The sequence below is a fragment of the Acomys russatus genome, chromosome 27 (assembly GCF_903995435.1).
Source record: "Acomys russatus chromosome 27, mAcoRus1.1, whole genome shotgun sequence".
NCBI classification, from domain to species: Eukaryota; Metazoa; Chordata; class Mammalia; order Rodentia; family Muridae; genus Acomys; species Acomys russatus.
The window spans coordinates 16,012,804-16,156,381 of record NC_067163.1 but is presented as its reverse complement, the minus strand read 5'-3'; the positions used below and the strand labels follow the sequence as shown (position 1 = coordinate 16,156,381).

General features: G+C 46.3%; 1 protein-coding gene, 1 non-coding gene and 1 pseudogene across 2 annotated transcripts; 2 read left to right on the top strand and 1 right to left on the bottom strand.

The window, feature by feature from the left end:
• Window positions 1–45,317: 45,317 nt before the first annotated feature.
• On the bottom strand, window positions 45,318–45,695 carry LOC127210314 (histone H3.3C-like; annotated as a pseudogene).
• A 22,756-nt stretch (window positions 45,696–68,451) lies between these two features.
• Trnae-cuc (transfer RNA glutamic acid (anticodon CUC)) lies at window positions 68,452–68,523 on the top strand. Its single transcript has one exon. It is a non-coding gene; the product is annotated as a tRNA-Glu (tRNA).
• Window positions 68,524–83,505: 14,982 nt separating this feature from the next.
• Tacc1 (transforming acidic coiled-coil containing protein 1) lies at window positions 83,506–140,105 on the top strand. The gene is given in 15 exon segments (XM_051170019.1): window positions 83,506–83,840; window positions 84,742–84,857; window positions 112,249–113,359; window positions 116,601–116,636; window positions 117,918–117,978; window positions 121,100–121,220; window positions 125,261–125,313; window positions 126,944–127,069; window positions 128,419–128,495; window positions 130,919–130,962; window positions 133,097–133,257; window positions 134,206–134,253; window positions 134,255–134,313; window positions 138,245–138,365; window positions 139,878–140,105. Coding segments are annotated over 15 exon segments (2,367 nt in total). The 5' UTR covers window positions 83,506–83,676; the 3' UTR covers window positions 139,947–140,105.
• The last annotated feature ends 3,473 nt before the right edge of the window (window positions 140,106–143,578 follow it).

Genomic DNA, 143,578 nt, shown 5'->3' with positions numbered 1-143,578 from the left:
CTAGTTCAGAGAAGTAGATGTCTGTCTACACCATAGCACCCTGAGTGTATGGAAAGCTAAGCAGGGTCGGGCCTAGTTAGTACTTATGTATAGACCCCTGCAGGAGGGTTTATATAGACAACCCTCCAGCAGCACCAGCTCAGGAGCCAGGAGAAGGCGCCTCCTTCTCCCAGGGGGCAGCTGCCTGAGGGGTATCATTCTACCTGCCGTACCTTGAATGACTGCAGCCCAAGCGTAATACTGGCTTTCACTCATTGGTGTTGATCCTTGTGTATCTGTCTGGAGCCCCCGGGGCTGCTTCTTCCCTTCCTAGCCTCTAGGCACCAGGCACCGAACCAGAAGGAACCAGCTTAGCTGCTTAGCCTGAGAGTTTAGCCTGGCGGGCAGGTCCGAGGATCCCAGTCTGGTGGTGAGTACCGGGACGGAGAAGAGCACGTCCCGGAACTGACATGTCCCGGAACTGACTGTCACCTGAGAGTTGTGCCCAGTGCAGAATTCCAGATTATAAATTCTTGAGATTTATTTATTTTTATTGTATGTGTGGGGGTGTTTTGCCTTCATATATGTCTATGTACCACATGCATACCTGGTGCCCGTGGAGGCCAGATGAGGGTATCCGATCCCCTGGGACTGGAGTTACAGATGGTTGCTAGCCTTCTCCGTGTGGGTGCCAGTAATCACACTTGGGTCCTCTGAAGGAACAGCCAGTGCTTTTGACCACTGAGCCATCTCTCCAGCCCCTTCTCATGATTTATTTACTATTTATTTATTTTTAGGTTTTTGAGACAGAGTCTCATTATGTAGCCCTGGCTGTACTGGAACTTACTCTGTAGACCAGGCTGGCCTCAGACTCACAGAGATTATCCTGTCTCTGCCTCCCAAGTGCTGGCATTAAAGGCATGCGCCGCTGTGGACCAGGCTAGTTCTAAACTCCTAGAACTTGGTGGTTCAGACTGCTACTCCTTCCAGAAATGACTGTACCTTGGATGCCCTTTTTAATTATGATTTTATTTATTTATTTATTTATTTATTTATTTTGGTTTTTGAGACAGGGTTTGCCTGTCCTGGATGTCCTGGACTAGCTTTGTAGACCAGGCTAGCCTGGAACTCACAGAGATCTGCGGGCCTCTGCCTCCCAAGTGCTAAGATTAAAGGCATTTGCCACCACACCTGGCTGAATGCTCGGGTTTTTTTTGTTTTGTTTTTCCTTTTTTAACTAGACAGCATCTGTCTACTTCTAATAACCAGTCTACAGGTGACCAGTATTTGTATCACCAATGTTTCTAAGAAACTTGCGTCAGGATAGTCAAGGCTCTCCTGTGAGATCAAGGTAACCCCAGGGCCCAAACTTGAACACAAGGGACTCATTTCATACCCGTGCTATGTGCCCATTGTAAGTCAAGGGTGACCCTGCATGTCTGGGGACTTCTCCATCCATCACGCAGGATCTAGGTTGATGGATCTGCGAGTGGACCTGTGGTGTCTAGAACACGTGGATCCTCGCATCCTCTGCAAAGAAGAGGCCAGACCCCTTATCTCTCAGTGGTTTAGGGCTTTGGCCTTAGAGTGAGAAATGACATCTGTGCTTATGTTCCATCGGCTCTGAGTCACAGGGTCCTACCTAACTGCAAGGGGACCAGGCAGGCTACAGCCTTAGTCCTATTTTCCTTGTGTTGCCGTGACTATTGGAAGCTGTATTGTAATATTAAACAACAACAAAATGTATTTAGTTCATGATTAATTGTTGTTTGTAAGTCCAACCAGCATGGATGTATTCCAACAGGAAAGAGAAGTAGAGGGGAAGAGACCGCTGTGTGAAGTGGCCTCACTTTCTAACAACTTGTCCTGGAGGTGGCTGATCCAGTTTTGTGAAACAATGTAGTTCCACAAGATCGGTTGGGTTGTGCTCCCTTCTGAGGACAGTGTCCCTGTTCCTTGTAACTTAACTATGTTCTCTGGGTCCCATCCCTTAAAAGTTCCAGGCCGTCAGCTCATGAACCCTTAGGGGACAAACCATAGAAGCAGTTCTTCTTTTTGCCTGAAAAGAGGAGAACCAGATTTTGATGAGCATTGGTAATACCAGTTGCAATCCCTGTCCTTGCATTTTAGCCATGACTTGTTAACAAGACTGCTTAAATACCAGGCCCCAGAAACCTCAAGAGCAACACAGAAGAAGCTCATGGCCTCTCCCAAGTTTGCCTCTGTGGTCCTCAGCAAGAGCACGCTCCGAGGCCTTTCTCTTTTCTTTCTTCCATTTGGAGATGTCAAAGATGAAAAATGTTTTAAAGGCGCTATTTTAGAGAACAGAGCTGCATGGCAGCAACAGGGAAATCTTGAATAGTGGGAGCAGGCTGGGCAGTTAACCCTGTGGTAGTTTGTGGCCCCATCTGCCCGCAGGCTTGCAGACTCAGCCTTCATCTGCACTTGGAATTCATCTTTAGCCTGGCGGGCTGGGCCTGTTCTGAGATGCCAGAGTTTAACTTACTGGAACAGAAAACCACATCAAAAACTCCATCACATGACTGTGTTAAGGAACCCAAACCCCACATCAGAACACTCTGGCTAGTGTGGAAGTCCTGAAATGTAATGTGTGTTCTTCACTGGGAATTAAGAACACATGAGCCCAGTTCTAATTATAGCCAACCCTTAAGACACGTTTTTAATTAGGAATTGAGAGACCTGGGCATCAGGGGCCACAACTGACCTGGCTGTGGCATTCATCATCCTGAGAACTTAAATGACCCACACACAGTAGGTATTCAAATATTCACCTTGCAGTGATGGTGCGTGGTATGGTTTGTGGTGCTGGAGATAAAACTCAGCTAAGTTTATCTATTGGTGCCTTGAAGGGTCCAGCCAGGAGTGGCTGGACTTCCTGGAAATGATTAGAAGAAGATGGTCTCTCACTTTAGTTATTGATAGTAACAATTACCTTTACTATTGATTTCATTCCTGCTCCATTTTGTTCCCCTCTAGCATGGGATGAAATGGAATCCAGGCCCTCACACATGCTAAACAAATGACCTTCCACTGAGCTATGCCTGTGTCAGTGCCTACTCAGTTTTGTTGTTGGGACAGGGTTCCTCTACGTAAGAGCCCTGGCTGTCCTAGACTCCCTTTGTAAACCAGGCTGGCCTTGAACTCACAGAGATCCACCTGCCTCTGCCTCCCAAGCACTTGGATTAAAGGTGTGCACCATCACACCCTGCTTATGTCTACTTAGGTTGTTTCATGTAATCTGTACAGACACCTATAAATTAATCTACTATTATCCATTTTATACACTCGCCAAAACTGAGAATTACCAAGGTGAAAAAACTTACATATGCAGGCATCAAAATGTTTTGTAGCATCCTAATTATCTTTATAATGTTTAGGTTTATGCTTTTATTTATAAGTTGAAAATAAAATTTTTGTTACTTGTTTATTTGTATTTTGGAAATAGTATCTCTCTATGTAGTTTTGGCTGTCTTAGAACTCACTATTTAGATCAGGCTAGCCTCAAACTCAGAGAGATCATTTTGCCATTGCCTCCCAAGTTCTGAGATTGAGGGTGTATGCCACCACAGCTGCTAGAAAAGTAAATTTTTATTTTTTTTTATTTTTTGTTTTTCGAGACAAGGTTTCTCTGTTTAGCCTTGGCTATCCTGGACTCGCTGTGTAGACCAGGCTGGCCTCGAACTCACAGTGATCCACCTGCCTCTGCCTCCTGAGTGCTGGGATTAAAAGTGTGTGCCACCACACCTGACTTGAAAAGTAAATTTTAAAAAAAAAGATTTTTATTTGCAGCTAGGCAGTGGTGGCACATACCTTTAATCTCAGCACTTGGGAGGCAAAGGCAGATGGATCTGAGTTTAAGTCCAGCCTGGTCTACATAGTGAGATCAGAGGCAGCCAGGGCTACACAGAGAAGCCTGTCTCAAAAACCAAGCAACCAACCAAGCAAACAAACAAAACACCCACACACAACAAAAGAAAAAATATATTTTACTTCTTGATCGGAGAGCTAGCTCACTGGTTATTATACTTAGTGTTCTTCCAGAGAACCAGGGTTTGGTTTCCAGAGCACCCACAGTGCCCACAACCATGTGTAACTTCATTTCCAGGGGATCTGACACCTCCTTCTGACCTTTGAAGGCACCAGACATGCATATGGTGTGTGTACATACATGCAGGTAAATCACTTATACACATAAAATAAGTAACTATAAAGAGAATTTTAATTAAAAGATTTTTATTTATTTTCACTTATGTGTGTATTTATTTGTCTGCATGTATGTATGTGTACTACATGCAAGAAAGAAATGCCCTGAGAGGCCAGAAGGGGACATCAGATTCTTAGGAACTGGAGTTACAGATGGTTGTGAGCTTCAATGTTGGTGCTGGGAACTGAACTCGAATCCTCTAGCAAGAGCAGCAAGTGATCTTAGCCGCCGACTCATCTTTTCAGCCCTGAAAAATAAGCATTAAAACATATTTCAGGAAACTTGTCCCAAGCTATACACACTTAAGTAGTAGAGAGAATTCTATCCCAGGCGTATCCCATCACAAAGATGATAATATGTTTCAAATCATTTCATTTCAACAACTCAACTAGAAGAAAACAAATTAAACACAAAACCGGCCAGGCACAGTAGTTCACACTTCTGTACTCCCAGCTTTCAGGAGTCTGAGGCAGGAGGATTACATGTTCCAGGTCAGCTTGAACTACATAGTGAAACCCTGTCTCAAAAAAATTAAAACAAGTAATTCGTCATGAACAAAACGGAAACGGTATAAAATAAGAGCCACTTATAGTCAACTCTCCTAGAGCTGTTCGCTGTCACAGCCTGGCCATTGTCTGTTCAGATGTCAGCCCCACATGACTGGACATGCTTCCCCGTAGCCTCTCGCCTACCTTCCGTACATATCAGCATCCCACACAGTCAATGCCAAGAGGGCACAGTCCAGCTGAAAAGAACAGCCAAATGATGTGGGCTGCTGACAGGTTTGTAGTTGGAGGGATTGCCTGTAGCCTCCCAGCAGCATTGCCCCTCTCCCATACCCCTTAAACCACAGGGCTTCTGTCCTTTGTCTCCTTCAGCCGTCTCCTGTTTACAACATCACACTGTCTCTAATTTGCCTCCTCCCCATCTCTCTGCACTGGAAAAGGACAGGTTTCCAACATAGTGTCTATTATGGCATCAGCCAGGATCATGAATAATAAATCCACCCGTTACTCTCCCGTACACATTTCCTTACCAAAAACAAAAAAACCAAAAAAACAAAAAAAAAAAAAACATATGCTCTTTGTGGTAGGCACCTGTATGTTCCTCAGGAATATATTTGCTGTGACAGCAGTGGCATCTTAAAGTTCTGTCTGTGGCTATTTTACTTTGCTGAGGAGAAGAAAAGAACAGGTGTCCCTCTGCAGGGGGAGTTGGATGGTAGACCACTGCTCCCATGTCATCGAAGTCACTGTGACTGCGTTTAGTTAAGTCAGTCTGCACTGTGTTTCCATTTACAGCACACTGCGTAACAGAGAAAACTTCCAGCAGGTCATCAACACCTGACTGGCTCAATATTTTTATTTCTGTTAGTCACGCTTGTTACTATGACATGAGATGAAGCCAACGCTAGGACAGCGACTTCCCACCTCGCATGGTCCTTCACGTGTTCTTCGGACAATGCTGTTAACAAAACCGCGAAGAGAAGACCCTGAGCCTGCCTTTGACCAGACACCTTTGGGAGCTGTAGCCCCCGTTAGCTAAAGCTTTGTCCCAAGAACCTGGAAAACTCCAGTGCCCTGATGGCCTCATTTGCTTTGTCTAAATTACTGGTCTTTTTTTTTTTTTTTTTACTTCTCTTGGTCATGTGTTGGTCACTACATTTAAAGATGGCCACAGAGTCTTTGACAAATGGCTCCAGCTCCAAGATCATGCCGCTGTTTCTACTTCCTGTCTCTTGGAACTTTCCCCCACCCCTTACAGCCAACCACTGTTCTGGAAGGAGGCCAAGGTGGCCCAAAGACAGACCCTAGAACAGTGGTTCTCAGCCTATGGGTTGCGACCCCTTAGGAGGGTGTCAAATAACCCTTTCACAGAGGGGGTCACCTTAAGACCACTAGAAAACACAGATATATATGTTACAATTCACAGCAGTAGCTAAATTGCAGTTACGAAGTAGCAACAAAAATAATGTTCTGGTTGGGGCTCACCACAACATGAGGGACTGTATTAAAGGGTCTTGGCATTAGGAAAGCTGAGGACCACTGCCGTGGAAGAGGTAGCACTCCCCTAGCTTGTATCCTTTACAAACGATCAGATCTACATGCCTGTGAACAAAATAAAATGGTATTTTAAGCCACTAAGTTTTCACCTTGTTTGGTGCATAGCTACAGAAAACCAGAATACACTTTTATTATGAGAAACATTTGGCTGGATATTGAGTTGGTACCTACTACCCTGTTGTGCACATTATAAAATACGCACATAAGTCAAACCGGGTTGCCTATAAACAGAAACTGTAAGATTGCTGTTTTAGTTAATTTTCTATTGCTGTGAAGAGACATCATGACCAACACAACTTATGAAAGAAAACATTCAGGGGCAGGAGAGATGACTCAACGATTAAGAGCACTGGTTGCTCTTCCAGAGGACCTGGGTTCAATTCCCAACACCCACACCGTTAGCTCACAACTATCTGTAACTCCAGTTTCAGGGAAAACAATAAAAACATGTGGCGTGCAGACATACATGCTGGCAAAACACTCATAAAGTAAAAATAAACACACATAAAATAAAAATAAGTTTAAAAGGAAAGCATTTAATTGGAGGCTTGCTTAGAATTCCAGAGGGTGAGTCTATGACCATCATGGCAGAAAGAAGGCAGGCGGGCAGGGTGGTGGGGCAAGAGCTGAGAGCTCAGGCCTGACTCACAAGCAGGAGGCAGGAATCTCAAAGCCCACCCGCAGTGACACACCTCTTTTGATAAGGCCACACCTCCTAATTCTTCCTAAACAGTTTACCAATTGAGAACCACTCAAATGGATGGGCCTATGCGGGCTGTTCTCATTCAAACCACCACTGTCCACTCTCTGGCCCCCATAGGCTTGCGGCCATATCATAATGCAAAATGCATCTAGCCCAACTTCAAAAGCCCCCATAGTCCTTTACAGTCTCGAAACTGTTTAAAAGTCCAAAGTCTCCTCTAAGACTCAAGGCACACTCTTAATTATAAACCCCTGTAAATCAAAAAGCAAATTACATACTCCAACAAACGCAATGGCACAGAATATGCATCACCATTCCAAAAAGGAGGAGATGGAGCATAGTGAGGAAATACTGGGCCAAGGCAGAACTAAAATCCAGCTGGGCAAACCCCAAACTCTGCGACTCCTGTCTGAAGTCAAAGGGCTCTTCAGATCTCCCACTACTTCCAGCTTTGTTGACAGCAACACCTCAATCTCTCTCTCTCTCTCTCTCTCTCTCTCTCTCTCTCTCTGTCTCTCTCTCTCTCTCTCTCTCTCTCTCTCTCTCTCTCTCTCTCCCTCTCTTTCATTCTGATCCCTATATGCATCTCTCTTCAGCAGACATCCCACAGCTCTGGCATCTCCAACATCTTTGGATCTCCAATGTAATCCAGGCTTCATTTTCACAGCTTCATGAAATGGCCTCTCCAGGCCTCCATACAGGGACGCCTCTGCCACTTGCCAGGCTTCATTGGCTTTCCTCAACCATCCCGAAGGATTCTACAACCCATGTATTCTTCCTGACTTTAAAGACAGAACCCCATGGTTGATGCAGCCAAGTTCTTCTGCTTGCTTTGGCTGAAACCTGGCCCCTTCCTTGAATTACATTTGCAAAAGCCTTATTGATGCTCTCTTTTACTGCATAAACTTGCCTTTTTACAAATTATAGGATTAGCTGGCGGGGGGGGGGGGGGGGGGGTGGTCTTACCCTGAGGTACCTCCCAGTTAATTCCATTAAGCATCAGGCCTTTCTTTAAATTTCTCATCTCCTGAAGCAGAGAACTTGGCTCCAACACTAAATTCCCTGGTGCTCTTTTTCTCCTCAAACTGTACATTGTGTATTTCTTTTTGTCCTGCTCACTCCCTTTCACTCTAATTCTGCATAAGGTGAGCACTAATAACCACGGGATGCAGTCAGGGCAAGATGGCCTTGAACTCTTCTCTGCCAGAAGACCCAAGTTGGATTGTTGTTGTAAAAAAAAAAAGAGAGACATCATCATCATCATCTTTTTTTTTTTTTTTTTTTTTTTTTTGCCACTTCTACACATTCTTTTTTGTAATTAGGACCAGCAAATTGTCCTTTTGGTTTAGTTTTGTTTTTTTTTTAAAGCATTTTTTTAAGTAATCTATTCATTTGACTATCACTGTAGAATAGAAAGGATTTAAACATTCTAGTCCTGGCCAACGCTACAGTCTATCTGTGATAGTTTGAATGTGAATGACTCCGTAGGCTCATATGTTTGAAACTTGGTCCCAGTTGGTGGAACTGTTTGGAAAATATTGGGAGGTGTGGCCTTTGGGGGAGAGGTGTGTCACTGGGGGTGGGGTGGGATTTGAGGTGTCTGCTTCCTGCAAGGGGTTTACGACGTGAGCTCTCCGTTGTTCTGCCACCATGCCTTTGTGCTGCCACCAGAGACTCTTACCCCATAGAATTGTGAACTCAATTAAATAATTTCTTTTATAAGTTGCTTTGGCCATGTTGTCTCTTCAGAGAAATAGAAAAGTAATGTTAATAAGTTGTTATCAGGAGCCTGCTATTGCTGTGATGGGCCTGAAAATGCTGCAGTGGTTTGGTTTTTTAGGAATGAGGGAGGACTTTGGGACTTTGGAGTAGAAAAGTGATTGAATGCTGTAAGCAGGGCTTCATTGTCCATCCTAGGAGAAGCCTGGAAGCCACTGTGGGCTGTCGGGGTGTCATCTCTGCAGGTTTCAGAGGAGAATAATGTCAGCAGTTGGGCTAGAGACGATTCTTGTGATATTTTGGGGAAGAATGTGGCTGTTTTCTGCCCTTATCCTAAGAATTTTCCTGAGACTAAATTTAAAGTAATAGACCTAAAGAACTGTTGGCATGGGGCTGAAGAGATGGCTCAGAGGTTAAGTGCACTGACTGCTCTTCCAAAGGTCCTGAGTTCAATTCCCAGCAACCACATAGTGGCTCACAACCATCTGTAATGATGCCCTCTTCTAGCCTGCAGATGTACATGCACACAGAGCACTGTATACATAATAAAACATAAATAAATATTTAAGAATTGTTGACACATAATAGTAACACACAAATGTGCAAGTCCATACATGTCTGTATTTTATTTAAGGGTGAGGAGAGTAAGACTGGAGATGTAGCTTTGGTGTTTAGCCCTTGCCTGGTGCATACAAAGCCCTGGCTTGATCCTCAGCACTAGAAAAGAAAACTGAGGGAAGTGTTCTATCTGCTTTATAGTGGCTGTACCACTCTTTCTAATATACCAGGGGACTTGAGTTCTAATGATTCTCAATTCTAATGACCTCTCAATAAGTACTGAAAACATGAATGTTCTGGGTTACACCAAGAGCCAAGAGTTGCTACATGTATCACAAGTTTAGGGGCAGAGATGCGGAACATTCTACCATATGAAATGGATAAAAGGCAGTTCCCAAGGCTCTAGGAGTGTATAAATGTCAAATGTTTTTCAGTTCAGACAGATTTTCACAGAGAAAACACAGGGAATGATTTGGGTCTACTACTTAAGATCCTATGGGTAAAGATGATGAAAAATGATTCAAGAAAAAGTGAGCATTAGTTAAATCTTGCAGACATTTTAAAATAATTTTGTTTTGTTTTATGTTTTTCGAGACAGGGTTTCTCTGTTTAGCCTTGACTGTCCTGGACTCATTTTGTAGACCAGGCTGGCCTCGAACTCATAGAGATCCGCCTGTCTCTGCCTCCCGAGTGCTGGGATTAAAGGTGTGTGCCACCACCACCCAGCTTAAAAGAATTTTTAAAGAATAATTTAAGTTCCACTTGTGTAATGAGTGGCCCATACAAAACTCAGAATTCAGTAGAGGAAAGTTCATCTAATAAACTATGAGGACACTTACAAGCTCAAGGTGTTGTTGCTCTGCTGCTCACAGAGGATGCTAACACAGTCCTTTTGCTCTTTGGGAGTGTGCCCTTTATCATAGAGTTGTGTCAGTCCAATTGTGACAGAAGACAGAACAAGGAACATTCCCAGAAATTCCCCAAAATCTTGTAACATCTGTCCCATTGAAATCTGTGGACATATCACATGGGAGTATATTAAAACTTTTGGAAAAACTATGTATTAAATATGAAGTTACCAAGTAAAAAAAGGAACACACACACACACACAAATTTAAAGTAATGAGCTAGTTTTTTTTGCAGAGATTTCAGGACAGCCTACTATTGACCCAGCTGTGTGGCTATAAGCAATTGCTTGTATGTGGGTCTACAATGAAAAAGAGCAAACGGGGCAAAAGTAATATAAAATGTACAGTTTATAGGAGAAAGACACTAGCAAGGCTAAATTTTTGTTTGTTTAGCTTTGTTTTGAGAGAGGGTTTCTCTCTGTGTAGCCCTGGCCATCCTGGAATTTTCTCTGTAGACCAGGATGGTCTCGAGCTCACAGCAATCCACCTGCCTCTCCCTCCATAGTGCTGAGATTAAAGGCATGTGCCACCACTGCCTGGCTAGGCTACTAAGGTTAATTTTATAGCCAAAGCTTCCAAGGACAGTGATAGAAAAAGGTTGCAACCAGGTAAGCAAAACAATGCCTTTAAGGAGGAGCCAAACCTACACTGGAATAAAAAGAAGGGTACCCTCAGAGCAAGATCCCACCAGCATAAGGGAGGAAAGGAAAGAGAGAAGTGTAATTAAGTTATAACTGATGGGCAGTGTGACTTTCATGTAGGTCCCTTACTAAGTTGAGTGGGTGCAGTCTATGACATGGACTCTGTTGCCTGCTTTCAGTCACTTCACCCTAAAGGCCTTGCCTGGCCTCAGTGGATAAGGATCTCAGTTCTGAAGCAACTTGTTGTGCTTGGGTGGGCTGGGGGGATCCCTTTTTCTGAGGAAAGGGGAGGGGTGGGGGAAGAGGGTAGGAGGGAGGGACCAGGAGGAGAGGAGAGAGGGGTCTACCACAGGATGTAAAGTGAATATAAAAATTAAAATTAAAATTTAAGAAAGTTATAATCTCAAAAAATAAACAAAACAATGAAAGAAAGCTGTTGTAAATGTGATTCAAGGTGCATTCCTCGGGGCGCCGCAGAAGTTGGCAATGTCATCTACGTGGTTCTAGTGTCTTAGTCACTGTTCTATGCCTGTGAAGAGACACCATGATCAAGGCGACTCTCACAAAAGAAGGCATTTAATCGGCCCTGGCTTACAGGCCCAGAGGGTCAGCCCATTGTCATCACGGCAGCAGGCATGGCAGGCATGGTGCTGGAGAAGTAACTGAGAGCTGCATTCTGATCCACAGGCAGAAAGGGAGACACTGGGTTTGTCATGGGCTTTTGATACCCCAAAGCCCACCCTCAGTGACGCACCACCTCCAACAAGGCCACACCTTGCTAACTAAGCATTCAAATATATGAGGCTATAGGGACCTCTCTCTCTCTCTCTCTCTCTCTCTCTCTCTCTCTCTCTCTCTCTCTCTCTCTCTCTCTCTCTCTCTCTTTGGTTTTTCAAGACAGGGTTTCTCTGTGTAGCCTTGGCTGTCCTGGACTCACTCTGTAGACCAGGCTGGCCTTGAACTCACAGAAATCCACCTGCCTCTGCCTCCCCAACTGCTAAGATTAAATGTGCGTGCCACAGCACCCAGCATCTTTTTCAAACCACCACATGAAAGATATTTGAGTAAAGGGCTTGTACAATCCTCCTCTGCAATTAAGATGAGCTGCTGAAGGCAGGGCAGTGTCTGCATGAAGGTCCCAAAGAGGGCAAGAGGCCCTGAGAAGCCATTGTGTGAAGCCATGAAAGTGAAGCCTGAATTACGTTGGAGACCCGAAGATGACGGGCATGCTAGAGCCATGGGGTGCCTGCCAAGAAGAGCAGCAAACAAGAAGTGGAACCAGCCCAAGAGAGCTCAAAAAGATGCTGCAGGCAGTAAATCTGGGAGGGATAGAGATATCTCAAGCCCTTTGACATTGAACAAAGAGCTCCAGGATTTGGAGTGTGCCCTGCCGGGTTTCAGTCTTAGTTTGGCCCAGTATTTCCTCATTATGTCTGATTCTTCCCTTTTGGAATGGTAATATACAGTCTGTTCATTGTGTGTGGGAAGTATGTAATTTGCTTTTTGATTTTAAGGCAGGCTAGAGTTAAGAGGGTGCCTTGGGTCTCAGAAGAGACTTTGAACTTTGGTCTTTTCAACAACGTTGAGATGGAAAGACTGAGGAAACTTTTGAAGTTGGACTAGGTGCATTTTGCACGATGCTGCGGTCCCGTCTATGGGTGCCAGGAAGTGGAGTGTGGTGGCTTGGGTGAGGATGGCCCACACAAGTTGATATGTTTGAATGTTCCAGTCCCATTTGGCAGAACTGTTTGGGAAGGATTAGGAGGCATGGAGTGGCCCCATGATGGACTCTCACCTTCTGGAAGTATAAGCCCAAATTAAATGATTTCTTTTATAAGTTCCCTTGGTGATGGTTTTTTTTTAATTACAGCAATAGAAGAGTAACTAATGCAATATCCATATTTATTTCAGCCCAATAGCTGAAACCTCATATTATCATTTTAGCAAATTACATGTTTTTATAATAAGATGACATCATACTTTATTCCTATAGTTTATCGTTGACTATTCAGGCTGTATTCCAGCTTGGGTTTATAAGAATCACCCTTATTATATACATCTTTATATATGTGATTCTTTCCTTCAGATATATTCCTTAAAGAAGAATGGTTGGTTACGAACACAGAATATGAATCAGCATTGTCAAGCTGCTCCACAGAAGTTTGCACAATTTATAATTTCTCTAACTATCCATTTCCCAGCACCTTCAACAATATTACATTTCCCAGTTCTATAAAAAAAATCTGTGCTGCACAAACACATATGACATGCATTCTGTGTATTAAATGTGCCCTATGATTTTTGGCTTTTTGCCTCCTCTTGTTTATTTTTGTAAACTGCCTCTCTTATGTGGGAAGGAAAAAAAGCATTCTGTAAATACGCAATTTTAGAGAGGTATTTTCTAATTCTGGGAGAGACAAAAAAATGGCAGCTTTATTAGCCATTAACTTCTTTCATCTTCAAGTGCTAACACAACTGCAATTGTCTAGAGGAAGAAGAAGAAGAAGAAGAAGAAGAAGAAGAAGAAGAAGAAGAAGAAGAAGAAGAAGAAGGAGAAGAAGGAGAAGAAGGAGAAGAACAAGAACAAGAACTTATGCTGAGTCACTGAAGAGCTTCAAGCACAGCTAGACTCAGTGGATTAAATGTCTCACGGCTCTGATCTCCTCCATTTATCTTTGGTCTCAGGAAGACTCCTGAAGAATCGAGGGCAAGAGTTTGAGGCTGTCCCGGATCCAGAAGTGAAATCCTATTTCAAAATAAACCAGGTCCAGGGACATGGCTCAGGGGTTAAGAGCACTTTCCACTATTACAGAGGACCAGAGTTCAGTCCTCAGCACCCGTGTCAAATAGCTCACAACCATTTGTAACTCTAGTTCTAGAAGGTCACACACTCTTCTGGCTTCCACGGACACCTGCACACACATGGCACAGACACACGTGGGCATACACACATAAATACACATTTAGAATAAATCTTTAGACATAAAATTCTTTAAGCTGTGCTGGAGAGTTAGCCATTTTGCCCTTCTGACCAGTTCTTCCCAATCACTGCCCGAGGGAGTGGGATTCTCTAGGGAAAGAGCGTGCATCTTTACAACGGCTGTTATCAAAAAGCGCAGGAAAGGCATGTACTCATATGTGAACCAATCACTGTGGCCAGGGTAATGGAATGCTCTGATTGGCTGGACCTGGCTTCCTTGCCTTCAGTTAGGAACATGATGGGTTTTACCACTGCCAAACTGAAGGAGCACTGCATTACAGTATGGTGGAATTATAGGATCAGGACTGGATGGTCTCAAAGAAAGATTACGGGGTAGAATATACAGTCTAAGCGCGTTTGATGGCTTCTGATCAACCCTTTGGGTATTTTGGGATTTTGTTGTTGTTATTATTTTTTGTTTGTTTGTTTGTTTCAAGACAGGGTTTCTCTGTATAACCTTGACTGTCCCGGACTCACTTTGTAGACTCACAGTGATCCACCTGCCTCTGCCTCCCTGAGTGTTGGGATTAAAGAACATCGCCACGCCTGGCTTCCCTCTAGGTGTGTTTTTGTTTTTGTTTTTTTTTTAAGATTTATTTATTTATTATGTATACAGTCTTCTGCCTGCATGTATACCTGCACACCAGAAGAAGGCACCAGATCTCATTATAGATGGTTGTGAGCCACCATGTGGTTGCTGGGAATTGAACTCAGGACCCCTGGAAGAACAGTCAGTACTCCCAACCTCTGAGCCATCTCTCCAGCGCCCCCCTCTGGGTTTTTAACAAAAGATATTTGATGCACTAGAAAGAGGACTGGGTCCTCTGTCACCTTAGTGAATCTGTACACTTCATCTTTACTCTTTCATCTATTTCAGATGATTCTGGTAAGGCACCAACAAAATTTTTCAAAAGTGTTTGCTAAGCTAACCTATCACAAACATATGTACCCTGCATAAATATTAAAAACAAAACAAGAAACCTCCCTGCATTTTTTATTGTCAAACTGCATGAGATCCTCTTTCAGAAGGGAAATAAAAGAAAACAAATGAATGTGGTTCTAAGTCCTGACCGCCTCTGTTTTTGTGTTATTGAAATAGGTTGAATTTATTGTGCTCACACTGTACTGGGCCACTATCCTCAGGAAGCAGGCAAGAACGGGGCCTGAAATCCTACTACAAGTTGGAACAGTCACACATCATGCTAATTTTTTTCTAGGTTCTAGCCTCTCTGCCTTTGCTTTTTTGGATAACTAACAAGTTTATGATCTTCCTTAAGTAGAAAGTAGACGCCCACCCCTCCCATCCAATGTGGACCAGGGAATTGCAATCCTGCTGAACTCAGTTCAGGGATGGGCAAAGGAAAGAAGCCAGGTGGGGGGAGCCGCTGAGCTCTTCTGGTTGGGGAGTTTGGACACAGCCACATGTAGGCAGGGACCAAGCAGGGAGGATTACACGCGGAGTCCGCTTTTCACCCAGTTACCCAAGGAAACTCGAGTTAATCCGTTGTTAGGCAACAACACAGAACATATCCTCGTGTTCTATGCTGAACGAGAAAGCAAGGCTCCTGCCCAAGTGCCTGCTCACACCTACAGGGGTATGGAAGGAGATGAGAGGCCTGGAAGGCAAGTTCCAGCAGCGGAGCTCAAAGCAGGAGTTACTTAGATGGCTGAAGAATGGGCATTCACACCGCCTCCTCAGCCTGCCCGGAGTCTCTTCTGGGAGACAGTTGCTTTTGCAAACATTATTTTCAGAAAGCTCTGGTAGCCTGTGATGGTGGGGAAGGGGTGGGGAGGTTGTGGGAAAAGACTAGCCGAACCATTAAATTATCATCATCTCTTACTGACTGCTTTAACCAGCCCCGATTTGCTGAAGGTGATGGGAACATACATGTTGCCTGTTGGATCCCCAAAAATTGCCTTCCTGTGTGAAAGCTTCCTTAAAATGCGTCAGGCCAGCGGGGCCGCGCAGACTTCCAAGCATTCGGGTCGCATCTGACCTCAGCCTCTTGATTTAAATAAAGAAGAGACAACATGCTTCTCCTGTCATTTGGTGGCGGCAGCCTTTGCTGATTGCTGATATGCCAATGCCCTGTTGGAGACTCCTGACATTCAGGGCTGCCTGGCTGGAACTTGTTTTTGAGGACCAATTTGTTAGAAAACAAAATCTTGAGCTTTTTTGATGTCCCATATGCTTTCTGTTAATGGGAACAGTGCTGCTTCGGGACCACATGCAAACTTATTTTCTCTCGGAAACAAAAAGGTTCTGAGACGGAGGAGGGCAGCCTCCCTCTGGATCCTTAGCCGCCTGGCCTTTTGTTCTTTCTTGGCCCACCTTTTGCCTTGGAACTGGGGACTAGAATGCCCTTTGCTAAGGAGACACTGCCTGCATTGGCCATGGCACCTCCCCATACAGAGACAGTGTTCCCTCGTGACATATGGCATGCTTTTGAAAGCAAAGGGACTGGAAAGTTTCTTTTTTGGCCTGGTCCCTCTACCCCCCCCCCCCCCAACTCTGACAGTTTCCATATGCAACAGTTTCCATGCTGTTTGAGCTCAGTTTGGAGAGTTTGAAATATTAGCCTTTCAAATAGCCATCTCTACCCGATGCCAAAACAACCGGTCACTTCTAACAACCTTGGCTGGCACATTAGCATGCTGAGGAAGTTCTGAGCCTTGCTGTCATCTTTGTGGGCAGCCTCCATGCTAGATTTCTTTCTTGGAGCAATGGCTTTGCTCAGTTAGACGATTACTTGATAAGATGGCCAGCTTCATCAAGCCTGGGATTCTGCTGAGAGAAACCCAGCCAGTTCTGTGAGAGGACAAGGGTCATGCAGATGAAAAGCTAGTTGGGCTGTGGAGTGGTGTCTGCCCTGGGACCTCTCCTCAGACAGGCAGCCCTCTGAGAAGTGTTCAGTGATGGAGGAACCACTGGGATGCCAGGTCAGCTTATTTGGGAGTGTGTCGAGGTCTGGCCATGCCAAAGAGAGGTTGAGGGCACATGGGAAACAGCATCTACCTCAGCTGAGAATTCTATTAGCTAAGTGGTCACCAGAGGAACACAGGAAAATGCCTGAACCTTCCAGAATGTGCAACTGAGGCCCCCTCTGATGTGGGCCACACTCGCCCTTCTCCTTCTCCTCCTCCTCCTCCTCTTCCTCCAGCAGAGGTGAGATGCAGAATCTTAGGGTGAGAAGCAGGAAGGAGGAGGCTGGGAGGGGTAGAACTATGGAAGCTGCTGGATATGGCAGCCCAGGAGGCTCCCACCGATTATAATTCTGGTATTCAGGAAACAGTGAAGCGGGAGAGGTTCTTATTGAGTTTGAGGCAGTCCTGGCCATATAAGTGAAATCCTACTTCAAAATAAATAGGGGGCCAGAGAGCTCGGACTTAAGAGCACTTTCTACTCTTACAGAGGACCAGAGTTCAGTCCCCAGCACTCATGTCAAATAGCTCACAACCATTAGCAACTCTGGTTCTAGGGGGGCCACACCACCTCTTCTGACCTCCATTGGTACCTGCACACACATGGCACAGACACATGTGGTCATACACAAATAAAAATTCACAAAAACATTTTTCGTGAGAATCAGTTTCTCTGTGTAGCCTTCCTTGGCTGTCTTGGACTTGCTTTGTAGACCAGGCTGGACTCGAACTCAGAGAGATTCGCCTACCTCTACCTCCTTGAGTGCTGGGATTACAGGCATACACCACCGTGCCCGGCTTTAAAATAAATCTTTAGACATAAATTTATCTTAGCTGTATTTGACAGTTAGTCATTTTGCCCTTCTGACCAGTGACTAGATGAAGCAATGATATGCAGTCTAAGCAAATTTGCAGCCTCCACACCCTCACCAGGGGTGAGGGGCCTTTCTGTCTCCTGGCTACAGGTACCACAGATCCTAGCCCTGCTCCTGGGCCCACATCCTTCCCAGTTCTTGCCACATGAATGGAATTCTCTAGGGTTAGGCTTTGTTCTTGCCCAGATCCTAAGCCGGTGGACAGCTAGGGTTTCACTCACAGTCCACTCCTGCACCCCCCGGCTGCTGGCCTCCTCCACAGTGCTCGATGGCTTCTGCATTTAATATTTCCTTCTGTCCCTTTTGCTCCTCCCCAACCTTGGACCCCTGGGAATTTTCCTGTTGTGGTTTCTCCTGTGTTGGAGGATGGACTGAAAACCCAGACTGACAGGAAGCCTTGAGTGAGAACACACAAAGCTAGCGAGAGGACTCTCCCAGAGACAAGCAGATGAGACGTGCAACCTAGAGGTGACTTCTCCATCAAAAGCAGAAATCCCGGATCTGGAATTCAGTCCAAGAAAGATGAGGCGGCCCGTCGTACTTCTAGTCCCATACTGACCACAGCGCCCTCAAGTCCCTCCTCCTGCCTTCCCTGTATCCGCTCGTGCTTATGTGTTTCTTACGCATCCTTTTTGTTTGTGTATATTTGTTCCTAAGGGGCCACCAGTTCCTAAGAGCAGCAGCTAGCACCTACCGAGTGAGCACTTGCTATGTGCCAGGCTCCGTGTTTGGTTCACGGCCTGTGAAGCTACATAATGGCCTCTGAAGCTTTTCAAAGAATGGCTTGGGGTTAAAAAATAAGCTGAGGAGGGCTGGAGAGATGGCTCAGTGGTTAAGAGCACTGCCTCTTCTTCCAAAGGACCCGGGTTCAATTCCTGGTACCTACATGGCAGCTCACAACTGTCTGTAACTCCAAGATCTGACACTTTTACACCAATGCACATAGTTTAAAACTAAATAAAATATTAAAAAAAAAAATAAGCTGAGGAAATGTGGTCAGGGATGTGGAGAGCCAGGCGGGAGCTGCTGCCTTGGACCATGAATGGTGTCCTACTCGTCTGCTTTGTAGCGTTTCCAGATTCCTCCTTTTGCAGGCATGTTGTGGTGGACACTCCGTGCCCTCCCTCTCCTGACTCTTCACCCACCATGACTTTCTTCCAGCCCAAGACAATGATTTTTTTTCCCTTCCATTCTTATCTTTTCTGACCTCATGGCAGTATTGGACTTTGTTAATTGGCCAGTCTTCTGGACACACTTCCCCAGCCTTTTTTCTCTCCTGCTTGCTGTTTGCCAGTCTTCCATGAGCATTCTGAATGCAAGTGCTCTGCAGGGTGCAGGAGGCAGACACACACACACACACACACACACACACACACACACCCCACACACACACACACCACCCCCACACACACACACACCACCCACACACACACCCCACACACATACACACACCCCCCCACACACACACACACCCCACACACACACACACCCCACCTGGAACTGTCCTGTCTCTGGAGCCAATCACAAAGCTACCTGTACAACTCACCTCTTAATTCCTGCGCAGCTTTATCGATATCTCCCAAAATGAGGCCCAAAAAAAGGTGTCGTCTTCTTCTTCTTCTTCTTCTTCTTCCTCTAGTATATCTATTCTTCAAAGATGTGCTTCCCAGTGTCTCCAAAGGGAATGGAAGCCTGGGAGACAGCTCAGCTGGCTCTGTGCTTGCCTTGCCTTGCATGAGGATCAGTTTGAACCATAGCGTCGGTAACAAAAAAGCCAAAAAAAAAAAAAAAAAAAAAAAAGGCAAGTGTGGTCACATGCACTTGCAATTTTTTCTGAGACAGGGTTTCTCTGTGTAGCCTTGGCTGTCCTGGACTCACTTTGTAGACCAGGCTGGCCTCGAACTCACAGAGATCCACCTGCCTCTGCCTCCCGAGTGCTGGGATTAAAGGCGTGCGCCACCACGCCTGGCATATGTTCACTTCTTGATGAACCTCAAGAGTCCTGGTACTTTCAATTCTCCTCCGAGTCAGCCGTCACATTGTACTGTTTTCTCATAAATTGGGGCATTAAATAAAATCTCAGGCAGATGTTCCTTTTACATGTATCTGAGAATCATGAGTTACCTTTTTAAAAAATATCCTGAGGGCTGAGGGTGTGTCCCAGTGACACATGGTTAGCATGAGTGAGGAGCACTGGCATAGGCAGACAGACAGTTTTAAGATAGAGTCTTACTGTGTAGCCTACCATGGCTTCAAATTCACGTTAGTTCTACCTGTCTCACAAGCGTCAGTATTACAAGCCTCCACCACCGTATTCTGCTTACTTCATTTTATACATTTTCTATAGGAATATGTATGCTTTTATAATGTCTACAATGGTATCTTCAATCATCACTTTCAAAAGGAGTAGGGGAAAAAACTGCCGTATTCTCACTGTGAATTGCCTCTTGCATCTCCACAGAAGCCCTTCTCCTTCAAAACTCTAGCCCACCCAGGACTGCTCCCCACACAAACTCCTAGTGCAAATTGCAGTTATAGTCACTTCTACGTAATCATCCTTATGGCAGCATTCAGTAACAAGATAATGAGTGTGTATGTGTGTGTGTGTGTGTGTGTGTGTATGTGTGTGTGTGTTATTGTTCCTACTCGGAAAGAGTTTATGGTCTAGTGGGTGATAGAAGATGAAAAGGCATAAGCAGTGTGTGCAGCTCAGGGTCAGAACCTGTGCTTAGAATAAATAAGGCTGTAGGTTGAGTCTCCAGCACCAAACACACGCAGAAGTCACACAGTGATATGCGACACTATCAAACCAAGTGCCATAACTTTGTACAAATGCTTGGCCTTGAGCTCTCAGGGGCCAGGATGGTTTTGTACCCTCTGTTGTGATTTCACCTCTGCCTCACCTTGTGAGTTAGGCTACAGCAGCACAGCTACACAGAAGAGACAACCCCATGTGATATACAACTGTGTCAGTTGTAGTCTAGATAAATGGCCAGAGTTCCCAATGAGGGGCCACAACCATCCAGGTCAATGGGCTGGCTCCGCTGGGAAGACAAGGAGCTTGCCTGGGATGGTCTCCCACCACAGCACCATGTGTGCACCATACTGCCTAAAGCTTGTGTCTGTTTTCTGGATTCCTGGGGTGGCTTGTGGGAGATTAAGACACTACCCAGGGAGCCGGGCGTGGTGGCGCACGCCTTTAATCCCAGCACTCGGGAGGCAGAGGCAGGCGGATTGCTGTGAGTTCGAAGCCAGCCTGGTCTACAAAGTGAGTCCAGGACAGCCAAGGGTACACAGAGAAACCCTGTCTCGAAAAACCAAAAAAAAAAAAAAAAAAAAAAAAAAAAAAAAAAGACACTACCCAGGGACTGGGTTAAAGATGTCTGTGTCCGATCAGGAGCGCTTTTGCAACTGGAAAAGAGCAATGGTTCCTTCCTGCAAGTTGCGCTATTATGGAAACCCAAAGTACAGACAGCAAGAGTTCTTCTAGAAGGTGAGTCTTGGCTTAAATACAAGTCTTAGGCCAGTTGCCTCAACACCTCTCTGCGCTGGTCGCAGGAGCGCCACCTGGTGGAAACTGTTGCTTCTGCAGCATCTCCAGCTAAGGAGCTCGCAGGTCGTGTCAGAGCTGTGACATTCCACTGTTGCACCCTGAGGGAACACACCAGGGCCCTCTCCCACGCCTTCCTGAAAATGATGCCATTGTGCTCAGTTGAGAACTTTTGCTGGGCAAACATTACCCAGCTATTTCTGTGTATAGGTTTGCTTGACAGTCTAACCAGTGACAAAATCACACGGACCAGAGGAATCAGCCTTGGAGAGGGAGAGACTTGGAATCACAGAATGCGCTGCACCTCCAGGTAGCCTTACAAACGATCCTAAAAATGTCTTTCTGTCCTTCAGGGTTGATAACTATCTCACTATCTTCCTTTTTGTTTGTTGAAAATTCCTGCCCAGAATGGTGGCACATGCCTTTAGTTCCAGCACTGGGGAGGCAGAGGCAGGCAGATCCTGTGAGGTTGAGGGCAGCCTGGCCTACAAAGAAAGTTCTAGGATAGCCAAGGCTATTACACAGAGAAACCGTGTCTCAAAAAACCAAATAATTAAAAAATTAAAATTAAAAAAAAAAAAGAAAGAAAAGAAAACACCTACCCAAACTGAGTTTCTTTGTGAAATGAGACTCTACTTGACCCTTTCTTGGACACGTGCTTTTTCTCTATCCTCTCCCTAAGACACCAAAGAATCGCTGTACATTTCCTCACGGTTTTTATTTTCTCCCTCCCTCCCTCTTTACATCTTGTACTGGGGATGGAACCCAGGACCAGAGTCTCTCATTGAGCTGCACCCCCAAGACCCTGCCTGTCCCCTTAGTTTCCTCTGATGCTGGCTCCAGCAAAGGCTCCTGGGTAGGATGAAACAGGGTCTCAGCCCACACTGTTGAATTCCTTTTCCGGAGGAGCCACGCTGAGCCAGCGCCCTGGAGCTGGCTGGCTGCTAAGGATATAAAGTTTCTCAGACGCTGGTATGGAGGACCTAGTGGGAGTCTCGGTGCCACACTGTGACTCTCTCTGGATGTGGCAGCCTGAACACAAGAGGAGCAGCCAAGTGTAGGGCTGGACCGCCAGGCAACTGAGCCCTCTGCTCCCAGGGAGGCCTCTGAGCCCACTCTAGGACAATGTAAAAGGTTGTCATGTGCTCTTTTCAGCTCGGCTGTGATGGTTTTCACGCAGGCCTGTGGGTCACGTTGTTCTTCCTCTTCTGGCAGATCTTTGGCACCCACTCTCCTCTCTGGCTGCCCGCAGACCTCCCTGCAGCTCTGCCTTGCCCTGATTAATGGGCAGTCCAGCTTTCCCCCAAGGTGCCTGGGCAGTGGGGGTTAAGTCATGGTCACTTTTATTTATTTATATTTATTTATTTATTTGCCCTAGACTTCCTGTTTACTGTTCCTCCCTACACAAAGCCAAGCAGACACACAATGTTTTTTAAGATTTTCTTCATTCAAGGATAGCCAAGAAACAAAACTAAAGTCTGCTAAGAAAACAAAAGAAGCCGTGGCTCCCGACCTCTGGGAAAAGATGCCTAGGGGCGGGGAAGGGGGTGGGGTGAGGATGGGGTGGGGTGGCTGCCACTCTATGTTCTACGTGCCGACTGCCAGTTAGTAAGCCTGTCTGGCTAAGGGGGGGGGGGGGGCAGCCAAAGAAAAAAACAACAATAAAAGGGAGGCAAAAATCTCCTGCATTTGTTTAGAGTTCATAGCCAGGAGGATAAACACCAGTTAATTCACAAACGATTGCCATTTGGAGATGATTAAAAAAAAAAAAAAAAAAAACCAGCGAAGAAAAGTTTACAGGGACAGAAATCGGGAGGTCCTCTGCAGAACATGCACGAATTCTGTCTTGGGTCTGGGTTGTGCTCAGAAATGCCCTCCTGGCTTGGCTTCCGAAGTTGTGGAGGCTCCAGGGGTCTCTCTCCCTGAAAGCCATTTGGGGTGCTGGTCCCCCACCCACCCTATCGCTGGAGAGGGGGTGAGTCCTGGTACATCCTTGTCGGGGTGAAGGGCGAGGCAGCAGTGTGAGGGACAGCATCCTCTCCATATCCCTCTGTTCCCAAGCCGCCCACGGTGCGGAGGCCGGAAAGAGCATCTCCTCAGCTCTACACTCCAGCTTCCTGAAAGAAGCTAAGCAAAGGGTTCCTGACTTTCCAAAACCACGGAACTTCTAGGGTCCAAGGAAACGGTATCGCGATCCTGGTGTGATTGGAATGTCCCGGGTCGTGGGGGGGGGGGGGCGGGGTGGGGGCGGGTGGTGTCATTTGTGTCCTGGCAGATCCAATTACCCAGATGCAGGCAGCCGGCGCCCTCTAGAGGAAGAAATGCGCGCCTGCCCGGCAGGCCGGAGAACTAAATCGATCCCTAGGTCCTCTGGGCTTCTCCTGTACCCCAGTGCGGCTAAGGGGAAAAACCCAAGCTTTCCTTAAAGAGTCTGGTTTTCAGTTCCAGCTGGTCCACTGGCTCCCAGTGAGTAATGAGCCACCCTCCGCACCAGCGCTTCTCAGGAGCTCTGGGGGCGGGGGGGGGGGGGTGGAGTTGGCAGTGAGCAAGCACAAAGGCATGGGTCAGCTGCGGCCCTGAAATTTTACAGTCACAAGTGTCTGATCATTGCCAAGTGATCTGCCTATGAAGATGGCAGAACAGTGAGTAAACAAGGTGGGAGACAGCACATGGCTTTACAACGTCATGCACATTTGCTCCTGCCTGCGGTCCCAGAACTAGAGGGAGGAGTCAGGAGGAATCCCTAGTTTGAGACTCTGTTTCAAAACAAACCCCAAACGAGATATAATTTCAGGTAAGGTTAACGGCTTTGAGCAACATAGAAAGCGACAGGAGGTGCGGGAGGTGGGCACCCCCTTCAGGTGTTCAGGGTAGACAAGCAAGTTCTTGCCACAAAGTAGTCCTGAGTGAGAAGAAAAGTGTGACCCTGTTGAGCTGAGTTACTTTTGGCGGAGGCTATAGATAGAGGCCACACCCTGGGGCCCGGGGATTTGGAGGCTCGCAAGCATCCCTGTTTACTCCTCTTGCGCAGACCTCTGGCAGATGCTTCTCCAGCACCTCATCCACATGCGTCACTGTTGTGGGTTGTGGTCTGCCAAAGTGGAGGCAGAAAACAGGGTCACGTGGCTGAAGCGTTTAGGTAAGAGGATGAACAAATGAATGTGCTCGGGGCTCCTCAGATAACATCTGCGCAGTGGGCTGAACAGAGGACCGATCGTGCCCTGGAGTTCTGGACGTCCTCTTCTCTATGCCCGGTGCACGCGCTCAAGGACTAACGGAAGTGTGGGCAGCCTGAACACACAGAGTGAGGAGCGCTTTGTAATGTTGACATTAAACAGTTTGTTAACTGCAAGAAGCATGAGATGTGCCGCCAGTTCTTAACCCTAACAGCCAGATGGGGAAAGAACATTAAAACTGAGGCTATTTAAGGTACCGAGGTTATAGCTTAGTATAGAACGTGTTTAGCATGGCTGAGGCCCACGTTCAGTTCCTAGCACAAAAACAACAAACTTCCCCCCCCCCCAAAAAAAAATAAAATGACTATTCCATATCATTTAGTTGATTTTTAAAAGTTTTTGTTTGGTTTTTCGAGACAGGGTCTCTCTGTGTAGCCTTGGCTGTCCTAGACTTGCTTTGTAGACCAAGCTGGCCTCGAACTCCCAGAGATCTGCCTGCCTCTGCCTCCCTGGGATTAAAGGCATGCGCCACCACACCCGGCTAAAAGTTTTTAAAATAATTGCTTTAAATAAGTATTGAAAGTTTTTATGTCACTCATTTGAATGTGCGTTTATATAATTCTAATTTTGAACACATGAGTAAAGTAACGTTTCTGAAAGCATATATAAAAATCCTTTTTAACTTCTAATTTATGGTTGTTGTGTTTTGAGTGAGAAGATAGTTAAATTCTGTACATGTTGAGATAACATTAAAAAAAACAAAAAAACAAAAAACTTCTTGAGCCAGGAGTAGTGGCACATATGCCTTTTAATCCCAGCACTCAGGAGGCAGCCTGGTCTACAGAGTGAGTCCAGAACAGCCAAGGCTACACAGAGAACCCCTGTTTCAATAAATAAATAAATGAATAAGTAAATAAATAAATAATTTTTCAAAAGAAATTCTTTTTTAAAAACTTTATAACTCACCTTAGTAGAACATAAATTATTGGATAGTGACCATGTTAGTAATCTCCCTTAAATGAAAGTCACCTCCATACAATGAACTAATCTGCTCTGTTATAAATACTGCATGCTTCCATTTTATTACTCACTCAAGTTTCACCAACAAAAAACCCAGACCACTCAGACATGCACAATAATAATTGAATTCAGTTGTCCCATTTTGCTAACATACGTTCAGCACAGACTTTTCAGTTTTGTCATTAGGAAGGATTTGTCACGGTAGGAACAGAGGACATATTTTATGTAACGCTTTTTAGTGAGGGGGTTTTTTTGTTTGTTTGTTTGCCTGAGCTCATGGAGACATGGTATACATGACCAATTTGTACCACTGGCCAAGGTCCCCCGTGTGAGGTGAAGGTCCCAGAGGAGCAATGGTATGTTTGAAGACACAAGGTACTGGGTGCGTTTCATGGGAGAGGCTAGAGGAAACGGGCAAGGCATGCCACCATGGGATGCTTGAAGGATCGCACTCTAACACTGGGAAGTCATCGGGGCTTAAGCTACAGAAGGTGAGCTGTTGTGTCTGCTGTGTGGAGGAGGAGAGCACGGCAGAGATGGGGCCCGTTAGGAGCCTCTTCCTTTGCCACTGATAAAGTGCTGTGAGTTTCCTTTGAGTTTTGTCAGTAGATGAGCCGCGCACAGAGTGGGGGAGAGACCTGCGCGGATTGGCGATGAGACATGCGCAGACTGGGACTGCGTCTGGGGGAAGGGTTGACAGGGTTTACCTTAGGTGGATTGAGCATTCGTGACGGGGACAGGAGAGGCTGGTTTCTGTGTTGTTGCTTTGTGTGGTAGAGTTTGCAGCCATGCCCAGCATGGATGGCATTGTTTCCAGGACTCCGCCAGGGTGCCCAAACTGCAGCCGCTCACGCCAGGTTTGCATTTAGCCTCTCCTCCCATGCGCTTCAAATCATCTCCACTTAAGATCCCTAATACAGTGCAAATGCTCAGTCTAATTGTTCCCCTGCAGTGTTTAGGGAGTTACGGCCCACAGGCTGCTGCACGTGGTCGGTAAGAGATGGAAAATGGACTTTCCTATCAGTCTCTGTTTGGATCCGTGTATATATGGAACCCATAGATACGAGACGGATAGATCTGTGAACTTCTGCGTGGGACGTGTGTGAGTTGCTGATGATGGTCAGGGGAGAAATGAAGGGACAGGGGACATTTTCCTATAGTTCCTGCTCACGCATGGCCGTATCGAATGAGCAGGTCTCACTGGGGCTTGTAGCCCAAGTTCCATCAGTCAGTCAGTCAACTGTTGCTACCGGGTTCTCTGCCGAGCTCCTTTTTAGCCTTGAAATCCCAAGCCATCGGGTGACAAAGTACGGACTCTAAGAATCTGAACTTTCTTTTTTCTCCCCCCCCCCCCCATGGTTTTTTGAGACAGGGTTTCTCTGTGTAGCCTTCACTGTCCTGGACTCATTTGGTAGACCAGGCTGGCCTCAAACTCACAGAGATCCACCTGTCTCCGCCTCCCAAACTCTGGGATTAAAGGTGTGTGTCACCACGCCCAGCTAGGATCTGAACTTTCAAAATGAATCTTCACACACACACACACACCCTTCCCTTCTGAGCTGGAAGTACAGGCGCGCATCACCACACACTCAGTGCTAGGAACCAAACTCAGAGCTTCTTTCCCAGCTGAGCCTCAGACCCAGCTCTTCCACTCAGACTTCCCACAGACTGAAAAGGAATCAGTCAGTAGCCATGTTTTCTCTGACCAACTGCCAGCTGCCAAATCACACTGCTAGTCTCATTATGTCATTACTCACTCAGTCCGTGACTCCGTGCAGGCCTTGGGTCCGAATGAGCAAGTCTGTGTAAACTCATAGCCCTGTGTACTCAAAGGCACGTGATATCAGAACAAGTAGTCCCAGGGCTGCTGCTGCTGTAGCTCTGTGGTGGAGTGTATACTGAACACACTGGAGGCCCTAAATTGCATCCCCAGCACTGTTAAAAAAGAAGAAGGAGAAGAAGAAGAGAGAGAAAGAAAGAAAGAAAGAAAGAAAGAAAGAAAGAAAGAAAGAAAGAAAGAAAAAGGAACTTGATGGTTCAGCTGCTCCGCTTCTTTGTTGTCCTAACGAAGTGGGGGTTTAGAGTTCATTTGTGACATTGGATGGCCACACAGCTGGCTGGTGACACACATGAGCTGTCCCCTAGGCTGGGATTTCAAGTGTGCTTCCCAGAAGTACAGCCTTTGCCCCAGGGTAACATAACAGGTCAGATGGATGGGAACGTGGCAGTGAGTAGGTTTAACGTCCTCCCTCGAGCCGGGCGTGAGCGCACACGCCTTTAATCCCAGCCCTTGGGAGGCAGAGGCAGGCTGATCGATGTGAGTTCGAGGCCAGCCTGGTCTACAAAGTGAGTCCGGGATGGCCAAGGCTACACAGAGAAACCCTGTCTCGAAAAACAAAAAACAAACAAACAAACAAAAAACACTAAAGTCCTCCCATGGTACTTTGGAGACTTAGTCATTCCCTCACGGATAGAGTCTTACCGAGCCTCCTGGAGCTTGGAGTTCTTTCCTAAGTATAATAATATTGACCCACTCTCTACCTGTCCAACCCACCAACATCTACTGAGAACCTTGCTACGGCTTGTGTAGCTAAGGCTGTGAAGGGTGGCGTCTCAGAATGTGCCAGGGATCCCGAGGTGTGTAAGGGGGGGGGGGGGGGTAGAGAAACTGACGTGACAATTCTAAGCAAGCTCCTTGCTGTGAGCTCACAGGGCCATCTGACATGATTCAACACTGACAGAAAAGTCACGGGGAGAGAAGACATATCCAGCCCTGGGCTAGAGAGACGGACTCACAGGAAGTCAACTGGCCAGAAGGAAGCCAGGGGAACAGCGTGTGCACAGACAGAAGTGCCAAAAGGCAGAATCTGGAACATTTGAAGAGTCCCAAGACCATGGTTATGACTGTGGTGTGGGTGAGTAAGGAGCCAGGAGGCTGAGGTGGGCAGGGCCAAGGGCTGTCTCTGCCAGAATGAGACAATGGTCTTTTCTAGAACCTCAGGGACGGGTGGGAAGGAGCTCCGCAGGCTGCCTAAGAGCCAGACGTCCTACTTCCCTTCAGCAAGGCCTTTCACAGTTTCTCCCGGATCCTTACTTTGCCTCACCTGGTATGCACCCCCAATGTGTATGCACACACACACACACACACACACACCGTGTCTGCTCCTCAAATGACTATTCTACACACAGGTGTGGCATATCAGACATCCTGCATATCAAATATTTATATTACGATCGATAACAGTAGCAAAATTATAGTCATGAAGTAGCAACAAAAATAGTTTTATGGCTGGGGGTCACCACAACATGAGGAGTTGTATTAGAGGGCCACAGCCTTAGGGAGGTTGGAACCATTGTTATAGACGGGCACATGGGGGTTGCGATGCGAATGTGTCAATGGGGACTCCACTTTGTGTCCTTCCGGGCCTTTTCTTCAACTTTGGTTAGCGTGGATAGGAGACCACAGAGCCAAGGGCCCTGGAGGCCCTCGCGTTGTGCGTAGCCCTTCAGGTAGTGGCGCCATCTTCTGGATACATTGAGAATTGCATGTCTGCCAAGAACAAGACCACCCCCCCCCCCTCCCCAAAGCCCTGTCACATCGTGTCAAACAAGCATTCTTACCCAGAGGCTAAATGTGCTTCAGAGTTCTGAATCTTCAGAATTTGAGAAGATAAATAATATACAATAAATATGCTTTGTGTAATGCTGACCCACCTCTGGAGTAGGAGAGCAGCCTGTGGTCAAACAAACAGGGCCTTTTTGCCTTGCCAGGTAGGGCTATCGGCACTCAGGAGACGCTTGTGGAACTTGGATAGAGCAGGGCTGGTCCAACTGCCCTACTGAGTCAAGGAGTGCTTCCAATCCCACCAACCCCGGATCTGTGCACATGCGTGCAGGTGTGTGTGTGTGTGTGTTTTACAGATCTTGAGTAGCTCAAGGTGGTCTTAAACTGGTTATGTATACACAAGTCTGGCCTTCAATTCTGGATCCTCCTGTCTTTGCTTTCCAAATGCTGGGATTACAGATTTGCTCCACTAAACCTAGCAGAATCTGGACATCTGGACTTATGATGTCCTTGTTTTTGGACCCTGTAGATGAGGGGTCCAAAATGCACGGGTTAGCACATGGCTGTGTGCCCTTACAGCCCATGCCTCTAATTGTATAGTTATAGCCTACGTGCCTGGCACCTGACGTAAAAGACATGGTCTACTGAACAGGTCCTCAGCGGCAAACACAAAAACCAAAACAAAACAAAAAGGCAAAGCAAAACAACAAACAAAAAACAAACAAACAAACAAAATTAAAGTGTAAAGGATCTTCTGAAACAGCAATGCCGCCATCTTCTGGACACTTTGAGAATTACATCATCGGCCTACCAAGAACAAGCCTGCACTGACCTGGCAAAGTGTTCAGAAGGGTCGCTGAAATGTCTTCTTTTTCTGTCCAAACATTTCAGGGCTCAGAGTGCAGTCACTTAGTCCTATACAGTCTGTACTTCGAGATGTGAATATCAATCTCAGCAAGGAAATGTCAACAGTGAAACTTCTGACCGGAGATTACAAAGTGCCTGCCTGTTTCATCATTTCCTAGGGAGCCAAGCTGACCAAAGAGAGGGCCAGGGGAGAGGGATGGAGAAGACACAAATGACAAAATCAGAGATCAAAGGGCATCATTAGAGGGTACCATGAAAACCTATGCCCTGAAAAGCTGGATAAGTAGAATTTCTAAATATGTCTCATTCACTAAAATGAAACCCAGGCAACAGAAGTAACTTAAACAGATTAATTCCAAGCAACGAGTTAGGGTCTGCACTGAAAAGCCTCTCCTCAAAGAAAAGCCCAGACTCATTGGACTCTCGGCTTAGTCTTTTTATTTATTTTATTTTATTTTTTTGGTTTTGGTTTTTTGAGACAGGGTTTCTCTGTGTAGCCTTGGCTGTCTGGACTCACTCTGTAGACCAGGCTGGCCTTGAACTCACAGAAATCTGCCTGCCTCTGCCTCCTAAGTGCTGGGATTAAAGACATGTGCCACCACCTCCTGGCTTTCACGGCTTAATCTTATCATACCTGAGGCCAATTCCTCCCAGCCTCTTCCTCAAACTAGAAAGCGAAGGAACCCTACTGAATTCATTCTATGAAGCCTGCATTATCCTGATACACAAAGTAGGCAAAGACACAACAGACAAACAAACAAAAACTATAGGCCAATTTGTTTGATAAACATAGCAGCAAAATTCCTCAGCAAGATACTTGCAAACTGAATTCGGGAACACATTAGATTAGGCATCTTGACTAAGTAGGATTCATCCCAGAAAAGTAAGGTTGATCCAACCTATGTAAACCAGTAAATGTAATTCACCACGTGTAGAAACTTAAGGTCAGGCACCACATAGTCATTTCAGTCAGTGCTGGAAAAGCATTTGACAAAGCTCAACATGCCTTCAGGATAAAAGTTCTGAAGATGTTGGCAAGAGATGTTACACACCTCAAAATCATACAGGATTTATATAGATAGATATAGATACAGAGCCATAGCCGACATTGTGTTGAGTGGAGATAGCATCATTTTCTCTAAAAGTCAAGAATGAGACATTGGTGTCCGCTCCCACCTCTCATGTTTCATACAGTGCTTGGAGTCTTAGCAGTGCTGCCTGTGTGGAGGTCAGAGAACAGCGTCCCGCACCATGTGGGTCCTGAGCACTACATAGGCTCCTGGGATTGAACTCAGATTCGGCACCTAACATCTTTTTATCCTCTGAGCTCTCTCTCTCTCTCTCACTGGCCTCGTTATTTGATTTATTTCTTTTTTGTTGTTGTTGTTGCTGTTGTTGTTTGTTTTTCGAGACAGGGTTTCTCTGTATAGCTGTGGCTGTCCTAGACTCACCTGCCTCTGCCTCCCAGTGCTGGGGTTAAAGGTGTGTGCCATAGGCCCTGCCCATTATTTGATTTCTTAATGGAGAGATGACTCAGAGGTTAAGAACAGTTGACACTTCCTTCCAGAGGTCATGAGTTTGGTTTCCAACACCCACCTCCAGAGGATCTGATGCCCTCTTCTGCCCTCACCACAGGCATGCACACATAACACAGGCATGCACAAATATGGCACAAACACAAACACATTTGCACTAGTAAATAAATTTAAGTCTTCCAAGATGCATGCTTTTTTCTTGAAATGGTTTGCCACTTCCCCTGCCCACCACAGAGGCCCCAGTTCCCTGACTGGCCCAGAACACCATAGTCCACTCACCCTGCCTGCTCTATTTCACCTGCATATGCTGACATAAAGTCCTGACCTGCCTACTAAACTGAGCTGGCTCCTCTACCAGACTTAGCTCCCAAACCTTGCAAGGATCCTGGAATAAAGTAAGGGTTTGCTCGAGTCTAAACGGTGAGAAATTAGGGTGAATTTCAATGTACTTAAGTCAACAAAAATTTACCCCTTCCTTAAACACAAATACAACAGGGGGATTGTTGTCAGGGTTCTGAGTCTCTGTGAATTTACTTTCTTTTTTAAAAGATTTATTTATTTGTTAATATGTATACAGTTCTCTACCTGCAGGCCAGAAGAGGGCGTCAGATCACATTATAGATGGTTGTGAGCCACCATGTGGTTGCTGGGAATTGACCTCAGGACCTCTGGAAGAGTAGCCAGTGCTCTTAACCTCTAAGCCATCTCTTCAGTCCTGATGTTACTTTTAAAATTCCCTTGAAAATGTGATTTATTTACTTGTTTTGAGATGGGTTCTCAGGTTGCCTAGGCTGGTCTGGAACTTACTCAGTAGCCCAGGCTCGCCTTGAACTTTGATCCTGCTGCCTCAGCCTCCTGAGTGCTCTGGGTGTGTGCACCACCACACCTGGCTTGTGTGCATCTTTTAATAGTAGAAAGAAGTAGTGTAGGGATCTCATTCCGCCTGCGGTGAAGCTCCTCAGAGAATGTGAACACACTCCCACAGAAGAGTCATTCTGGGAGCTGCTCCCTTCCATGAGTCTCCTGTGACTCTTTTGTTTTCTCAGACAATGTCTTCAGTTTCTCAGAAGAAACTCCAAAATGAATCAGCTAAGAAAATAAGAAACTACACTTGAAAACTACACATTAGAAGTCAGGGTGAGTCATGGGATAAACAGACATGGTCCTTTTTTCAGGTATAAAGTGGTTTATGGTTGGTTTATTTGTTCCTTCAAGACAGGATCTTTCCATAGAGCCCAGGCTAGCCTCAAACTCTCCATCTTCCTACTTCAGCCTCCTGAGTCCTTGGAGACATTTTCAAACAGACCTGGCACAAGAAATGATGTCATTTCATTCTTTTTCTTTTATCATTGAATAAAGTTCTATTGTACATATGTACATATAAATATACACATACGGTCCTTTGCCTCCCGAGTGCTGAGAGACCCTGACACATCAACAATTGGGACTTCTGTTGTGTCAGTAATAAATTTTACCTACACCTCTCAAAAAAACATATACACATACATACATACATACATATCACATTTTTTTATCTATTCATCTGCTTTTAGTCACTTAAGCTGTTCCGTATCTTGCCTATTGTGAATAACGCAGCAATAAACAATGTTGAAGTATCTCTGGGTGTACAGACTCAAATTCCTTTGAGTATATACCCAGAAACGACCAGGTTGAATCATGCACCAGTTTACAGTCCTGTGAGCATCATACAAGAATTTCTTCGGGTACCCTCCGTCCTCCTCAGGATGAACTGTTTTCTTTCCTCAAACTTTAGTTTTTCTTAAGTGTGTGGTGTGTGTGTGTGTGTGTGTGTGTGTGTGTATAACTTGCTTGCACACTTGCATGTAGTTGCCTGTCTGTAATCCCAGCACTGGGGAGGTAGAGACAGGAGGATGCCCAGGAGTTGCTGGCCAGCCAGTTTAGCAGAATCAGTAATATTCACTGAGAGGCCCCGTCCCCAAAGTAAGATGGAGAGAATTTGAGGACACCTGGTCAACCAACTTCTGATCCACAGAGTCACATGCAGGGTTATACACACACACACACACACACACACACACACACACACACACACACCTAGTTTAACAAACAGAAGTGGCCAGTCTAGTAATTCTTGCTGTTAGGGTGGGAACAGGAAATGCCACTGCACTAATCTGGCCTGCCATAGCCCCGAGCCCTAACCCTAAATTCTCTGCCCAGTGAGCTGCATTATTTTTTTATTCAATTAAAAAAATATTGCCAGCCTAGTTTACAAAGTGAGTTCAGAAGAGCCACAGCTACACAGAGAATCTTTGTCCCAAAAAAACCAAACCAAACCAAACAAACCAACAAAAAAGGAAGGAAGGAAGAAAGAAAGAAAAAATTTTAAATGCTTTGGTTTTTTGCCTTCATGTATGTCTGTGTGAGGGTGTCGGATGTCAGGTCCCTGGAACTAGTATTACAGACAGCTGTGAGCTGCCATTTGGATGCTGGGAATTGAACCTGGGTCCTCTGAAACAGCAGCCAGTGCTCTTAACTTCTGGTCCATTCCCCGAGTCCCAAGAGCTGCATATTTTTAAGTCAACAGAATTAGAACTTTGTCCTTAAATTGGGGCAGAAGCCATCTTTTAAGGTATGTATTGTGTGTGTCCTGGGATTGGACTCGGGGTTGTGGTCGTGCCAATTTCCTGCCCTACAGAGCTACACCCAGAAGCCATCTTCTAAAACTTGGCCTGTCTTGTATTTAGATATCTGATAGTCTCTGTCTATTGCTTTTCAGAGTGTGGTTTTTGAGATTATTTGAGGAAAAAAATAAAAATGAGTGTGCTTTATGTTTATTTCCATGCTATGGTTAATATATTAGAATATAGAATAGGTACCTAGTTACTTAATTTCTCTTTCTTCTTCTTTTTTCTTTTTTTTTTTCTTTTGTTGTTGTTGTTGTTTTTTTGAGACAGGGTTTCTCTGTGTAGCCTTGACTATCCTGGACTCTCTTCGTAGACCAGGCTGGCCTCAAACTCACAGAGACCCGCCTGCCTCTGCCTCCCAAGTGCTGGGATTAAAGGTGTTCGCCACCACTGCCTGGCCTTTTTTGTTTGTTTGTTTGTTTTTTGTTTTTGTTTTTCTTTTCTTTTTTTTTTTTTTTTTTTTTTTTTTTTGTTTTCGAGACAGGGTTTCTATGTGTAGCCCTGGCTGTCCTGGAACTCTCTTTGTAGACCAGGCTGGCCTCGAACTCGCAGAGATCCGCCTTCTGGGTCACACCTTTAATCCTGGGGTTAAAGATGTGCACCACCATGCCCAGCCTCCTAATTGCGTAATTTTTCAAAGACTTATTTATTGTTATTTATTTTTCTATGGATGTTTTTGTCTGCGTGTATGTCTGTGCACCATGTGTATGCAGTGCCCCCAGAGGCCAGAAGAGGGCATCATATCCTCTAGAACTTGAGTTTCAGGCAGTTGTAAGCGACCATGTGGGTGCTGGGAGCCAAACCAGAGTCCTCCCTCTGTAGAAGCAGCCAGTGCTCTTCACTACCGAGCCATCTCTCCAGCTCCTAGTTAAATACTTTCAGTAATGGGGGCTGAATTTCATTGCCACATATTACAATTCTTATGGCCTTATGTATCAGTTAAAATACATGTAAATAAAACTTTCTCCTAAAGAAAATCTCTAGGGTTGGAGAGATGGCTCTGTGGTTAAGAGCACAGGCTGCTCTTCCAGAGACTCTGGGTTCCCAGCACCAACATGGCAGCTCACAGCTGTCTGTAACCCCAATTCCAGGGCACCTGACACCCTCACACAGACATACACACAGGCAAAACACCAATGTACATAAATATTAAAAAAAGAAGGAAAACCTCTAACCTGATGAATTGTCAAAAATACCTCTTCTTATAGTCTTGCTTATACCATTAGTTTATTACCTGCTTTCGGCTAAACCACTGGACAGACAAGATAGCCCATTTCCTGACTGCAAACACATTCCCAGTCAGCACTATGACAGGGTCGAGTATTCTAAAGGTTCCCAGTTCGTGGTAGCATGTGTGTATTCGCAGAAAGGCTAAGGGTTACCAACAAGGGACTCTTCTGATGGGCGCTCCAGCCTGTGCACCCCTGGTCCCATCCCCAGGAGGTCAGAGGAGATAGTAAGTTGGGAAAGATAACCAGTTCTGTCCCTAACGACCTTTCTCAAGCACCCCGATCTCTTACTACACGCCACGCAGGCTACAGGATGGTCGCCCCAATTAGAGAAGGCTCAGCTGGGCGCCCACAGTTAAAAGGCTGTTCTCTACCAGCTGTTGTTGTTTTTCCACAGGAAAGGAAAAAAAAAAAAAAGGAGATTGGGACCAGTAAAAAGGATGTGGGCGTGCATTTTCTTGGAATCCAAAGGGTCAAAAGAAAAAAAAAAAAAAAAAAAAAAAAATCTATCCAAAGAAAAAAAAGAAAAAGTTCCCAGTACAAAGTTCGGGGGCGGCTGGCGTGCGGGGTGGGGATGGGGGGGGGGGGCGCAGAACTCTGGATTTCTTTTCTTTTCTTTTCCTTTTTGGTTTTTCGAGACGGGGTTTCTCTGTGTAGCCTTGACTGTCCTGGACTCGCTTTGTAGACCAGGCTTCTTTTCTTTCTTTCTTTCTTTTTTTTTTTTTAACTAAATTTTGTAACATGAGAAAGTCTCTCAGAAGGAGAGCATTCTAGAGCCAAGTTTACCCAGAGGAAAAAGTTCTCAGTATATGAGTAGAGACGGACAGAGGACAAGGCGGAGGGGGGAGGAGGCGGGACATAGGAAGGGGGGAAGGCGAAGCAGGGGAGAGGGAGAGAGATTTAAATACCAGCCCGGTTGTGCTAGTAGCTTCCAGGAAAACCAGCGATTACTCCTTGAGCTCCGTGTCCCAGAGGACATTTCCTGCTCGGCCTTTGGAAGTTCCAGCCAAACGTTACAAAACATCCTTTTCCCTGTGCCCCAAGTGCTGGTGGAGAAGAAAGACCCTGCCCGCCAAGCCTCGCAGCAGCAGGTGGGGCAAAGCAGGGCCACTGCGGACAGGTAGGAACCTCGGTGCACTGATGGGCGCGTCACTGGGTCCTTCGGCTTGCCGCTGTGAAGAGGGTGGCTGGAAGACGACCAAGGGAAAGGTGACGACGTTTTTTAAATGCTGTTCGAGTGGAAAGTGTTAATGGCCAAACACTAGGAAATAAAGTTGTGTAAACTGAGGCTCTCTCCTCTGGTTGCCCTGCTGTCTTCCCCCAGGAGCTACCTGACTTGGCAAAGAGTAGATTCAGAGGATGACTGGCTTGAAAGGGCCCTGATAAAGCAGGGCCTGGCTACTCCCCCAGGGCTGGGACCTTGTGTGTTTCTGGTCTGAAGATACTCATTTCCCCCCACCCTGCAACGCCCCCCCCCACCCTGCAACCCCCAGCCCCCACCCCTTAGCCTGAGTCCTGGGTCAGATGGTTGGCCCTTCAGGTATCACATATTTCCAGGGCTGTGTTTGTGTCTGAAGCATCTAGGGTTCAATCAGATGCCTCTGTGTATCCTTGTCTTGGTAGTGACATTCATTCAGCAGGCTGTGGCTGTCTATACACCTAACCTTGGCCATAGCTGCTGACGACTGAACTGGGCTGGCAAACTCAGGCCGCTTTCTCCCAAAGCTGAGGAAGGTAGGGAGTTGATGTAATAGAGCCTTTCAAAAATGCCCTTCTCTGGAGTCCTACGGGGTTTCACCCTTTATCAAACACTCCCCCACCCCCACCCCACCCCCACCCCCGCTTTTAGCCACATATCACCTTGCCTTGTTCTCTGACCGGCTAACTAAACGAGGCAGGGAACTGAACTGAACAGTCAGAACCAGCAATTGGGTTTCAGGAAGTACCAGCTGACTCTTGCTTGGCATCTGCCATATGCCAGGAGATAATAGCCGAAACGTGGCAGACACCGTCACCGTCATTGCCGTTTTATAGATGACAATCAGGCTGGTGGCACCGTGAATGACAGAGGAGGCATGCGAGCCATCCCGCTCTCACGTGCATACAGCTGAGTTCAGAAACTAAGAAGGCAGGGGTTTGAACCTGGGCTCCAACCAATCGCTGACTCTGATGATTAACCACCCTCTACCTGTTCCTTCTCTAACCTCGGCTAGTAAGAGCTCTGCCTCATAGAGGTGTGTGAGTGGTGTTGATTGTAAAACATCACTTTACTACAGAGCAGGTGAAAAAATGCAAATACGCTCTTGCCCGGTGCTGCAGCGTTATTACTATGTAGGGTTGCTATGCAGGGTTGCTATGCAGGGGTGCGGTCATTACTCCCAGCACAGAAGCCTGAGTTCTGTAGAAATGCCTTGCTAGGGTCAGTACCTGCTGTCGGGGACTGTGAGTGTGCGCTTGGCAGCAGAATGTGACTAGAGCTAGCAATTTAGATCACGCTTCAGAGCAGGCTTCCCACCTCGTGCATGTGTGACCTCTGTTATTGATGCAAGGATGTTATTCTTCGTAAAGATTGCTTTGGGGAGGAATTGAACTTGGCGGCCGAGGCAGCTGGTGCCCAGTAACCCCCTCCTTTGAAGAAGCTGTGTCTTTTTCTGGGTTAAAGGAAAAGTTCTCCATTGAAAGGAAGTTTTAACCATTTACAGAACTATTGACCAGGGGCACATGGTGCTTTGCCTGGACTGCAAGTGACTGCTCTCGAAGTGCCTACAGAGTAGAGGTCACACAAGTCAGTTCATATAGGCCTCACCAAACCCCTGAGAGGCATATGCTGCCTCTGGCGGTGAGGGATCTAAGAAAAAAGGACTCAAGAGCACTCAGCCTGTTTGCGGAATTGGAGCCCCATGCTGTTGAGTCTGAGCCTCAAGGCCTTGACTGCACTTGAAAGTCTGTCTGACAGAGGTAAGAAGGAGGCTGTGGTAGTGGTGGCTCTTTTGTTCTTTTGAAAAGGAGGACTTTGAGAAGGGTTGAGCTGAGCGGTCACGGGGCTAAGACAGAGTGTTCTGTGGAAGGAAGTGTGCCCTGACATAGGTGGAGTTAGGACTGTGTTTTGAATTTGTGATCCTGTATCTTTGGAGTGCTAAGATTGCAGAGTCCAGCACTGTGCCACGCTGGCAAATATTTATCTACAAAATGGCAGATTGATATCTCTCTCTCTCTCTCTCTCTCTCTCTCTCTCTCTCTCTCTCTCTCTCTCTCTCTCTCTCTCTCCCCTCCCTCTCTCTCCCTCTCTCTCTGCCTTACTGGTAGTGTTTTATCACAGCAACAGAAAAATAGCTAATACACTGTGTGACAAAGTGAAGAAGGCCCAAGATGAGCCCTACCCTATGCATTGTGTAGCCCTGGCTGTCCTGGACTCACTCTGTAGACCAGGCTGGCCTCGAACTCACAGAGATCCGTCTGCCTCTCCCTCCCAACTGCTGGGATTAAAGGCGTGCATCTACCTTTAACCATCCACTCCTGGCTTGGAAGAGGGTGTTTGTTTGTTTGTTTGTTTTGTTGTTGTTTTAATCACTTTATTTTCTTGTTGTTGTTAAACTTTTTTGTTTGTTTGTTTGTTTTTATATGTATGGGTGATTTGCCTGAATGTATATCTGTGCGCTACAATTAAGAGAGTTGGATCCCCTGGAACTGGAGTTATAGGTGGCTGTGAGCTGCCATGTGGGCGCTGGGAATCAAACCTGGGCCCTTGGAGGTGCAGTCAGTGCTCTTAACCACTGAGCTTGGGGTAAGGTTTTAAGGATTTGGGACTATAGGTCCCTTTGGCTTTCCTGTCCCCTCCATAAACAGAAGATAAAGAAGTGCACATTTGGGACTACTCAGTAATTGGACGAGTCCTAGATTAATGACTGACAGTGAGGGGAAAGAAGCAAAGAAATCTCTTGTTTATTCCAGTCTACCACCCGAGACGTGTGGAGGTGGATACTGAGGGGCACACCTTTATATTACTTCATCTTCAGCCATGCAAATACCAAGGAAGAGACTTTCTTCCTTAGCCTTGTCCTCTAGTCTTGGAGGCCTCAAGGAAACAGGAGCAGAGAGCCCAGTGTGGTGGCGCACACCTTTAATCCCAGCATTCTGGAGACAGAGGCAGGTGGATCGCTGTGAGTTCGAGGCCAGCCTGGTCTACAAAGAGAGTCCAGGACAGCCAAGGCTACACAGAGAAACCCTGTCTTGAAACACCCCCACCCCCACCTCACCCCCTGACACCCCACCACCACCACCACCACCACACAAAAGAAAAGAAAAGAAACAGGAGCAGGCAGAAACAGTTGAAAGACCAGAACAGAAGAAAGTGTGGCAAGGCAAGAACGGAGGATTCGGTATGTTTCTTGTCAGCATAGGGCTGGTGGAATTTTCCATAGCTGGACTTTTTGGCTAATCATTACCAGCTCCATAATTGCTGGCAGCTAACCCTTAGCTCGGCTGGCCGAGCTTGCCAGCCACCTGTCCAGCAGCCTGAGGACCGCGCCAGCTGTGGCCAGCTGCTGAGGTCCTCTCAGGCTAAAGGAGACTGAGGAACAAGTGAGCGTGCTGGTTGCCTGCCTGCCTGCCTGCCCACCCAGCTGCCTGCCAGATGAGTTTTACTGTATCAGATTGTCTTGTTCAGTTTCCTGGGCTCTGAGAACGAGCTCTCCAGAGCCTGCAGACCTCACGTGGGCACAGACTGCTCACCCCCTGGAAGGGCTCAAGAGCCAGCCACCACTGCCCATGCTGCTGCAGGTGCTAAACATGTAAGGAAGAAAGGCCTCGGTGTATTTAACAAGCAAGCAGCCATCAGCTCTCAGGGGTCACACCAGCCCAGTCTGGAAGAGCCTTTAGTCGCTTCTGGGATCCCACACACTAGAGCTGAAATGGGTCTGAAAGGCTACTTTAAACTCTCCACGTCTGCCGGGTGGTGGTGGCGCACACCTTTCATCCCAGCACTTGGGAGGCAGAGGCAGGAGGATCTCGGTGAGTTCGAGGCCAGCCTGGTCTACGGAGAGAGTTCCAGGACAGCTAGAGCTGTTACACAGGGAAACCCTGTCTCAGAAAAAAATAATTCTCCATGTCTGATGAGAACTGGGAACTGAGCAGGAGACCTGGACAGGAAATTAACTGCTTAAGACACTCAATCAAGATCTCAGCCCTTCTGTGTCTGTGAGCTATGCTGATACGTGTGAACCATCTTGAGAAATACTACGTCCTTCAATCTGTTCCCATTGTCCCCTCTCCCCAACTGCCTAGCCTCCTCCACTGTGCTCTGAACTCAGGATGCTGTGCTCCGTGGCTGCCTGTATCTGCTATCTGCTCAGACTTAGCAGATGGAAGGTCCCTGTAGGAAGTCAGAGAGAGAGGGAAGGGTGGCAGAGGGGGCATATTTTCCAGGCCCTCCTCCTGCTGGGATGCCTCCTGCTGGGATGCATGTCCTGTGACTGAGTCAGGCTGGACCTCTGTTTCAGTTATAGTTACTATTGCTGTGAAGAGACACCATGGCCATGGCAACTCTTGTAAGAGAAAGCATTTAACTGGGACTGGCTTACAGTTTCAGAGGCTTAGTTCATTATCATCATGGTGGGCATCATGGCGGCACATAGGCAGACATGGCGCTGGAGACGGAGCTGAGAATTCTATATCAGGGTCTGCAGGCAGCAGGAAGAGAGAGACACTGGGCCTGGCCTGGGCTTTTGAAACCTCAAACCCCACCCCCCTCACCCCCCAGAGTCACACTTCCTTAAACAAGGCCACACCTACTCCAGCAAGGCCACACCTACTCCAGCAAGGCCACACCTACTCCAGCAAGGAAGGCCACACCTCCTGATCCTTCTCAGGTAGTGCCACTCCCCGATGCCCAAGCATTCAAGTATCTGAGCCTATGGAGGCTGTTCCTCTTCAAACCACCACATCCTCTCCACTCACTTCTGTTCTCCCCACCTCACAGGCTTAGGGCAATGACAGGGCCCCCATTCACTTTCCACATTGTTTTCTGTTCTCCGAAACCCTGGTCAATACCTTAATAATCTCTCAGCCCGGAGAGTTTCACTTTCCAGAATCCTGACCAACATGTACCAAGGCTTTGCTTATTAGAGAGAGAAAGCCCCTGTGTGTTTTCCCCACCCCAGCCACCCTCCCCCACCTGCTCTCCTGCTCTCTCACCTGACTGGCTGCACCATCCGTTTTGCTTTGTTTTCTTCCTTCTTATAAGCTGACAGCTCGGGCTGGAGAGATGGCTCTGCTCTCTGCTCTTTCAGAGGCCCCCAAGTTCAATTCCCAGCACCCACAAGGCAGCTCACAACTGTCTATAACTCCAAGATCTGACATCCTCACAGAGACATACATGCAGGCAAAACACCAATGCACATAAAATAAATAAATAATCTTTTTTAAAAAGCCTTGGCAGCTCTCTCTCTTTCTCTCCGGCTCCCCAATGTCCTAAGCTAAAGCACTAAGGCCCCTGACCTCCAAGCCCATTTTAAACTCTGTTGCTCTTTAGAGATTCCCTTTGAAGAGTTGCATGTGTTTCCAAAGAAGCATTTTCCAGCTTCTTAATCCTGTCAGAGAAACAAAGGCATCCCCCGCCCCCTGCTATTTTTATTTAAGTGCCTCAAACACTGATTTTTAAACCCAAAAGCTCACAAGACAAAGAGCTCTCTTGAACCCAGGACCTCTGGGTCCTTGAACACTTCCTGGGTTTGCTGCCTGCTCCGTTATTTTCCAGTGGGATGACTGGGTCAGACCTGTTGTTCCTGAGTAGAAATCAAGTCTTAGTAACGCGAAGCTTCCACTCCCTCCCTCAGGACCAGGTTAGCGGGTCGGAAGTTAGATCTGCAGTTTCCCTAGGCCTATGAACTAATATCCCAGGTGCCTGTGTGGTTGCGTTACAGGCAGAGGTTGTCTCTGAAAACAGGCTGCGGGCGAAGAAAGGGGCCCGCTTAGGAAAACAACCCCGCTAACTCACACACAAGGGTGCACTGTGCCTGACACATGTGGGTGCGGAGTTGACAAGCCCCGGAAACAGAACTTAAAGGAGGTGTTACAAATTGCTTCCATTCTTTTCCCTGACATAGGAAAGCTGAGTGTGGGCAGCAGGCAACTGGCTGTCTCCGTGCAAGGAGAGAATGGCCCTAGGCCTCCAGCGCTGGCCCTTTCTTGGGAACTGTCACTCATAGGTGACATTTACTTTACCTTAAAATGGGTAACAAAGACTTTTGGGGGAAGGGAGGACAGAATTTAGCCTTACAAAACTTCAGACCCACAGAGAATGGCTGGTGGGGAACTTGCAGAATTGGCCTTAAGAAAAGGCGTTTGCCTGGAAACTCCACTGAAAAGCTTGTTGCAGGCAAGCCCGAGAGCCGGCCCCACTCCCAACTTCCGGGACAGAAAAAGCACAGCCCTCTTGGTTGTGTTTAATTTTCAGAGTAAGCTGAGACCAAATCCAAGGGCGCGTTGCCAGGGGTAACCCCTCCCCTTCAGCACAGTGTCAATGGAAAGTTCTCTCTCATCTGTGCCCCACAACACCCCACCCCAGGGCTGTCCCCAAACTTCCTCCTGCCTCAACTCTCAACTGCTAGAATCGCACGTGTCCTCAAGCACACATGCATAAAAGTTTTATTGTCTAGTGAAAATGAAAGGTGTGTAAGCCATCCACGGAGTCTAACTTGGGACCATATACTCCTTGGCATGGGGCCTTGTACTGGAGTGTGGTCATCCTGTCAGAAGTGCACTCTCTCCTCCAGAAGCTATTTCACTGTCAATAGCTCCTATCAATGTCTCCTCTGTTAGGCTGGACCTTCCAGCTTTATCCTCAGTCTATTGCCAATTTGGGACAATCCTTTCTGACAAAATTTTATTTTACCACATAAATTCTTTCTCATCCAAAAGCATTTCCCTTTTCCTGTTTTTGGGTTGTTTTGTTTGTTTGTTTGTTCTGTTTTGAGACAGGGTTTCTCTGTGTAGCCTTGGCTATCCTGGTCTCACTTTGTAGAGCAGGCTGGCCTCGAACTCACAGAGATCTTCCTGCCTGTGCCTCCCAAGTGCTGGGATAAAAGGCATGTGCCGCCACTCCTGGCATACTTTCCTTAAACTTTTTTTTTAAAAAACATATCGTGTATGTATACATATATATGTATATGTGTGAATTTATATCTCTTTTTGGTTATAAAATCCTGGAAATACCTTTTTCCTCAATAAAACAACTATATTTGTTTACTGTCTTAAAGATTTTTATTTTATTTAAAAATTTGTGTGTGTGTATGTGTGTGTGTGTGTGTGTGTGCGTGCACACGCACGCGCGAGTGCGCAGGGGCCTGAGGAAGCCAGAGACATTGGATCCGTCTGAAGCACAATTTTAGGCTGGAGCTATATCACATGGGTGCTGGGAACTCAAACCCAGGTCCTCTGCAAAAGCGTGTTCTTACTGCTGTGCATCTTTCCCACTTCCCAACAGGGAAAACATGTACACTGACTCTTAAATATAAAACAGCCATGGGGGCTGGAGAGATGGCTCAGAGGTTAAGTGTACCGCTGCCGGCTGCTCCTCCGGAGGTCCTGAGTTCAAGTCCCAGAAACCATATGGTGGCTCACAACCATCTATAATGTGATCTGATGCCCTCTTCTGGCCTGCAGGTGTACAGGCAGGCAGAGCATTGTATACATAATAGATAAATAAATAAATATTTTTTAAAAACTTAAAAAAAAATAAAACAGCCATGAATACAAGCAAAACAGGGTAAGTTGTTATCCCAAAAATACTATGGAAATAGTTAATAATTAAATATATTAGGATTATCTGCAAATTTTTAAATGTCTATGTATGTCTTAAGCAGTTAAATGGATTTTATATTATTAAGATGTATGTATTTATTTATTTAATGTATATGAGGCACTCTATCTGTGTGTGTGTACACTTGCAGGCCAGAAGAGGGCATCCTACCACATTCTAAATTGTTGTAAGTCACCATGTGGTAGCTGGGAATTGAACTCAGGGCCTCTGGAAGAGCAGCCAGTGCTTTTAACTGCTGAGCCATCTCTCCAACCCCTATTAAATGGGATTTTTTATTTATTTATTTATTTATTTATTTATTTATTTATTTATTTATTTATTTATTTTTGGTTTTTCGAGACAGGGTTTCTCTGTGTAGCCTTGGCTGTCCTGGATTTGCTTTATAGACCAGGCTAGCCTCGAACTCACAGCAATCCACCTGCCTCTGCCTCCGGAGTGGTGGGATTAAAGGCGTGTACCACCATGCCCGGCTTTAAATGGATTTTAAAATGACCTTTTTTTTTTTTTTTTTTTTTTTAGTTTTAAATTTAAAAAAAAAAAAAAGATTTCTTTCTTATGTATAGTGTTATGCCTGCATGTGTGCCTGCATGCCAGAAGAGGGCGCCAGATCTCATTATAGATGGTTATGAGCCATCGTGTGGTCACTGGGAATTGAACACAGGGCCTCTAGAAAAGCAGCCAGTGTGAGCCATCTCTCCAGCCCACAAACACACCTCTCAAAATTAGGCATATCCCAAGGGTAGTGCTCAATATATTTAAAAGGATATATAAACAAAGACACTGATTTTGATATTTAGATTTTTTATATAGTTTAATGTATTTTAATACAAACTTACAGGAACAGCACAGAAGACAGACAACATTAAAAACATATACTTGCATGTAGGATAACTCAGTTAGAAAAGTATAATGAATGGATAGAATCTACCATATAATAAAAATGCTACAAACACCATTGAGTTGGCGTCAATATGAATTTTACTTATTTTTTTAAAATCCAAATCGTGGCATTGTCCAGAAATTTTTAATAGGTTTATTTATAATTGTTATAAAGTTGAACTTTTGAAATGTGTTCACTGAAACATTTTGCTTGCGTTAATGCTTTACATCTTGCATTTACATTAAAAATTAACACACAAATGAAAATGGGAAAACTGCCAATACCTGATTTCTTTCCCCTATTTTTCCACTCGCTGTCATATACTTAGGTACCTTTTGACCCCATGGAAAAAATATCTAGCATTCAGAACTACTGACAACAGGATGAGGAGGAGAAAAATTATTTTGAGAATGAAATGTTTCCCCTCATAGTGGACTATTAAGCACGTTCTCCGCGTGTGCGGCGTGCTAGCTGGATATCTTTCGGCATAGTTGTCACACGTTTGGCATGGCATAGCACACAGGTTGGTATCTTCAAAAAGGCCAACCAGATAGGCCTCACTTGCCTCCTGCAAAGCACCAATAGCTGCACTCTGGAAGCACAGATCTGTTTTGAAGTCCTGAGCAAATTTCTCACACCAGACGCTGGAAGAGGAGCATCTGATTTCACAGAGTACCACAGTACCAGGCCTGTAACGATGAGGTTTCTTCACCCCTCCAGTAGAGGGCGCACTCTTGCGAGTGGCTTTTGTAGTCAGTTGTTCCTGGGTGCTTTACCACCAGTGGATTTGCAGGCAGTCTGCTTTGTAGGAGCCATGGTAAGGGCACCTCCTTACTTACCCCACTTCTCCCTCGGCTGCAACTCGGCAAGTGAGAGGGGGTGTTGGCGTTAGGGTTTTTTGTTTTTGTTTTTGTTTTTTTTAGGTATTTAGATTTTTTAGGACATAATACATTAAAAAAAATGTTATATGAAAACAATTACCATGCTCACATATAACAGCCAGCTAGCAGGCAAAATGACATAATTACATGAAAATAATTATGAACACTAACAACAACAACAACAAAATCAAAGAACACAAAACGAGTTTTAATATACATCAAAGTGTCCCCTTAGTAGAAACAGGTAGAAAGTTTATATTTCCAAGTACAGAGTTTACCTAGCCTTGAGGACCGCAGTGAAGGCCAGTGTTAGAGAGCAGGGTAACGTCTCATTGGTTTTTGAATTCTCCTTATGATGTTGCAGGCATACTGCCTCAGAGTTTGACTAGGGTGGCGTGGGGGCTGCGTTGTGCAGAAGTGTGGCTGAAGGTAATTTCTAAGGCTGCAGGGAAGGGTGAGCAATCTGAAGGTTAGTTTTTTTTTGTTTGTTTGTTTGTTTGTTTTCATGTATATCAGGGGTGAGGGAGGAGGCTCACAAATTGAAATTGGCTGCAAAGCAACCGTTGGAGGAAAAGGGAAACTCACCATTTTTGAAATTTTGAAAACGCGGGTAGCTTGCAGACTTCTTAGGCCAGTAGAAGGTACAAATGCCCTCAGCCCTGGGATTAAACGTGTGTACCACCACTGCCCGGCTTTTGTTGTTGTTGTTGTTGTTGTTGTTTTTTAAAGACATAGTTTCTCTGTGTAACAGCTCTGGCTGTCCTGGAATGACCAGGCTGGCCTCCAACTCACAGAGATCCTCCTGCCTCTGCCTCTCAAGCTCTGGGATTAAGGTCATGCACCACCACTGCCAGGAATATCTTCCCCTTCCTATGCTCCAGCATCCGCCAAGATCTCTTGCAGCTGGGGAAGGAGCAAGAAGCAGTGGTGGCTGGTGGTAATCCCAAAGGTGGGAGGAGAAACACCACTGACCCAAATCATCATGGCCAAATTAAGTAGAGCAAGGTTTTCTATTCGTGTGTACTGACTGTCTCCCCCTAAGGCAGGGTTCAAGGGGTCAGCATTGGACATGTGCAAGATAAGGATTTTCATAGCTCAGGGGTAGGGGGTTTCCAAATGGGGGGTGGTGTTGGAGGCAAAAATAGGTTACAGAAGCATCATAATAATGTGGTTGTGGTGCTTTGAACAGGAATGGCCCCGTAGACTTCATCTAATGTGTTTGAATGTTTGGCCCATAGGACGTGGCACTATATCGGGAAGTGTGGCCTTCTTGGAGGAAGTGTGTCACTGTGGGGGCGGGCTTTGAGGTCTCCTATGCTCAAGCTGTGCACAGTGTGGCGCAGTTCCCTTTCTGCTGCCTTCAGATCCAGATGTAGAACTCTCCTCTTCTTCTCTAGCACCATGTCTGCCTGCATGGTGATAATAGACTGAACCTCTGAACCTGTAAGCCAACACCAATTAAATGTTTCCATTTGTAAGAGTTGCTGTGATCGTGGTGTCTCTTCGCAGCAGTAGAACCCTAACTAAGGCAATGGTCATAGCAAAGTAGTCATAACAACCTTTCAAAATGATGGTAGGTTTGCAAGACGGCCATAACAATTTTTTGTCGCCATCCCCTAGAACAGGCCGTACAGAGCCATTTGTAGTTAAGGCCACAGGTGAGGCATACCCCAATTCTTGAGAAACAGATTTAAATCATAAACAGGAATATACCTAGTTTGTCTTTACTATATGGCTTTCAAGCCTAAGATGGGAGCAGCCTGGTTCATTAGCGGGAGCCAAACTCAGGGCCTGTGACTTTCCCTTTTTCTATTGGGCATGCTGGTGGCTCCAGTACAATCACCACAGGCCGAGCTACCTCCGTGTGTGTTCTGTGCATTAGCCAAGATACTCTCTAGTCCAAAATGGGGCTGGGAGGGACCCATGAGCCACCCTACAGTAATGGCTGACTAGGGGTAGTCTTGAGGAAGAGGAGATGGAAGCACCCTTCAGGGAGATGTGGTTTAGCATAGGGCATAGTTGTTAGCTAGGGACTGATGGAGGGCATGTGGAAAGGAAATCAAGGTAGGCATCCCCAATTAGGACAGTGGAAGCCGCAGTCTGTCCCACCAGTGAGACTGTGAGCATGTGGTGTGGGGGTTTCGGGTTTTATAGGATGGAAAAGGGAAACTTTGCGGAATGGAAGAGTCTGTCTTCAGGTCAGTCCCACTGAGGACTGGAAGCATAGATGCTGGCCGGTTTGGTATGTGGATCGCCTCATCAGAGGGCTCCCAAGGGTATTATCAGTCAAGCCACCTTTCCTGTCTGAGAATCTAAGCCCACCTGAGGCTTTTAAGTCATTAACATTTCTTTCTTTCTTTCTTTCTTTCTTTCTTTCTTTCTTTCTTTCTTAAAATTTATTTATTATGTATACAATGTTCTGCCTGCATGTACACCTGCACACCAGAAGAGGGCACCAAATCACACTATAGATGGTTGTGAGCCACCATGTGGTAGCTGGGAATTGAACTCAGGACATCTGGAAGAGCAGTCAGTGCCCTAAACCTCTGAGCCATCTCTCCAGTCTCAAAACTTTGTAAACTTTTTTTTTTCAAGGCAGGGTTTCTCTGTGTAGCCTTGGCTGTCCTAGACTCACTCTGGAGACCAGGCTAGCCTCAAACTCACAGTGATCCACCTGCCTCTGCCTCCGGAGTGCTGGGATTAAAGGCATGCACCACCACACCCCACTTCTTTCTTTCTTTCTTTTAAAGATTTATCTATTTATTATGTATACAGTGTTCTGCCAGAAGAGGGCAACAGATCTCATTATAGATGGTGGTGAGCCACCATGTGGTTGCTGGGACTTGAACTCAGGATCCTTGGACGAGCAGACAATGCTCTTAACCGCTGAGCTATCTTTCCAGCCCTAGTCATTAACCTTTCAGTAGTGTCACTTTCATTGTCACTGTGAGCAAAGTACTTGGTGTTAACAATTTAAGACTCAGAGTTGTGCTGGGTGCGGTGGCACATGCCTATAATCTCAGCACTCAGGATGCAGAAGCAGATAGATCTCTGTGCATTTGAGGCCAGCCTGATCTACAGAGTGAGTCCAGGACAACCAAGGCTACACAGAAACCCTGTCTTGGGGGCTGGGGGCTGGGAAAGACTCAGAGTTTCAGAAGTTTAGCTCGTCATGGTGGGGACAAAGCAGTTAACATTGCGTCAGGTAGGACGCTGAGAGACGGATGGGAAATGGGCTACCGTAAGTCCCAAGAACCTGTACCCAGCCAGCTTATTTCAGCTAAGCCCACCTTCTAGTTTCACAGTCTAGTCTCTCACAATATAGCCACTGGGTGGGTGGCTTGTGGAGAAGCATCTGGCAATGCTCATGACTCAGGAGGCTTGTAGACAGTCTCAGCTGGAGCCGAAGTGTTGTGCCAATGTCCAAAGCCCTCTATGGAGAGCAGTTCCTGGCTGTTAAGTTTTTTTTTTTTAATATTTTTATTTAATTTTAATTTATGTGCATTGGTGTGAGGGTGTCAGATCTTGGAGTTACAGACAGTTGTAAGCTGCCATGTGGGTGCTGGGAATTGAACCCAGGACCTTTGGAAGAGCAGACAGTGCTCTTAACCACTAAACCAACTCTCTAGCCCCCCAGCTCCTAGAGTTTTGACTGTATAATAATGAAATTCTTCTCCCCAGATGAGTGACTGGAGTCTTGAGTAACTTGTCCAAACCTTACAGAAATGCAAAACAGCAATGGCTAAATAATACCTATTTTTTATCCCCCTTTGCACATAAAGGAAATCTGTTAGTGAGCAAGCTAGGGGCTTCATGGTTACTTTCCTTCAGCATCTGCTTCTACCTTGAGATTAAACATGGATGCTTGCATGCAATGATTCCATTCTAACCAACAGGGGAAAGAGAGGGGGGAGAAACCAGGATTTATTCATTTCCCCATGTTTATCGTGATACATCCAGGAAATTGGACTTGACACTCCTATTTTCATCCTACTGACTAAGGTAAGTGATACTGGCAAGGCTGCAGAATACAATACAGAAAAAAAAATGAATTATATCTTACTAGCAACTATCATTTAGAATCTAAAATGATAAAAATAACTCCATCTCTAACAGATGAAATACTTAGGATAAATCTTACAAATGATGTGCAAGACGTGTAGATTGGGGCTGGAGAAGGCTTGGTGGCTAAGAGGCCGCTCTTCCGAAGGACCAGAGTGTGGCTTCCAGCACCCATATTAGGGGGCTCACAACCACCCAGAACTCCAGTTCCGGAGGACCCAGGACCCTCGTCTGGCCGGCACTTACATGCACATTTGCATACATACACACAGAGACATACACACACACTCATACATAATAAAATTGAAAAAGAAAAAAAAACCCATAGGCTGAAAATTGTCAAGCACAACAGCTTGACAGGACATTAAAGAAGGCAGACAAGATGAATGCATCATCATGCACTCAGTTTCTGCATTGGGAGGAGACTCAGTGTTTGCCAGTGTCAGTTCTTGGACTAATTAACAGTTTAAGACAGTTGACAAACTTATGTCAAATCTCATATGAAAGGAACAAGTGACTCAAATGACTATTTATTTTCATTTCCTGTGCATTGGTGTTTTGTCTGCATGTACATCTGTGTGAGGGTGTCGTCAGATCTTGGAGTGACAGATAGTTGTGAGCTGCTGGGTGGGTGCTAGGATTTGAACCCAGGTCCTCTGGAAGAACAGTGGTGCTCTTAACCACTGAACCATCTCTCCAGCCTTGACAAACTATTTTGAAAGAGGTCAACAGTTTTGGAACACTCACACTGCTTGTGACTCTAAAAATATGAAGCAGTTTTCATCCGGTATAAGTTGATATGTAAGTATGTAAGGGGCTGGAGACATGGTTCAGCTGTTCAGAGCACTGGCTGTCCTTCTAGAGGACCCAAGACCTGCATGGCAGCTCACAGTAACCTGTAACTTTAGTTCCAGGCATCTGATGTCCTCCAGACACCAGGCATTGAATATGATACACAGACATACACATAGGCAAAATATTCATACCCATAAAATAATAAAATTGTAATTTTATTTTATTTTATTATTATTATTTGGGGGGGGGTTGAGACAGGGTTTCTCTGTGTAACCTTGGTTGTCCTGGACTCTCATTGTAGACCAGGCTGGCCTCGAACTCACAGAGATCCACCTGCCTCTGCCTCCCAAGTGCTGGAATTAATTAAAGGCATGTGCCACCACCACCCAGCTGTAATTTTTTTTTTTTTTTTAATCAACAAGGAAATGATATCCAAACCGCGTGAAACAGTGCATCTCTGAGATCACCATGTACTCCTTCAGGTGACTAATTCTGAAATCTGAAACTCACTTGATGTAATTTCTGGAGAGTGGTATCATGTTGAATGCAAACTGTTCTCAGGGAGATGGAGTTGCACCCACACGCTGTCTGTATTGGGGACGCTGATGTGTATGTAGTGGAAGGTTTGGTTTCTTTAAAAACTCAGTTATAAGGCGAGGCATGGTGGCACACGCTTGTAATCCCAGCACTCGGGAGGCAGAGACAGGCGGATCTCTGTGAGTTCGAAGCCAGCCTGGTCTACAAAGTGAATCTAGGATAGCCAAGGCTACACAGAGAAACCCTGTCTCGAAAAACAAAAAACTCAGTTATGTTATGTAAACAGGCTTTTGTTTTAATCCCAAATGTGGGATATGGAGATGCTTTCAGTTTATCTACGGCTGATAACTGCCTGGTGTGGGGGGCATGGTCACTGCCAGCTGGAGTTAGCAGAATTCTGAGGACTCTGGGGGGGGCAGGGATTTTTGAGGGGACAGATGGTGGGGGGGAAAGGCTGCTTGTTTGTCCTTCTGTGTTTGCCGTTGGGGGACTGCTAGATCTCCTGATGGCTGAGATTGGTATTTTCCCAAAGAATTGGACAACCCTAACCAGCTAAACTAAGTGTAAACGATCTACTTCCTTTTTCCCTTCTAATCATTTTTCTCTCCTACATAGGGTTGTGGGGGGGGGGGAGGTAGGAAGGGAAGTAAAAGCTTAAGGAACTCCAAATGAAACAGAGTTAAAAAGTAGTCCCAAGCCAGGCGTGGTGGCACACTCCTTTAATCCCAGCACCTGGAAGACAGAGGCAGGCAGATCTCTGTGAGTTCGGGGCCAGCCTGGTCTACAAAGTGAGTCCAGATTAGCCAAGGCTAACCCAGAGAAACCCTGTCTTGAAAAAACAAAACAAAACAAAACAAAAAAAAAGCAGTACCTACACTGATTGTTTTTTAGTACTATTTTTTAAAACTGAAACACAAAAAGGAAAGGATTTTCAACAAAGTCACATTAAACAAGAGAAGTTGCAAATAACCTCACAGTGTGTATGATCTGAAAGTTCATACTTTCAGATATGGTGTCACATGCCTTTAATCCCTCACTTGGGAGGCAAAGGCGGGCGGATGTCTGTGAGTTAGAGGCCAGCCTGGTCTACAGAGAGAATTCCAGGACAGCCAGGGCTGTTACACAGAGAAATCTTGTCTCAAAAACAAAAACAAAAACAAAAAATAATAAAACAAACAAACAACAACAACAACTCCCCCCCCCCCCCCCAAAAAAAACCAAAACAGGTCTCAGTTCTACATCTACGAGAACACAAAGTCTGTCCTGGGGCCAGAGGTGCATCCAGGGAGCGCCCTGGGTGTCTTGGGCACCCTTCCTGAAGAGCTCTAATCAGTTTCCTCCCCAATGACAAGATATCCCCCTCACCATCAGCCACTCCCGTGACTCTGGAGACCCAGCTACCCACAACCATTTTTAGAACTGCCCAGGAAGCCAAACAAACAAGGCAACATTGTGGACACCCAACACCCATGTGAGAGGTCGTGTGGGTCTCAGTATTTCACTTTTTTTGTTTTGTTTTGTTATCTCCCTCCAGCTGTCTCAATGACTCCGCCACACAGCAGATTCCTTATGTGCTAGCCATTTATTTATTTGTTTGTTTGTTTGTTTGTTTATTTTCTCCTCTTTCTTCCGTGCTGGGGATCAAAGATGGTTTTAAATATACTCGTGAAGTGTTTTGATACTGAGCTATACCCTCAGACCTGTCTTTTCCTTTCAAACCATTTCCCTGTGCGTTTCTGCACTAACAGAAGTAGACCGTCCCACAGCCCATCTTATCTACCCAGAGAAGGAAAGTTTCTGGTTCCTGCCCTCTGCCTGCCCTGCCCCTCCTGTTTCCCTTGAAAGGCCTCGCTGCGACTACAGACTTTCCCAGACTCTGGAGCAGAGTCCCACGCTTCGGCTCTGCTCGGCTCGGCTCAGCTCAGGGTAGTGCCTGCATGGTCAGCGGTGCCTCAGCCCCCTCTTAATTTTTTTTTTACAGCATGGGGAAGTTGAGCACAATGATTAAGAATTCGAGATGATTCTCGGCCATCAGGTGCCACAAGAAACTAAGCAGTTCACCCGCTGCTGCCTTCGTGGAACTTGCGCCCTAGGGAGGGGAAACACAAAAAGGGTATGTTGTCAGGATACAGAATGATGGGATGGAATTTGATTAAATTAGGATGGGAAGATGAACAGGCATGAGCAGAAAAAGGCTTTCCAGTGTGCCAGGTAAAAAGCCATCGCAGCCTGCTTGGGGGGTGGGGGGGGCGACGATGGGCGAGGGGATTGGGGGATGGGGGGATATGTGTGTATGTGTGCCGGAGCGCGTCTGAAAACAAATCTGAGGGGAACGTGGATAGGATCTCAGGCAGTTTCTCCTCTTTATGTTTTGTTTTGTTTTGTTGTTGTTGTTTGTTTGTTGTTTTTTTTTGTTTGTTTGTTTTTGAGACAGGGTCTCTCTCTATAACTTTGGCTGTCCTGGATCTCACTATGTAGATCAGGCTAGCCTCGAACTCACAGAGATCCACCTGACTCTGCCTCCCAAGTGCTGGGGTTTAAAGGGGTGTCTCCTACTCTCTTATGATTTGGAAAAGACTTCATTCTTTGGTCAGTAGAGACAAAGTGCCCATTTAGCGATGAACATACTCCCTTATTTTACAGATGAAGAAAGCAAGACTCAGAAAGGGTACGGTAGCTTTTCCCAAGTCACCCAGAGAGCTAGGATGAGCGTGGTGGCAGAAGTAGGGTTCCCCAAGCTCCGGTCGCAGCCAGGGCGGGTGGGCGGGCGGGAGGTGGCTGCGGCCCCGCCCCGCTTCTGGCCCTTCCTCCCGCCGCCTCCCGCCGAGGTCACCCGTGGGCTGGCCGTGATGGGTGGCTCGCACTCCCAGGGTCGCGGCCCTGGGCTCGCGTGGGAGACGCCCCCGACAGCAGCGGACGCCCCGTGAGTCAGCGCAGGGCGTGGGCCGGGGGACTCGGGAAGGGGACCGGCGCCGGACAGGGTTGGGGGGGTGGGTACTCGCCGCCCAGGCCTGCGAGGTCCAGGCATGGGGATGTAGCGCTTGTGGCTCTCTCAAGAATTCCCTCTTGTTTGCCCTGAGTTTTGCGATGACCTCAGAGAAGGACAGCATTGTAGCTGCAGTAAGTGCTTTGTTTCGGGACAGCGACGGCTGGGGACACCAAGTACTGTTAGGAGGCAGCAGGGAAACTTGGTGCGGGACGTGGTGAAAGTTGGCGGTGCGTTGGGGAGAAGGGGCACGCGCTGATAAAGACTTGAGAAACTGGTCGAACAGTTCAAACTCTGTGTGTGTGTGTGTCTGTGTGTGTGTCTGTGTGTGTGTGTGTCTGTGTGTGAGTGTGCATGCAAGCGCGAGCTGGAGATGGCTCCTCATTTCCAGAAAACTTCAACCCTAATTTCAGAGAGATAGATACTGTGGCACATGGTAAGGCTTTTTCTTCCTTTTTTCTTTCCTTTAGAAAAAAATCATCTTAAAAAAAAAAAAAAAAATCATCTTTTCAATGCAAAACAGCCTCCCAGAATCCAAATACATTATTTTTACTTCCTACTATTTTAAAAACTTTATTATTTTTTATTTAGTGTCAGGGCCCACAAGTGGAGGCCAGCTCTCTTTCCTCGGAGAGAATTCTGGGAGTGGAACTCAGGTTATCAGGCTTGGTAACAGATAACTTTCTTTACCATGTGTCACTTGCTCTGTAACTCCTAATATTTACATATGATTACAAATCTAAAGGTAGTTAGAGCAATTTTTTAATAGAAAGGATAACTGAAGGCTGGACAGTGGTGGCGCACGCCTTTAATCCCAGCACTTGGGAGGCAGAGGCAGGTGGATCTCTATGAATTCGAGGGCAGCCTGGACTACAGAGCAAGTCCCAGGACAGCCAGAGCGGTTACACAGAGAGACCCTGTCTCGAAAAACCAAAAAAGAAAGGATAACTGAGATCACTGAGTGTGTAAGATTTGTTTTTAAAAATTAATAATTACTTATTAAACTTTATTAAGTTAAATTAATAATCTAATCTCTGCTGGGCCTGGTGGCGCACACCTTGGCAGAGGCAGGAGGATCTCTGAGTTCGAGGTGAGCCTGCTCTACAGAGGAGTTTCAGGACGGCAAAAGCTATGCAGAGAAACTCTGTCTCAACAAAACAAAACAAAACAAAACAAACAAACAAACATACAACCCCCCCCCCAAAAAAAAGAGAGAGAAAGAAAAGAAAAACATAGGAGGCTACAGAGGTAGTTCAGCAGTCAAGAACACTCCTTGCTCTCGCAGCAGACCTGCGTTCAATTCCTAACACCTACATGGTGGCTCAGAACCATCCATCACTCCAGGGATCTGACATCTTCTGACTTCTTTGGCCACCAGGCACGAATGTGGTATATATAAAACATGCCGGCAAAACACTCATATACATAAAATAAGTAGGAGAGATGTGTGGCGTCGGAACTAGCTGTGCCTCTCATTCGGGGCCTGCTTCTTCACCGCTGGGGAACTTTTACACTTCATTGCCAGCCGAGGATGAAGGCTGAACGACCTTGGTGAACTGCAGCCAGGTCTACTGCATAGTTTGAATGGAAATAGTAAAACTATTCAGAGGCAGCTCTCGGAGTAATGAAGGCATACATGGGTTCAGTTGCTGGGTCCTTAAGTCATTAGTTGTTAAATTGTCTGTCTCAGGTGTTCCCTCCACCCGGCCCTCCTCCTCCTCCCCTGGAGGTCCTTCACGTACCTTCTGTGTTTGGCAAAGCTTGCCTAAAATCAACCTACAGGGAGATGGCTGTCCTTGGCCTTTACTTAAGAGTACAGCCTCTCTTCACTTCAGTTAAGAAGCACGCCTTTAATCCCAGTACTTGGGAGGCAGAGGCAGGTGGATCACTGTGAGTTTGAGGCCAGCCTGGTCTACAAAGCGAGCCAAGAACTGCCAAGACAACACAGAGAAAATCCTGTCTCAAAAAACAAAGAAGAGGAAGAAGAAGAAGAAGAAGAAGAAGAAGAAGAAGAAGAAGAAGAAGAAGAAGAAGAAGAAGAAGAAGAAGAAGAAGAAGAAGAAGAAGAAGAAGACAGAAAGCTGGGCTCAGTGGCTCACACCTTTAGTCCCAGCACTTGAGAAGCAGAGGTGAGCAGATGTCTGTGAGTTCGAGCCCAGCCTGGTCTACAGAGTTCCAGGGCAGCCAGGGTTACACACACACAAACACACACACACACCCCGCCCCCCCTTCGTCTCGGGGAGTGGGGGCAGGGACAGACAAAAACAACAAAACAACAATAAAATCTTTAGAAAGATGAGATTCTGAACATGCAAAACCAAAAGCTGTTCTTGTTACCCAAGTGCTTCTGAGTGGCGACACATGACACAAGTCTGTCCAGGGTCTCCAACAGAGCAAGGACTCAGCGTTCACATCGTTCCTTGCAGACTTCCTGTCGGACGTGTGGCTGCCCTGGATAACGTTGATCTCAAGGAAGTTCCTCCTTGGATGGTAGCATTTTTGAAGTCTATTGTTGCTTGGAAAAAAAAATTACATGAAAGTCACATGACTAATGCACTCAGGGGCATTTTCTTTTGAGGGAGAAATTGTCTTTGAGAATGTTCATAGTTTGTATTTCAGAAGAATTTACCCATATGTTAAAAGGAGCCAAATAAAGCTTTTTACAGGAACTCCGCTGAGAAACACAAGGAAGCATAGAAGTGCATGGAAACAAATGTCTGGTTTAAGGTCAAATTCATCAGTATTTAAAAGTTTAGCCGCCAGCCTTCTCTGAGCCCGAGGGAACAGACAGCTGGCTTGGGTAAAAGGCTAGAGACTGAAGAGATGGTTCAGTGGTTAAGAGCGCTGATTAACTGATAATATTCCAGGCGTGGTTCCCAGGGCCCCCACACACTGTTGTCCACAACTGTAACTCCAGGCTGGCAACTGATGCCATCTTTGGCTTTTGAAAAGCATCAGGCATGCACATAGTGAGTGCACAGATGTGCAAGCAGGCGCACACTTGTATCCTAGCACTTGCGAGGCAGAGGCAGGCAGATCTCTGGTTTTGAGGCCAGCCTGGTCTACAGAGCTAGTTCCAGGACAGCCAGGGATACAGAGAAACCCTTAAAACCTTAAAAATAAAAACAAACAAACAAAAAGCTAGAGGAATTTCTTCCTTCCTTCCTTCCTTCCTTCCTTCCTTCCTTCCTTCCTTCCTTCCTTCCTTCCTTCCTTCCATGGGGTTTTAAGGATTGAGAGAGCACAGCTGCGGGGTCAGGCTGACCTCAGTCAGGAATTCCTATTACATTCCTTCCCTGCCTGCTTTAGGACTTGTGGGAAATGCCCGCCCCAAGTTCACCAGTGCTGGGGCTTGAACCCAGAGCCTAATGTTTGCCACTCAGGAGCTCTCTCAACTGAGCTGCACCACTTCAGCAATGTCTTAATTTTTGTTTTGGGCCTGGGCTTGCTTTGTAGACCAGGCTGGCCTTGAGAACTCGCAGAGAGCTGCCTGCCCCTGCCTCCTGAGTGCTGGGATTACAGGCATGCACATGCCCAGACCCTGTCTTAAAAAAAAAAAAAAAAAGATTTCTTTATTATGTATACAATGTTGTGTCTGCGTGTACACCTGCTCACCAGAAGAGGGCATCAGATCTCACTATAGATGATTGTGAGCCACAATGTGGTTTCTGGGAATTGAACTCAGGACCTTTGGAAGAGCATTCAATGCTCTTAACCCCTAATTTTTTGTTGTTGTTGTTGTTGTTTTTTGAGACAGGGTTTCTCTGTTTAGCCTTGGCTGTCCTAGACTCACTTTTGTAGACCAAGCTGGCCTCGAACTCATAGAGATCTGCCTGCCTCTGCTTTCTGAGTGCTGAGATTAAAGGCATGTGCTACCACCGCCTGGCTTAAACCCTTAATTTTTAATTCGGGTAGTTTTCAGTCTTTTGGGAAAGGAACACTACCAAGAAGATAGGTATGCGTGGGGGGGAGCAGTTTTGGAGAATGACATAAAACAGAACCTATGATTTATAAATAACCACCTCGGTCTTTTTAAAAAATATATTTTATTAATTTATTCATATTACATCTCAATTGTTATCCCATCCCTTGTATCTTCCCATTCCTCCCTCCCTCCCATTTTCCCCTTACTCCCCTCTCCTATGACTGTGACTGAGGGGGACCTCCTCCCCCTGTATATGCTCACAGGGTATCAAGTCTCTTCTTGGTAGCCTGCTATCCTTCCTCTGAGTGCCACCAGGCCTCCCCGTCCAGGGGATGTGGTCAAATATGGGGCACCAGAGTTCATGTGAAAGTTAGTCTCCACTCTCCACTCAGCTGTGGAGAATGTTCTGTCCATTGGCTAGATCTGGGTAGGGATCCGAAGTTTACTGCACCTATTGTCCTTGGCTGGTGCCATAGTTTGAGCAGGACCACTGGGCCCATCATAATGTTGTTCTTGTAGGTTTCTAGGACCCTCTGGATCTTTCTATTTCCCCATTCTCCCATTCTTCTCTCACCTAGAGTCCCAGTAGGATGTCCTCTCCTCTGTCCCACTTTGCTGATAAGTGAAGACTTTCATGGGACATGCCCCTTGCGCAAGTTCGCAGATATGAGTGAGTATATACCATTTGACTCTTTCTGCTTCTGGGTTAACTCACTCATTATGATAATTTCTAGTTCAATCCATTTGTCCACAAATTTTGGGAATTCCTTGTTTTTAATAGCTGAGTAGTATTCCATAGTGTATATGTACCACAGTTTCTTTATCCACTCTTCTACTGATGGACACTTAGGCTGTTTCCATGTTCTGGCTATTATGAATAAGGCTGCTATGAACATGGTTGAGCAAATTTTCTTGTTGTGTGCTGGAGCATCTTCTGGGTATATTCCAAGGAGTAGAATAGCTGGGTCTTTAGGAAGCCCTATTCCCAGTTTTCTGAGATTGATTTCCAAAGTGGCTGTACTAGTTTGCATTCCCACCAACAATGAAGGAGTGTTCCTCTCTCTCCACATCCTCGCCAGCATGTGGTGTCACTTGAATTTTTGATCTTAGCCATTCTGATGAGTGTAAGATGGAATCTCAGAGTTGTTTTGATTTGCATTTCCCTGATGACTAAGGAGGTTAAGTGTTTCTCAGCCATTTGATATTCCTCTGTTGAGAATTCTCTGTTTAGTTCTGAGCCCCATTTCTCAACTGGGTTATTTTGGTTTGGTGGTGTTTAATTTCTTGAGTTCTTTATATGTATATTTTTTGTTTTGTTTTGTTTTTTTGTTTTGTTTTGTTTTTTTGTTTTGTTTTGTATTTTGTTTTTTGTTTTTTTTCCGAGACAGAATTTCTCTGTGTAGCCTTGGCTGTCCTGGACTAGCTTTGTGGACTAGGTTGGCCTCGAACTCACAGCGATCTGCTTCCCGAGTGCTAGGATTAAAGGCGTGCGCCACCAGGCCCAGACAACCACGTCACTCTTATTTAGCTTGTCTGTCTGAAATATAAAATATGCACATGTTAAATTTCTGGACCAGTCTTTGCATTTGGGGTTTAGTGAATAACAGACTAGGTCAGAGACAGCGTGCGTGCGTGCGTGTGTGTGTGTGTGTGTGTGTGTGTGTGTGTGTTGAGTGGGGATATCACTTCTGGATGTGAGGGACTGGAGATAGGAGAGCAGGTGCAACTTAGTCCCACAAACCCTTCCCTTTTGGGGCTAGTGGCCAGCAGCACCCCGTCTCCCCCTTATCCCATACCCTCTCCTAGCCAGCATACACTTCAGGATTAGACACCCAGAAACACAAGAAAGAAAGAAAGAAAACAACAAAAAGGCCGCAGCTGCTGGGTTGAGCGGCTGAGATGCCAGAGTGTGCTCCAGCATGCAGAAAGTCATACCCTGAGCCTGGAAGGGACCAGCACCATCCCTGTGGCTCTCCCTCCTGAGGAAGATCGCTCCGGCTACAGGGGTGAGGTATGCCTTTTTAATTTACTCATGCTGGTATGTGCACATGCACACTTTTACATTTTTAAGCATATGACTCAGAAACATTAACAGCATGTACAGTGATTCCCACTGTTTAGACCATTTTCACCACCACAGCCAGATTCTGCACTCACTGAATGATGTCTCCTCATTCCTGTATTTGTCTATCCTACGTCCCCCATACAGAGTCACACACTGTTATTCCTGTGTCTGGCTTATTTCACTTAGCATGATGTTTTCAGTTGTTGTATGTATCAGAATGAACGAAATGTGCCCTCTGTATGTGTTTGGTGTGTGTGTGCGTGTGCATGTGTGTATGTGTGTATGTGTGTGTGTGTGACAGACATTCTGTTTCTTTTTTTTTTTTAACATTTTTAAAAGATTTATTTATTTATTTAATGTATATGAGTGCTATATCTGCGTGTACACCTGCCCGCCAGAAGAGGGCATCAGATCACATTATAGATGGCTGCGAGCCACCATGTGCTTGCTGGGAATTGAACTCAGGACCTCTGGAAGAGCAGACAGTGAGTGCTCTTAACCACTGAGCCATCTCTCCAGCCCAACATTCTGTTTCTTTATTCATTTGTGGGTGGACATGTCAAATGACTCCTCATTTTAACTATTGTGAATAATTCTGCTTTAAACATTAGAATATGGGGCTGGAGAGGTGGCTCAGAGGTTAAGGGCACCTCCTGTTCTTCCAGAGGTCCTGAGTTCAATTCCCAGCAAACACACTGTGGCTCACAGCCATCTATAATGTGATCTGATGCCCTCTTCTGCAGATAAAGCACTCATATACAAAAAATAAACAAATAAATAAATAAATCTTTAAAAAATAAACATGAGGATACAAGTGAGACCCTGATTTAATTTTGAGGGGCTATATACATAGAAGTAGAATTACTGGGTGGCTCTGTTTAATTTTTTGAGGTTTCCCAAAGTGGCCACACCATTTTACATTCTCAGGAACAAGGCACGGGATGGGGGGGCATTACAATTTCTCCTTGCCCTTCTTGGTGCTTATGGATTTCTTTTTCATTTTTATTTGAGTACTTGCCTGCATGTGTGTGTCTGCATGTGTGTGCAGCGCCTGCAGAGGTCGCCAGATTCCTTGGAACTGCAGTTATGGATGGGTGTGAGCCACCATTGTTAGTTCTGAGAACTTCAGTTCTCTACAAGGGAAGCAAATGCTCTTGGCTACCGAGTCATCTCTCCAGGCCTCCTCCCCTTTTTAAAGATTATTTTTATTTCACATATGTAAGTGTTTCCCTATATGCATATATGTACCCCATGTACATGCCTGGTGCTTGAAGAAGCCGTGGTAAGGAGTGAGAGCCCCTGGGAATTGAACCTGGGTCCTCTAGAAGGACAACAAATGCTCTTAACTACTGATATTTGTAATAGCTCTTCCAATAGGTGTGAAGTAGTATTGAATTTGATTCATATTTTTTATTTCCCTGATAATTAATTGTATTACCATATTTTTCAGACCCTAAGATACACTTCCCCTGTCCTAAAAGTGGGGGGAAATTAGAATGCGCCTTATGGTCTGATTGCTGTCCATAAGGCATCAACAAAGAGGCCACTTACTGATTCTTCAGTGTGCCAGCCAAGGAAACTAGAAAAGTGCTTGCGTCTCTATAAGTCCCTCCTCCTATTGAGTTAACACTGTTCAATATCACTGTATTTTGTTATATTTGGGTTTTTTTTTTTTTTTTTTTTTAGTTTTGTTTTTTGAGATAGGGTTTCACTGTGTGGCCTTGGCTGTCCTGGACTCACTTTGTAGACCAGGCTGGCTTCAAACTCACAGGGATCCCCCTGCCTCTGCTTCCCCAGTGCTGGGATTAAAGGCATGCGCCACCACACTTGGCTTATTTTGTTATATTTTAATGAATATTTTATTATACTAGTACTAATTTGGTTCAGAGTATTTTTTTTTTCTTGTTTTATTGCTCTAAAATCTGGATGCAAAGGCCGGGCGTGGTGGCACATGCTTTTAATCCCAGCACTCGGGAGGCAGAAGCATGTGGATCTCTGTGATTTCGAGGCCAGCCTGGTCTACCAAGAGTCCAGGATAGCAAGAGCTCTGTGTAACAGAGAAACTGTGTCTCGGAAACAAACAAACAAACAAACAAACAAAAATCTAGGTGTGTCTTATGGTCTGAAAAATATGGTAGTTATCTTAATAACCCAACAAAAGCAACTCAGAGAAGGAGGGGTTTCTTTTGGCTCACAGTTTGGTGTGACACAGTCCATCAAGGCAGGGAAGACTTGGGAATAGAACCATGAAGCAGCTGGTCTCACTGCATCTGGGGTCAGGAAGCAAGAGCAGCGACTGCTTCTGCTCAGCTCAGTGTCTCTGTTTTAGTCAGTCCAGGCCCCCCCACCCATGGCATGGTCCCCCTCACATTGAGGGTTGGTCATTCCATTCACCCTAATCTAGATAAAGTCTCACAGACATGCCTAGAGATTTGTTTCCACGCTGCTTCTAAATTCCACTAAATTAACCAAGCTAACCCACCACAGGGGCTGGAGAGCTGGCTCAGCAATTAAGCGTACCTGTTGCTCTCCCAGAGGACCCAGGTTTGGTTCCCAGTACCCATACAATGGCTCAAACCTGCCTGTAGTTCCAATTCCAGGGTATCTGACACATTCTCCTACCCCTGTAGACATCAGACACGGAAGCATCACACTTGTACACATGAAAATTAACTAAAGTAAGGTAAGTGTGGCTCACGCCTTTAATCCTAGCACTCTGGAAATAGAGGCAGGCAGATCTCTGTGAGTTTGATGCCAGCCTGGTCTACAAAGCGAGTTCCAGGACAACCAGAGCTGTTACACAGAGAAATCTTGTCTCAAAAATAACAAACCCTCCAAATTAAATAAATCTAAAACAAAAATTACCCATTACAGTATTTATCCCACGACCCATGTGCTTAGCTAATGTATATTGTTAGATGGGTTTGTAATCTCTTTTCTGCACCCTTCGTTTGTTAAGCTGTGAGAAGTGTTATCTGGCTGTCCTGGAACTCAGTTTGTAGACCAGGCTGGCCTTGAACCCCGAGGATCAACCTGCTTTTGCCTTTTAAGTGCTGATATTAAAGTCATGCGCCACTGCTGCCGGTATCAAGGAGAGAGATTTCTTAAATATACTTTTCCTTATTTTCCAGAAAAGTTGATTCAGGCAGCTCCCTTGTATGCCACATGGTGGTTTTCCCGTTAGTAACATGATGTTATTTTAGTGTGGTGCATTTGTTACACTAATGAATCAGTGCTGGTTCTGTATTATTAACCAAAACTCATATCTTATTCAGATTTCTATAATTTTTACTATCTGGAATATCACAATACAAGTTCAGTAGCCATGATTATCTGTGTATGTGTGCATATATGTATATATGTATGTGTGTATGTATGTACGTATCTATCTATCTATCTATCTATCTATCTATCTATCTATCTACCTATCTATCTGTCTTAGACAGGGTCTCACTATGTAGCCATAGATAGCCTGGAACTCCCTATTGATAGGTATTCTTCACTGACAAAATGAGCTAATTCAAGCCAAATTAAATTATATAAAGGCAGGTTTATTGGGGGCAGCTCTTGGGCAGGTTCATGGGTTCCAAAGGAACAGGGCCAGGGAAGTCACCATGAAGGACACAGAGAAGGGGGGCGGGCAGAGAAAGAGTTCTCATAGGGGGAGGGGGAGGAAAGAGAGAGAGACAGAGAAAGAGAGACAGAGATAGAGAGACGGCGGGGGGTGGGGTGGCGGGGAGCGGGGCGCAGTGGAACCAAAATGTCTGGATTATATAGTGAAGAGCCTCTGGGGGACAGAAAGTCCAGTCCTTGGGCAGGAAAGTTCAGGTAGGGACTGAGGGATGCTGGGAGATCAGGTCCACTTTGGTATGTTAACTAGGCACCTCAGCCGCTTGTCCCAGGTCTGAATCCCAGAGACCCACCTGCCTAGAGAGTGCTGGGATCAAAGGCGTGTGCCACCACTTGCAGCCGTGACTATTTTTAACATAAAGCAAGCATGATGTTAGCCTTTGCAATTCCTTCTCTAGATTTTATCTTCTTCATTTTAGGGCGAGATAGCTTCTTCTTCTTCTTCTTCTTCTCAGTTGCCTTATGTCTTGTCTTCTTCATAAACAAACCATTTGTTCTCTCTGAGAATCACTGACGTGAAATAAGGCTCTAGCAATTTCCCCCCTAAAAGGATTAATCAGGTGCAGTGTGGTGACTATAAATCCAACACTTGAGAAATGGAACGCTCAGCTCCTTCTCCAGCACCATGCCTGCCTGCATGCCGCCATGTTTCTCAACATGACAGTAATGGACTAACCCTGTAAGCCAGCCCTGCCGAAATGTTTTCCTTTATAAGAGTTGCTGTGAGCCCTGCGTGGTGGTGCACACCTTTAGTCCCAGCACTCGGGAGGCAGAGGCAGGTGGATCCCTGTGAGTTCGAGGTCAGCCTGATCTACAAAAGTGAGTCCAGGATAGCCAGGACTCTGACACAAAGAAACCCTGTCTTCAAAAACTAAAACTAAACAAACAAACAAACAAACAAAAAAAGAGTTGCTGTGGTTCTGTCGTCTCTTCACAGCCATGGAAACCCTCACCAAGACAGTCATCTTTAGCTACATATCAAGATTTTGGCTAGCCTGAGCTTCATGAAGTTATTTCTACGTATGTAACAGAAAACAAATCAGTTGCTCTAGTTTAGTATTAAGTGTTGAATGACCCTCTTTTCTCAAACTGCCCCAAACCCAACCCCTGATGACCTGCTACCCAGCCCAGGTTAGTTTTGAACTCAGAATTATCTTGCATCAGCCTCCCATGAGCTGGTACCACTTAAAGTTCATTAACATAGTCTGTCTTTCCTTCTGGCTTTCCCTCACAGTGGCTTCTTCTCTCACACACTGAGGATGAGAACTCATTCGTTGTTTTTTTTTTTTTTTTCTTCAGTCAGCAGCTGCTAACCAGCTGCTCTCTTATGGCTAAGCGTTGTGGACGTTATGTTGTGTGGGAATTTACACACACCTAGGGAAAGCCTTTCTAAATCTATATATGGTCCGCATGCTCCTCTGTACTGTTTGTTGAAGGCTAGGGGTGAGAACGGAGGAGGGGACATTGAAGATGAGAGAGGACCTGGGGCCTTCCTTGTGTACACTATGCCAACCTAATCCATCTTAAAGATGTCACTCCCTCTGCAAAGCAGCAACAGCGGATCTTCTGGTGCTCTCTGCTCACCCACGTGCCTTCTAATCCACGGCTTTTTCACACACTAGCCTTTAGGGTTTGGACACAAGGTGCTAGCAGGCTCCCACCAGGAAAGGCAGACAAGAAGTCACCATGTTCTCCCGCCGTCTTCTGCTCTTTTGCACAGGAAGACTTGGTAATTTTGGAGACTTCTCCCTGTGGGAGTCCCACCTTTGGTGTTTACTTCTCAGAAGTCTTGCTGGTAAGGACACCTTGAATGTGGTTTTTAGATGTTTTGGGCTTACGTATGGTACAGTTTCTCCTTGATTAGTCTTATGCTAGATCTGCTGCAGGTGCTATCAGTAACAATGGTAGGCGAAGAAATTTACATTTAGCTTTCTAAGACCTGGGAGTCATCTTAGTCCATTTCCTGTTGCCTAAACCCAGTATTTGTGGCTGGTTAATTTGCACAGGGAAAAGGCTTACTCAGCTCACAGTTCTAAAGAGTGGGAAGTTCAGGATCAAGCTGTGTCTGCTCACGTCCTTCTTAGGCACTCTGCAGAGTCCCAGCATGCACAGGAAAGCTGACATCACGTGGCAGAGGAGTGCATGAGGGAGATAGAAGATAAAATGAACCAGCTCTGGTAACAGGCACACTAGTCCATGGGTCCAGGAGTGGCTCTAGTTGTCCCGGATCTTGGACAGCCTCACGACTCAAACAGACAGCCCATTACCCCCACCACACACCCTTCACAGCAGAGATTAAACGTGAACATGTGCTTTGCCAGTTAACAGCAGAGTGTTTCAGAAAAAAAATATTGAGTTTTGTCTATTTTTGTTTGTTTTTTTTTTGGGGGGGGGGGGTTTAAGACAGTTTCTCTGTGTAGCCCTGGCTGTCTTGGAACTCACTCTGCAGCCCAGGCTGACCTCGAACTTAGAGATCCACCTGCCTCTACCTCTTTAGTGCTGGGATTAAAGGTGTGTGCCACCACCTCCAGGCTGAGTCTGTTTTCTGACTGCAGGATAGTTCTGTTTCTGAGAAAACTCATGCATCCATCTTCTACGTCACATTTCTAGAAAATTCTAATGGCACCAGTCAGGGTGAGAGCTCTCAGGGCTTGCCAAAGGCACTGTCATGTACAACAATAGCTCTGAAGACTTATTTGGATTAAAAATTTCTTGACACAGGCTGAGTGGTGGTGGTACACGCCTTTAATCTCAGCACTCGGGAGCCTCAGGCAGGCGGCTCTCTATGAGTTTGAGGCCAGCCTGGTCTACAAAATGAGTCCAGGACAGCCAGGGCTACACAAAGAAATCTTGTCTCAAAAAAACCAAAAAGAAAAAACAAAAATATTTCTTGATACTCTGATAATATTCTTATAGACATTTCAACACAAAAATGACACACATGATATGTAACAGGAGAGACAGAGACCCAGAGACATTATCTGATGTAATCTTTCTGTAGACCTGCGAAGCAGATAGAATTGTCTCTATTTTACACATAAAGAAACTAAGGCTTGGGAAAATTCACAAACTAGGCCACAGAGTCATAAGCAGGAAGCTGGGATTCAGGTGTGGAGAATCTGGTTGAACCAGATGTTTGTCGTGGGGGCTCATTAACCAGGTTCTGTGTATCTCCTAAGATGATATAAATTTATGGCTAGGCCCCTAGTGCTAACGTACTGTCAGGAAAGGAAATGTGTGACAAAACATTACCTAACCTGGTTTATAGATAAATACCATAGTGGATTACATTTACACACAGAGCAGAAAGAGTGCCTCTTGTGGCTTTCTTTGTAAAAAAAAAAAAAAAAAAAAAAATTTGGAAGCGGGGGGGGGGGGGGGGGGTCTGTGCATCTTGTTTTTCTAACAAGTGCAAAATGCTACGTCAAAACTGTTCGAAAATAGAGGTAAGTTTGGGCAAGATAGGAAAGTGGAAAGACTGGGATTGTCTTCTTAAGTATATTTTATCTCCTTGACCACAGAATGCTCTTTTGTTTGAATTTGTTTTTGTTTTTGTTTTGTTTTGGAGACAAAGTCTGGCTACATAGTCCTGGCTGTTCTGGAACTTACTATGTAGACCGGGCCTCAAACTCACAGAGATCTATCTACTTGCCTCTGCTTCCCAAGTGCTGGGACTTTTTGATCAAACTCGAGAGTTTACTTAAGCTGGTGATGCCTTTAATCCCAGAACCCAGGGCCCAGAGGCAGGTGGATATAAGTTTGAGGCCAATCTGGTCTACGTAGCAAATTCCGGGCCATCCAGGGACACGCACGCACGCACGCATGCACGCGCGCAGGCACCCGGGAGGAGGGGGAGGGGAGAGAGAGACCGTATCTGAAAAGAACGACAATAGTTTACTCACAGCCTTCAGACTGGATCCCCAGCAACACACCATCCTCAAAACAAGTACTAATTTTTTTTTTCCTCTCAAGTTGTGGTACTTAATGTATGCAAATCTGTGTGTGTTAGCCTCTGTCTCTAGTGGAAAAATACTTGCGATAATCAATTTATTAAGTGGAAAGTTTATTCTCACAGTTCTGGGGGATTCTAGCGCATAGCTTTGGGCGGGTAGAGAGGCATCGCATCCTGGTGCCACTGTGTAGCCGAGCAGAAAAGGAAAAAGCCAAGACTTACAAATCCCCTCGAATGTCTTTCCACAACTTCCCACCAAGCCCACCAATAAAGATTCTGGCACTTTCTAGGCATGTCTTCTTGTTGGCCAAGCCTGTAGCCCACTGACCTTTTAGAGGAGTTCAGCACCCAAACTTAGTACAGAGCCAGAACACAAGCGAGCACAAGTCGAGTCCTAACTATCAGGGGCCACATTTACAAGTAAATATTTGAAATGGAAGCTGGCGTGTTCTCTTGAGGACAAGATTAGAACTAAGAAATGTGCCCAAATTTTGGGAACGTATAGCAGTAACAGGGAAGAGAGACAGAGTGAGCATGTCTGCGGTCTGTTAAGACCCGAGGGGGTCCCTCATTTCTCTACTCCCTACCTTTTGACGGAGAAGGTAGGTGTTGTTTTCCAGTGTTGCCACGAGGGGGAGCCAGCTACCGTACACTTCGTTTTCCCGATAGGTTGGCCTGAGATGAGCCGACTAGTCAGCTGTCTACGTTGGTGTGTGGAATACACATAGATAGCAGGCGCTCCCTGGTGGTCTAGTGGTTAGGATTCGGCGCTCTCACCGCCGCGGCCCGGGTTCGATTCCCGGTCAGGGAAACCCAGCCTCTGTTTTTGTCTGGGTGTGAGGCAGAGCGGAAGTTTTTGGTGGCTCGCTCCCTCGTTTGTTTAGCCTCCTCAAATCTCAAGGTTCAGAAAGTTGTTTGTTTTGTCATTTCTGGGAATTAGAATTTGTTCTTCATGAGTTGTTAATTGGTATCCATCCATTCACTGTCTGAAGTGCAGCGTAAACACCTTTATTAGATGCAGAGGGGAACCATAGAGCCTTTTTTTTGTTGTTGTTTTTTGTTTTTGTATTTATAGAAATGCAAGTTTAAGCCAAGCATGGTGGCACATGCCTGTAATCCCAGCACTTGGGAGGAAAAGGCAGGCCAACTGCTGTGAGTTTGAGGCCAACCTAGTCTAAAACAGAGTCCAGGACAGCCAAAGCTACACAGAGAAACCCTATTTGAAACACTTAAGAAGAGAAAAAAAAAAAAAAAAAAAAAAAAAAGAAGGAAAGAAAAGAAATGCAAGTTCAAAGATATTCTCTTTTAAAATTGCATTTATCAGAACTGAGTGTGGTGGCACATGCTTTTAATCACAGCATTCTGGGAGGCAGAGGCAGGTGGATCTTTGTGAGTTCAAGGCCAGCCTGGTCTACAAATCAAGTCCAATTGGCTGTCCCTTCCAATTTTTTTGTTTGTTTGTTTGTTTTGTTTTTTGTTTTTTTGAGACAGGGTTTCTCTGTGTAACCTTGGCCGTCCTGGACTCACTTTGTAGACCAGGCTGGCCTCAAACTCACAGTGATCCACCTGCCTCTGCCTCCCAAGTGCTGGGATTAAAGGCATGAGCTTCCACACCTGGCTCTTCTTCCAACCATTTTAAAAATACATTTTTAGTTTATCCTTATGTTTTTCTTTTGTCTTAGTTTATAGTTTTGGGTTTTGATTTTTAATTATTTATTATGTATGCAGTGTTCTGCCTGCAGGTCAGAAGAGGGCACCAGATCTCATTACAGATGGTTGTGAGGCACCATGTGGTTGCTGGGAATTGAACTCAGGATCTCTGGAAGAGCAGCCAGGGCTCTTAACCTCTGAGCCATCTCTCCAGGCCCTAGTTTTTTTTTGTTTTTTATTTTATTTTATTTTTCTTTTAAGTAAATGTTTTCTTGCCCCTGATAATTGTCTACTTTGAGTCTATGCTCCTGTATCAGGGCAGTGTGCTTGAGGAGTGTCCATGGTGTGTGTGTGAGTGCGTGAGTGGTACTTGGGGTCTTGGGGAGTGGCTTGTGTGGGGATGTTTATTCATGTGTGAGTTTGGAGTGTGTGTAACCTTACGGCATGCATATCTATGTGACTGTATGGGGGAGGTGTGTGATGTGTGGCTGGGTGTAATTGTGGTATATATACATGAAATGTACATGGGATTGTTTGTAGGGAGTTTAAGGTATTGTTGTGTAGCTGTGATTCTATAATACTATGTGAAAGGGAAGTTGTGTGTGTGTGTGTGTGTGTGTGTGTGTGTGTGTGTGTGTGTATACATACATGCCCTGTACTGCCCTCCCCGACTTTCCTATGAATCTTCCAAAAAGCAGTGACAATTTCACACACAGAGATATCAGAAAGCCGTGCCTTGGTCTGTTAGGCCCCAGAGCCCCACTGGAGCTGTCTTGTTTCTGTGCAAATATTCTAGATGACAGTATCCCGGCCACGATTTCTCAGGTCCTTTACCATTAGAGAGGGGTTTTATTTTTTGAAGTCCCGCTCCAAGGGCCACCATAGCTTCTCTGTCTTCTGAAGGTCGTTGCTGGGGTAAGGATTTCACTGCCTGCATTGTTGCTGCCACCGGATTTTCCCTCGCTGCTCCCTCCTCCTCCCCCGTTGCTAGTCTGCTCCCCCTCACACAGCGGCAAGCCCTCTGAGGAAGCTGAGTCATGTTGCTTCCTTTTTTGGACATAGTTGAGTTTCCTCCACTTTCAGAGCCTTGAGTTATGTGGAAATCAGTCCTTTGCACTCCTCTGTCTGAATGCCTCCTTCCCACGTCAGCTTCAGAACAAATAATCAGCTCCCTCGGGGTGCCCCGTCCAACCCCAAAAGCCACTTGATGGGAGGTTTTGAATGGTTGACTCTAATTGAGGTGTGAGTGCAGATGATGAAATGATTCTGAATATCTTGCCTGGGGGACAAAAACCAGAACTTTAATGAAAGCAGAGAAAAACTCCAGCAAAGAAGGAAGGATTGAGCCGGGTGTCGTGGCGCACGCCTTTAATCCCAGCACTCGGGAGGCAGAGGCAGAGGCAGAGGCAGATGAGTTCGAGGCCAGCCTGGTCTACAAAGTGAGTGTAGGACAGCGAAGGCTACACAAAGAAACCCTGTCTTGAAAACCCATGTTTGGTCCTTGTATTCTGGAAATCAGTGAGGCACACAGATGTCCCAGGAGCCGCAGAATGAGGCTGAGGAATGGTTCACACCATCTGTGCATGTATTCCTGGCACCACCAACCTGGAAGATGTCTCCACCAGTGGTTATTATAGAGATTTAGCCTAGCATCTGAAATAATGGGATTAAATAAGTTCAGAGCCAGGGACTAATGAAAAAAAAAACCAAACTCACTTTGCTGACTAAATCAGCGCAGGGTTGGGTTTGTTTGTACATCCAAGGCTCCAAAGACACAGCTCCTTCCTTGGGATCTCTGCAGGGTACCCTGCCTCCTCCATGAGGCCATTTTTCCACTGAGGGTGCAGGCGGGTGCTGTTTAGCACATCTCCCACACTGGAGATGCTGACTTTGCTCTGGAATCCTGCCCTGGATTTGATCTACTAAGCAGTTGAAATGTGGGAAGGTCGTCAACAGCAATGGGTTGGGTAGACTGGAGTCCTGTGTGCTTGCTGGATCAAATATTGTTTGGGGGCCAAGGGAACAAAGAGATAGGGGTGAGAAAGAATTTTGCATCAGATCTGAGTCACTCTCTCACACACTGCACTAGAGTTGGAGCTGGACTCAGGACATAAGCCTTGGAGTTCCAGAGCAAGTGTGGATTGTGGGTGGAGGAAATTGTGTCGTGAGGACAAAATCAGAGATGACTGTCATAGCTGTAGCCTGTCTGCTTGAGCCTTCAGGGTGATGGTGGTGCTGAGGACTTGACGGTTTTACTGAGGAGATAGACCAGTGTAGACTGACAAGAGGAGATAGTCAGTGATGTGCAGTCTATAAACACCAGGTCAGACTCAAACTCTTTTTTTTTTTTTAAACATTTATTATGTACACAGTGCTCTGCCTGCTTGTACCCCTGCGGGCCATAAGAGGGCATCAGATCACATTACAGATGGTTGTGAGGCACCATGTGGTTGCTGGGAATTGAACTCAGGACCTTTGGAAGAGCAGTCAGTGCTCTTAACCACTGAGCCACCTCTCCATGCCCCAAACCCAAACTCTTGAACTTGGCATGACAAAAGCTTTCGTCTCTAATTTGGATGCTGTCAGGTGTACAGATGGTGCTGGGAAAATGACGGCCACGTGTGGAAGAACGAAAGTCAATTCATAGCACTCACTCAACAACAATTAAATCCAAGGCCAGGCGTGGTAGCACACACCTTTAATCCCAGCACTCAGGAGGCAGAGGCAGGAGGATCACTGTGAGTTCGAGGCCAGCCTGGTCTACAAAGGGAGTCCAGGACAGCCAAGGCTACACAGAGAAACCCTGACTCATAAAAAAACCAACCAACCAAACAAACAAAAAAATCCAAAAATGTGTCAAAAGCCTTCAAACACCTCTAGAGGAAAACATAGTCAAAACTCTTCAGGATAGAGGCCTAATCAAGTCCTTCCTGAAAAGGAGACTCCAGTCCCACGGGAAATGATTCCAGGAATTGGCAAACGGGACACCTGGATGTAAAAGAAGCCCTGTTTCAAAAAACCAAAAAAAATCAGAAAGAGTGTTACTTTGCAGTTACCTAGAGAAAACGTGGGGTGCTCATTTTCTTTCTTTCTTTCTTTCTTTCTTTCTTTCTTTCTTTCTTTCTTTCTTTCTTTCTTTTCCCCCCAAGACAGGGTTTTGACTTGACTGTCTTGGACTTGCTTTGTAGACCAGGCTGGCTTTGAACTCACAGAGATCTACCTGCCTCTGCCTCCCAAGTGTTGGTATTAAAAGCGTGCACCACCACCACCCGACAGAGTACTTGTTTTATTTATTTGTTTGTTTGCTTGCTTGTTTTCGAAACAGTGTTTCTCTGTGTAGTCTTGGCTGTCCTGGACTCTCTTTGTAGATCAGGCTGGCCTCGAACTCGCATTGATTCGCCTGCCTCTGCCTCCCAAGTGCTGGGATTAAAGGCGTGCACAGCCACCACCCAATGGAAACATTTCTTTACCCAAGGCTTCAAACAATACACAAAAAGGAGGGAGGGAGGGAGAGAGAGAGAGAAAGAGAGGGAGAGAGGGGGAGAGAAATGCCTCTGAATAAGTGGACATCACTCTTAAGGCCCTGCCATAGTGCGGATGGTGGGGGTCACCCCAGGCTTTCCACTCTAGAGTGATGTGCATTTCTAATGTCCTGGGGGCTGGTGATCCAGCGATCACTTTTTAGTACTACAGATTTAAGGCAAAGGAGTCAACCCTCCATCTTCCAAAAGGAAATAGTAGACCAGTGGGAGAGGGGTGACAGAGAAGACAGAGCAAGGGAGGGAAGAAGGGCAGATAAGTTGGTTCAATAAATGCATCAGACCACTCGGCTTTATAAATAATTGTATTCAAATAAAAGCACTGATAGAGGCAAGTCATCTCCACACATCAGCAAAGATTTAAAAGATTAATGGAACTTGGGGCTGGCTAAAGTCCGGGGACAAGACTGTCTAATGCAGCGTCATCTAAAGATGTGGATTCGTTTGTTACTGGAGTCCCTGGCCATACAGCACCTCTCTTCAGAGAGTCCTGACAGTTGTCCAGGGATGGAAAAAGTAATGTTGAAAGACAGGAGAAGAATTTAATCTTAGTAACTTTTCTGTTGCTATGATAAGACACTAGTTAATGGCCTGTTGCTGTGAAGAGACACTGTGACCATGGCAATTCTTTTATTTATGTATTTATTTGGTTTTTCAAGACAGGATTTCTGTGTCACCCTGGCTATCCTGGACTTGCTTTGTAGACCAGGCTGGCCTCGAACTCACAGCCATATGCCTGCCTCTGGGATTAAAGGTGTGTGCCACCACCACTAGGCTCGGTGCTTTAAAAAAGCAAAACAAAAAAACAAAAACAAAAAACAACAACAAAAAAAAAACCCCACAAAAAACCTGCCTCTGTTCAGCACAACTTTTCTCTTTCTTTTTTGGGGGGTGGTTTTCATGAGACAGGCTTTCTCTGTGTAGCCTTGGCTGTCCTGGACTTGCTTTGTAGACCAGGCTACAGTACAACCTTTCTCAAGGGCAGTTGACTAAGTGTATTAAATGTAAAATCTGCGTGGCATGATACTCCAGTTCCACTTTTAGCAGCGTGTGCTAAGAAATCGTATGAGCCAGTGTTAAAACCAAACAGTGCAGCGATTAATTTGGAGAATGTGGGTTAGTTTTTCTTTTACCTGTAGAACTGAGCAATTGCTCATATTTATTACTTGTTATTTTTTAGACTTATAAAGCCATTTTGTTTCGAGGGCATCTCCCCGAAGACAGTAATATTGATCATCAGGACCCAGATCCATTGTATCCATAAGTCTTGGCATTCGATGGGACCTAAAATTGACTCCTCCCCCTTCAGATCTAAACCTGGAATCCAAAGCGGTCCTCTCTCCAGTCAGGAACGGCTGACAAGCGGCTGTCACCTCAAGGGAAGAAAAGATGTGGTTTATTCTGGAGCATATATGCGTGACCATGGCCAGGGGACATGGATTTAGGTTACCTCAAATTCCCGTAGTCCCATGTGGAAACAGTTCCATGAAGTTTTATAGAACAAAGAAAGTAATGAATCTAAGCAAGAATTTAAAACACACTGGCAAGTATGTCAGAGAGGCGTGTACAGCGAGCTGGGGTCCAAGATGCTATCTGATGATATTCTTAGCTTTTTTTTTTTTTTTTTTTTTTTTTTGGTTTTTCGAGACAGGGTTTCTCTGTGTAGCCTTGGCCATCCTGGACTCACTCTGGAGACCAGGCTAGCCTCAAACTCACAGCGATCCGCCTGCTTCTGCCTCCCGAGTGCTGGGATTAAAGGCGTGCGCCACCACGCCTGGCTCTTTTTTTTTTTTTTTTCTTTTTTCTTTTTTCTTCCTCCGAGACAGGGTTTCTCTGTGTAGCCTTGGCTGTCCTGGGTTCTTCTTTGTAGACCAGGCTGGCTTCGAACTCACAGCAATCCACCTGCCTCTGCCCATCCCCACCCCCACCCCACCCCCGAGTGCTGGGATTAAAGGCATGTGCCACCATGCCCAGCGATATTCTTAGCTGTTGGGTTGATGGAAGCTAAAGATGGGTCTGTTAAATTCATAGATTCCAGAAAGTCTTTTATCTACTTGTCGTGAGATTTTAGTTCTGACAGAGAGGTGGGCAAGGAATTTAACCCAAGATAAGGCAGTTAGCCACCCGGACCTGCAACATCCCAACCTCTGCATAGTAAAGTTCTAGTTAGACCATCAGTCTTTGGTGGGTCAGTCAAGCAGTCTCTGAAGACACGGCTTCCTTCCAGGAACTCTCCCTTATGCAAAAGAGGCATAGGTGCATCTCGGTCTTGTTTGGGTGATGATCAGGATCCAGGTGGCCCATTTGTCTCATGACTGAGCACTCCATTTTGGGAGCTTAAACACTGGCGTGCCTCAGAGGGAGCTGTGCTCCTGAGGGCGGGACTGTGCTGGTGGGGGCGGGGCCGTGCTGGTGGGGGCGGGGCTGTGCTGGTGGGGGCGGGGCTGTGCTGGTGGGATTCAGAAGTGTCTTTCACAGAACAGTCGCCAAGAGCTATGGGTTGTTCTGTTTCTGGGAGTTGGCCTGGCTACTCTCTTTACCTGTCCTCTTAGTTACCTTCTCTCTCTCCTAAGTACAATAGTTACCCACACAACGGAGGTCCTTCACCATCTGCAGAAGGCAGCCAGAGAGAGTCTTTTTTCTGTCTCTGTCTGTCTGTCTGTCTGTCTGTCTGTCTGTCTCTCTCTCTCCTCTCTCTCTCCCTTCCTTTGAGACAGAGTTTTTCTGGTAGCCCTGGCTGTCCTGGAACCCACTCTGTAGACCAGGCTGGCCTGGAACTCAGAGATACACCTGCCTCTGCCTCCTGAGTGCTAGGAGTAAATGGTTTCTGTTGCTGTGATAAAAGGCTCACCAGAACTAATGTGGAGAGGAAAAGGTTTAAATAAACCAAATGGCTTACAGGTCCATCAGGGCAGGAAAAAAGTGGGAAGCAAAAAAAGTGGGAGACAGGACAACAGCAGAAGCCCAGAGGAATGCTGCTTCCTGTGGCTTGCTCAGTCTGCTTTTGTATACAACCCAGGACTATCTGCCACATTTGTCATCAAACAAGAAAATGCCTCAAAGATTTGTCTACAGGCCAATCTGATGGAGGAGATTCTCACTTGACGTCTTTCTAGCTGACTCTCCCCTTAGGTCAAGTTGACCAAAACCTAAACTAGCCAGCACAAAGGCATCTTCCCACTAGTCAGAGCTGAGTCATGGGCCTTGCTCAGCTGCTGCGGAAATCCGTGCCTAGCTGTATAGGAGTTATTATGGATGTGGAGGCTGAGGCATGGTGGCCTTCTACAAATGCAAAGTAAAAGCACGCACAAGGCATGCATGCTGAAGGAACATTCTTGAGTTTTTCCCCTTTGTCATAATAATTAAAATTGCATGTGTGTATTTACAGTTGGCACAGAAGGGAGGGAGCCAGGGTTTGCGTTTTGCAATCTGCGGAGGAGATATCTTTTGACAGTTTTATCGCGTTCCCAGCAGCTAACATTTTTTCATTTCCTCTAAGAAGATGGAGGAGGTCAGCGTGATCCCCCTCCCTCAATAAATCAATATTTTCACTTACTGAGTTGAAGCCAGCTGGCCCACTCAGGAGCCACAAATATCTCTTCTTTTTTAAAATTTTTTTTTGGTTTTTTGAGACAGGGTTTCTCTGTGTAGCCTGTGTAAGAGCAAGAAGTGTGGGGCTTAGTGGTTAAGAGCACTGGCTGCTCTTCCAGAGGTCCTGAGTTCAAATCCCAGCACCCACATGTTGGCTCCGGGATCTGATGCCCTTTTCTGTCTGATGCTCTCTTCTGTCATGCAGGCATACAAAACAGAACACTTATATACATAAGTAAGTAAATCTTTAAGAAAAAGAACAGAGCAACAAGTGCTCTTAATCACTGAACCATCTCCAGGCCCAGAATTGTCTTTTTTTTGCAGGGGGAGGGGTTTTGGTTTTTCAAGACAGGGTCTCTCTGTGTTAGCTTTGGCTGTCCTGGACTCGCTTTGTAGACCAGGCTGGCCTCGAACTCACAGTGATCCGCCTGCCTCTGCCTCCCGAGTGCTGGGATTAAAGGCGTGCGCCACCGCGCCCGGCTCAGAATTGTCTTCTTTAAAACTGTACTTTATAGTTGTTTCAAGACAGAAACCCTGTCTTGAAAAGCCAAAAAGTAAAATAAAATAAAAACCGTACTTCATTTAGCGAGCCCACATCTGAGAAGACAGTGGATTGACCTCCTGAAGATCTGTCTTCCTCTCTCTCCAGGCAGCCATTGTATGGGGACAAAGACATCCAGGCACTCAGGAGCTCAGTCTTGCTACTCTGCTCAAGTTCTCCATGACTTTTTGTCCCATTGTCTCAAGACAAGGTTTCTCTGTGTAGCCTTGGCTGTCCTGGACTCACTTTGTAGACCAGGCTGGCCTTGAACTCACAGAAATCTGCCTGCCTCTGCCTCCCAAGTACTGGGATTGAAGGTGTGTGCCACCGCGCCTGGCTTCACAGTTTTTTAGAGGTAACAACAAGTAGCCTTTGTTTTGCCCAGCCTGTTGTTTGCCTTTTAGTTTGAAGACATTTACAAGCCACACTTTCCATATGTAGCCCAATAAATCTGGGATTGATTTGTGTGCGGGTTTTATTAATTGCTTCTAAGTTGCACTGGCACCCTTCCTACAGAGCGCTGACAGATTCTGTTGCTTCTAGACTGCTTTATCCCCATGGCTTGATTTTTTTATTATTTAGCCATCGAATCCATCTGGAATTTCTTGTGACATATACTGTGAGGTAGGAGTTTATACTGATCATTTCCATTGCTAACCAGTATTCCCCATGCATCTATTAAGCAACCATTCTTTTCTATGTTGTGAATTCTTTATCATATAATAAATGCTTACATTTTACGAGATCCTTTTCTGAGCTTTCTGCTGATTTAAAGATTAAAGATCACTGGGTGTGGTGGCGCATGCCTTTAATCCCAGCACTCAGGAGGCAGAGGCAGGCGCACTGCAGTGAGTTCTAGGCCAGCCTGGTCTACAAAGCGAGTCTAGGACAGCCAAGGCTACACAGAGAAACCCTGTCTCGGGGAAAAAAAAAGAATAAAGATCTGCCTATTTTTGCATAATGTTATGTCCTGGCTAGTTTTCTGTCAACTTGACATAAGATAGAGTCATCAGAGAGGAGGAAACCTCAATTCAAAAAATGCCTTCTCAGAGGAACCCTGTCTCAAAAAACAAAAACAAAAACAAAACAAAACAAAAAATGCCTTCTCAGGGGTTGGAGAGATGGCTCAGAGGTCAAGCGTACTGGCTGTTGTTCTAAAGGTCCTGAGTTCAACTCCCAGCAACCACATGGAGGCTCATCTATAATGAGATCTGGTGGAAGAATACGGTATCCAGAATAAATAAATTAAAAAAAGGAAAAAAGAAAAAAGAAAAAAGCCTTCACAAGACCTGGCTGTAGGCAAGCCTATAAGGCATTTTCTTTCTTTCTTTCTTTCTTTCTTAGATTTATTTATTATGTATACAATGTTCTGCCTGCATATACAACTTCATACCAGAAGAGGGCAGTCTCAAAAAAGAGAGAGGGAAAACAGGCAGTGCCTTGGGATTCCTGAGTGCTGCGATGGTCCTGCCCTCTCTCCTTGCCTCTTTCTTTCTTTTTTTTTTTCAAGACAGGATTTCTCTGTGTAACAGCTCTAGCTGTCCAGGAACTCTCTCTGTAGACCAGGCTGGCCTCAAACTCACAGAGATCCTCCTACCTCTGCCTCCCCAGGGCTAGGATTAAAGGCGTGGGCCACCATGCCCGGCTTCCTTGCCTCTTTCATATTTGCATCATCTCAAGCAAATGCCTTCTGACGTCCAGGTGTGGCTGGACATTGGTTTCAGTTGTTGTTGTTGTTTTTAAAGCAGCCTGGCCTTTCTGTTCCTTCCACTGTGATAGTGTTCACCAAGCGCTGGGGTTATTTCCGCTCTGATAACTTCCGGAACAAGTGGAGTGAAAGAACTAAGTGAATGCTGATTTGAATCTTGCTTCTGCGAGAGAAGCTGTTATCTTCGGTAGGCAGCTTCGGGGCAGAGAACGCACAGTTTCTTGTGTCTTCCAGTCTTGACTCCTTTAACCCTAGCCTCCAAGTTGCTGCCAGAATGATCTATGTTCTTTCTAAATGGAGTCAGGTCTTTCTTGCTTCAAAGCAAGAATACTCCTCTTTGCCTGTTCAGGCCAAGAAGGTACACATGTGGCTTTCATTGGTCCTTCAGGCTCTGACAATTTCAACAGCTTACCTGAGGGCGAACAGCCATGACATTGAAAGATTTCTTATAAAACCCAAGATTTGGGGGTTTGCATGGAAGATGGGGAGCAGGAACAGAGCCTGCTGGAGCTCCTACCTATGCCCTTTGATAAGCTGGGTAGACACTTGGGTTTGCTCCCCTCTCTCCAGGAGCAAGTTCTACACAGGTCTGTGTATGTGCAGAAATTCATCACAGCGAGGCCTGGCCTTACCTGCCTCTCTTCTCCGACCCTGTCCTCACAGACCTTCTCACAGTGCCTGCGCCACTAAATAATGGTCTGCTTGTTAAAGGAAGATCTGCCAGCACTCTTGTTAAAGAGGGAAGACTTTGAGAAGGGATGACTCTGAGCTGGGCCTGGTGGCAAATGCTGGCAGAGACAGGAGGATCTCTCTGAGTTCAAGGAGGATCTCTTTGAGGCTAGCCTGGTCTACAAAGTGAGTTCCAGGATAGCCAGGGCTGTTACATAGAGAAACTATATCCAAAAAAAAAAAAAAAAAAAAAAAAAAGAAAGAAAGAAAAGAAAAGAAAAAGAAAAAGAAACCAAACCAAGCCAGACAAAACAAAAAAACAAAGGAAGAGGAGGAAGAGGAGGAAGAGGAGGAGGAGGGGTAGGAGGGATGGCTCTAGAATTTTGTTGAAGTAGAGAGCTATCTGGTTTAACTTCAAATACACAAGTGAGTATTTTATAGGCAGGGATCTGTGGGGTGGGGGATGGGAGTTGGGGTGGGGGATGGGAGTGGGTGGTGGGGGTGTTGTCAGTGAGTGAAAAGTTGCTAAGAGGAAGTTGTAGGGGCCTAGGATGTTTCCAGCTAAACCTACTTGACAAGATTCTTGCTGAAGGCAGGCTGGGTGTGAGAGAACAGGGGTGGGGATTCTCACTAAACTGAACCTGCAGGATTCCTGATAAAACTAGATTCTAGGAGAACAAAGACCGAAGCTCAAGGTGGAGGCACGCAGGGACTTAGTGGAGCCTCAAAGAATTCGGGGCAGCAGAGTCTTAGGCAGTCAGAATTTGTTTACTCAGTTTATTTTCAGATGTATTTACTTATGTGTATGTGTGCTTTGCCTGCATATATGTGTGTGTGTATGTATACCACAAGTGCATGCCTGGTGCCCCTGTATGCCAGAAGAGAATGGCAAATATTCTAGAACTAGGATGTTTGTGAATTGCCTTTTAGGTGGTGGGAACCGAACCTGTGTCCTTTGCAACAGCAACTAGTGCTTTCAACCACTGAGCCACCTCTGCATTTATTATTTTATTTTAATTTTGGATTTTTTGAGACAGGGTTTCTCTGTATGGCCTTGGCTGTCCTGGAACTCACTCTGTAGACTAGGCTTGGCCTTGAACTCACAGAGATCTGCCTGTCTCTGCCCCTGCACCACCACTGCCGGGCTGATGCCTCATTTATTTAAACTTTTACCAAAGAGACCCATTTTACAGACCTTTCTGTAGGAAAACACATCCTTGGCCTGCCCCCCTTTATGGAGCGCTTCAGAGCAGTCATTTATTTTTGTTAGTGGGACCTGAACCCCAAGCCCCACTCATGCTAAGTCCCTGTTCTACCACAGAGCTACATCTCCAGTCCCAGGAAGTTGTATTTTAGATTTTCATGTCATTTTGATCCATAGCCTCTGGGAAGGGCAGGCAACAGTGGAGAGGAATGAAGGCCCTTTCTCAGCTTAACGTCATTCCCAAAAGAAATAGGTTTCAGTTGGCTACTCGGCTGTGTATTTGCAAGACATTCTGCTCGGTGAAGCCAAGCATGGCAGCAACGTCATAGTCTGCCGTTTGCAGAATTGTAGGTGAATGAACACATCAGACCTTACTCGGCTTCTGTAACACAGTCAGTGAGGCTTTGGAGCGAGATAATTTGTTGCTATTTATTCTAAGCTCAAGACTTGTACAAGATGGGTGTTTTAGACTTGGGCATCTGCGTCTCTCCTCTCTAGCCGCTACTGAGCTGAGTCACGCTTCGTCACTCTAAGCCACCCCTGGAGCTGGTTCTGTTCTTTGCTCCTTCAAGATGTGGCTTCCCCAGGAGCTTAGCTAAACTTGGAAAGACAAGTGGAAACCCGTATGCTCATTTTTAGAATTTATTGAGCATCTATTGAGTGTGCGCTTTTGTCCAAAGGCTCTGGAGAAGCAGAAAGTATATTATAAATATGACATGGTCTCTGGCTTTTGGAATTTTATGGCCCGAGGTAGGAGGCATACAAGTAAATAAAAAGTAATGTTGCATATGCTGTGCTAAGGGTAAGGTGACCTTATATCCTGAGACAGTCTTGGTGCATGCCTGTTGTCCTGGTGTCACTTTTGGGACTAAGTGCCACAGTAGTGTCCTCTGTGAGTATTCAGGGTTGAAAGTGTAGAGAGACCCTTCTCCACCCTAGGCCATTGAGCTGGGTGATGAGAGAAGTCTGGCTACCCGAGGGCAGGGGTCTTGGTGGGGTGGGGGTGGGTGACAGGACTTGGGGTTGGGTCAGATAGGAAAAAAAGTGTATTTCAGAATCGTAGAAAATTCTTCATGCAAAAAGAGATCGTTCTAGAAGTAAGAGCAGTAGTCGGCTTAAGTTAGATACAGCTTGCCAAGTTTACCCTTCGACACCCTCAAGGATATTGTTAATACACACACAGCTGTCTAGACATCACTGTACCCTCACCCCCCTCCCCTCGCTCCAGCCTAGGAACGGAATTTAGAGCCCTGGCCATGCTAGACAAGCCGTTCCCTCTGAGGTGCGTCCCCAGTGTGAAGTTGTGTTTTTATGATCCCCTTGGTGTTCTTGGACATCTATGCCCAAGGTTAGATCTGGGTCTCCACTGATGGCGGCTAGGGAAACAGGATCAGCCAGGCAGAGGAAAGCGGAGTGAGGAAACCCTGGGTGAAAGCCAGTCTGAAACTGTGGTTCTAAGGAGTTGGGGAATACAGGGACTACGTAAGTCACACCAAGGATGGAGTGGGGGGAAGAGTCTAACACCACTGAGGAGGAGGAACCATCAAGGCCAGGTACATGGGTACTGTTTTCAGGTCATGCTATACTTGTGTCATAGCCAGGAATCCTGACGATTTACTTGATCATAAAACCCTACTTGGATGGTGTTGGCATATTTGTTTCAGACCTAAAACAAGATGATTTCTGCCCATGTATTTTTAAGTCTTACACTCCGGATAGTGTGTCTATCTCATGCAAGAAGCAGCAAAAGACTTAAGAGTCGTCCTGCCTTTTTTCATTGTTATGGTAGGACACCTGCCAAGCCTTTTCTTTGTTATGGAGAGTGTAAGACATTTGTGATTCATCTGCAGGACACACGGTGCCAGTTCCTTTCACAGGAGATCATCAGTGTCCTACAAGTTTCATCGTGACCTTGTCTCGGATTTTGGAGATGCACTCTCAGTGGGACTTTGTAGTCGCACCACAGAATCTCCGAGACTCTGAGAAATTGCAGTTGCACAAGAAACCGATTATTGACAACTGAGAGTCTCAAGCTCGGCCTTGGAGGGTTCCCTGGGAGAGGCCCTGGGACTCGCTCAAAGATGAAGGGGAAAAAATTTTTTTCTTTGCCTTCAAGGATAAAAAGATTTTTATTCTGAACGCTGGTGTCACCAGGCCTGCTGGCTTTGTCCCGAAGCAGCAAACGACACCAGAAGCCAAAAGACCTAGAAATGATCTGAAGAAAACTTAAAGTTATGAAAAGAGGACAGCGGGAAACTGCTCGGGCTCTCTTGTCAGGGGGCAATTTTGCATCCTCTATGTCAGGTGGTGCCACTCTGGAGTGCCCGTGAGTGTGGTTTGGTGCAGGCAAGGCATCTTCAATCAAATCCTGGAAGTAACAGGGATGGAGATGACCAGTGTCAGGGAGCCGGTGCAACACTCTACAGAGGTTGAGGGTTTTTTGGCTTTTTTTTTTCCCTTCAAATGAGGGCATTAACTTCTGTGCGGTCCAGCGTCCAGCACGCCATTAAGTCCTAGCGGCAGGAAGAACAGATAAAAGGGGAAGAAGAAAGACGCAGCGGCGCGCACAGGCTCGGAAATGGACGCCGGGAGCGCGCGGCGAGCTGCCGGCGCGAGTCCCGCGGGGAGGGCGAGCGCGGTCGCGCAGCCCCTACCCAAGGCCGGGCGCGACCAGCGCGGCGGGGGGAGCGCGCTTCCAGGCGGCCGCCCCCGCGCGCCGCGCCAGTAGTTCGGTCCGAGGGGGCGGCTCCAGGGGCGCGGCTCCGCGGCGGCTTCAGGCGGGAGCGGACCCCAGAGCTGAGTCGCACAGAGCAGGGGTTTTGGGTGGGAGAGGCGGGCTGGCCGGCGGGGGCGCGCACGGGGACGAGCAGTGGCGCGGCGGCCCGGAGGAGCGGGGGCGAGCGGCACTGCGGGCCGTGGGAGGAAGCGCTGCGCCCGGCCCGACGGCGCTCGTTGAGCCACATCCGCGCGGGTCGCCGGCGACGTTGCCAGCGCCTGTCACGGCCCCTCCATTTTGAAGGAAGAGGCCGCCGTTCCCCACCTCCGGGGCGGCAGCGGCGCTCATGGCGTTCAGTCCCTGGCAGATCCTGTCGCCCGTGCAGTGGGCCAAGTGGACGTGGTCCGCAGTGCGAGGCTCAGGCGCGGGAGAAGACGAAGCCGGAGGTCCCGAGGGCGACCCCGAGGAGGAAGAGGACTCGCAAGCCGAGACCAAATCCCTGAGTTTCAGGCAAGTACACCGCATCCCAGCCGAGATGCAGGCGCGCGCCATCCTCCCACCGCGGTCATGCTGTGTGCGCGCAAACCGTGTTGCCGACTCTGCTGCGTCCTGCCAGCAGCCGGGTCCCCGCTGTGCACCCAAAGTTCGGGGTGTTCTGTCCGCCCGTGTGCTTTCGTCCCCTGTCTTTGCTGTGAGCTTTCTGAACCCATCTCGGAATCCCCAGTCTCCGCATCCCGGTTTGCCTGAGTCGCTTTCTCTTAAGCGTCGACACCCCGACTCCGACACAGCCACACCGGGTAGTGTCAGTTGATGAGGCCAGGTGGGGTTTGTAGCTTTTCCCTCGTGGGCAGGAAATCGCTCCCCCGCCCTTGGCCCCGCAATGTTCTAAAATATAGCCGTGGTAAAAGAGGATCGCGTGATGACAGGCCCCTGGCAGCTGGTGAGAAATGGTGGTCTCCGCTGAGCTGTCACACGTGTGATTGTGGAAGGCAGGTGATGGCATTTTCAGCCTCAAGTGACTTTCAGATAGGTAGAGGCCTACCAAGGAAAAAGGCATGGCTAGAATTTGGCTTAGTTTGGGGGTGGTGCAGCATTAATTTTTAAGCCCCTGGAAAAGAGGTATTGCTAGGAAGCGCCCCCTTCCCCCTCCCCGTATGAAATGCAAAGAAGACCTTAAAAAAAAAAAAAAAAGTGGTCCTGGTGAGAAGCTCCAGAGGACGGAAGAGATTTCGGGGAGCTAGGATGCTGAGCATCGCTGAAAAACTGCTGCAGCCTCTCTCAGGCCGGGTTGAGGATTGGCTGGTTGTAGAGTTAGAGGCGCTGGACTTGCACCCTTGTGGGCGAGTACATTTTAAAGGCAGTTGGAAATAACCGTTGACTGTGGTAATGCCTCATTTTTCCCCCTTGGCAGCTCGGATTCTGAAGGTAATTTTGAGACCCCGGAAGCTGAAACTCCAATCAGTTCGCCTCTCAAGGAGTCTTGTGATTCGTCACTAGGATTGGCAGAACCCGAGGCCAAAACCCCAGGTAACAAAACTTTTAACTTTTAAAAGCGGGTGGGGGTGGGGGACATTAGAAAAGTTGTGTGCGCCTGCGCCTTGAGGACCACTTAGGAGAGGTTGAACTGTCTCCTTACTCCGGAAGAGATGTCTTAAAGACCTTGCTGATTTGGAAGGCTCTTTGCATTGTTTTGTAAGGTGAACATTTCCATCATTTGGTGACCCAGAGCTTGCTTTCTTCTCTGACCAGAGACGTGCGTTTCAAGAATGAGATGCTAGACATTCTCATCCGTCCCTGTTAGAATTCCTTCTCCACCCTGAACAAGTAAAGAAACGTGTGTACCAATGACTGGTAGAGTTATGTTTAGATTTGGCCCCACAGATTTCTGAGACTAGTTGTTTTCCACAAGGGTGTGGCTAGACACAAAATTATAGGTAAGAGTTGATTTTTGAGTTAGGAATCTTAAGCAGTCTCAAAATTGCTTGCCTTTCCCTCCCCAGAAAGACTGGTGGGGAGCCCTTCAGTCTAACCAAGAAAATCTGGTACACATACATACTCCGCTGTCTCCGCCCAAACCCAGCCTGTGTCTGCCCTTTAATTCGAAATGCTTCTGGCCCACTGAATTAGTGGAACTCTTTTTGCCTTTTTTGTTTGTTTGTTTCTGTTTTTGTTTTGTTGTTGTTGTTGAGACAGGGTTTCTCTGTGGAGCCTCTCTCTCCTTGACTTACTTTGTAGACAGGCTGGCCCTCTTGAGTGCTGGGATCAAACACGTGTACCACCATGCCTGCCTGGGTTTTTGTTTTTGTTTTTTTTTTTGAGACAGGGTTCCTCTAGACTTGGCTGTCCTGGAACTCACTCTGTAGACCAGGCTGGCCTTGACCTCAGAGATCCACCTGCCTCTGTCACCAGAGATGCTATGCACCACCACTGCCCAGCCAGTGAAAATCTTTTTTTGGACACTTTTTTTTTTGGTTTTTCAGACAGGGTCTCTCTGTGATCGCCTTGGCTGTCCAGGACTTTGTAGACCAGGCTGACCTTGAACTCACAATGATTCTCCTCCTTCTGCCTCCTGAACGCTGGAATGAAAGGAGTGTGCTACCATGTCCACCTTTTCTTTCTTTCTTCTTTTAAAAGACTGGCTCTTGGAACCAATCTTAATAAAAACCATGAATTGGGACAAGGCTCTCAAACCAAAGAGGGCCCAGCCGAGGTCAAGGTCTCCGCTGAGGAGACTCCCAGACCAGATCATGACAGTGTCAGTGGAGGAGGTTGTTGAAGGCCTGTTACCATGAGGAGCAGGGCTACTGAATCCGGAGCTGGAGACAGGAAAGGAAGCATCTTCGAAACGCTGACCACATCTGATGATGAGGCCATTTTACAGCTCCAGATTGACGTCGCAAAGCTTAACTCATCAGTTCTTTTTTTTTTTTTTTTAAGATTTACTTATTTTATTTATTGCATATGAGTGCTTTATCTGCAGAAGAAGGCATCAGATCACATTATAGATGGTTGTGAGCCACCATGTGGTTGCTGGGAACTGAACTCAGGATCTCTGGAAGAGCAGGCGGCGCTCTTAACCACTGAGCCATCTCTCCAGCCCCAACTCATCAGTTCTTAAGCTTGGTGGAGCAATTGAAACCCTGTCACAACTAGAAGGCATTATGATGTCTCTCAGGGCGCTTTCCTCCGCAATTCAGTCTCAGTCCCAGGCCATAAACACGTTGAATATCTCACTAACTATGCTTAAGAACCTGGCTGACAAGGTTAACCTCGTCCACGATAGGTCTGCAGTTGCCACTCACCAAGTTGATATGAGTGGACCGTCTGTCCCACCGGGCCTTATCCTTGACTAAAAAAAAAAAAATTAAAGACTGGCTCTTAGATACCACAGGGTGGCCTTGAACTCACCAGGTATTGGAATATAACCTGGGAACTGATCCCACTTCCTCCAGCTCTTGGAATGGCAGGCCTGTAGCACCATGCTTGGTTTCTTGTCACATAGTTTTGAATAAAATTTCACTTGTCCTAGTAGGACTTCATTTGTTCCTTCAGTAAATAGGGGTGCTGTGATTCAGTGGTTAAAAGCAAAATATTTGTTGAGTTCTGTTAAGAACTGTGGAGAGCAGTGTGGGGAGCAGGGCATGGCATGGCTTGGAGGTTAGTTTAGGGGAACATGGTAGAAGAGGTAACTTGAACAGATTCCTGAAAGGGGATGGTGTTTGCAGACAGGCATCCTGTAAGCAGTGAGCCCCTAGGGTGTGTGCATTATGGAGGAGCGGGCACAGGCGGCCCGAGCTGGCGGCCAAGTGGAATGACTAGGCGGCTGGCGGTAATAGCTGGAGTCAGCAAGGTGAGAGGAAGGCCAAGTGGCATCACAGTGAGGATCTGGGTTTCTGAGCGGGACAGAGTGCAGCTGTGGGGGGGGGGGGGGGGGGGCGGGAGGCGGCGGGCTCTGAACAAGATGCAGTGCTGACCGAGGGGGCTCAGAACAAGCACATTTATCCTTATGCTTCTGGAGAACTGATCAGAACTGGGAGTCTGAAACTCAGGTGCTGGCACAGTCATGCGCCTGAAGATTCAAGAGAGACCCCTTGTCTGACTTCTGCGGTTCACCATCTGTCCTTGGCGTTTGGCTTGCCCCAGCCTAACTCCTGCCTTAGCACGCGGTGGGTTCTCCCCGTAAGTCTGTCTTCCTCCGGCCGTGCTGTGGGGACAGCAGTCATTCAGTTTAATCCTTACCGTAATCTAATATGACCTCATTTTAACTTCATCACACCTCGAAAGGTACTATTTCCAAGTAAGGACACACTTCTGGTAAACTACGACTTTTAACTATCTTCTTGGGGACACAATCAATTCCAGACATTCTGACAAGGCTCCGACTTACTGAGTCAGGGCCTCAGTTATGTTGCCATGGCTAGCCTGGAACTTGCTGTGTAGACCAAGCTTTGACCTTACCGATCCACGTGGCCCTGTAGCTTAGTGCTTAGTTCTTCACAGGCTGCCTGGGAAAGTTGAGTCATTGGACTCTGTAGAAGAGCTAGATTTACTGTAAATCACCAGCTTTTTGTTTGTTTTTTGTCTTTTTGAGACAGGCTCTGTGTAGCCTTGGCTGTCCTGTAACCCACTCTTTAGATTAGGCTGGCCTTGAACTCACCGAGATCCGCCTGCCTCTGCCTCCCAAGTTCTGGGATTAAAGGCATGTGCCACCCCTCCCCCCACTCACCCTCTACCACCTCCTATTCCTTTAGCTCCCCGCTCCCCTGGCTAAATCATTAGCTTTTTTGCAGGTTTTGTTTGTTTGTTTGTTTTTCCTAGAAACTGAGATCTCCATGCCGTGAGCACACTGCTGGTTCCGCCACCAGCTCAAGGACTGCTTTTTTTCTTTTTGCTTTTCGAGACAGGGTTTCTCTGTGTAGCCTTGGCTATCTTAGACTCCCCTTGTAGACCAGGCTGGCCTTGAACTCACAGCGATCCATCCGCCTGATGCACCTGATCTGCCTGCCTCTGCCTCCCGAGTGCTGGGATTAAAGGGGTGCGCCACCATGCCTGGCAAGGACTGCTTCTTATCCTGGACTGACACACTGCAGAGGTGGTGTGTATGGCAAAGTTATGCAGTTCTTTCTGTCATGAAGATGCTTCCTTTCATCTCTGCAGAGTGGCAGCTTGGGAGGGAGGTCTAGACTCTTGAGAGAACTATTTTGTGGGCCTTCTCATCAAATTTAGATAAAGGCCGTAAGACGTATGTTAACTAGCTGTCTGAAAGCCTCTTTGAATTGCCCTCAGCGTGGGCAGCCTCTCCTCGTCATCCTGTCAGACCGCTAGGCGAATTCATCTGCTAGATTCTTTGCTAAATGAATAGAGGCCTGGGTTGGCCCAGGTCCCCCAACCTCCCAGCCCCATCCACAGACACTCAATTGTTCTGTCCTTCTTGTTCCAGAGGCTCTCACACTCTTTCATTCTGTGTAAATGTTTTCTTCTTAGAGAGTTTTAGGTCAGGAGAATTGTGCAGGGGAGGTCATGGCTGCACAGAGTGTCACTGAAGGGGGAGGACCGTGGACAGGCCTGCATGTTATGTGGTGATGCACAGTCCTACACATTATAAACCCCCCGTATTGTAAAATCACTCTCTGCCCTTGAAAGGACCTGGTGGAGTTAGTCCAGTGTGTGGACTGTCACTCATACCAAGTAGTCTAATGAATACAACTAAAGCCAGGGTCTGGCTGACAATGGTGTCACTGAGCAAAAGTTCTCAAGTCAGTTCATGGTTAAGTTTTAATTTCTTGAAGTGGATGTTTCGCTTTTCTCCCAAAATAGTTAATTTTATTTTTGACTTTCTGTGGTTCCAAAACATGGTTAGACAGCACGTGCAACTGGGTGGGGCCGCCGTCACAGGACTTGTAATGGTAGAGGCTGTTGCTGGTGTAGCGCCCCCCTCAAGCACACGTGTGGGCTGGTGCCACACTCCTGTTCCATCACCTGCTTCCTGACCCTTTAAACCTAGAGAGAATTGTGTTTTGCTTTTGATTTGGACTTAGACATTATATAATGAGCCCTCTTGTTTTTGTTTTTCTGAGACAGGGTTTCTCTGTGTAGCCTTGGCTGTCCTGGACTCACTTTGTAGACCAGGATGGCATGGAACTCACAGCGATCCACCTGCCTCTGCCTCCCAAGTGCTGGGATTAAAGGCATGCGCCGCCACTACCAACTGGAGTAATGAGCCCTCTTAAGATATGCTAGGAATTGAATATCAGGTTGTGATTTTGTTGTTGTTGTTGTTGTTGTTGTGTATTTTTTTGTGTGTGATTTTTTTTTTTTTTTTTTTACACTTGATCTTGGCCAAAAGGCTGAGAAGTTATTGTGATTTTTTTTTTTAATAGCCACAGGAAAAAACTTTGGCGTCTGATTATGTAATAATCTCAAACTAGCTGGAAATATTTCTCGAAAATACCAAGCTGGTGGCTGTAGGGTTTCAGCAGGTGGTTCTGTCTTTGCTGTCTGCTTCCCCACAGAGGGTGCCTGAGCTGGGTTCGCCTGTTCTGTGGTTGACACAGGGTCTCACCATGTTAGCCTGAACTCTATACGGAACCATGCTTGGCCTCAGACTCAGAGAAGTCCTTCTGCCTCTGATGAAAGCTCTGTGTGCCACTATACATAGCCATTTAAGTTGCTTTAAAAAATATTATCAGTATTGCAGGGAGTTAATGATCACACACACACACACACACACATACACACTATGGCATGTGTGTGATAATGAAAATCACACACACCTGTGTATAGGACTACTGTGGAGTTCTCATCCACCCTCACGTGGGTTCTAGGGATGGGATGGAGGTCCCAGATTCTTAGTAAGTGCCTTTACAGGCCGAGCCATCCCACTCGCCGGTGAGCTGCTTTGGTTTGGTTTGTCTTTGCTGTGATGTGTGTGTTGGTGAAGAAACTTCCTTCGGGAAAGAACTCTGAGGAGGCTTCTTCATCTTCACCCCTACCCCGTTGTTGTTTTGTGTTCACAGGATTAATTGGCCGTAGGCTTCTAAAGGTGTTTCAGCCCATTGAGACATCAGAGCGGGCCTAGCATGGTGGCGCACACCTTTAGCTCCGGCAGAAGGGAGACAGAGGCAGGTGGGTCTCTGTGAGTTTTAGGCCAGCCTGGTCTATAAGGAGCTCCAGGCAGCCCAAGCTATATAGTGAGACCCTGTGATAAAAACAAACCAAAGCCAAAAACAGAACAAACAACCTGCTGAGGTTTACTTTGTCGAGGGGTGGGGGATGGGGTGAGGGGAGAGGATGGAGGACTCGTTTTGGGGTCATACCTGTATTTATAGTTATTTTTCTTTGAAAAAGAGAATGTCAATGAATGTGGAAGCCCCCACACGGTCCTTGAATAACTAGTCATCCGTCCATTTTTATGTTAGAGTTCCTAGGTATTTCAAAGACTTAGCGTTGTTGTCTGGCATAGAAATAGTTTATCTACTAATACTCATTGCTGGCGTTCTTATGAGGAATGCAGAATTATTCACTGACCTAATTTTGGTATTTCGATCAGAAACTCCAAACCATGCTCAAGGCCAGATCAGGCCATCTATCTTTTTTTTTTTTTTTGGCTCTCCAGGGACAGAAAGCATTTAATAATTGTAAATGATTAAGCCAGGAGTGGTGGAGCACACACTTTTTATCCTAGCACTTGGAAGGCAGAGGCAGGCAGACCTCTTTGAGTTCAGGGCCAGATGGTCCACAAGTCCAGCTGAGGTCCAAGCCAGCCAAAAAGCAACCCCCGACCCATTAAATGGTTGAAAAAGATTGTAGTATTAAAAAATTATATGAAATGACACTTTAGGGCCCATAAATAATGGTGTTTAGGAATATAGCCATGCTAGGTTCTTGAGGTCTCTCCTATGTGGCTGGTTTTGTATCTTGGTAGCGGGTTGAGTACTTGGAACTCCATACATACTTGTTAACCTCCATACATACTTATGGTAGCCTTAGAGAAATAACTACGATGACTCCTTGAAAAATAAAGAAGGTGATGGCACCTGAGCAGTGAGCAGAGTTCCACCCGTGTGGGCCCATGTGGTCAGGAAAGACCTTGTTAAGGGAGAAAGAGGTTGCCTGACTGTCTCCTGTCAGACAGTGCACTTGAATTTTAAATGACTTGTCACTTAAAAATTCAGAGAGTTAAAAAAAAAAAAAAAAAAAAAAAGAATGGAAAAGAAAGTAAATCATGGAAGAAATCATTTTGGAATCATCCAATACAAGTATAAACGTAGAGTTTTAAAAACATCTTATTTTAGGTTTTAGTTATGTGTCTGTGTGGGCTTGAGCATGGACTTCATTGGCCCATGGGTGTGGACTTGACCTTGTGAACCAGACAGGGTTCTGTGTAAGCACAGTATGGATACTTAAGCACTGAGCCATCTCTCTGTCATTACCAACATAGCTTTAACTTGTTTTTATTCAGTCTTTCCTCTCCTCCTCTTCCTCCTCCTCCTTCTTCGTCTTTTCGGTTTTTCAAGACATGGTTTCTCTGTGTAATATCCCTAGCTGTTCTGTCCTGTTCATTGACTCACTTTGTAGACCAGGCTGGCCTTGAACTCAGAGATCCACCTGCCTCTGCCTCCCAAGTGCTGGGATTAAAGGTGTGCGCCACTGCCACCTGCCTTATTCAGTATTTCTAATAAGATGTTTGGGACCCAGTTTGAGTATATCACGGTATATTTGCTGGAATTGCATATAGATTGTATTTATATATTTAAGACTTAGAACACAGATCCCGCTGAAGTCTGACCCCCAGACTTCTTAGTCTAAAGCTTTGCACATATTTATAAGCAAATATGCAAATATTTTTCTTTCATCACAAATTGAAGTGGTACATTCCGATCTACAAGTATGTTTGCCTCAGGATTTAGTTGAATATTTCTTTGTCCACAACAAGAATTTCCTGGAAATAGGGAAACAAATACAAACATTAAATATTACCTAGCCTAACAGTTAAATATTTGTGCCTCCTTCTACCATGCCCCAGGTGAATGTTTTTATTTTGGGGTGTGACACTTGATCTTAGCCAAAAGGCCAAGAAGTGATTTATTTTGGGGTATGACTGGCTCTTTTACAGTTTTTAGTTTTTAATGCGATTCTAGCTCAAGATGTTTAAAGCTTAAACCCAAGCAGCAAGCTGCAGTTTACTGTTTTCCACTGTTGTTGGTTTGTCTCAGTGTAATGGGCTATGGAGGAAATACTTCCATTCTATATGGTGCCCCAGCCCAGACAGTTTTGTGTTAACAAAACTATTTTCTCAGAACTCAGGCCAACAGTATTTGATAAAGAACAGAGGTAGAGGAGCTATGCCTGCTCAGAGGGAAGGTTTTAGTAACGTTCAGATCCCTTTTTAGATGTAGCTAAGCCAAGGCTTTTTTTCTTTTTCTTTCTTTATTTTTTTGGTTTTTCGAGACAGGGTTTCTCTGTGTAGCCTTGACTGTCTTGGACTTGCTTTGTAGACCAGGCTGGCCTCGAACTCACAGAGATCAGCCAGTCTCTGCCTCCCAAGTGCTGGGATTAAAGGCGTACACCACCATGGCTTTTGTAAAAAGTAAGGATTAAGAAGCTCTTTCCTGAGTCTCCCTTCTCCCTTACCTGGGCATCAACTAGAACTATTCATTTACTCTGATAATTGTTGGTGGCAGAGGCGTTTTCTCTCTACAAGGTTGGGGATATTTCTAAATACCTCATGGAACAATGGGTATGGTCTAAAGCCACGTAAAGTGACAGTCACTCTGGCGATGCCAAAATGACTGGGTTGATGGGCATAAAGTTTGAATCAGGCTCAGTGGTGAATTAACAATCCCAGTACTGGGGAGGGGCAAGAGCCGCCGGAGTTCAGTCACTGGCTACATTATAAATTTAAGACCAGACTGGATTATATAAAATCCTTTCAAGAAACCCAAAAACCAACCTGGGAGTGGTAGCCCATGCCTTTAATCCCAGCAATCAGGAAGCAGAGGTGGGCAGCTCACTGTGAGTTTGTGGCCAGCCCTGGTCTACACAGTGAGTTCCAGGCCGGCCAGAGCTGTATAGTGAGGCCCTGTATCAAAAGACAAAAAACCAAAACAGCTCCGCAGCAGCAGCTCTGTCTGTAGGCAGCCTTGGGGTGGAACTGTTTTCTCATAATCTCCAAAATCTAGAGCAGTGCTGGGAGGCCATGGCTTATCCCACAGACAGCTGTCTCCCTGGGGCATTGATAACCGGTGATGCTAACTATGCGTGGGACTGTGATAACGGTTGGCTGTAGAAAAGGCCTTGCCGCTTTTGAGTTCAGGATCTCAGCTTCGCCTTTGTAAGCACCAGGGTAGTCTGGACATTCTTAGAGTTTGTTCTTGCTGGCAGACTCAGAAGGGGGTCTCTGAGAATAGCAGTCTTATGCTGCTTCCCAAGGGCAGGTGTGCCTTGTGTCTCTGCTGGCCAGGCAGGTACCCTGACAGCTCTGCCCCTAGCTGTCCGACCCCCTTCATCCCTTCCTTTCGTTTCTGAGGCTGCTTTGTCTTCTTGGAGCCCAGGCTGTCTGCTAACTCCTGGTCCTCGAGCCTTCGCCTTCCACACGCTGCGGTTCAAGGTGTGCGCCGCAAGAACTGGTCCAGTAGCATCACCGGGAAGAGTGACACATGCTTCCTAGCTCCCACTCCAGGGTGCTCCCCTAACCTCGGTGTTCTGTTCTGACTGTGTTTGTTTATTGAGTGTCTTTGCATGTTTATAGCATTCCCATTATAAGAGTGACCATGAGATAGGATACATGTGATTTGTTTGAAAAACTGAGAAGTCAGGGTCAGAACCTTGACTGCTACTAGTGTACCTTGGCATTAACTTCAGCCTTTTTTTTTTTTTAAACTTCAGCCTTTTAAGATGTAAAATGTGGGCCGTCAAGGGCAAGATGGCTCAGTGGGTAGAGTACTCACCATCAAGTCCCATGACTTGATCGATCTCTGGAACCCACCTGGTAACAACATACCTCACTGCCTGCCTCACTGCCTGCCGCGCGCGCGTGTACACACACACACACACACGGGGGTGGGGTGGGGGCAGGAAAGTCCACTAATAGTCTAACATTCAGGCACTGAGGCAGGAGGATCAGTACACATTTGAGACCAACCTGAGATACATACATAACTCTAGACCCAGAGTTCAGTCTCCAGCACAACAGGGTGGGGAAGGGGGGACTGCCAATCCAGAGTTCTGAGAAATGTGTTTCACAGCTTTTCCTCTGCAGGGAATTTGTGAATCCCTTGTTCACTGTTTGAGAAGGCTAAGAGGAAATGAAAGACCTTAAAATGTTGCCAGAACAGGGTGTGTGCTGGGAAGGCATCCTCCTAAGTTGATAGCTAAAAAGTCAGCACACATGTGAACTTGGCATCCATGCATGGTGGCCGACATATACAGTGTCATTTGAGGCTCTGAATAGGAGAAGTTGGCTGCACCATTTTAGATACAAACTGACAGAAGCAAAAGTCATCTTTGGGTGCAGCTGCACTCCCCTGTGGAGGAGCACGCCTTTAGTCCCACTTTCACTGGGAGGCAGAGGCAGGGGGATCTGAGTTCAAGGCTAGCCTGATCTACATTCTATATGAGGAGTTCCAGGGCAATTCAAGCAGGGCTCCATAATTAATCTCAGCTCTTCAGCGAGGATGAAGAAGGAAGGGACCCGTCTCTTCTCTCCCTGACTCTCATGTGAGTAGAACAGGTTCTTTGGAGATGTGTGCAGCCTCCTGGGACTCAGCACATTTATTTTTAGGTAGAGAGAGAGGGTTGTTTGGTTTTTGTTTTTGTAGTAGAGTTTGGGATTGTGCCAAGGTCTCACCTGAGGCAGAGGGGTGCTTTTCCTGGAGCCATGTCCCCAGCCTCCAAAGTAGCGCAATTATTTCAAATTATTTTAAAATTTAACTTGAAATAGTTTTTTGTTTTTTTGTTTTTTTGAAAGTAGAGCAGCTTGTGAGAACGGAGCCCTTGGGAGATGTGACCTGAAGGTCAAGAGTCTTTTAATCTGTCTGGCACACCCATTTTCTCAGTAGTCACTGCTTGCTGATGGAATGGGGCTCAGGCTGTCCTCTGGCCCTCCCCGCACAGCATTGCTCTAGTGTCCTCACAGTATGGCATCTGGCTTCTCCTCCTCCGCACACTGACTGGGCCACTAGCAAGCAAGTCAGTAGCCTCAGAAGTCACACTGTCCCTTCCCCAGTACTCTTTTGGTGACACAGCTTAGCCCAGTGGTGTGAATGCCAGGAGCTGAAGACTCACTGGGCCTCCCCGCTGGAGCTGGTCTCCACAAAGTTCTTACTATGCCACAGGGTCATTTCTCTCAGCCTCCTTCCCTTAGCGTTGCTGGGTCCAGGATGGCGTCCTGCTAGGGAGGCGGCTCGCGTGCTCACTGTCTGGGGCCTCCTCTGGCTAAGCTTCCTTTTTCTTTATCACTAGCCTCAGCTTTCCCCGCTGTGTGGGTGGTTGCTGCTTTATGAAAGAAGCAGTTGGTATTTTGAATTCTCCAGTAATTATTTCTGAAGAGATTGCATACTCTGGCTGTTTGTCAGCAACGGATTGAAGTTCCACTGTGTCTCAGCCCCATCTGTTAGCACGCGTCTTCCAGCCTTTGCTCTCCCTGCCGGGGTGGCTGTAGCCTTGTGTTGAGGGGCTTTCTGATTTCTGTCTGGGGTAGAGGATTTCTGCTCCCCTTGAAATGTGTTCCTCAGAAATGTGGATCCAGATGGTTGCGGAACCGATGGGCATCTCGTTGTTGAGAGGAAAAAGCATTGTCATGGCTTCTCTGGGGAAGGCCTTGGTTTACTGATAGGCAGGCACTTCCTGGCTAGCCCTCTTCCTCTGTTCCTTAGAGGATGGCCTGCAAAGAAGAGTTTGGACCTCTCCCCCAGTCTCCCTTCCTTACCCCCGCCCCATGCTCCCCCCCACCCCCCGCACCCCGACAGGGTCTTTCTGTGTAGTCCAGGGCTGTCCTGGACTCGCTTTGTAGACCAGGCTGGCCTCAAACTCACAGCGATCTGCCTGCCTCTGCCTCCCAAGTGCTGGGATTAAAGGCGTGTGCCACCATGCCTGGCTGAGCATACTGAGCGGCCTTCCTCTGAATCCCACCCCTACTATGCCTGTTCTCTTAGGTCTCCCCTCCCCCCATTGAAATAGCATAAAATGGGGCTAGAGAGATGGCTCAGAGGTTAAGAACACTGTCTGGTCTTCCAAAGGTCCTGAGTTCAATTCCCAGCAACCTCATGGTGGTTCATAATCATCTATAATGCAATATGGGCCCTCTTCTGGTATAAGTACTGTATAGATAATAAATAAATCTTTTAAAGAAAGGAAATAGCATAAAATTCTGTTGTGGGTGGATGAGCTAGTGTTGGTGTTCTGCCTTGGGTAGTAAAACATCCTAGTAGTATGGTGACCCTAAGGAGACATCCTGCGTTCACTTACTAACCCCCCTCTCCATGCTTCCGGGTAGCCTCGGGCCCAAGGTTGTCAGGGGAATTCGAGGTCTGTAGTCCACTCCCTGGAAAAGGCTTTCATGCACGTACAGTTGGTCATGCAGCCCCTGGACAATGCATTGCTTCTTATTCTCCATTTTAAGGCCCCATGGTCTTGGCTTTTGTATTGTTTTTTTTTGTTGTTGTTGTTGTTGTTGCTGCCTCTTGGAAGAGGGAATGCCAATTGAGAACATACACAGGAGGCTAGAGAGATGGCTCAGAGGTTAAGAGCACTGGCTGTTCTTCTAATAATGAGATCTTGTGCCCTCTTGTGGTGTGTAGGCACATGTGAGCAGAATATCATATCAATGGTAAATACATAAATCTAAAAAAAAATTTTTTTTAAGATGTATTTAATGCATATGATAACGCCCACCAGAAGAGGGCGTCAGATCACATTACAGATGGCTGTGAGCCACCATGAGGTTGCTGGGAATTGAACTCAGGACCTCTGGAAGAGCAGTGTTCTTAACCTCTGAGCCATCTCTTCAGCCCCCTAAAAATTTTTTTAAAAAAGAGAATATACATAGAATCTATTGCAACTTTAGGGAAATCAGAGGCACTAGAAACTCAGACATGAAGTTAGAAGTTAAAAAAAAAAATCCTCAAGTTTGGACACTTGTCAGAAATGCTAATGTGTGTCTCATTACCATTCTCCTCAGGTTAGACTGCTTGAGCAGAAAGGGGTGCTGCCTGCTCGAGCTAGTGTTCTCCTGACACCTTTGATTTCCACAAGGGCGTGGAAAGCAGGTACCAGGCTGGTGCGGAGTGGGGCCCTGAGGAGTCTGCAGGAGGAAAGGGCCTCAAATGAAGACCAAATGGTAGTCCTGAGCCCAGCTACCTCACTGCTTACTGTGTAACTATACCCCATCCCCCCCTTTCTCCATCTGAAGAAGACAAAGCAGCATGCACTAGGTGCTTGCTGAACAGCAACTGTGTTGGCACACTGGCTTCTCAGATGGGCGGGATAAGGCGGATCAGGGAGTGAGGAGGGCCCCGTGGAACGCAGTCTGCAGAGACGTTAGTTGGCTCGTTTCCAGACCTCTTGGCCTTGGCTTCTGTGTTAGGTTTGCTGTCAGCTTGACACAAGCCAGTTATCTAGGAAGAGAGGGACAGCAGCTGAGAGAAGGCCCCACCAGGCCAGCCCGCACATAAATAAGCCTGGCAAGTGCCTTGACCAATGGTTGATGTGCAAGGGACCCAGCTCCCTGTTGGGGGGCACCACCCCTGGGCAGGTAGCTCTGTGTTGTTTAAGAAAAGCAGGCTGAGGCCAGGCGTGGTGGTGCACGCCTTTAATCCCAACACTCGGGAGGCAAAGGCAGGCGGGTCGCTGTGAGTTCGAGGCCAGCCTGGTCTACAAAGTGTGTCCAGGACAGCCAACGCTAACACAGAGAGACCCTGTCCCGAAAAAACAAACAAACAAAAAAAAAAAAAAAAAAAAAAAAAAAAAAAGAAAGAAAAGAAAGAAAGAAAAGAAAAGAAGAAAAGAAAAAAGAAAAGCAGGCTGAGCAAGCCACGTAGAACAAACCTGTAAGCGGCGTTTCTCCGTGGCCCGTGCTGTCTCTGTTCATGCCCTGGGTTCTGCCTTGACTTCCTTCCATGCTATTTTACCACAACAGCAGCAAACACACAGCTTCTCGGAGGTTTTGGTTTGTTTTAAAGAAAGGATCTTACACTGTAGCCTAGGCTGGCTTCAACTCCTGCAGTCTTTCCTCGCCCAGCCCGAGTTCTGGGTTTCTATGTGTGAACCACACTGCTTGGCTTCTCCAGAAGTGTGTGTTAGTACCAAAGGCCAGGACTGCCTGAGTGAGGGTGCGGAGAAGCCAAGTGGGAATTCAGAATGAAAGTGACTTTCCCCTCTAGACTGTCACCCACACTGGTGTGGCCTTCTCTCTCCAGCAGCTCTCTTCCTAAGTCTTGGTGTTTGCAATCTGTTTACCTTTTCAGAAACCTCAGCATGATGAGAAGGCCACGCCATGCCCTGTAGAGAGCGCCTTAAATTCCGCAGCACTCTCTGTCAACCCTTGTCTCTAAAGTATGCTGTCATACCTTTGTTGAATTCCAACTCAGTTTTAAAAGATAGAATGAAAAAATCATACCCAAAGTTAGGCAAAGGTAGAGGCCGGAGGATCATGAGTTTGAGGCTAGTGTGGGCTGAGTAGCGAGACACCCCCATCGGCAGAAAGCAAAATAAAGCCCAAGCTTACCCCCCCCCAAAAAAAACCCCAAACCCAAACCTCCAAAAAAAGTCTGGAGCTCGGCAGCTGCCATGATTCTAGTCTGTTTCAGATGCGTGGTTATTCCTGTCGTAGAAGGAAGGAATGACGTCATTTTTTTTTTCCCACTTCTCTGCAAATAGAACTTATCTAGCACATGTGGGCTTCCTCAAGAAAGAGTTACAATCCAAAAGCGGTGGTGCGATCTGCCACCTCAAGTGTGGGTCGCTGCAAGTGACACACAAGAGAGAGAACACTTTCTGAACCATGAATCTGTGTGCAGCCCCAACCCATTTTTTTTTCCTTCAGTGGTTCTGTGTGTGCTCGGAGTACAGCTCGGCTCCATCAGCAAAGCACTTGCCTCGCCAGTGTGAGGATCTGAGGTTGATTCCCCAGACCACATGTGGGCATAGTGGCACGTGAGTCGGGCACGGGGTGCAGACAGGAGGATCCCTCTATCGTCGGCCTGACCCGCTGGCGAGCTCCAGATCAATGAGACCATCTTAAAGGAAGCAGATGACATTCCTGAGGGTGATACCCCAGCTGTCCTCTAGTGTCTGCAAACATACACAGCTGACCGTGTGCACACACATGTACATTTTTAAAAAGGTGTGCATGCACAATAAGAGGGTTTTGGTTTTTTAAAATGGTTTCTTTTTTATTAGGTTTTTGTTTTTGTTTCTGAGACAAGCTTTCACCAGGTAGCCTCAGCTGGCCTGGAGCTCAGTATTTAGACAGGTTGGCCTTGAACTCAGAGATCTGCCTGGTTCTGCTGCTGTCTCCTGAGTGCTGGGATTAAATGAATAATTAAGTTAAACCTTGTATATGCTAGCCGTCATCCTATTACAAGCTGTAGCCCTAGCCCTTAAGTTTTTTATTTTGAGATAGAGTCTCTTCATGTAGCTTGGGTTGGCCTTGAACTGTTGATCATTTTACCCCAGCTTCTTGGGTGTGCACCACTATGCCTTGCCTTGCAAAATGATCATTGTAGCTATCACCCCAACCTAATTTTTAAGATTTTTTTTTCCACCTCTGGAAGAACCTGTACCTACCTTTTTTGTATCCTTATATCTATTTACAGCCACACACGATACCTCTCCCACCCTGTCTTGTGGTTCTAGGCAATTAATGATCTATTTTTTGTCTTACTAGATTTGTTTATTCTGGGCATTTCCTGTAGCGGAACCCATGCATCTTGGGGTCTTTTGTTGACAGTCTGTTCTTTTATCATACTGATTTTTTTTCTAGGTTTATTTTTATTTTATGTGTATGAGCATTTGCATGTACATATGTGCACCATGTGCATGCCTTAAGCACTTCGAGGTCAGAACTGGAGTGATAGCTGAGTCTTCTTAACTATGGCCCCTACATACTGCTTTTAAAGCTCAGCAATTGTCATAGCAAAAACCAACACTCCACTCCCTTTTTATCACTGCATAATATTCCATTGTGCGACGTACCATACTTCATTTATCCATTCATCTGCTAATTGAAATGTAGGTTATTTCCATTTGGAGGGCTGTTATGAAGAGTGCTGCGTGTGTGTGTGTATGTGTGTGTGTGTGTGTGTGTGTGTGTGTGTGTGTGTGTGTTCTATTACATTTTTCTGGATGTGTATCAAGAAGTGGACTTGCCGGGTCATGTAACTCTGTGGCTTAAATTTTGAAGAACTGCCAGACCATTTTAAAAAGTGGCTGCACCATTTGTCTTTAGTGTTACCAGGTAGATTTGCTTGTTCGTAGACAGGGTCTTACTATGTAGCCCAGGCTGGCCTTGAACTCAGAGAGATCTGCCTGCCTCTGCCTCCAGAGTGCTGGAATTAAAGATGTGCGCCACCACGTTCAGCTAGCTCATCTCTGTTGCAGTTATTTTAGCAGTATGGCCTAATGTTTATCAATCAAGACACAGACTTGCTAATTATCTTCATCTGGCCAGATCTCCATCCATGCCAGCCATGTGCTTCTCCTTCACCTAAGGCATGGAGTCCGCCCCTCCTTCCCAAGATTCTCTCTGTCTCCCAAAGCCTGGGAACCTTAGCCATGCCTATCCCATTTGCCCTGCTCAGGTGTGGTGGCCCTTTGGTCAAACAGGAAGGTCCCGAGGCAAGCTTACATAGCAGCCTTGGGGTACAGAGACAGGAAGCAGTGATTAGCATCAAAGTATATCATACCAACCTCCAACACATCTCAGTGTACTTCTGTAGTGTTTGAATATTAAGTTCTGTAGGGAAATGTCCTTTCATATTTGTTCCCTGTTCTTTATCTTTGCTTTTCAACACCAGCCTTTGCCTCCCTTTCTTTCTCTCTGCCTCCCCCCCCCCCACCCCCCATTGGCTATTTGAGATGAAGTCTCGTTCTTACAGTCCTGGTTGGACTCTGGAACACTCGACCCCCTTGCTTCAACCTCCCACCTTGCTGGAATTATAGGTGCATGATATCTACCACACCTAGCTATCTGTGTGTGTGTGTGTGTGTGTGTGTGTGTGTGTACATTTTTTGTTTTATTTTGAGACAGTCTCCTTATAGGTCACACTCATTTTGCAAATTCACTCTGAACTGGTCCCCCCTGCCTCTGCCTCAAAAGTGCTGGGGTTCCTTGTAGGAGCCACCCTACCAGCTTTACTTCTGTTTTCTTTGGATGGTTTTGTGGTTTGGCACATCTGTTTAGGTCTGTGATCCATTTTGAGTTAATCTTTTGTGTGTTTAGCTAAGTGGCCCAGCGTCATTCTTTCCATTCTTTCGCACATGGCTGCCCAGTTGTTTCGGTGTTGTTTCTTGAGGTCATCTTTGCCCATTGCCTGTACCCTGGGGGTCAGCGCCTCACTAGGAGCTTCTTTCAATCTCTGACCTACTGTATGGAGGGGCTGCAAGTTCCTTTGTCTCTGAAATGCTGTTTGGTCCAGTCCCTGAATGTCTGTTCAGTCTTGGAGGCCACAGCTCCTAAGGGACCTACGCCACCTCTGCCCAGCTTCCTTCTCCTCTGCTTTTGCTTTGTTCTGTGGGCTGATTCTGGTGAGCTGCAGGCAAGTGATCGAAAAGACCGCGTCACCTCCAGGCTGACGGATGATGGCTCAGTGTTTACAGTGGCCAGGGTCCCAGGCCTGGAGCCCACGGAGTGCAGTGGTGCTGAGCTTTATTCTATGCAATGCTTCGAGATGTGTCTTTGTTGTTGCTGGACGTGAAGGCCAGCCGAAAAAGGAAGTCGGTTTTTCTGAAAAGGAAGTGGGTGCTTTCAGAAGCTCAGCAGCCCAGCAGGGGCTGTGAGTTCCATGTAAAAGTGATTGAAAACCACCTCTTGATTACTGTGACACCTAATACAGTGTAAATGCAGTGTCAGTAGTTGTTTCTGCATAGGGGATAATTTCAAGACAAGTCTGTATGTTTAGTACAGGTGTAATTTTCCTGAATATGTTGTTGTGTAGTTTATTAACTTCACAGTTTGGGGACAGACAACGCATCATGACTAGTTTATTGATGTTCCTTACTTAGTGTGCCTCACAGGGTCGACTTTATCATAGCTATCTACGTAAAGGAGATGTCATCTCTAGGGTTATGTACTTCCAGCAATGTCAGGGGTCAACTAGGAGCTTTGGAGGATAAGAGGAGGGCAGGTGTATTAGGTCTTTATCATTGCTGTGAGAAGCGCTGACGAGCGCAACTTAAGGAGGAAGGGTTTATTTTCCTGGGGGGAAATAGTCGGGGGGTGGCAAGAAGGGCTGTGGTTGTTCTCACTGTACCCCAGGAAGCCCAGAGAGACAGAGACAGAGACACAGGGAGAGAAAGAGAGACAGAGACACACACGGAGAGAAAGAAAGAGACACACACATACACACACACACACAGAAAGGGGGGAGAGAGAGAGAGAGAGAGAGAGAGAGAGAGAGAGAGAGAGAGAATGTATAAGGGGATTCATCTACCTAGCCACTTCCTTCTGCAGGCTTCACCTCCACAGGGCTTTCCAGCCATCCACAGCAGCAGCAGCAGCTGGGAGCCAAGCGTTTGAACCTATGAGCCTGCGGGGGACACCTCACCTTCAGACCAAAACAGCAGCTGTGTAACACTGGGGAACACTTTAATGCTTCTCTAGGGTTTAATGTGTAGAAGTCATTTTACAATAAAAGACCTGAGAGTAGCTCAGTGTTTTTAGAGGAAAGCACAAAGCAGTGGCCTCCCCTTTCTATAGAAATTGTTTTCTTCAACAGCAAATAGAAGATCTCTTGCCATGTCATTAACTGCTTCGACAGTTGTGTGTGCATGTGTAGTTGCTTGTGTGTTCTGGTTTTGTTTTTGTTTTTGAGACGGGGTATCAGTTTGTAGCTCACCTGGCTTCAGATTTGTGATCCTCTTGCTGTTGGCTTCTAAGTGCTGTAATTATGGGTCGCTGCCACTATGCTGAGCTCTGTATTGGGTTTTTAATTGCTGGCCTGTATTCAGACCAGTGGTAGTGAGAGGTAAACAGTAACCTTGTTTTTTTGTTTTTTGTTTTTTTTTTTTTCTTCTGGATGACTTGTGCATGGGAGATCTGTAGCATCTGAGAACTTGCCAGGTTTTCCTTTTGAGGATGACTCTGCGTTGACAGTCATGAAGCTTTTTCTGTCACGTGTAAATAACGCCTTTTTGCTGTTGTTGTTGCTGGAGACTTTGCTTTTCTCCATGTACCCGCGTGCAACCAAAGCTTATAGGCTGTGAGGCCTTCTCTGCAGTGCTGCTCTGGTCTGCCAGTGTTGGCTAACTGACACAGTCCTGTTCCCAAGATGCTGGTCTTGTGGCTCCCAGAGCCTGGCTTGGCTACAAATTTTAGGGCTCCCGAAATCCTTTCAAGCGTGATAACTTTTCAGCACTGACTCTGGGACTCCCCAGCTGCCAGTCTCTAGTAGATAATGTGAGGGGAGAGTAGGTACAGGGAATGAGCAGCACTGAACCTTCCTGACTTCTCGTCAAGGCTGCGTGTGACTGCTGTGGTGCCCGCTCCATCCGATAGCCACTGGATGTGAGATATTGCTTGTGGATGCTAAGGTCACTCAGAGCCAGTGTGTACACCCGAGGTACAGGAGGTTCGGTTTCTCAGAGTCATATTACATATTTAGAAACAGCAGAAAAAGGTCATTTATCTGTCGTTGCCTAAGGAGAGGAGGCAGCAGAGTGCGCACAACTGCAGATCTGAGCCCCAGGCAGCATTTCCCAGCAAAGCTCAGTTCCGGGCTCAAGTGCACTTGTGATAAAGACAGGCCTGGAGTGCTAGTGCACATGTGTGCTGTTTTCCGACTTCTTGCCCTTCCCTTTTTCATATGTATGTGTGTTTCTTTATTTGGGAAATGTGTGTTTGTTAGTGTGGGTGTGTGGAGGCTGACGTGGGTGCCTTTTTTCCCCTGGTTCTCTTTTCACTTTATCTTTTGAGACAAGGCCTCTGACTGAACCTAAAGCGCATTGGTTCTGCTGAGCTGCCCTCACAGGGAACCTCAAGGGGCCACCAGGTCCCTTCCCTCTCTACGGAGGAGTACGGGGTTACAGGAGTCCCATCTGACCCTGGTTTTCCCCTGGGCCTGGTGATCTGAATGCAGCTGCTTGTGCTTATGTGATACATACTTGAGCTGCTGAGCCACCTCCCCTCCCAGCCCCTCATCTTCTCAGATGAGGTTATGCCTATGAAAGCAACTAACCCAGTAAGTCCTCTGCATTTAATTTTTTTTTTTTTTTTTTTTTTTTTGAGACAGGGTCTCTCTGTGTAGTCTTGGCTGTCCTGGACTCACTTTGTAGACCAGGCTGGCCTTGAACTCACAGTGATCCACTTGCCTCTGCCTCCCGAGTGCTAGGATTAAAGGCGTGAGCCACCATGCCTGGCTCTCTGCATTTAATATTTAAGCATTTCTCTGAGTTACAAAAAATACTTTGTGAGGTCAATATGGCGACTGGTAGTAGCTCTAGTTCCAGCAGTGTGAGGCTGAGCAAGGCAGGAGGGGCTCCACAGACTGGAGGCCTTCCAGGCTTGCTCCAGAACCAAATCAGGAGCCATGGCTCAGGGGTCAAGGCTTTTCCTGTCAAGCCTGACAACCCGAGTTAGTCCCTAGGACCACAGAAGGAGAGAGCTGACTCCCTGCGATTGTCTTCTGACTACACGTGCAGGCTGTAGTGCGCATGCCCCCTCCCCCAGTGTAATTAAAAACAAAACAGAAACAGGTTCAGCAGGTAAAGGAATTTGCCTCATGAGCCTGCCGACCTACGTCCAGTCCCTGCAACCTGTATAAAAGTGGAAGGAGAAAGTTCATCCCAGAGTTGTCCTCAGACTGTCACATACATACACCCTGTACACACATACATATATATAATGCATTTTTTTTTTTTTGAGACAGGGTTTCTCTGTGTAGCCTTGGCTGTCCTGGACTCACTCTGTAAACTAGGCTGGCCTTAAACTCACAGAGATCCACCTGCCTCTGCCTCCAGAGTGCTGGGATTAAAGGTGTGCACCACCGCGCCCAACCTCATAATGCATTTTTTAAAATGAAAGAAAAACCAATGTTTTGTGATGGCATCTGCTTTTTTTAAAAAAATAATGTTTCAAAAAGGCTTTTATAAATTTGTATTTTAGCCCCGAATATGGTTAGCATGCAATCTAGAATATCACCTTGCTTAGCGTAGTCCTTAATATTCTAGCATTCCATGCTCTCCCTTTTCTCCATATTTTAAGGAGGGCGGGAAGAAGTCTTCCATAATAGTCTTTATGTTGACTGAGCATCAAACCCGAGATGCAGGGGTGGGTGGGTGGGGTGGGGAGGTCACAGTCCTTCAGCTTGAAGGCATTTTGTTAGTGGCAGCTGTGGCAGGTTTGTCAAGCGGTGTGGTTTTGGGTTTCCTCTGTGCCTCCTTTGATTTACCTCCCGATCTGAGTCCCCTAAGCTCCTGGCTCTGCAGAAAGGAGCCTTCTGTACTCAGCAGGGAATGCAGGGTTTCTGAGTGGGAAGGCTCGTGAGGTAGATTAACTATTATGTAACGGTGCTTTGGAGGAGGTGGAGGGTGTGTGTGTGTGGGGAAACAAGGCTGAATCTCGGGCTAAAGCTCTGAGGTGGGGTGTTGGATGCCTTATTCATTCCTGACACTGATGTGGTGTTGGGGCTCACGTTTCTGTTCTAGGGTAGGTGTGCTGCTGCTACGGGGACACTTGCCAACTGGTGGTATCAGTGTAAATAAAACTTTACTAAACTCTCCTTTTCAAGCGGAGAGGATAATATTTTCCCTGAGTCTGGGTTTCTCAGTGCAGCCCTGGCTGTCTTGCAACTCACTCTGTAGACCAGGATGCCTTTAAAGGTGTGCACCACCAAGTCCGGCTGGTAATTTTTAAATGTTTGTTTTATTTTTATAATTCATATATCGTCTCAAGCTGGCTTAATTGAAAACTGATACTCTCACTACCCAGGTGGGACTTTCTGCTGGTGCTGAGACATAATCGGGAAGCGGGGTCCACAGTGCCTCATTAAAGGAGTGGGCAAGTCTGTTTACTTGGCACCTTCCCTGAGGTAGCCAAGAAATGACCAGGGTGGATGTTCTCTGACAGGATCCCTTTAGCTATCTGCAGGCTGGAGGCTGACGCTGGGTGAGTGTGTATTGTTTTTATTTCTTTCCCCAATGGCAGCAGCGCCACAGGTTTCATGGTGCATCTCCTATGATAGCTAGACTTCGCCTAAAGTTTCCAGTTCTTAACCATCATGACTGCTAATGTGGACATGGCTGACAGTAGAAAGTAGCACGTGGGGTCATCTTTGTCACACAAAGCTCTTTGGTCCATTTTCATGTTTCATGTCCAGTTCCACCCTGTAGGATGAGCAAGGAGATGAGGGGAAAAGCAAAAGGCTAGTTAGGTGGCTTCTGAGATGTGGGGTTGATGGCTAAGGCGCTTGGGTAACAAAGAAGAGAAGAACTCCAGAAGCTGGCGACTGTGGGAGTCACAGGCCGCTGGGGGAGAGGCCGCTCATCTCCTGCCTCCTTCTCTGTGCCTTTTGGCCTAAGGCACAGGTTTGCCCAGGCCTGCAAAGAAAGTTGGAGGACTGTGGTGTTAGGACCAGGCACCCTCTACCAGGAACTGGACACGAATGAGTTAAAGCAAGGATGGGAGAATGGCAGGCAACAACGCAGGCTTACAATTACACGACTGAGAGCAACAACAAAATGGCGGCTGCTTCTTCTTCTTCTTCTTCTTTTTTTTTTTTTTTTTCCATTTTCTTTTCTTCCATTCTTCATGCTGGAGATTGAACCCAGGATCTTGTGAGTTATAATTAAGTGTACTTTGGATTAACTACAGCCCAACTGATCACCAGTGGTGAAGAGCACTGGGTACTCTCGCAGAGGACCTGGGTTCAATTCCCAGCACCCACATGGCAGCTCACAGCCATCTGTAACTCCAGTTCCAGGGGATCCTACACCCTCACACAGACATACATGCAAGCAAAACACCAGTGCACATAAGATAAAAAAAGAAATCATTAAAATTGTTTTGATCCCCTTCTGAGACATACTCAGGAGAGCTTCTGTGTTCTCAACCATGCATGCTAAATGCACTGAGCATTTTGTTCCACATTCTCCCCACATCCCTTTTATGTTATTTGCTGCTAGGTATTCTTTTTTTGGGGGGGGGTTTCAAGACAGGGCTTCTCTGTGTAGCCTTGGCTCTCTGTGTAGACTTTGCAGACCTAGGCTTTGTAGACCAGGCTGGCCTCGAACTCACAGTGAGCCACCTGCCTCTGCCTCCCAAGTGCTAGGATATAAGGTGTGCACTACCACGCCCCGCTTTGCTCAGGGATTCTTAAGATAAAGTCTAGAGGTCATTTTCCTGTGCATCAAGGATGCCTTTATCTATAATAGCACTGCTGTAGTTTAAAAGAGTTTAGGTTTAAATTGAATTAACCTTCTTAGGTAAACTTTTTAAAATTTGACTTTGTTTTAACAGTTTGGATTTAAAATATGTTAAGACTCAAGGTAAAGTGTGGGATGGCAATCACTTGTGATTGTAGTAGTCAGTGTGTGTGTGTGGTGTGTGTGTGTGTGTGTGGGGTGTGTGTGTGATGTGTGTGTGTGTGTGTGTGTGTCTCTGGGTGGTGTGTGTGTGTGTGTGTGTGTGTGTGTGTGTGGTGTGTGTGTGTGTCTGTGTATGTGTGTGGTGTGTGTGTGTGTGTGTGTGTGTCTGGGTGGTGTGTGTCTGTGTGTATGTGGTGTGTGGTGTGTGTGTGTGTGTGTGTGTGTGTGTGTGTGTGTGTGTGTGTGGTGTGTATGTATGTCTTAGGATAATTACATCTATAGCAATAGCTTCAATTAGCATTCCAGCCCATTAACCCTCGCATTTTTAGTCCATTCAGCATTTCTTCCTCAGACTCCCCAAACAGCTCTCAACCTGCTTAGGCAAAACTCACCGGCTCCAGAAGGCCCCACCCTCTCACTGTAATTTCCCAAAGCGTCACTTTCCTTTAGTTTCGGAAGCTAACACATAGGAATCACCTGATACCTTCTACCTCAATCCAGATCTGGCCCATCACCGAGCCTCACCAATCTGACCTCCTTATTTTCTCCCAAATGTTGCATGACATTTCATCCTGTTAATTAACAGCACTCTCATTGAGTTTGAGGATAAGTGTCAGCTTTGTTCATTGCAGCCTCTTCCAGTACATGCCCACCCCTCAGCTGGGTACGCTATTTAAAATATAACTTACTGTATGTTAAGGTCTTCACTTGACAAGGCTTGCAGGACTCTGCAGGACGCCGCCTCTCTCTCCCCCAGCCTCTTCGCTCTCGCCATTCATTTAGTAATTATGCACTCAGCATCCCTCCGCCTCACTGGAAGGACCACTCACTCAGAGGCCTGAAAGGATCAGGGGGAAACATGTTGTAAAGTTGAATTGCTAAAAATGTCAAGCCAGGTGCTGTGGCACACACCTATCATCCCAGCATTTGGGAAGGCAGAGGCAGGCAGATCACTGTGAGTTCGAGGCCAGCCTGGTCTATGAAGCGAGTCCAGGACAGTCAGAACTACATGGACAAACCCTGTCTAGAACCCCTGCCCCCAAATAATAATAATAATAAATAATAAAAAGTTCATCTAATTTTTTTCATCTATTTTTTTAAAATAATATATTTTTTTGATGATTTATTCTTATCTTGGGCACACTGGTGTTTTGCCTGCATGTTTGTCAGTGTGAAGGTGTCAATGCCCTGGGAGTGGAGTAACAGACAGTTGTGAGCTGCCATGTGGGATCTCACAACTAGGACCACCCCGACCCCCATGGTTTATGAGCACATGAAAAATGCTCTGACCAGAGATTTTTTTAAATACAACTTTAGAGTTCTGATCCAACGCTTGAGGATAAGGATGAGCTATGCACTGTTTGGTGATAACCCTGCATTAGGTGTAATAGGTCGCTAACACGTGTAAGAAGCAGCAGGTGGGCGGGTGTGCTGGCACACGCCTTTAATCCCAGCACTGGGAGGCAGAGGCAGGCGGGGATCTCTGTGAGTTCAAGGCCAGCCTGGTCTACAAAGCAAGTCCAGGACAGCTAAGGCTGTTATACAGAAAAACCCTGTCTTGAAAATCCAAAAGAAAAAAAAAAAAAAGGCGGGGGTGGGGGTGGGGCGGCTGGAAAGATGGCTCAGTGGTTAAGGGCACTGTCAATTCCCAGCAACCATATGGTGGCTCACAGCCATCTATAATGAGATCTGGTGCCCTCTTCTGGCCTGCAGGCCTAATGCAGGCAGAGCATTATATACATAATAAATAAATCTTAAAAAAAAAAAAAACCAACCCAAAACAAACAACAAACCCGCAAAATGTCATGAACCTCCACAGCTTCCAATTCTGAATGGTTGCTGTAATTGTACAGAAGTTCACTGAGGTGCATAGACTTAGGATCTAATTAATCTGGATGTGTGATGTTTTTATTTGCAAGTTTTTTTTTTAAATAATAAAGTTTATGAAAAAAAGCTTAAGGCTGTAAGACAGCAAGCAGTCCAGAGTCCAGTAAACTTCCTTCCTCTGTCCCTGATCAGCGCCCAGCAGAATTTGGCCACACTGAGTTTGGTTTTACGAGGATTCTGTTGGAACAAAGTAACTGTTTGATAACTAGTATCAAAAGCGGTTATAGTATTGACAGCCAGACACATAGTTAGCAGACTGTCTGAAGCCTCTCTAGAGTGCAGTTGAGAAGTCCCTATGTGATCAGTCAGAAGGCGTGAGGCAGAGCAGGGTGTGGCTGTAATCCTAGCACTGGGGAGGCTAGGCAGGGGGATCAGTGCTGGAGGAAGCCAGTCAGAGCGCCATAGTGAGCATCACACAACATGTGTGTGCACTTTAAGAACTAGCGATGCGGGCAGAAGAGATGGCTCAGAGGTTAAGAGCACTGACTGCTCTTCCAGAGGTCCTGAGTTCAATTCCCAGCAACCACATGGTGGCTCACAACCATCTATAATGTGATCTAATGTGCACTGTATACATAATAAATAAATCTTATTTAAAAAAAAAAAAAAAGAACTAGCGATGCAATGCGATGCTTGTGGGTCCCGGTTAGGATTAGGACATAGTATCTGTCAGAAGGTCATCTTTGAGTTTCTTAAAGCTCATGAGTTGAGAGAAACTAGCTTACTTCGTTTCTCTTGATAAACTGTCATTTCAGGTTGAAGTCAGGAAAGCACTTAGTTTGTGCTTTACTGATGTTTCCCCCACTTACATCTTTCTAGTAAAGTTGCATATTTTCTTTTACAACCAAAATTAAGAAATTATTTTGTTTATAAGGATTGAGAGATTATTGCCCTAGCCTAGAGCTACATGTTATAAGGGGGAAAAAAATGAGTTTCTTTTTTTTTTTGTTTTTTTTTTTTGTTTGTTTGTTTTGTTTTTTTGAGACAGGGTTTCTCTGTGTAGCCTTGGCCATCCTGGACTCACTTTGTAGACCAGGCTGGCCTCGAACTCACAGCGATCCGCCTACCTCTGCCTCCCGAGTGCTGGGATTAAAGGTGTGCGCCACCATGCCCGGCAAAAATGAGTTTCTTAATGGTTTGTGTCTTAGTCAATTAAAGGATATTTGTTTTTCAAGCAATCTCTGTATTTGTGTTTTGCGACAGAACCTCATTATGCAGCCCAGGCTGGCCTGCAACTCATGGTCCTCTGTCTCTGCCTCCAACTCAGAGATCCACCTGCCTCTGCCTCCCCAGTGCTGGGATTAAAGGCATGCACCACCACCGCCTAGCCACTCCGTCTACCTTTTAAAAGCCATACTGATTTGTTCTTTTTTTTTTTTTCAGTTTTCTCTTTTACTTGCCTTTTCTAGTTATTATGTCTATAGAAAAGTAGCCCATGATCTGGCCATGGTGAGATTTATCTTACTTTTTCTTTTTGTAACAATTCACTCAACTTTTGCCTGTAGAATAGGGAAAAACAATGATTTTGTTCATTATTATTAGTCTCTCATACAACATATCCTGACCGCTGTCCCCCACCCCACTCCTCCCACCCTCCCACCTCCTCTCTCCCCCAGATCCACTCCTCCATTTCCTTTCAGAAAAGAGCAAGCCTTCCGGGGACACCTTGGCATTAAGGAGATGCAGTTAAACCTGGCATAAGCTGAGTAGTGGTGACACACGCCTTTAATCCCAGCACACAGGAGGCAGAGGCAGGCGGATGTTTGTGAGTTCGAGGCCAGCCTGGTCTACAAAGTGAGTCCGGGACAGCCAAGGCTACACAGAGAAACCCTGTCTCAAAACAACAACAACAAAAAGCCCAGGCACAAACCCTTGTGTGAGGGCTGAGCGAGGCAGCCTAGTAGGAAAAGGATCTCAAGAGCAGACAAACGCTATGACCTTAACTCTCCTGGATTCAGTTCTAACCGAAACGCTCTGACGTGTGGCCTGGGAACCAGTTTGGTGTTTCTCGGCAGGCTTTGAGCTGAGCTGTAGTGTGTGGATCCCACAGGGGCGTGCGTACACAGGACACGGTGCAGCAGAGCACTAACTTACTGTATGTTTGCTGAATATTGTGTTGCCGGCATAGCAAGGGGAAAGCATGTTAGAGTGTAGAGCCTTCTGAAGTGAAACTGTCATTACGGCTAAACTAAGTAGAAAGAAAGGTGTTGCAGCTTTTTGAGGTAAAGTTATGCAGTAATGGTAGAAAGAATTCTTTAATAGAGTTTTCTTCTTCTTTTTTTTTTTTTTTTAGAATCACAAGACACCAATGAACAGTTGGTAGCAGAAGTAATTGGAAAATGCACATCTGATACATGTTCTAGATCTTCTGAAGACAAAGGGCCACAGGGGACCACTGATTCTCACTCAGCCAAGGATGCCAGAGGAGGAGCCGAGCGTGATGCTAGCAAGATCTCAGTAGTAAGGCCATTTTCAATAGAAACCAGGAGTTCCCCAGATGACCCAGTGGCTCTTGGAACAAAAGCAGCCCATGGCTGTGTGCCTGTGCTCTCAGGCAAGGCTTCTACCACACCAGAAGCCAGTCAGGACAAGCCAGTGATGGAAGGACCCATGGGGGTTACGCTGGAGGCTCTCACAGAAGCTGGTCTGAAGACTGGAGGCCCCTGTCCAGAGTCGGTGGCCAGCAGAAGCAAGCTAAGAAGGCCCAAACCTGTCTCCCTGAGGAAGACGACAGCCGGGGCCGATGCCTCTGAAACCGAAATGATCTTGGAGGGTTCTCCCCTCTCTAAAGCTTCCTCCCAGCCAATTACTGAGCAATTGGATAAGAACACGCTTCCCAGTGTGCCGAGAGGTGCCAGGTCCCAGAAATCTGCCCTGAGCCTTACAGGAGCCGTTGACGGCCTCAGCAATGACACCAGTGACTCGGGGGCTGAGCTGCAGAAGGGCTCCAGGAGCTCTTTGCCTCTCAAACTTGAGGATGATTTTACAGAAGACGGGGAAAACGTAGAGGCCAGGAATGCCCTTCCAAGGCAGCCTGGCAGGAAACATAGTAACAGCATGGCACCCAACACACGAAAAGATGGCGCCAGTAAGCCAGTAGGTGTCGAACAACATGCAGACTCAGCAGCTCAAGAGGCCTCTTTCCCCCAAACATGTCCTAAGCAAGATCCGAGTAAATGGGGCCACCCCAACTTTAATTCCCCTGGGAGCTGCTCCATTCTGCAGAACTCTCCACCCCTCTCCTCCAAAGGCTCCTACCATTTTGACCCAGATACGTTTGACGAATGCATGGATACTTTTAAACCAACCTCAGCGCTGACAAGCAGCACCTTGTGTTCTACCACTGGTAATCATGCTAATGAATTCTTAGACTCACCCAAGAAGGCAAAGTCGCGTTTAATAACGTGAGTGACGGCGGGTGCTGGGCGCGCGTTCTGGAGTGTTCTCTGGGAGTTTGGTGTCTGTGACTTGCACTCACAGCTGTTCGCGGTACAGTGGGCTCTCTCCTGTAGCCTTTGCTCGCCTGCCTCGTCCTTCTGTGCATCTGGAAGCATCAGAAGTTCCTTTGGGTGATTTCGTTCTTACTTCTGAATCCTTGACTTATTTAGGTCATCTCTCCCTACCTGGATACTTTAAAAAAAAAAAAAAAAGTTTAAACAAATCAAGCAAAGATTTGAGGTTTTAGAATCTCATCAGGAATCATGCCATATACAGAATTGAAGTGTCGGTGCTAGGTACTGTCTTCACACCCCAAGATTACCTGCATAGGGTCAGTGATGTCACCCTGAGCACTCTTACAGTAGGGTCAGCAGTGATGTCGGAGATGACCCCGAGCATCTCACAGTAGGGTCACTGATGGGGTGAATGACCCTGAGCAGTCCTACATACAGAAAGTTGGGATTCCTGTTGGTGGTAGTGATGCGAATTCTTATTTCCTTGCCAGTTTGTAGTTTGTTAGCAAATTTCTGTGATGAGACTTGGGAGAATTCTAAGTAGCCAGTGAATTCTGGGTAAATCTGTTGTGTGTTCCTTCTACCTCTCGCTTCTCCGGGGAAACTTAAATGAACTTTTGTTTAGTTTGGGAGTTTCCAGAGTCATCCCTAAGGCCATATTCCACGTCAGGTTTTAAAGATTTATTTATTTTATTTATTGCATATGAGTGCGTTATCTGCAGACGTGGGCATCAGATCACGTTATAGATGGCTGTCAGCCACCATGTGGTTGCTGGGAATTGAACTCAGGACCTCTGGAAGAGCAGGTGGCGCTTTTAACCACTGAGCCATCTCTCCAGCCCCCCACGCCAGGTTTTAAATTTGGATTCAGGATTACATTATCAGGAAACTCAAGATAGTCTACCTGTTTATAACCCTGTGACATCTTGGTAAGAACTAGATGCAAGGGGCCAGCACACAGGATAAGACGCTAAGGAAGGGTATTTGTGGTTGTCATTAGATTGCCTAGGGAGATGTGGGTGGAGTTTGTTTTTGTTTTTTTGAGACAGGGTTTTGTAGTGTAGCCCTGCCCGTTGTGGACTCACTCTGTAGACCAGGCTGGCCTCGACCGTACAGAGATCCGCCTGCCTCTACCTCCTGAGTGCTGGGATTACAGGCATGCGCCACCACACCCAGTTTAGTATGGGTGTTTTTAATGCAGTGGAAAAGGCACCTGGCTGCCTCCACCACAGGCAGAGAGTCAAGCATGGCGCAATATACCTGTCAGTCAGCACTCAGCTTCCTGAGGCAGGAGAGTCAAAAGCTGACGCCTTCTATGTACGCCTGTGTGCCAATTTCATGCCAGATGCCTGCAGAGGTTAGAAGAGGGCATCGGAGTCCCTGGACACTGGAGTTACAGACCATTTTAAGTCTCTATGTGGGCGGGTGCTGGGAACCAAACCTGGGTCCTCTGGCAAAGCAGCCAGTGCTCTGAACCACTGAGCTGGCTCTCCAGGCCCGGGAAGTACTCTTCAACATGACTTTGTCTTAAAATCACCGGATTGGGGGCTAGAGAGATGGCTCAGTGGTTAAGAGCACTGCCTGCTCTTCTAAAGGACCTGGGTTCAATTCCCAGCACCCTCATGACAGCTCACAACTGTCTGTAACTCCAAGATCTGACACCCTCACACCAACACACATTAAATAAATAAATAAATACTTTAAAACAACAACAAAAAACAAAACAAACAAACAAAAAACAACCCACCAGATTATGAATTATATGGAAAGAAAAATGTCCAGGGGTTTAAAGAGTAGAAATAATTCAAGACCAAGAAAGTTAAGCCGTATAGGAACCAGTTCTCCAGAGCGTCGCCGGGAGGTTTAACGGGTTAAAATGAGAGTAGTTTCGAACCTGCTCTCCAGATTGCACATGAGTAGTTAAGTGCGCTTTGAGCAGCATTGCTGATGGTCAGTGGAGTCCTCTCTTGACTTGTGTGGCTCGGGAGCTGTCTCTGGACAGTGCTTGGAGTGCGTCCTGGGCTCTTCCTGGCCTGCTAGACAGCCATCAAAGCCTTAGTCCCTTGCGGGCCTCCTTCCCAGCTGTCGACCGAAGGCACGAAGCCGGTGCTTCTCTGTAAGGTCAGATCTGGGCTCAGGAAGGAGAGACCGGGAAATGCCCACTCCTGAGCCCTGCCATTCTCACCTGGCAGCGTTTCCTACCGTTCCGCTTTTGTAGGATGATTTATCGATCTAATAAATCACTCACGGTTTATTAAAATTATTGCACCTGTTCAACCTTTTTTTTTTTTTTCTTGAAAGCAAAGAACCCTGGAGCTCTTGTGCAGTGGTAGGCTTTGGAGCAAAGAGGCCCTTCGCTATTGAAAAGACTGACGCATCGTGCGGTTCACAGCCACAGTGGATAGTTTTTTGCAACATTAAAAAGACGCATTGAGATAGAGACAGTAGAATATGGTTTGGCTTTTGCAGAGCAAAGACTGTAGATGGCGTGCAGTCATTTTACCCTCTTTTGAAGCAGTCTCGCTCTATGAAATCCAGGCTTCTTTCAGCTTTTAATCCTCCTGCCTCAGCCAGCCGAGTGCCGACTGACAGGCTTATTGATCTGTGCTCCGCTCTCTTAAGTGTGGAGTCAGCCAGGTGTCTCTTCCGCTGTCTTTGTTCAGGCGTTGCCTTTGACCTGGTGTTGGATGTGTAATGTGAGTGAGCTCAGGAGTGACGCATTGTTTCTGTGTGCTGTACAATTTCAGGCATGGGGGCGGGTGTACTTTTCACCCATAAATTTGGACATAAAACATTTCTTAGTGTTTGTATCAATCTCTACGTCATTAAAGATCTCATTACCGTTCATTTGCCAGGGCTAACTTTCCCGAATATGACTTTTTAATATTTTGAGTTTTGGCATTTTGTTTGTTTTGAGACAAAGTCTCACTGGGTAGCCTTGGCTAGCCCAGAACTGCCTTTGTAGGTCAGGTTAGCCATGAACTCCCAGAGTTCTGCCTGCCAAGTGCTGGACTTGCAGGTGTGCACCTCTCTGCCTGGCTTTAATATAATATTTTTAACTTGTATCTCACACAATATCTAAGAAGTATGCAACTTTTACATTAGCCAGACAAAAGATGAACGTTGTAGTTTTCACATAATTCTTTCCCATCTGTGTGTCTTTTTCCTGTCTCTAATTTTGTTGATGCATCAGGACTACTGAGCAAGTGAAATTTCTCTGTTTTCTGTTGTAAGTACTATTGAAGGCTCTCTGCCCCAGAGTCTCTCCTCTGCATGTTGGCTTCTGTTTGGCCTTCTCATTATTTCGACCTTCTGATAATTTTTTTTTTTTCATTTTATTTGCCACATCTTAGTCAGCTCAGCTTTGCAATTCTCTGTAGCTAGAGGAGTGGAGATTGCTTTTTCCACCTCTGGTGCAAAAAGCGTGCGCGCCGCTGTCTTACTTAGCATGTGTCATGTGGCACTTTGAACTAAAAGCTGGCTTGGCCTCAATCATACAGCGGTGATCTGATGGACTGTTCTGCTATTTAATGTTGTGAATAATTAGATTATTTATTATTTATTTATTGTGTAGGACGAGGCTGATGTCTTAGAGCAGGTAATACTTTTTACTAAGTAAACTTAAGTTTGGTGACGCTTAGAACACTAGAGAAAGATGACCATGAATTAGTGACCCTGTACACTCTGGTAATCTGTAGACTTTGTTTTCCTTTTGTTTTGTTTTTTTTTTTTTCCATGATAGGAAAACAAATTGGAAAATACTTTTTTTTCTTTTGTTGGTTAGAGTGGTGTGTTTTTTCCTGAATACGTTTAGTTCATTAAAACATATGAGAATCTATAATAATCTTGTGATCACAGATTATGTACTAGTCTGAAAATATCAGATGGCCAAGTTTTCCTGAGTTCTGGGCATTCCTTGCAGAGTACATGGTCTTTTTTTTTTTTTTTTTCCTCTCTCACTTTACTAGCAAAGAATGGTAACAATTTGTTTACTTTTTTCTTTGATCCGCTCTCTTGGCCATCGTTCCTTTCTGTAAGCACCCAGGTCTAGACTGGAGCTGTCTTTGGAGATTCCTGTAGCTTTTAGTGCAATAAAGAATTTTAAAAGAATCTGGTCCGGCGTGGTAATTTTTCTGATGACCGTCAAAACCAAACGAGTAAAGGGTGTGACCAACCCCTCTAGCTGCTGAGGCTCTTCTTAGAGGTATTTTTTGGGGGGTTTTGTTTGTTTGTTTTGTTTTTGTTTTTGTGCTGTGTGGTTAACCATGTGGGGCTCGGAGTTTGGTCCCTGGCGATCCCTAGAACCAAACGAGGTGGCCTTGCAGGAGAATGAGCCCGCTGCTGGGTCTCTAGGGTCTGCTTTGTCTCCGCAGCTCTACCATGCAAGTGTACGAACGTGTGGTGCTATGCGCTTTGGCTTCTGTCCCACACCCTGTGCTCTGCTTCGTCTCACACCCGGAGAGTTGTCACTGGGATTCCAAACTGGCTTGTCTGTTCCTCTCATTTCTAGGAGTGGCTGCAAGGTGAAGAAATACGAAACACAATCTCTGGATTTGGATGCATGCTCTCAGGTAAGCCTGTCCCGGTAGCCAGAGTCGGCTTGCCCCTTGGGGGTGTCTCAGTAAATAAGGAAACCAGTTATTAGATACTAAGTGTTCCAAACGCATCCAGGAAGACCCCAAAGGAAAAGACAAGTCCGAGGCTGACGACACAGTTGAGTGGTTAAGAGCACTGGCTGCTCTTCCTTCCAGAGGAACCGGGTTCAATTCCCAGCATCCACATGGCAGTCCACACTGTCTGTAACTCCACTTCCAGTGCGTGGACACCCTCACACAGGCATACATGCAGGCAAAACACCAGTGTACATAAAATAAAAATAAATAGGGCTAGAGAGATGGCTCAGATTGAGAGCACTGGCTGTTCTTCCAAAGGTCCTGAGTTCAATTCCCAGCAACCACATGGTGGCTCACAGCCATCTATAATGAGGTCTGGTGCCCTCTTCTGGCCTGCTAACTCAAATGCAGTCCAAATACTGTATAAATAATAAATACATAACACTTAAAAAAAATAAGTAGATCATTAAAAAAAAAAAAAGACACAATTACCTTTTCTGCAACTGGGAGAAAAACAACCGTATTCTAGTGTATCAGCACGGTGTGCAGCTCTGCAGGTCAGCATAGATGGCGTGAAGTGTCAGTGCAGCTCTGTGGCGGTAGCTGACTCTGATAACTGCATAGCTTACTTTTATCTTTGGTCTAAAGCTTAGGCGGCTTTCCAGTTTGTTGCCTTCAACAAAGTGGAGGACCTGAAAATAAGTCTAAAGCTAGATGGGAAAGTGTTGAGAGTAGAAAGGCATGTGTGGTGCAGCCAGGCTTCCTTCTACCCTGCCTTGTCAGTAGTAGAGCTTAGTGTGGCTCTGACTGCTTCCTACCTGTGCTAAGTATAAAGATGGAACCCAGGAATTAAGTTGACAGTGACTCCTATTTCATCCTATGATATACATACATGAATATATGGAGTGATTAAGAAACATAAAAAACCCCTAAAACCAGAGCACACAGTTCTGACTAATGTAGCCTTCACATATATATATATATATATATATATATATATATATATATATATATATATATATATATATATATATATATATATATATATTAGGACTTTATTCCAGCTGACTATAGAAGCACAGAGTGTGGGTTAATAGAATGTGGCTAAGTCAGCTTCACCTTGTGCAATTTGTGCCATTGACTTGATGTAATGCAGATGCTTTAAAAGGAGCTGGGGGAGTTTGCAATTATTTTTTTAACTGTTACAAATATATGGGAAACATCTTTCCTCAAATTTCACCAAAGCCCAAACTGAGAACCCCTCCCCCCCAAACAGCCGGGCGCACTGATGGCTCAGATGTTAAGAGTGAGCACTGGTTGTTCTTCCAAAGGTCCTGAGTTCAATTCCCAGCAACCACATGGTCGCTCACAACCATCTATAATACGATCTGGTGCCGCCTTCTTTTGTGCAGGCATGCAAGCAAGCAGAACACTATATAAATAATAAACCTTAAAAACAAACACAAAAAAAAAAAACCTTTTAGTGTTGGAGCTCAGTTGGTGACCTGCTTGCTATGCAGGCATGAGGGCCTGAGTTCAGTCCCCGGCACCTAAGAGAAAAAACAAGAAGCAGCAATGATGCCTGAAATCCTAGGGATGGGAAGGTAGGGGCAGGTGCATCCCTGGGGCGTGCTGGGGAGGTAGGGGGTGGGAGCATCCCTGGGACGTGCTGGGGAGGTAGGGGGTGGGAGCATCCCTGGGGTGTGCTAGGGAGGTAGGGGCAGGGGCATCCCTGGGGCGTGCTAGGGAGGTAGGGGCAGGTGCATCCCTGGGACGTGCTGGGGAGGTAGGGGGTGGGAGCATCCCTGGGATGTGCTGGGGAGGTAGGGGGTGGGAGCATCCCTGGGGCGTGCTGGCTATCCAGCCCAGCTGAACAGTTGAGAGCCAGCTGATAACTTCTTTTTCTAAAACAGTAGTTTATCTGTTCTTGAGGATTTCTGCATGCGCAAAAAGTATTTGGATATTACTCACCCCTGGATTCAGAGGGAGGAAATACTGTAAATTTATGATATTAAAGAATGTGTGTGTAGTTTGAAAGTGGGCCCCAGGCTACCAAGCCAATAGCTACATTAAGTAAGCTCAGTGTTTACAATATGCCAGTTATTAATGATAATCACTTAGGAGTATCTGAATATGGTCCCAGAAAGATTATTGCTCATTATTTAAAATGCTCTGACAATTTTTCGATGTAAGAACTTTATGCTGAGCCAGGCACAGTGGCGCATGTCTGTAATCTCAGGACTGTGGGAAGCTGAGGCAGGTGGATCAAGGCCACAGGACTGTGTTGCCACCCCCACCTCCGCCCCACGAAGTCCAAAGCTGGCTTTTAGACCTTGAGTTCTGTTTCAAAATAAGGGCCTACATTTATTTTCTGTGTTCCTCCCTAGAGGTTCTTATCTGAATATGCCTCAGGAAAAAGCAGCAGCATGAATAAATGGACATGTTTGAGTAAAAAGTTGGTAAACAGAAGGGAATTTGGAGGCAAATGGGCCAAACTGTCTCCTCCAAAACATCTGCTGATACTGAAATTTAAAAGATTAACCAGGTCATAAAAATATCAAATAGGACAGGTGTGGCGGCGCACAGCTGTAATGCCAGCGCTTGGGGAAGCAGAGGCAGGCAGATCTCTGTGAGTTCAAGACCAGCCTGTTCTACAAAGCGAGTCCAGGACAGCCAAGGCTATACAGAGAAACCCTGTCTCAAACCAAAACAAACAAAAAAGCCCAAAACAAAAACAAACAAACAAAAAAACTAACAACAACCTTTATGCCATACAATGAGGTGAGTGTGCTTAAACAAAGGAAGGTTATGCCCAAGACAAACCGGAAACTCTCATCTCATTGCTCTTGATTTACTTTCATGTTTAGATTAGAAAAGCTCAACTTTTAAGATTTCAGTCCCAAACCACAGAAATATGCTCTAGAAACAGCAGCATTTCGTGTTTGCACGACTTTCTCTGTGGCAAACCCCAAGATAGCTTCGTGCAGTCTCAGCTACATGCTCCGTTCCAGACATGGCTGCCGGTCACCAGTGACTGCCCCTCTGAAGGACACGACCTTCTCTCTCTTGCATTTCCCAGGATGAAGGCCCCGTGATCTCGCAGGTCTCTGACATCCCTAATAGGGACGGCCACGCTACTGATGAGGAGAAACTGGCGTCCACATCACGTGATCAGAAATCGGCTGGGGCAGAGGTGAAAGGTGAGCCAGGGGAAGACCTGGAGGACCGAGTGTCCCCACGTTCCCAGGTCTACTGTAATCCACGAGTTTTCCTCCCCAGGAGCAGGTACAGAAACTTAGGCACGCTGGAAGGCCCAAGGATGTCACCTGAGGGACACTTGGGGTGCAAATCTGTACTTCCTTCTTCGCTGCAAGAGATGCGCAATTGCTTACCACAGTGCTAGGCACAGACTGGGGAGAACTGCGGAGGCATCGGGAGATGCCGATTGAATTTCTTCCTTGTTTTGCATCAGTAGGGTCAATCTTAGTACGGTGGCCTGTAAACGTGTCCCACATGTGGCCTTTCGGGATTGTTAGGCTCATTGCTTACCTTCCAGACACTAGAACATGGTGGTTACAGCACTACTCTCTGGCAGTTTGCGTTTCACCATCCTTCAGAGGAGCGTCATTGTTAAGTGCCACCTGACCAGCCCAGGAAAGCATTTTTGTCCCGATTTGCAATATTTATTTTATATAAGGTTCTTTTTGTTTGGTTGTTTCTGTCTCTGCAGTACTGGGATTTGAACCCAGGGCTCTGTGCATGCCAGATAAGCACTCTGTCACCAAGCTATATCTCTAATTCTTGGTTTTGTTGATTTGGACTTGCTGTGTAGTTCAGGCTGGCCTTAAATTCATTATCTCTCTGCCTCTATTAGTTGAGTATAGATGTATGTAATCATGCCAACATAAAAATAAGTGTTACAAAGTTTAAGAACTTTCTAAAGTGAAGGCCAGTAAACAGGAAAGTATCAGTTTGGTCTTGATTTTTTGTTTTGTTTTGTTTTTTGTTTTGTTTTTTTTGTTTTGTTCACTAACTGAAACTGATTTTTTTTCTGATTTATTATTTTTGATGTTGGTTGAGACAGCTCTATAGCCCTAGCTGGCCTCAAAAATGTGTAGTAATCCTCCAGCCTCTACTTCCCCAGTGCTGGGATTCCAGGCATATGCCACCATGCCTAGGGTCTTAGCTCCTTTTCCTTTGCCATGACAAAACACCACAACCAAGACAACTTAAAAAAGCAAGCATTTAATTTGGGGGCTCAGGGTTCTAGGTTTAGAGTCCAAGACCACCATGGCGGGGAGCATGGCAGCGGGAAGGCAGGCATGGCACTGGAAAATTGCTGAGGGTTTATATTCTGGGACAAGCACCACAAGGCAGGGAGAGAGGGCACCGACTGGGAAAGGCTGGGCTTTGAAACCTCGGTGAAGCTTGGAACCCACTTAGACGCCTCCTCCAACAAGGCCACCCCTCCTAGTCCTTCCCAAACAAACAGTACCATCAACTGGGAACCAAGTATTTAAATATTTGAGCCTGTGGAGCCATTCTTATTGGCCTCTAACTCCCTGGGCGCCATAGGCTTGTGGCCATATCATGATGCAAAAATACATTCAGTTCAACTTCAAAAGTCCCCGCAGTCATTCAGTCTCAAGACTCCTTAAAAGTCCAAAGCCTCTTCGGAGACTCCAGGGAATCTCTTAATCGTAACCCTTGTAAAATCAAAACACAAGTTACATACTTCCAACACCCAGTGCACAGAATATACAGTACCATTCCAGAAGAGAGGCAGGGAGGGACTCAGTGAGGAAACAGCACACTCTGGTCCTGCAGCTCTGTGTGCGGTGCCCAAGGGCTTTGATGCCTCTTCCCTTCTCCTGGGTGGCTCCACTCCCCATCTGCAGCTCTCCTTAGCAGATGTCCCATGCCTCAGGCATCTCCAGCGTCTTGAGGTCTTGAACGTAATCCAGGCCTTACTTTCCACAGTGGCCGCTCAGGGCCGCACAGCTGCCCCTCAAAGGCTTTCCTTAACCTCAGAGGAAGATTCCACAACCCCTTTCTTTACTCCGGCGCCTTTCATAACTCTAAAGCCAGAACCACGTGGCTGTTGCTGCCTAATTCTGCTGCCAGCCTTGGAATGACACCGGGCCCCCTCCTTGAATTGCATCAGCATAAACTTTGATTTATTGATGCCTTCCAGGGACAGATAACATCTCAGGTTTTTTCTTTTTACAAGTTCCAGGATTAAGCTGGCTAGGGTCTCACTAGGAAATGGAGGCAAGCTGTAAAAGGGGCTCTATTCCATTTTTACTTTAAGCACAAGCCATGGCTCCAGCATTAAATTAACTGGTGTTATTTTTCTCCCCTAACTATAACGTTATATAGCTTGCCTTACTTTCTGTTTTTATCATTGATCTGCAGAGGGATCGCTAATAATCATATGGCATAATCAATATTAGACTGGCCTGAAATCTTCTCTGCCAGTTTCGCCTCAGGCACATTTTCACAACAAGCGCAAAGCCAGGCATGTCCTTTGCCTAACTGTCTACCACTAGAATGGTCTGTAGGCCAGCTGCTGATAGTGTCCCCTCTGAAAGCTCTCGAGCTAAGTCTCCGTAGTCCACATCACTCCCGGCACTATTGTTTTCCAAGCTCCTACCAGAATGGCCTGTTCAGCCCCTGTTACAGTGTTCAACCACTCTCCAAGTCCAAAAGTTCCAGAGCCTTCCACATTCCTCCAAACCACACCTACATGGTCGGGCCTGTCACAGCAGGAGCCCATACCCTCATACTCGCTCGTGTCTTCGGCTGCCGAGGTAGATGGAGACTGACCAGTACCTATGAATCCCTTAACCACCCCAGTCAAGAACTGAGGCTAACCTGGTCCAGCGCTCTTACTCTTATCATTAAAGTTAAGTAGAGAAAAGCAACAGATCTGATATGGAGAGGCATGGGAAGGGAAAGAAAGGGCGGGAGGGACGCCCCAGGAGAAAGAGAGACAGATGACATGGTTGGGGGAGGGGGTAAGGGACGGACAGAGAGAGGGAGGGATATGAGGTGGGTTGGTCCTTTATATTTGCTTTATATTTGTGACGCAACTGAAGGCGCACACCTGGCGGCAGCAGGCGCTAAACAACCTAGAAGCAGGTGTGCTAACACTTACTGTAGGATTGTTACATCGCTCTGGAAAAAAGATCCTTCTTAATGTCCTATGTCACCCATGTGCTCTTAAGCTTTGTTCACTGAAAGTTTAGAATTGTGGTCTAGGCAAAAAACACTATTACAGATTTGAATCATTGTAAATAACAGTTTAATCTGTGAAACTTTTTTTTTTTTGGTTTTTCAAGACAGGGTTTCTCTGTGTAGCCTTGACTGTCCTAGGCTCACTTTGTAGACCAGGCTGGCCTCAAACTCACAGCGGTCCGCCTGCCTCTGCCTCCCGAGTGCTGGGATTAAAGGTGTGCGCCACCACACCTGGCCATAATTTGTGAAACTTTATATAGAGAGAACTTTAAAAAGTCGCGATGGTCAGAACTCTGAGCAAGTTACCGCTCAACCCCTTCCCTGATCTCCCATTTCAGTTTCCATTTGTGTTAATGCCTATGCTACGTCTGATGCCTGAGACGTTCGGCTTGCAGAGAGGAAGGGATTACATTACGTTGCGCTTTAAATGTAAACCAGATTTAAATGAACCGTTGGGACACTTACACTAGTGTTTTAAGTATTGACTGAATAGTGTTTAAATGTTACAGTATAGTTGTCCACGTCTCACATCCCCCCTCCCCTGGCCTAATACTGGAGTAGGCCTGATAAGAAGGAAACAGAAGGGTATGAAGACCACAACAAACTTGTTTTTCAGGTTTGAATTTAAGGCTTTTGAATTTTATCTGCTACATTAGCTATGGCGGGGGGAGTCCTTCTAAGCCAGAATTTAAATGTTCTCAGATTTGGTCGGGACTTCAGGGTTACAGGTAGTTTCCTCTTTCTGAAATCAGCTAGGTTCAGTACAGTTCACATGCTAAACTTCCAGTGGACACAAGGGGGCAGACTTGCCGCTCTTTCTACCCGAGCCAACACTTTCAACACCAGGGTTCAAGAAAGAGGACGCCAGCACAACCTCCCAGATAGATGTCTTGAAGCTCTGTGTGCAGTTATTCTGGGCCTGTGCTGGGGTTGCCTAGCCCTAGCCAGGAACAAAGGGACCCACTCCTTGGGGTAAGTATAAAAATGACTCTCTGTGTTTCAGGCATCGAGAAGGAAACATGCCAGAAAACGGAGAAAGAGGAGTTGGCTGTGCATGTAAGTCCCCAGACTTGGAGGGTGGGGGCGGCTTAGGTTTCTTTCTGTCTTTGTTTAGGAGCTCATGCTGATTTGATAAATAAAATATAGTTAGTCTTAGGTGATGAAGGGATGTATGGCTGCCTAGGTGGCTCAGCAGGTAAGAGCTCTTGCTGCCCAAGCCTGACCACCATCGCACCCATGTAGGGGTGAAGGGAAGAATAGACACGGCAGGGTTGTCCTCTGACCTCTGTGTGCACGCGTGGTACACGCCCACCCTCATACACACACACAGAACGTATACAGTTTCTTCATCCACAGAACTTACCATTTATATATACCTAGTGTTCTTTCCAACCCCATGTGACTACTGACACGTGGAACTGTTAGTCTGAAGTGACACGCCTTGTATAATGTGAAGTGCAGCCAGCCTTTGAAGACTTGGTACACAAAAAGGGACTATTTAGTAAATGTCTCGGCAACTTCTTATACTGACTGACCCCCTAATAAGATAGCATTTTGGGTATGTTGAGTTAACTGTGCTATTACAATCAAAGCTGGAATGGCAGCTCACACCTTGTTTTGTTTGTTTGTTTGTTTGAGACAGGGTCTCTCTGTGTAGCCTTGACTGTCCTGGACTTGCTTTGTAGACCAGGCTGGCCTCGAGCTCACAGAGATCAGCCAGCCTCTGCCTCCCGAGTGCTGGGATTAGAGGCGTGTGCCACTGCGCCGGGCAATAGTTTACACCTTATAATCTGGTGCTTGGGAGGCCGAGGACGGAGTAAGAATGGCTCCAAGTTCAAGACCATCCTAGATGACATAGCGAGTGTCACAGTTACATTTCTGTTGCTGAGATAAGACAAGGCAACTTGAAGAAAGGGTTTATCTGGGGCTTAGAGCTCCAGAGTCTGTGATGGTGGAGCAGGCGCAGATCTGAGTCACGGAGCCAGAGAGGGGAAGGTCAAAGATCACAGATTTGCGGTGTCTGCTTACTGAGGCATGTAAGCTGGTAATACATATTAGAGTTGTTGCCATATATACAAGACGCCAGTATGTGAGTAGAAGGGTTATCACTGTTCTTGAAAAACTATTTGCATGGGACACATCTCTAGAAAATACCAGAAAAATGAGGCATTGAAGCGTTTTTTTTTTCTTTTTTTATAACTAATTTTTATTTTCTGTGTATTGGTGTCTTGCCTGTATGTATGCCTGTGTGAGGGTGTCAGATCTTGGAGTTATAGACAGTTGTGAGCTGCCTTGTGGGAGCTGGGAATTGAACCCAGGTCCTCTGGAAGGGCAGTCAGTGCTCTTAACTGCTGAGCCATCTCTCCAGCCCTGAAGCATGTTTCTTTTATGCCTGGGATTCTCTGGTAACTGACCACTTGACAATTATGCTCTTTATTTTCATAAGAAGGAAACTTTCCCAGGGCATCCGTTCCTACAACATATGCCCACCCAGTTAGTGGTTAGAACCCTCTTCTTTAGTACGTCCCATAACTAGATGGCTTATTTAAGGCTACCCTTCGCCTGTTGCTTCTGCAAGCACATTTTTAAAGGGCTTGGTCTGTTTTGTGCCGAGGAAGTTGTTGGCGAATATTTGGGGTCAAGTAGCAGGACACGGGACATGTTAAATGAAACCCCTGTCCCACAGGGTCTGCTGGAATCCTCTTCAGAAAAGGCCCCCGTGTCCGTGGCCTGTGGGGGTGAGAGCCCCCTGGATGGAATCTGCCTCAGTGAAGCAGACAAGACGGCCGTGCTCACGTTGATCAGAGAAGAGGTAAAAGTGGACCTTTTCTGTCTGCAGAAGGTCCCATCCCTGTTGACTTGCTTCAGTCTGGAAATTCCTCCTCTCTGTGGCTTGCGAAGCTGACAGACAGGGCTCCCCGCAGACTTGGGCACTGGTGCTGGTGTTCTGCAAGGCCATGTACTGTGGTATTTGTAAGACCTGTTTACTTCTACCCTCCTCTTTACCATGTGTGCCCATGCCAAAGAGTTTTGTGATGGGATTCCACATGGTTTAACAAGGTCAGCTCCCCACTTTCTGTATTGTGGTCCTGAAGAGCGCCTGTGCCAAACAGACTGTCACTACAATTCGAAAACACTAATGGCCTATCACTGGTTGGCCGCCTTCCTCTTCTGTCATTCTGTGCTGTCTTTTTGCATTTAGTTTTTATGTTTAAGATCCCATGCTTTTTAATAAATAACTTTCCTTTTGCAGCACAGTATAACTTGAAGCATTTCAGTTACAGGGCTTCCAATGCTTTATGAAACAATGCTGCACTGGTAATTGGGCATGCCAGTTAGTCCAGTGTTAAGCACCTGAGAGCCATGTTCAGGAGACTCAGAGTCTTGTCAGTGAGAAGAATGGCGTTGTCTTTCTCCCAAAAGCTTAGATTGAGGGGACAACATAATAGATCAGAGGAGGGCTGTATCTAGCCAACTGAAGCACCCAGGGTAGCTCCAGGGTTGTTCTTTCTTTCTTTCTTATTTATCTTTATTTTACGTGTATGTCTAGTGCCCATAGAAATCCGAGGGGAACGTCTGATCCCCAAAGCTGGAGTTAAGGCAGTTGTAAGCTGCTGTGTGGGTGCTGGGGACTGAACTCAGGTCCTCTGCAAGAGCAATGAGCGCTCTTAACCTCTGAGCAATCCCCATCTCTCCATGTAAGCACAAAGCTGTGCAGGTAAGGAAGAAAGGAGGCCCTAGGGTATCGTGATGAGGGGAGAAGGGGGACCAGTCCTACGGTGCCGCTCAAACCCTGTGTGGGGCAGACAGAATTGAGACGTGGAGTGGAGAATCCCCCGCTGCAGTTGTCGAGAGCATCTCACCTTTGAAATCAACTTCTGATCGGGGTAGCGGGATGTTCCTGTACTGAGGGATCACAGTGGGGTGCACCCTGAGCCCCTTTATTCTGACTCAGAGAAATCACTACAGAAAAGGAATGTGCGGCACATGGCTGTGATCCTAGCACTTGCGTAGCTGAGGATGTCTATGAGCATTATATACAAACACGGAGATGCACTGTTCCTAAATGTTAATTGAATTTCTGTATCAAACTTGGTCATGTGTTGTTTTTTCAGTTTCCAATAGATTGATGAGGTAAAACAAAGCTTTATTATTATCTAGATAATCACTAAGGAGATTGAAGCCAATGAATGGAAGAAAAAATACGAAGAGACCCGAGAAGAAGTCTTGGAGATGAGGTAGGAGCGGGGCTGGGGCGGGGCGTTCAGGTGCCTTTGTACATTTGGTTTAAAGCAGCAGTGTTTTCTTGTCACAAAATCAGTGGCTGACGATGGATGTGAGGACTTTGCTCTCTGCACCATACTTTGAGATTAAAAATGTCAGTGCAAGCCAGGTGGTGGTGACATATACCTTTAATCCCAGCACTTGGGAGTCAGAGGCAGGCCGCTCTCTATGAGTTCAAGGCCAGCCTGGTCTACAAAACAAGTCCAGGATAGCCAGAGCTATACAGAGAAACCCTGTCTCAAAAAACCAAAAAAGGAAAAGAAAAGAAAAAAAATGTCAGTGCGGTTTGGGCATGGTGGTGCACGCATTTAATCCTAGCAGTCTAGAGACTGAGACAGGGGCAGGTGATCTCTGAGTTTGAGGACAGCCTGGTCTACATATCAAGTTCTAGACTAGCCGCACAGAAAGACCCTGTCTCCCCTCCCCGACCCCCCCCCCAAAAAAAATCAGAGTTAGTTTTGACTAGTTATTTATGCAAACACCATAATTTTTTTTTTTTTTTTGGTTATTTAAAACATCAAATTCAAGTAGAATTCATAGGACTCATAAAAAGGTATATAATCAGTTGCCTTTAAAAAAGAATAATAAAGCTGGGCATGGTGGTGCACATCATTAATCCCAGCACTCGGGAGGCAGAGGCAGGCGGATCGCTGTGAGTTCGAGGCCAGCCTGGTCTACAAAGTGAGTCCAGGATGGCCAAGGCTACACAGAGAAACCCTGTCTCGAAAAAACCAAAAAAAAAAAAAAAAAAAAGAATAATAAAGCTGGGCATGGTGGTGCACATCATTAATCCCAGCACGTGAGAGGCAGGCGGATCTTTGTGAGTTTGAGGCCAGCCTGGGCTACAAAGTGAGTTCCACGACAGCCAGGGCTGTAACACAAAAAGAATAACGGAAATCTATTTAACAATATCCATTTGGAATAAAGAATACTAAAAACATACTAAAACATTCAGTGATGTAGGTATTGAAATTAGCAGAAGCAAAATTAATGGACTTTCAATCAAAATCTTTTAGCCATGGTGATGATTCGTGGAGACTCTCAAATCCCTGTATCCCTGCACTCTGGAGACTGAGGCAAGAGGGTTGTCCAAAGTTTGAGGCTAGCCTGGGCTACAAAGCAAGTTTGAGACCAGTCAAGACTACACCTTTGGCTCAGAGATTTTTTTTTTTTAAGGTCATCTTTTTTTCTTCTTCCTGTCCAATCTAGAAATGTATGAATCAAGGAAGCGGAGAAAGTGTGAGCCTCACCAGCAAGTGCTGGAGTGCTGAAGGGATATATTAAACATGACCACTGTAATGTGTAAATTCCCCTGTTACGTGGTTTTGGAGGACTTCCTGGTTGGAGGCACAGGGCTAGGCTTAGGACAGCCCTACCTTTAGTGAGCTTATGGTAGCCACCATAAGGAACTTGGGTTCAGAGTCCAGCTTAGTGGACACACTAGTGAGGGAGGGCTGCGGGAAGATCGCCCAGCACCTGGGGTGGGGGGGGGGCGGGTGAGGGTTAGAATGACAACACTTCACTGAGTGCAAGGCCAACTCAAGGGCGCCATCTTTAAAATCTCTCAATAAGTGGAATCTTTTTTGGGGGGAAGGATACGAGCAAAAACTTGTAACTGAATCAGAGGGGAAAACAGCACTTAGAAAGGTAAATGGGGCCGGTGAAGGCTGAAGTGGATCTCATAGGGGGAGCCCGGAAGAATTTGAAAAGATTGTCTTAACTAGGTGCATAGAAAAAAGTGAAAGCAGCTGTTTTTACAAAAGACTGAAAGGCCACTTAGCTTGAGAGAGACTACAAGACAGCTCCATTTCTAGCACCAAAGACATAGTTCTTTCTCATCTTTTTTCTTTTCTTTTCTTTTTTGGTTTTTCAGAAGGTCTCTCGGTGTAGCCTTGGCTGTCCTGGACTCGCTTTGTAGACCAGGCTGGCCTCGAACTCACAGTGATCCACCTGCCTCTGCCTCCTGAGTGTTAGGATTAAAGGCAAGAGCTTCCATGTCCAGCTTTCTTTTCTTCCTTTTTGTCTTGTGCTAAGAACATTTAATCTTCCAGAATTTAGTAAACTTTGTGCATATAAAAGAAAGTAGCCAGGTGTGGTGGCACACGCCTTTAATCCCAGCACTCAGGGAGGCAGAGGAAGGTGAAATACTGTGAGTTCAAGGCCAGCCCGGTCTACCAAGCAAGTCCAAGACAGCCAAGGCTACACAGAGAAGAAAAAGCAAAGAAGGGAGGCAGAGCGAAGGGCGGGTGGTTTATATATGTGTTTTATATTTTAATAAATTTCAGACAGCACTTCTCTGTTTTCCATTTTTTTTTAAAAAAACCAAGTTTTATTATTATTATAACTATAATAAATTATAATTCATTTTCTTGTTCAGGAAAATTGTGGCTGAATATGAGAAGACCATTGCCCAAATGATTGGTAAGAGAAAGGGTTGTTTGTTTGTTTGTTTGTTGAGCATGGGCCATAGAACCTACCTGAGTCTGCTCAGATCGCCATAACAACAGGCACTTGTTTCTTACAGTTTTGGAATCTGTGGAGCCCAAAGCCAAGGCTCTGACAGATGCTGTATCTGGATGGGCCCATTCCTCTTTGTGCCTTCCCACTTTATCACATCATTCCTGAAGGAGATAGCTAGCTTCCTGGAGTCTTAATTTTCCTTATTTATTTTTAAAGATATATTGATTTATTTTTAATTCATGTGTCTGTGTCTGTGTGCACCTGTGTGAGTTTTTATGAACCACGAGAGGACATCAGACCATCTGGAGCTGAGGTCACGGGTGGTTGTGAGCTGCCTAACATGGGCACTAGGATCTGAGCCTGGCTAGTCCACAGAAGCAGTGCATGCTCTGAGCTGCTCAGGCATCTCTCCAGAACCTCTCAAGCTTTTAACAAGTGATGTGCCATAATTGTAAGATTGTGGTGTGGTGATTTGAACACGTGTACAGTGGCTAGTGATTATGCTATTATAGCTAGCATTTTCATTTCCTTAAACACTTGGAGGGAGATGCATAGCCCTCCCCCTCCAACTCAGGAGGCAGAGCAGGCAGATCTCTGTGTGTTCAAGGCTAGCAGGAAGTTCCTGGCCAGCCTGGGCTACATAGAGAAACCTGTCTTTTTTTTTTTTTTTTTTTAAATACATCTGTCGTTTGTTTGGAAACGTTCAAATTTCTGGTACTTGTTTTGAGTCAGCTCATTTAGCTTCCACATATGGTAAAGAACATTGTGTATTTGTCTTACTGTGTCTGGCTCGTTTCATTTAATACAGTATTCTCTCAGCTGGGGCCTCTTTTCAAAGGGATTCTGTCTTTGTGACTTGTTTCTTGCGTTAGGTTTCTCACCACTGACCCAAATATGATGATAAACAAAAGAGAGAGGACTCATTCTGACTCAGGGAGTTCACTGTGTAGTCACTAGGCCGCATAGGCTTACACAGAGCATGGTGTTGGTGGGACGGTGTGGCCAAGCATGAATGAACTAAGGCAAGCTAACACCCATCGATGATGCACTGCAGGATAGCCTTGAACTCTGTGTTGCCCAGGCTGGCTCTGAATTCAGTGTTCTTAGCTCCATATCCCAAGTACTAGCACTTAGTGAGTCCTTTGAATACCATTATTGCAAGTTCTTATGTCCCTCCACCAGACCCAGTACATCTACGGTAACAGTGACCGGATCGTCTGTATTGACTTTATAGCCTTGTTTAGTTGCCAGACTCTTTCATGACTCTTCTCTGACGTTGTAGCATTTGGGTACAGAGAAGATTTATTTCCCTGCTAGCCGCAGCACCAGTTGCCTTCCCCAGCCTAGCCTTGGCCCTGGCTATCTGTTCCAGGCTCTCCTCCAAGAGGCCACTCTCTCTGTTAGTGGTTGTTTTAAAAATGTGTTGTAGTTCCTCTCTTTAACCCAGCTAGCACACAAATAATTGAGACTGGGCTATTATATTTGTTTAATAAGCTTTACAGCACAAGAACTGAGCAGCACTGATCTATTTTTAACCCTTGAAGCTAATCTTGTTTCCTCCCATTGTAAATCCTAGAGATAGTTGCTGGTATGGCTTTCTCTGCTCCAGCTGATCTCTTCTGGACCCCTCCTGTGGCTGAATCCCACCCCCACATCCCCTCAGCCACCCATCCCTCCCATACCCCTTCCCCCTACTGCTGGCAGGAAGTCCAACGCTAGTCTCTTCCCTGCTCAGTCATTATCAAGCCTTTTATCTACATATCAGGGAATAATTGGGGAGCAAAGTTTAGACAGATTCTCAGAACAAGGATTGCAAACAGATGTGTGTGTGTGGGGGGGGTGGCGGCACAGAAATCAGCATGTCATCTTTACACAGTGCACAATAACACTATGCCTACAGCGCTCTATGAACACCAGCTGTGTCCCCACCGCTCCCACCCTGCTTGCTTCCCCATCACTTGTCACTGTGTGTACCTTCCTACTAGAATATGAGTTCTTGAGAGTGGGGACCCCTCCGCCATGCCCCCCCTTTCCAAGAACGCTGTTTGGCTCACCCGAGTCGGTGTTAACATAGTTCCCTTTGACTTGACGCCAGAAGACGAGCAGAGGACAAGCATGACATCACAGAAGAGTTTCCAGCAGCTGACTATGGAGAAGGAGCAGGCGCTGGCCGACCTCAACTCTGTGGAAAGGTCCCTTTCTGATCTCTTTAGGAGATACGAAAACCTGAAAGGCGTGCTAGAAGGATTCAAAAAGGTAGTGTGTCCATCCCGGCCTTGTCTCTGGGTGGTGGTATGGTTCCTTGCCGTACGTCAGAGTGGCAGGTGGCCTTTTCTGTGGGGCCAAGTGCCATTGGGCTTGTTCCTTTTTGGTATTAGTAAAAGCTGAAGAGACCTTAGTTCACTGAAAAAAGCTAAGTCGTGCACTACAGAAGAAATAAGGTGGGGTCATTCAGTGTGCACCATCATTCAGAAGTATTGCCGAGCTCCTGTCCTGGTAGGTCTGACAGGGCCTTGTACATGAACGGCTTTATTACTGTTGACTCAGTTTTGTAAGCCTACCATCAGGAAGCCGAGGCGGAAGGATTGCAAAGCCAAGACCAGTCTGGGCTGCATAATGAGACCATGTTTTAGAAAACCAAAGAATATAAATAAATAAATAAACAAATAAGAAGGAAAGATGGAACTGGCCAATCAGAAAGATAGATAGATAGGGTTGGGCAGCCTGGCCTGGCCAATCATCTAACTAACGCAGGGATTGAGAGAGAAGCTGCATTAGGAAGTTGAAGGCCTGTGCAGCCACTTGAATTAGGACACGAGGAGCCTGTACAGCCTTTCTGCAATGGGGGTCATTGCACAAGCTATCAAAATTGCCATGGATTATGTGTTAAATGCATCCCAATTAGCCGAGTGTGGTGGCACTCGCCTTTAATCCCAGCACTCTGGTAAGCAGAGGTAGGCAGATCACTGAGTTTGAGGCTAGCCTGGTCTACAGAGTGAGTCCAGGACCACCAAGGCTACACTGAGAAACCCTGTCTCCAAAACCAAAACAAAACAAAAAGGGCATCCCAATTAAGCAGGCTTTCCTTTAAAAAAAACAAACAACAGAAAACCAAAACCAAGACCAACCAGCAACCTTGTGATACATTGTGGGGGAGGAGAAACAGAGACATACACTCTGTTTTGAATTTTCCCCTTGGACTAGAATGAAGACGCCTTGAAGAAGTGTGCTCAGGATTACTTGGCCAGAGTTTAAGCAAGAAGAACAGCGATACCAGGCCCTGAAGATTCACGCAGAGGAAAAGCTGGACAGGTGAGAGCTTATAAATACGCTGCACCTGTTCTCTGTTGCAGGTGGAAGCAGATGCCTTTGTTTCTGCAAAGCCGTACACTCACACATTTGCTGTCTGTCTTTCTGCTTACGACTTTGTGTATGTGTGACTCCATTTATCCCCGAGGTTAAAACATCACAGAGTCTATAAAAAGGTGTGTATGAGCCGGGCATGGTGGCACGTGCCTTTAATCCCAGCACTGGGGAGGCAGAGGCAAGTGGATTGCTGAGTTGAGGACCAACAAAGAGAGTTCCAGGACACTCAGAACTATTACACAGAGAAACTGTGTATCAACACCCCACCCCACCCCCACAAAAAAAAGATGTGTATGTGCACACACAGCCTCCCTTCTTAACCCTTAGCACATCAGGCTTGGGGTTCTGTATCTCTCCTCACACATACATTCTAGTCAGCTCCGTTTCTCTTTCCGTGTCTGTGAGGACCTTCTCCCTGGCCTGTCTTTGTTGGAAGGTCTCCATCTAGGCGGGCCCTCCTGCTGGACATGTGGTTATTAAACTTCTCCTGCTGCGGAAGTGCTTGTAGTGAGGAGCTGGGGACCAGCAGGCAGGTGGGGTTATAATAGTCATAAACACTTGCCCCTTGGCCTCATTAGACATACAGCAACCCATCTTTCCGCAGTCTGCGGGAGTGTCTGTTTTCACTAAAGCCCCGCCAACCGGTCCGCTTTTAGGTGAGCTTCAGATGTAATAGGTGAGTAGCTTTTTGTGGGGTTTGGCAAGCAATGTGCATTTATTTTATTCAGCGTAGTATTGATTTACACTTATCTTAGTAAGAGTAAAGTGTATTTCAGCAGCTTTTAAAGCACCTACTTACTACAAGTGACTGTTCTTTGTCCTTGCTGTTGGAATTTAATGAGTTTCATATGTTAGGGCACCATTTTTTCCCCCAACTTACTCGTTTTTTTGTGTGTGTGCTGACCGTGTTTATGAAGGAGAGAGGTGAGTGTATGTATGTGTGTGTGTTTTAGGTTGTTGCTGTTTTGTCTTTAATGCACTGGGGCTGAGGCGTGCGCTAGAGAAAGCTACACCGTGCAGCTTTCTCCCCAGCAAGCAGTGTGCTCTAATGTGCAGAAATAGGCTTTGTTTCAGTTTTTCTGAGTTGGAGGTCTTCCGGTATAGTTCAGGCTGACCTTGAACTTGCCATGGGCCCCTCTCCCCTCCCCCCCCCCCCAGTGCTAAACTTAATGGCATGTGCCATCATGCTCCAGCTCAGAAAAACATACTCAAATGTGGCAAGAATCATTCCATTTGCAGTTCCTTGAATGCCTGTCATGGTGATTAAGACTTCCCTATTTTAGGGAGAGAGAGTATTTTTCTAGTTTTTCCTTCTGGTGCTTTTATGACTTTAGGTTTTCAGTCCTGAAGCTCAACACATTTTGGAAATCACCCCAGGGAAGGCCCTATCCTCTTTCCCCTTTTTAAAAAGATGAAGTCTCGATGTGTACCCCTGACCGGCCTGGGACTTGTCTGATACTCACGGAGATCCTCTGGCTAGGACTAAGCGACACGTGCTGCCAGTCAGCTTCCATCCTAGCTTCTAACTGCCAAGTAGCAGAGTTTGTCATTCTGTGGCCTGTGTTCCTATCTGTGAAAACCTCTCTGTGCTCCGCCTTCTTCTGACCTCTCACTCAGGGGTTATTGTGTGCCCTTGTATCGTCTTTGTGCTTTCACAAACTACCCCAAATGTTTTGCTGTTGCTGCTTTGAGATAGCAATCAAAACAGCCTACACCCTTTTCTTGTGATAGCACATTAGAGCCATTTCCACATTGAAATACCCAGCTCAGTCTAATTCCCTTATTAGATGGTAGGATCTCTTGTAAAAGTTTCATTTATTGTTATTTTATGCATATGTTTTGCCTGCATGTATGTCTGCATTACTTGCATGCCTGATCCCCATAGAGGCCAGAAAAGGGTGTTGGGTCCCCTGGAACTGGGGTGACTGTTGGTTTTGAGCCCCCAGATGGGTGCTTAAGGTGGAATCTGGGTCCTCTGCCAGAGCAGCCAGTGCTCTTGACCACTGAGCCAACTCTCCAGCCACCGTAGTGTTCTTTTTGTTGTTGTTTGTTTGTTTGTTTTTGAGATAGAGTCTCTCTGTGTATCCCTGACTGTCCTGGACTCGCTTTGTAGACCATACTGGCCTCGAACTCACAGAGATCTGCCTGCCTCTGCCTCCTGGAGTGCTGGGATTAAAGGCGTGCGCCACCACTGCCCAGCTTCACCGTAGTGTTCTTTACTGATGAAAGTTTTGATTGGTTTAAATTTTCCCTGTTGAAAACAGATGTTTGCAGAGTATTTCTGTGAAGAATTACCTAAAAATAAATTAAAATGTATTTTAATTTTTCTTCATTTCCATACCATGCCCCCGTCCTTCCCATAGCATATGATTGGTTTTTTTTTTTTTTTTTTTTTTTTTTTGCATTCTCAGGACAAGACCATACAGTGCACTGTTTGACCACAGAAAGCTCAGCAATAGTGTTGTGGGTTTGACTATATCCAACATAACTCAAATACCGGGTCAATGCAGATCACAAAAATCAAGTCGCTGCTACTCAGTCAGGGCAACAGAACAGACTCTGGAGCTGAACTGCAACCCTGAAGGGACACTGTACAGCATATTTAAAGGATGAAACCATAAAGAGAGAGGGAGTGGGGCGGCCTAGAGCACTGTCCAGTCATATTTTGACATAATGGGCTGACTAAGGGAGTTTCCATCATTCAGGATAGGCGTAGGTTCCTCCTGGGCCTGGGAACATGAACTCAGTTGACCCTGCCAGCAAGATGGAGAAGTTGTCCTTGAGATGGCTAGACTCAGACAACTGTCTCCTCACAAGTTGCCCTGCGACGTCTGCACTCAGACAACTGTCTCCTTATCAACAGAAGCTGTTCAGCTACTAGGAAGTCCCCACTCAGTTTCTCTCTATGATTAAGTGAAGTCTGAAAGCCAAATAGTAGTGCTTAGAATAAGGTTTGGGTTTTTTGTTTGTTCATTCGTTTGTTTTGTTTTGCTTCAGACCCTGACCCCCTCCCCCCAGGCACAGAAAAAGCTTATCACTTTAATTTGTGTGTCTCTTATTGCTGGTGAGGTTTTAGCATCTTTTTATCAATTAATTGGATGTAGTGATGTTTTCTCTCAAATATCATTTGATATGTCTGTAACTCACAGACATCAGTTTCTCTACTCTGTGTTTAGGGCAACAGTTGTTGACAATGGGGAAAAAAAACCCCTGGAATTACTGCATATGAGAGCCTGTCAGCAAGGAAATGCTTAGCAACTGCAGTCTAATAAAGTTAGAGAGGCTGGAGAGTTGGTTCAGAGGTTAAGAGCACTGACTACTCTTCCAAAGGTCATGAGTTCAATTCCTAGCAACCACATGGTAGCTCACAACCATCTGTAATGAGATCTGGTGCCCTCTTCTGGCCTGTAGGTGTACATGCAGGCAGAATACTGTATACATTAAAAAAAAAAAAAAGAGGCATGGATGCTTTGATACAGAGTGGCCTTTATATACCACTTAAGTGGAAAAGGAATTTTGTTAAATGACTCCAGTATTATGTGGTTATGTTCAGATTACTCAGGTCCTCTATTGTATCCTTTAAAAATTAGGATTGTGAAAAAGTGAGGTAATTCCATTTTCTTACAAAATACAAAATTTGAAGGATATTGGTTCTGCCGCCTGGATGTGCCATGGAAGTGTGCTTAGCAGCTTCATCTCAATTGCATTTTGCAAGTCACTAATTCTTGCTTTCCCCCAGATCAGAGGCTGTCCTTTTGAATCCGTGTTTTTGTGGAAGTCAGCAGTTAGTATCCTTGTCTCTCTGTCCATTCCTAGCGGCTAACTAACCATGCGCTTTGTTATCTTTTCTGCAAACAAACCCAAAATACCATCACAGAGCCAACGAAGAGATTGCTCAAGTTCGCGCAAAGGCAAAGGCTGAGAGCACAGCTCTCCATGCTGGGCTCCGGAAAGAGCAGATGAAGGTGGAGTCCCTGGAAAGGGCCCTTCAGCAGAAGGTATGCATGTGGTCTGTCGTGGGCGGGCCCTCTTCTGTGCTCAGCATGTTATCCTTGACCTGGGGGAAACTGGTCCTGCCCTTTTTACTCAGACCCTCCAGCCAGCTCCATTATGAACTGATTCAGGGCACACACATCACATTATGAACCCAGGGTAAGGGGAGCCATCAGCCACAGGTGGGGGGGTCACAGGCAGAACGTGTGTTTTAACAATGTTAAATGTCCCCTGGACATTGGTTTTTGTTTTTAAGAGTTTTAAAAATTCTGTATTACATACGAGTGCTCTGTTTTCATTCACACCAGAAAAGGGACTTAGACTCCATTACAGATGGTTGCGAGCCGCCATATGGTTGCTGGTGCTCTTAACCTCTGAGCCCTCTGTCCAGCACTGGACATTGTTAACGATGTTAAATTTAATGTTGGACACTTAGTCAGGGCTGCAAGGCTGTCTTTCTGTTCCCACTGTGAGCTGTTTCATAGTATGTAAAGTGGCTTTCCTTTTCTTGCTATATAGATCATCAGCTCTCAGAGCAGATTTGCCTTGGCACGGGGCACATACATGGCTGTTGTGACTTGGAGCTGTAGAAGCCTGGGAGTGGGTGGTAGAGGCCAGAAATGCTTTCCCGAGCATCTAATAATGGGTAGGACAGCCCAAATCAAGTCCCAGCCTAACCGAACTGACGATGAGACGTTGACAGCAGAGATAACGTCACCAAGCTCAAGACGGGCTGCTTGCCGTTACACATGTCAGTGAAGCAGAGAGGCAAGGTGTCAAGGCTACTGAGGCGGCTGCGTTCGGAAGGCAGAGAGGGCTCTTGCCCAGGCTGAGGTGGGAGTGCTTTAATGGAGGCAGGTGGCGATGTTCCAGGCTGAGGCCTGCCTCTCATGGTGCCTGGGCTTAATAGTGCGTATTTGATCCTAACTCCCATCTCCGGCTGCTTTTCAGCTGTACTTATCACTTCCTCAGGGTATTTGTGTCAGCATTTGCCCTCGTACGCACCCTGGGGGAGTTGGTCCTCTCGCTGACCCCTTGCTGTCATGGGAGAAGGCCTTAATGCGCAGCCTCCGAGACACCAGGAGTATTTCCTCACTGCCCGGCAGTTTTTAGCTCCTCCTCTCTTTCTTCTTCAGGGTTTGACTTGCTGTGTTGCCTGTGTGCACTACCTCAGTGACAGCCTGACTTACAGCTTGGGTCTGGTGGCCTTGAATCAGTCACTGGAATCCCAGTCCTTGAAGCTGCTGGTGGATTGAGTGAAATCCATGCCCTTGGCATTTTAGCCAAGAGACCCACTCAACAAGAGAACCTGGGAACTAAGGTTTATGGGCGGGCTGATGGCTCCCCCACCCCACCTACCCCCAGCTCCATTTTAGTGCAGCATTGTGTGCACACGCACCTTTTGATGGGTAGGAGGCCTTTGGACAGCCACTAGGATGTCTAGGGAGGGTCTAGCCACTGGGCTTTCCTCCCAGAACATAAAGCAGCCTCCAGAATCATTATCTTCCGTCTTTCAGAATCAAGAAATTGAAGAACTTACAAAAATCTGCGATGAGCTGATCGCAAAGCTCGGGAAGACCGACTGAGATTCCTCCCGTAAGCTGCGCCGACCCAGCCCGGCTGCTTCTGTCGTGACCTATCTTGCCTTATCCAGAAGTTATCCCTCCTTTGCAGAGAAAGTAACAACGGTCTCCAAAGCACACGCCTGCTGCCGCCTACCCCGTCCCGCATCCTGTCACAGCGGCTGGAGCCTGGCTGGTGGGAGGAGTCACGCGACAGCAGAGCCCTGTGCTGGGTCCGGCTGTGGTTCTCCGTCTTGAGTTCATTTTTGCCGTCATCTTCGCTTTCCCCAAGTTTGTGACATTTCTAATCTTGTGGCAACTGTATGGGGTTATCTTCCTAGCACCCATTTGATAATTTTTTTTTTCAGGGAGGGGGTTGAGACAAGGTTTCTCTGTGTAGCCTTGGCTGTCCTGGCCTCACTCTGTAGACCAGGCTGGCCTCCCCGAGTGCTAGCATTACAGCTGTGCGCCACCACACCCGTCCCATTTGATATTTCTATGACCTGGTTAATCTTTTAAATTTCAGTATCAGTATTGGAGGAGACAATTTTGCCCATTTGCCTCCAATTTCCTATTTACAAACTTTTACTCAAACATGTCCATTTATTTATGCTGCTGCTTTTCCCTGAGGCATATTCAGAATAAGAACTTCTAGGGAGGAACACAGTTAGAAAATAAATGTAGGCCCTTATTTTAAAACAGAACTCAAGGTCTAAAAGCCAGCTTTGGACTTTGTGGGGAGTGGCAGCATAGCTCTGTTGGTAGCGTGCTTCCTGTGTACAAGGCCCTGGGTTTGGTCCCCACAACTACTACAAAGACTAGGTACTGTAGTACAGATCTGTAACCCAACAGTCCAGAAGTGGACGCAAGATGTTCAGAAGTTCAAGGTCATCCTTGACTACAAAGCCACTTAGAGGCCAAGCCCGCACTATGTGAGGCCTTGCTTTTAAAAAAAAAAAAAAAAAAAAAAAAAAAGTTAGTGGAATCATAGTGACATCTTAGCTAGTGGGAGGCTGGGGCAGGAAGACCATTTACCCAGAGTTTACGGACAGGACAGCACTGCCCAGGCAACAGACCTTTTCTCAAAAATCAAACACCCAAACCCAAATTTGAGTCAGGGTGGAGAGGTTGAGGAGATGAAGGCCAGAGGATGTGGGCTTCATGTCCAAGGAAGATTTGCTGTGCTGTGTGTTGCCCTCATATTTGGACACCCCTGGGACCCAGGAGGAGCGTGTGCTCACACAGAGTAGCACGTGATGTCTGCGTGAACAGCAGCATGGGTCTCCCTCAGAGTCGGCATTCAATGCACGTGTCCACGGGGGCCAGTTAGCCTCAAAAGCAAAGTCAACTTTTGTTGTCTATTTGAAACACACACACAGAAGGGACTTGGGAAAGGTTTAGCTGATCTCACAGAAGAAGCCTGTGAAGACCCTTGGTGGGACACCTCACAGACCTAAAAACATCGTTTTCATACTCATTTATAAAATGAGGTGGGCTTTTAAACAAAGTAGGCAGTAAAAAGTCATGTGACTCACCTCCCAAATCAGCACGCTGGGGATATTCTAAGCAGAGACAGCTTGGGTGCTGGGGAGGGCAGCAGGGAGGCGTCCACACAGAACACAAGCCCCGTAAGCTCATACAGTACTTAATGGAGGACACTGACTCCCGTGGGTGTCAGTGAGCTCCTTCCCATTGATAGGCATAACCAAACCCATTCCAGTTTGAATACCTTTTTTTTTCTTTTTTGCCTTAATCTTATACCCTGCATCTTCATGGTAAATACGCACTACTCGGTACACATACATTTTCCTCCTTGTAAAACTGTTGCATGAGCCAACCCCAGCAGTGAATTGTGCCTCGTGGAGAACCTCCATAGAGCTTAAGAACAGTATTCCTTAGCAGTGTGTTGCCATGTGGTGCGGCCTTTAGCTCCAGGGGCGCGAGGTGATGTCTTCTCAAGCTAGAAATCACATTTTGTCAATATGCATTTATTATAATTGGTGCTTAGGTTAGGCTGCATCCTGAGGCCTACTGTCTTAACATTTTGTACAAAAACCCAAACAGACAAAAGTTATCCATGGTTGGAGAGACGGCTTGACAATCATCTGGGCTCTGAGTTCAGTCATGGTGGCTTAATGTGAAGGCTGTAGCGGTAGACATAGTGTCAGGTTCGGGTGTCTCCAAGGGATATATGACCAAATGTCAGCTTAGCCTTCCTCTACAAGGGGCGTTCATTGTGCGTTTTGAGAAACACCGCAGAAGCATTTGCTACAGTGTTGTGGTGGCATCCCTACTCATTAGTTTTGTATTGACTTATTTTCAGTATGAAAGGCGTAGAGTGGTCTCCATTGTAAATCTGTGGTCCCCTTATTTCCTGATAGCTTGTTTCTCCTGGTACCGGGATGGTACCCAGGGTCTTGAGCACGCTAGGCAAGTGCTGCTGTCCTGTGGAGCTACACCTTCCGCCCCAGTCATCTCTTTCAGCTTGGCTACTTTCCAAGCACCCTGTGCTGTATGTTACAGAGCACAGAAGAGGAGTGGCGACCGTCCTTCCCTGCCACTCTGGTGGAAGAGACCCCTGGAGAAACAGGGCCTGATAAATGAATTTGCTGTCCAGAGCGTGTGCACTAGCCTTTTTTAGGCAATATTTGCCAGTGGCCTCTAAGTCAGCACCACTACCAGGAAATACTCACAACTTGTAGCTTATGGATGCTTTCCAGTAAGAGTAGAAATGTAGCTTGCACAGCTGGCAAGTTAAGAAAATATACTAGGTAAAATATATCTGTCTTTCTTTTAATTAAATAAGCCCTAAAAAAAAAAACATTTAGGATTCTGGAGAGTAAAAATATAGTTTTCCTCAACACATGATGGGGGGCCAAATACTTGTTTGTTAGGCAATTAAAAGAGGGCGTGGCATGGTGGCACACACCTATATAATCCTAGCACTCTTGAGGCAGCGGCAGGGACTTGAGAGCTGGGGCTGTGACTCAGCGGTAGTGTTTGCCTGCCATGCATCAGGCATTGTCGATCCCCAGCATTGTAAAAATGAATAACAAAAAAATTTAAACCACAAGGGAGATGGGAGCCAGTGGCTCAGAAAGTGGTTTGGGGATATTAGCTCTTCTCACTGAGACACCCAGCATCTCCTTAGTTCTACTTTGCCAAAGTGTAGACAGCTTTTACCTGTCAGTGTTACAGGCTGACCAGTTTGCCCTGGCTTGGAAGACGGTGCTTTTACCGTTTGGAGACTGGTGCCTTCCTAAACTTTGTATGCCCTGAAGCTTGGTGCTCAGGGGATTCAGGCATCTGCAGAAGCAGACCAAATTAGGAAGTGCAGAGGCACATGCTTGGGAGCTCTGGTCTGGCGGCCTGGAGTGCACGGGATGAAAGGGGATCTTCTCATGCACTTAAGAGTTTAAGCTCAACTTTCTTTCCAGCCAGTTTCTCCATGTGCACACCCAGCACTGCCTGCGCACAAAGGCTCATTCACTAGGCTGACCCCTATAGACCGAAGTGCTCACCTTCAGCAAAGATAGTCCAGGCTAGAAAGGCCCCTCTGCAGCTCATGGGCGTCAGGGACTGTGGCCATGGTCAGGGCATGCTGTTGAAAGTGGCGCGGACCTTCCGAGCCCCGTTCCTGGTTGCCTTAGCTCCAC